At 36.0% G+C, this 111,527-nt stretch overlaps 2 protein-coding genes and 1 non-coding gene across 14 annotated transcripts; 2 read left to right on the top strand and 1 right to left on the bottom strand.

The window, feature by feature from the left end:
- Positions 1 to 26,125: 26,125 nt before the first annotated feature.
- Positions 26,126 to 108,721, bottom strand: N4BP2 (NEDD4 binding protein 2). 12 transcript variants are annotated; one of them, XM_047855313.1, is made up of 20 exons: positions 108,404 to 108,721; positions 100,118 to 100,214; positions 87,606 to 87,688; positions 85,555 to 85,897; positions 80,553 to 81,693; positions 79,850 to 79,974; positions 72,659 to 72,747; positions 67,533 to 67,609; positions 63,035 to 63,190; positions 59,072 to 61,461; positions 58,394 to 58,479; positions 57,833 to 57,878; positions 56,146 to 56,342; positions 53,260 to 53,378; positions 49,379 to 49,517; positions 43,732 to 43,920; positions 42,363 to 42,531; positions 34,647 to 34,770; positions 33,329 to 33,404; positions 26,126 to 26,401 (listed from the first exon to the last, which is right to left on the bottom strand). In XM_047855313.1, exons 4-19 carry the CDS (start codon positions 85,781 to 85,783, stop codon positions 33,359 to 33,361), a joined length of 5,322 nt encoding a protein of 1,773 aa, XP_047711269.1. In that variant the 5' UTR covers positions 85,784 to 85,897; positions 87,606 to 87,688; positions 100,118 to 100,214; positions 108,404 to 108,721; the 3' UTR covers positions 26,126 to 26,401; positions 33,329 to 33,358. The 12 variants fall into 12 exon arrangements, 11 of the variants coding, with proteins under 11 accessions (XP_047711269.1, XP_047711267.1, XP_047711265.1 ...); XM_047855311.1 differs by having other exon boundaries at positions 26,126 to 26,527; XM_047855309.1 differs by having other exon boundaries at positions 26,126 to 33,221.
- LOC125165029 (U6 spliceosomal RNA) lies at positions 51,480 to 51,586 on the top strand. The gene has a single exon (XR_007151936.1). It is a non-coding gene; the product is annotated as a U6 spliceosomal RNA (small nuclear RNA).
- Positions 107,522 to 108,872, top strand: LOC125164903 (translation initiation factor IF-2-like). The gene is made up of 2 exons (XM_047857620.1): positions 107,522 to 107,682; positions 107,999 to 108,872. The coding sequence occupies exons 1-2, from the start codon at positions 107,522 to 107,524 to the stop codon at positions 108,870 to 108,872; spliced, it is 1,035 nt and encodes a 344-aa protein (XP_047713576.1).
- The last annotated feature ends 2,655 nt before the right edge of the window (positions 108,873 to 111,527 follow it).

Raw genomic sequence — 111,527 nt, forward strand, 5'->3', positions numbered from 1 at the left:
TTTAGTTTTTTTAACGTTTATTTATTTTTGAGACAGAGAGAGACAGAGCATGAACGGGGGAGGGTCAGAGAGAGGGAGACACAGAATCTGAAGCAGGCTCCAGGCTCTGAGCCATCAGCCCAGAGCCCGTCGCGGGGCTTGAACTCACAGAGTGCGAAATCATGACCTGAGCTGAAGTGGGACGCTTAACTGACTGAGCCACCCGGGCGCCTCAACATGGTGGCTATTATTAGCCACTCTTGTTTTGGACTTTTGCCTTCTGGAATTTTTTCCTCCATCTCTCTCCCCTCTTTGAATAACAAGTGTTAATTTTCATAATTTGAGAAGCTTTGCCAGTGCCCAAATTCTGGTTGAATAAAGTCATACAAGCTTACACATCATGGATAGGATTCCAATATCATGTGTTTATTGTCTCAACAGTTTAAAAGGATCTAGAATTTTTTTAAAGTAATCTCTGCTCCCAACATGGGGCTCCCAAGATCGAGTCACATGCTCTACCAGCTGAGCCAATCAGGTGCCCCAAGGATGTAGAAATTTTAAAATCAAGTTGTTAATGGTACTTTATTTTTTATGTGTAATCAAAACAATCACAGAATCTTCAGACATGCCTTCTGAGGTCATCTGTTCATCCACTACACTGTTCACTCACCTAAGATAAGTGAAATTTTTCCTTTCTTGTCTCATTCAACAAATATTTATTGAACACTAGCTATAATATTCATTAAGCACTGTGCTAGGCCCTCAGAAGACAGCAGGGAACAATAACAACCACAAAGATAGCCTGGTCTCATGAGTTTGCATCTACTGGAGAGACATGCAATGAACATAATTTAGTAATATAGTATGTTACAGTGTGCTAATTACTAAGAAGAAAAAGCAGAAAAGAGGGATAGAAAGCTTGGGCAAGATGCATATTCAAATAGGAAGGTTAAGAAAGACCTCAGCCAGAAGAAGAGGGAGGTAAAGTCTGTTTTTTAAAACATCCAATAGTGATTTTAATGTTTAATGGTCCTTAACATCAGCATACATCCTCAGGTTTAATGAGACTTTGCCTTCTGCTCACCGTTGGAAGACTTGCTTCCTCATGTACCCACTTTGGCAAGGGGGATCTGACTGCCCAGCTCTGGGAGACAGCCCTCCCAGACTGGAAGGGGGGACTTGTGGGTACTCTCCTCTCAGCTCCAACCCTCCACTTTGCTTACTTCTCCTCCTTTCTGCCCTGAGTCTCTCCTCTGAATCCTTGTAAGTCATTTTGTGATGGACTGCTGACATCTAGAGAGAAATATGACCAAAGCCAAACACCTAGTAGAAAAATCCAAGGTGGTAGGAGCTTTTTAAGACAGTGTCACAAAGCTGCCTTGTCCTTCAGCTTGCTATTCTCTGCTCCCATGATCTTTTTAACCAACTCATAATAATAGTAATGATGGTCACACTGACCTACCATTTATTGAGCATTTAACATGTGTCAGTTAAGCACTTTATACAATTTTTTTTTTTTTTTACTTAATCATCCCAACAAGTATGAGGTAGGTACCATTGTTATCCCCATTTGCAGAGGAGGAAACCAAGGCACAGAAAGCTTAAGTATCTGGTTCAAGATTGCTCAGGCAATAAATGGCATGGCCTGATTCTATAAACCATTTTTGCAATGGTAGCCAGTTGAATTTTGCCAATATCTTTAGTACCCTTATCTACAGTATACAGCTATATCATTTAAATGTTGGTTATTAGGAAGGTCTCCCATTCCAGGTGGATATCCCAATCTCCCAGCCTATTTGCCTGAATTTCACATGGCTTACTGAAGAAGGCGGATTTTCTTTTTTTTTTTAATTTTTTTTTAATGTTTATTTATTTTTGACAGAGAGAGAGAGACAGAGCGTGAGCGGGGGAGGGGCAGAGAGACAGGGAGACACAGCATCCGAAGCAGGTTCCAGGCTCTGAGCCCGTCGCGGGGCTAGAACTTACAGACCACGAGATCATGACCTGAGCTGAAGTTGGACACAACCAACTGAGCCACCCAGGCGCCCCAAGAAGACTGATTTTCAAAAGTCATCATTATTCTCATCCCCCCCCCAAAAAATATCTGAAATATTTTCCTTCACCCTCTCCCTGTGCCTTGTGCTCTTAAAGAATGGTTGTTTCCTTTGTCTTTTTTTTTTTAAGATGCCTCTCATTTCCTCTTAGTGTATAGGCATGAATGCTAGACATAGTCATTTTTAGATGCTATTTTTATTAGCTATTACCACTATACAAGTAGGCCAGAGGAATTTCAGCCACTATTGAATAATGGTACTGACAATGTGAAGGACAAGTGTAAAAATGGCTCCATATGCACTACTGAATACAGTTCTGGAAGCTGTTAACAGATATATACTGATTTATAGAAGAGACACATTACTGTCTTCTGAAAATTACACAAAACTAGAATTGATAGGGCTTATCAGTTCATAATTTGATCAGGTGGCTTTCTTAAATGAATAAAATGCATCGTACAGGAACAAATAACAAACACAAGGAATTCAGGGCATGTTATGGGTTGAAAATAAAATGACCAGTGGTATTTTAATTACATAGAGCAGTTTAAAATTTTGTTTGCACAAATGCCCAGTTTGTGTGTAGATTTGGCTTTAGATGAATGTAATTTCATGTTTTCCGTTTTCCTTTTTGTTTTAAGATTCTACGCACACATTAGGGCGCGTAGGTGGTTCAGTCGGTGAGCCTCCAACTCTTGACTTTGGCTTGGGTCATGATCCCAAGACCATGGGATCAAGCCCCGCTTCCAGCTCCGCACTGAGCACGGAGTCTGCTTAGGATTCTCTCTCTCCCCCTCTCCCCTGCTTATGCTCTCTCTCTAAAATAAAAATTAAAAAAAAAATATTCCATTCACACATTAAAAATGGTTGAAAAAAATCAGCTGGGGACCTCCTTAACCTCACCAGAAAGTAGCATATTCCTTAAACTGGTGTTTATTTCAACAAGAAAATGTTACATTTGATCTGTTAGCAAATCTGGAATGATTTGGCCAGAGCCTTGGGAAGCCAGATTCAGACTAACATATTCCATCTTCCTTACCAATTAACTTCTTGTCTTAGAAATATCCACTGCTCAAATGATAAATGTTGAGTCAACTAAGCAAAATTGTGAATTCCATTCACTTTACTACTGATGCAACATTCATGGACAGAACAAGCTCGAAACATCTGTGTGAATGTTTGTACTTATTTATAAAGTGCAATTTGGTCCGTAGATTAAAAAAAAAAAAAAGAACATCATGTCATCCAGCTGAGACTTGACACCAGTTGGCCTTGCTTATCTGGAAAAATAGTTATGGGCACAACGAAAGAGACAGGTGTGGGCACTAGAAGCATCAAGTTTCTTCTGGGAGGGCCTGAGGTCATTTCTTTGCTACTAGCGGCTCCATCTGAAGAAGCAGGCCATTTCAGGTCACTGTAAATCAAAAAATATTTAATGATCCGGGAAAGTGTTCACAATATACTGTTAAGTGAAGAAAGTACAATACAAAACTTGAATTTGAATTCAACTATTATAGACGCACCTACCAGTGTTAATAGAGGTCACCTCCGGGTGACAGGACACAAGTGATTTTTACGTTTTCCTCTTTCCTTTTCTGTATATCCCAAATTTTCTATATTTATGAATAGTATTTATATAAACCAGATAGAAAACTACTGTTGTTGTTTTTATCTGCATTGAGCAAGTCTACCTAAGTTTTCTTCATAAAACGTTGTCACTGCTTCAGCTGCAATATGTTTTGCATAATAACCAGTGATTTTATAGCAGTTGATTCTCAGAGGACAATTACGGAACCACAGTTGAACCTTGCAAAGTCATCTTCCTCATCACTCTGACTCTATAGTCTTAGACGATTCCAACCAGATGCAAATTCCACTTCCTTGTAGTCTTCCAGAAACAAGGGATTCCAGAGGTTTTTGCATTTACGCTCTTAGATGTTCTGTCTTAAATTTCCTTTAAAATGGAAACCGTGGCTGGGAAAGATATCCTAAGCTATCAAGTAGCTTTATCTTCTCACGGGAAAGATAAAGGCATACTCAGAAATAAAAGAGCGAGGTTTCCGGGAAACTTATGCAGTGTCTGAGCTCAAAAAGAAAGAGGTAGTGGGAAATGCTTGATGCTTTATTAGAGGAAAACATGTTTGTGACAAGTGCAGTCAACGATTGCAAAAGTTGGTTTCAAGTTAAACCTGCTGCTTTCTTCCTATTATTAGTATTATTACCTAAATTATTATTGCTGTGCAGTGTTTTAATCATTTAGGAGAAAAGGGAGTAATTTTGTAAATTCTCCTTAATGAGCACTTTCTGTTTAAATGATACTGAAAATTACACATAAAATTTCAAGATTAATCATAAACACCTATTCTTTTTACTTTTTTAACCACAAAAACCTTTTAAAAAGCAAAATTTCTATTAAAACATTTTCATAGTAAAAATTTTGAGTTTTCATGTGTTTATCAAAAACAAAATGGTTTACACTAAAATGTTAACATAATTTCTTTCTTCTGGATGATTGGATTATAAAGGATTTTCTTTTCTCCTTTTATACTTTCCTGTCTACATATTTTTTTAATTTTATCATAGGAGTACTTATTGATTTTATTGTAAGAAGAATCAAATATTATTATAAAAGTAAAAAAATGGTTTTTATAATTTTGAGCAAACCTATCTCGATGGTATTTATTTTTTTCCCATGGTGTTTATTATTCAAAATATAAAATAAGATTGTTTTTGTTCTCTGTAATTCCTTTCTTTTAAATTAATCTTCTAAATATAAAATAATGAGGCTGTTTTTAATGCTTTGGAAGGAAAACATTAAGTTACAAACTTTTCTTTTAACTTTTAATTTTTTTTTTTTAATTTTTTTTTTCAACGTTTATTCATTTTTGGGACAGAGAGAGAGACAGAGCATGAACGGGGGAGGGGCAGAGAGAGAGGGAGACACAGAATCGGAAGCAGGCTCCAGGCTCTGAGCCATCAGCCCAGAGCCTGACGCGGGGCTCAAACTCACGGACCGCGAGATCGTGACCTGGCTGAAGTCGGACGCTTAACCGACTGCGCCACCCAGGCGCCCCTTAACTTTGAATTTTTATCTTTCAGATTAATTTACAATTTACAAAATACTTGTGTGTATATTATCATTTTTGATCCTCAAAAGATCACTGTAAAATAGCAGAAACCAGTATTATTAATAGTATTAATAATAATAGTATTATTATTATTCTCACAACCTCATTTTATATGTAACTGAAGCTCAGAAAGGTTAAGCAACTTACATAAAGCCACACAGCCAGTGAGTGAGAGAATTCTCTAGATCAATTAACTTCTACAACATTTTCCCCTTCAGCTAACAAATTACATTTCAAACTGATTCATTAACACAGTAAAAGGTATACACAGAAGAGAGACATGTAAAAAATCAAGAAAATCTGTTATTTTAAAAGGATCATAGATTTATTAATATAAAAAGATACAAAACTAAAGTATCTGTACAATTAAATCCTAATTTTATATGAAAAAATATATTCATGTCTAAAAGGATCGAAAATAATTACATCAAATAATAGTGATTGTCTCTGGTCAAATTGAAGATAATTTTTTCACTTATTTAATAATTCTTTCATTTTGGGTACTCTGCAAATTTTTAACAATCAGAGTTAATTCTATAATCAGAAAGATAAACATTACAAGCTGTTGTTAATAAAGTAATATAAACATACACTTTATTCTCATTAGTGATTGTCTAATGGAATTGGTTTCACTTCCATTTTTGCTTTGCAGCAAATTTTTTATTAAAAAGAAAAGGCAGATGTGGTTTCAATGTAAAAAAAAAAAGTGATGGGAAATCACAGCACTGTATTCTGAGGGCTTGGCTCTCTATTCTAACCCACTTAGCAATACAGGGCAAGTTTCAAGAATGTTACCTGAAAAACTATTTCTGTGGCTTTCCTTGTCTCCACTACAAGTCCCAGTGTTAACTGTTACTTGGATGCCTACCTGCCCAACAGCTATTTCCTCTTCCTTGCTAAAAGAACCTCTATTTGGGGATGGGCAAAGTGTCCCAAATCAAGGGATGAACCATGACGTCCAGTCAAAGACAGTGAAAGAAAATCTTTTAGTTCCTGGCTTCCCAGCTTCCCTTGCAGCTCTGGGTAGCCATGTGACCCAGTTCTACCCAATAAAATATTTGGGAAAGTCTTCTTGAGTGCTCCTGGGAAAGATGTTCCTTTCCAGTTAGATCATAGAGACGTGGTCAGAAAGCACATGCCTTCCTTTCATGTTTGGGTGTTGTCATAGGAGAATACTCTCTTCCGAGAGCTACAGCAGCCATCTTAGGACAAGTAGGAAAGCCAAGAAAACTACAGAGACACAGAACCAGAACATTATTGACCCACTCACCACCTCTTAACTTTTATTATGTGAGAAAATTATCTGCCTGCATTACTTGCAACTGAATGTCCTCTAATGATGTAGTAACACGTAACAAAAATTTGAAGTTGAAGCTATCAACATCTTACAAAATGTAAAATAAATTAGCAAATGCCCAGCCTAAATGGCCAACAGTGTAAAGTGTCATACAGAAATGGCTAGGTAGACACAATATTATATGTCAAATAGGTCTCAATAAAGCTGGAAAGTAAAAAGAAATGATTAGATTATTTTACTGGGATATTATACAGTTACTTTAAAATAATATTTAGGAAGACAGTGTGGCCACATGAGATTCTCATAGTCTAGGATTATGCGAAAAGAAAAGAAAAAAGAAAAACAACTTGGGATTATAAACGCACAATGATTACAACAACTTTTTCAAAGACTGTGAGGAAATAAACCCAAACCATTAACAGGAATTGTCTTGGGGAGATAGGATGCCAATAAATTTTTTTTTATCCATTCCTCTATTTTCTAAATATTGGACCTCATAAGTTACAATTTTTACATTAAAAATATTAAATAACTCATATAGGCATGCAATATAAATCCTTGGAAGAATTAATATCAAATATAAGAATATGCTTGGCTCCCTACTGCCAGACTCAAACTTCCCAGCTTGACTTTCAAAGCCCTTCCAAACATGGCTCCTGCTTACCCTGCTAGCCCTGTCCACCACCACATGTCCAGTTCCAGCCACACTGAACACTCTCGTGTGCCTCTGTGCATGTTCTTGCCTCAGCCTGAAAAGCCTTTCCTTGTGTACAGGATAAACATTGGTAGTTGTGCCAAGACTGCTGGTTATTCCCCCAAATCCCTTTCCTGAGTAATAGAAAATAATTTTCAACTGAACACACTGCAGTCCAGGATAAAGGCTATATGTCCCAGCCTTCCTTTCAACTGAATATAGTCCTATGGCTTTGTTCTGGCTACTGAGGTGTGGGCAGCCTTTAGGCAACCTCCAGGAATGTCCTTAGTAGGAAAAGGTACTCTCTTCTTCATTCTTTCCTTCTTAGATACTGAAGTTTGAACAGCCAACTTGGACCATGAGATGAAAGCCATGAGTTGAACTTGGAGGAACAAGATAGAAGGAAGCTGGGTCTCTGATGGTCAGTCACTGCCACACCAGCCGTGGGGCACCTACCTCTGGATCTCATCCGCATAAGAAGAGAGATGGACTCCTATCTTGCACACCCAGTATTGTTTTAGGGTTTTCTGTCCTACATAATTTAAAACTAATGCTAATTGACATATTAATTTATGAGATAAGCTACTGGCAAAAATGTTTTTAGAAGAGGGATGACAATAATATCACTGAATTGCTATCCAGAAGAAATGAGCAGAAAGTTGGGAGTTTGGGGCTGGCATGCAAAGGAAAACTGAAAGGTTGAAGAGAGAAGGTGCTAGCAATATGGTGAGAAGCCACGGCCACCAATGATTATTTGGGGAGGAGATGGGGGCTAAGATTTGACCAAACAAGTTTTAAGAATAAAGATAATTAATATTAAATATTAATTCACCTATTGTACTCTGCTGCAATGTAATTCCCTGATGTTACTAAATTCCCAGTAAAAATCTAATATACACAATAGCCTGGCATGAGCAGGTTTTTTAAAAAATCAAGGGGAAAGGGTCAAGGCAGAGTAAAAAAACAGCCTAAATGAAACTCCAAAAGGCTGTACATTCAGTGGAAGCTGAAAACAGAGCTTATAATAAGCAAAAGCTTCCTCAAATCCCCAGAAAAGTAGGCAGAAATGCTGTATTTCTCAATATGGAACAACTTTTAGAAGCAATATGGTACATATATTAGCATGTTTTATGTTATATATATATATATATATATATATATATATTGCATATCATTTTTCTTTATACCAGAAATAGAGTCATGCTAGACATATTGTTTTGCAACTTACTTGTGTTTTAACCAATCAATGTGTCTGGGACATCTTTACAAGTAAATTAACTTTGTCCTTTAAGAAACAGCATAGTATTCTATCATATGGAAGTACCATAATTATTTTAGTCCATATTGATGCAACTTCACTTTTTTGATATTGCAAATACCAATTTGGTACTGCAAAGTGGTATTTATACTTGTGTAAACCAATGTAACACCTGAATGCAATTGTGCATTAGCAATTAAATATTCCTGGAATGACAGGAAGAGAGACTTTGCAAAGTTTCAGAGTAGATATATTTTTTATTGTGGTAGCTCTTACCACATTGCATTCCAGAGAAGTCTCCAAGTGATGTATGAGTGCCTATTTGCCTGTACACACTAGGTGTTATAAGTCTTTTTCCTTTTTGCCAGCTGAAAAGTGCTATCATGTTATTTAGTGAGATTTAACATCTTTTCACATATTTACTGGTCATCTGTATTGTTTCCCTGAAATGCAGATTTATATCTTGTGCCTGTTTTTTCTATTAAATTATTTATTTATTTTTTTCATACTTATTTAGAAAAATGTTTATATGTTAAAGTTATCAATAACTGGTCTTATATATTTAACAAAAGTATCTCTTGGTCTGTCATTTGTCTTTTAATTTCATCTATGTTGTCTTTTGCCATGCACAAGATTTTAATTTTGGAAATTACTTAGATTTTGCCACTCCAAAGTGTAAACAATATTTTCCAAGCTGTCATTCTATCAAAATTATATGGCAATGATGTAATAATTTAGAGTACAATCTCTAGCACCAAACTGCCTGCATTTACATCTTAATTATGCTGTATAGCTTCGGGAAAGCTATTTAACTTCTACGTGCCTTGGTTTCCTCAAATATTAAATGGGGATAAGAATAATATCTATTCCCCAGAAGGCAGTTGGGAGGATTAAATGAGTTAGTACATACTAGGTGTTCAGAATACTCCTTGCAACACAGAAAGTTTCAATAACCATTAGCTACAGTTATTTTGCTGTGTCTTAATGACAGTAGGTTTCCAAAGTGTTTTAATATCTGAAATAGCCCACAAATAAACACTCAAGAAATGCATCCAATCCCAATAATGGCCTTAACCTTTCTGCCACCTGCCAGAAAAATGAAACTCAGCACCTGAAGACAGAAAACTGAAGGCTGCAAATAAGAAGGACAGGGTGCCACAGAGCAAATTAAATAGAAGTACCAGCTGCAAAACTCAACAAGCTATAAGGAAATGGGAGAACATAAGGTAGTAATTATGTTTCATCTGTGAGTCTTCCCCTGACAGGGCTCTCAAACAGCAGCTGCACAAACATGTCTCATCCTTTTCTGACACAAATGTGCCCTTCACATTCAAAGGAAACTCATTTCCTATACATTGAACCTACTATACATTCAGTAAGCCTCAGGGACTGCCTTGTGTTCAGACCTTTCAAAAGCTTTGTTTAGTCTTGGGCAACTTTATGTTGTTATTTAGAGAGCCTGATCATTGTCCTGTCAGCATTGTGGCTGGAAGACGAAGATTGTTCGTTGTTTTCACGACGATAAAGTGTGCCCACATTTTTTTAAGAATCACTGGAATCTCCAGAAAGGCACATGTTGCCCAAGTACCGCTAGTTATTATTATACTTCTTGAATCTCTTCCATATCTGTGAGTACCTTTTTTGTGCCTAAAGCTGAATGGTGTTTTCTTAATGAGTCTACAAGAGTCTTCTCCATGATATTTACATATAGCTGAAGGAACAGCTTTTGGTTTTACTGACCAACTCTTGTTATATTTGTATTTATTTCTGATTTTTGTCTCTTTCATTTGTAATGATACAGGCAACAGAAAGGTAAAGACTACTTTTGAATTTCAGTACTCATTTCTGAGCAAGCAATTCATCCCCCTGTTACTTTCTTTGATTTACTCTGTTGTTTGTTTTCTGGTTGCTCAAGTGAAATGCTCAGTCTTTTTCTTTTCAGTTGCTCTCATTTCGTAATAAAAGCACTTGGTGATAGCAATTTTATTTCAATTTCAAAGGACAGAGTGATCCAGGAGACATCTAGGCTACAAATGACTTATAAAAATAGAGTTGCTCTCTCAAAAAAGGCCTGTGTGCCACATGAGTGCCGAGAAAATGGTAGAACATTAGAACCGGGAACAGCCTCAACAAGAGCCTAAGTCCTAAGCCCTACAAACGGGGACTCTGATCACAGGCAATGAGATAATTTGTCTGATATTAAAAAGTCACATATCCTCACACTGACCTGTGCTCTTGTTGAGCAAGAAGTCTTAAAAAGCCAAGCCAAGTCACCTCTTTCCTTCCCTTCCTTCCCTCTGCATGATACCAGATCACCTTCTATCGCACGAAGAACCCAGTTGACTCTTTCATCATCAACCCACATTCAAAATACTGTGCAAATTCTGTTTTCAAAGTTGAGCTTCAGCCAGATACTGCCCCGGGCTTCTCTCTCCCCTCCAGATTAGAAACTGGAGGAAACTTGTGGAAGGCAGAAGAATAAAGTTGGCTGCTTTGTGAATTCTACATGCAAACACTGGGAGCTTAGATGATTAAAAGTTAACTCAGTGAAAAAAAGATATGTCACAATTATCTGGGCCTCTGTCATGGTTCTACCCTTCTCACATTTTCTCCCACTCGCCACAGAGTGACCTCATTGCCTTAATCCTGCAGATCTCCTCCTTCTCCTCCTCCTCCTTCTTCTTCTTCTTCTTCTTCATCTTCTTTTTTAATGTTTATTTATTTTTGAGAGGTGGAGGGGAGGCAGAGAGAGAGGGAGATACAGAATCTGAAGCAGGCTTCAGGCTCTGAGCTGTCAGCACTGAGCCTGATGCAGGGCTCTAACCCACAAATGGTGAGATCATGACCTGAGCTGAGGTCAAATGCTTAACCAACTGAGCCACTCAGTCACCCCAATCCTGCAGTTCTTAACCAAAGTTGGGGGAGACAGGGGTATGCCTGACAGAATCACCTCGGGAGTTATTTTGTTGAAATTATATACTCTGCTCCTTGAATCATAAACAAGGATCTAATCAAAGAAGAGGGGAGATAACAAAAGATGAAAAGGAATCTAGGAATCTAATTTGGAAATAATTAGAAATGAGGACAGATGTTCATCACAGTATCAGTGATGAAAACTGATCAACGTGAATATAAGACAACAGGAAAATAAATTACATTATAGTAATCCACATTATGGAGTATGTTTATAACTATTGCAACTAATATTTTCAATAACATGAGAAAAGACACATGGTTTAACTTTCATTGCAAAGTGCAGGATACAAAGATATATATAAAATATGATTCCAACTATTTATATGTTTAATGTATATATGTAGCAAAAAGTTTGGACAGGAAGACACCAAAATGCTAGGAGATTTTTGTTTTGAATGGGATTAATGGAGAATTTTAAAATTCTTTTCTCTTTATAAACATTTTTGTGTTTTCACTATTTTTCTCACAAACATTATTGCATTTATAATCAGAAACAAATCAAGAAAGGTTTATAGGTAAGAACTTCAAATATGTACCTTCTATATCTTATAATCAGTTCTGCAGAAAGAAAAGAAATAAGGAAGATGGGGAGGGGAGGAGAAAGTTCTAACTCAGAGAAAAGGAAGTATTGGTTTACCAGTACTGGTGATATTCAAAATATTTATTGAGAGTCTGGCCGAGGCTCCACGCAATGAGAACACAGGATGCCTGTAGCTAACTGATTCACTCACACCGTGTATTCTCACTGAACGTCAGCTTTTCAGGCTCACTTTACAAGGGAAGGTGTTAGGAATATCCTGACCACTACTCTGAGGATTTGAATCTGTGCATGGTCTCCTTGCACAGAACAGGTCTCCCTCCATCTGCCTCTGTCAAAACTCTGTTTAGGGGTTTCCTCTTTCCTGGCTGTCCCAGCGAAAATAAGCTTCCTCTGCTTCCTGGTAGCCTTTTCCCCCATATCTCTAATGTAGTACTCATCATAAATGCTGCCTCATACTATAGCAATCGTGTGTCCTATCGTCTTTCCTGCTATTCTGCAAGTCCTCGAGGGCAGGGGGTATATCCCCATAGTACCTAACATGGGAGAAGTCACAGCTGAGTCCTCATACAACTATATAAAAAGCAGGGCTCCTTGACATCATGGTGTACCTTCCAGAAAGTCCATGGGATTAAGGTAGCCAATTGCCTTTTGCAACTTTGGATGAAGGTTTGTTCACATCCAGGATCTGAGCAATTTACTGAGATGGAAACACAGACACGTTTCCTAAACCAGCCCCTCTGAGATGAAGGAAGTTGGCCTGACTGGAAGAGAAGCCTCTACTGATGGTGAAAGGAGAACTAGACATAGGTGGGGTCCCTCCTTTATTCTGTAGGGGGAGACTAGGGGAGCAAATCGGCAACATCAAGGAGGCGTCACCTGGACATACTCTGAGATACCTCTACAGGGAATACTGGGTGGTGCTTTTGAGAAATGACTAAAAAGTTCTCAGCTTTGGAACATCATAGATTTGATATAATCATTCACTCAGTCAACAAACATTAATACTACATGGTTAGACCTTGTGCTGGATATTGGGTGGTTATAATATATGATAATACATGCTGTTGGGAAGGGTACATAGCTGAGTGAACTGATTTATACCCACTGTATTGATTTACTAGGGCTGCTCTAACAAAGTACCACAGACTGGGTGGTTTAGAAAAAATATTTTTTAACATTCATTTATTTTGACAGAGAGAGAGAGAGAGAATGAGCGGGGTAGGGGCAGAGAGGGAGACACAGAATCCAAAGCAGGCTCCAGATTCTGAGCTGTCAGCACAGAGCCTGACGCGGGACTCGAACCCACGAACCGTGGGTTGGACACTTAGCCGACTGAGCCACCCAGGCGCCCCCAGACTGAGTGGTTTAAACAACAGAAATTTATTGTCTCCATTCTGGAGGCTAGAAGTCCTGAGATCAAAGAAGGTATCTAGGGTTGTTTCCTTCCGCAGGCTGTGAGAGAGGGATCTGTTCCAGGCCCCTCTCTTCTTAGCTTGTGGGTGGTATCTTCATCCTGAGTCTCTTCACATTGTCTTCCCTCTATGCACAGCTCTGTGTCCAAATTTCCCTTTTTGATAAAGACACCAGTGTATTAGGTTAGAATCCATTCCCTCTGTAAAGATGGTATCTCCAAGTAAGATCACATTCTGAGGTACTAGGAATTAGGTCTTAAACATATGAATTTTGAAAGGATACAGTTCAACCCATAATACCCACCCACATCTAACAGATAATCCAAAGCTAAACCTAAATGTCATCAGACAGCCTTGAACAGCTTCTCTGGCCATGTTGCATGAGGACTATCACTCAGCATCATCCCTGGGAGCAAAGGTATCAGAGACACCAATCACAGCAACAATAGGTAACGTACAAGATGGCACTCTCCTCCTTCCAAGGAGATTGGCAGCCTTCTCCTTGAGCTTGGCTCCTGTTTTCCTGTCTCGTTCCTGGCAGCAGGGTTAGTCCAACAACAAACAATATGATAGCATGTCCTGGCACTTCACTTTGGAGGGCTTTTGCCAAGGGCAAAAGACAGCCTGAGAAAAGGAGAAGCCCAGTCCTTTAAATACGCAACCCAGCAAGATAGGCTAAACATACCTAAATGCCTCTCTCAACCCCCCACATACCTGGTAAAATCATTAAGTTCGACACCACCAAATAAAATAACAATCTGCTTTTCTGAAATATTAAACCTGAATTCTCAAATACCAAAAAATATTTAAACCTCTCAACTGTAAACATGTGAAAAATATATTTTATATCACTTGTTCCCTAGTTTCAATCACTTTCCAATACACCAAAGAGGAACTAAAGTAGAAAAGACATCACTGAACAAAATGAGGATACTTTAAATCAGATGTACTGTCTTAAATGGCTCATGACACATTAACTCAATCACTTAAGTTAATGCATAACTTGGTATAGCTATTGAACAGGAAATTATCTCATTTGGTAGCACCTGGTCAAAAAGATACAGCTGAAAAAATATATATAGTCAACAATTTCCAGGAGCACCTGGATGGCTCAGTCAGGTAAGCATCCAACTTTGGCTCAGGTCATGATCTCGCGATTCGTGAGTTTGAGCCCCACATTGGGCTCTGTGCTGACAGCTCAGAGCCTGGAGCCTGCTTCTGATTCTGGGTCTCCCTCTCTCTCTGTCCCTCCCCCACTCACGCTCTGTCTGTCTCTCTCAAAAATAAACGTTTAAAAAAAAAATCTCCTATAGAGCACAAAAACAGATGAGGTCTGCTGAGCTCATGTTCGTATCCTTACTGGAAGTCCACCTGGTTCATTTTCTGTTTTATTTGTGATCTTTAAATATATTACCACAGTGAACACTTATGTTGGCGTGGTATGTGTGTAATGTGTGTATGTGTGTATGTGTGTAATGTGTGTATGTGTGTAATGTGTGTGTGTAATGTGTGTATGGCGTGGTATGTGTAAGTAGGCAAAAATAAATAAATAAGTTAATTAATTAATTAATAATTTAAGGTTATGATTGAGGGTGGATTAAAGACTCCAAGAAATCCAGTTATTAAAATTTGGTATGAAAAAGATACAGGAGTTCCCTTTAAACCTCAAGTGTATCTGGTTAGTATTCTGAATCTCCTCAGAAGTATGAACCAAATGAAAAATGCTTAAAGCATTAACTACCAGTGCGCTCTTGATAAGTTGTAAAGGATTCATGGGCTAATTTCTGACCTCTAGTGGTAAATAGGATTCTCAAATATATTATACTCCATCCTGAATTACTGCTACCATTATGGAGAGAATCCATCTATAAAGTATTAAAAGGAAGACAGTCACCCACAATTTCAGAGGGCAGTCATTAATTAATTAATGTATATATAACATTTATTATTTCATTAATTATATCTATTTAGTGTGTGTGTGTGTGTATACACATATATATACACTGAGTTTATTGTTTCTTTAACAACAGTACATCATGGAATGCTCTTGAAGTTAACTGGTATAGATCTGTGGCAAATTGTACTTTCCAAAAATAGCCACAACAATATACCCAGTCCCACATGCTGTTCCAGAACGTGGCCACTCTCCCACAAAAATGTGGAGTCAAAAAAATAAAAAATAAAATAAAATAAAATAAAATAAATAAAATAAAATAAAAATATGGAGTCTATTTCCCTCCTCTTGAATTTTGGTGAGCCTGTGACTATCTTGACAAATAGAATGTGGCAGAAGTGATGCTATCTGACTTCTAAGACTTGGTTATTAAAGATGATATAGCTTTAACCTATTTCTATCTCTTTCTTCTTCTCCTCCCTCTCTCCCTCTCCCTTCTTCTTCCCCTTTCTCTTTTCCTCCTCTTTCTTCTTGCTCACTCCTCCTCCTCTTCCTCCCTCCCTCTTTCAGCTACCATGTTATGAGGACGCCCATGTTACACTGGGAGCCCATGTTCTAGTAGACGGCTCTAGTTAAGGTCTCAGCCAACAAGCCAGACTGCCATACATGTAAGTGAATGAGCCTCCAGATAATTCCAGATCTCTTCCATGAAGCACACTTCTGCTTTCCACATGAGGCCTCAGACACCACGGAGATTGGACAAACCATCCCCATGGTTTCTCTCTACTCTACCTCATCCAAATCCCTGACCCACAGAATCCATGAGCATAATAAAATTCTTGTTTTACGTCAGTAAGTTTGGGGGAAACTTTGTTACAATAGATTACTGGAACAGAATTGACTTGTCCTTTCTAGTAGCTGTATAGTGTTTTACAGCATGGCTATAATGCTGCTTGTTTTATCATTTGCAAAGGTATTCACTTTGTTTCCAATTTTTCCTACTACAAGCATTACTACAATAACTATCCTTGAATATATATCTTGAGAATTGTAGAGTAGAATTGCCACATATTTTGATTTTTACTAGTTTTTTACCCTCTGGTTCATAAGGGGTTTATTTGGGGGGGGGGGGCTCTTGATTCATTTATTTTTGCTACTACTTTCTACATTTCATTAATATAAGACTTTGTTTTTTATTAATTTTCTCTTCTACTGTCTTTTATGGTTATTTTTCTAATTTATTAAGACGAACACGGGTTCTTATATTTTTCATCTTTGCTTACAGCTTTCATGGGTCTTGTATGTTTGGTTATGCTGGGTTTTCCTTTTTTTGCTTTAAAGAGCTTAAAATTTCAATTTTAGTTTCTAATTTGATCAAGAAATTATTTCAGAGGGTAGTTTTAAGTTTCAAATAATTGGTTAAATTATCTTTTAAAAATTTGTTTCTAATTTCATTAATTTTCTTCTAATTTCATCAGACAATGTCACCTGTAGAAGTCTCTACTTTAAAATTTTTAGTGTGTGTGTGTAAAAGTTTATGATTGGTTTTGTAAGAAGTCAATGGCCATTTGGAAATACATATTAATCGTTGTTTAAAGAATGTAAGATTCTCTACATATTTACTAAGTTACATGTGTTGATTATATGCCTTTGTATATTTCTTAATTTTTTGTCTACTAGATCTACTTCTGAAAACAGTATAGTACAAACCCACTCTAATTTAATTTTTATGAAATTATCTTTACATTACTAACATTTTGGTTTACATATATTTAGCAATTATGTTGTTTGATGCATATCTTCATATGTTATGTCCTTCATAGGAAATGTTCTTCCTGTTCATTAATAGTTCCACCCGTCTGGTGTTAATATTGCCTCTCCTAGTTTTATTTACTTGCATTTGTGTGGTATTCCTTTTCTAATTTCTATCTTTTAGAGCATTTCTTTATTATGTTAAGTGTTCCCTATGGACAACATATAGCTAGGTTTGCTTTTAATCTAATATGACAGTCTCTGTCTTTTGATACGAAAACTGAGCTCATTTGCATTTAATATAATCTCTGACATTCTTGATTTTATTCCTTCTCTCTTGTTTTTGCTTACTATTGAACTATAATAACTATACTATTGAACTATAAATTTCCCTATTGCCTTAGTTTATATTTACTAGTATGATCAAGTTATAATTCATTGGGGCACCTGGGTGCTTCAGTCAGTTAAGCATCCGACTTCATCTCAGGTCATGATCCCACGGTTCGTGGGATCTCACAGTCCGCGTCAGGCTCTGTGTTGACAGCTCAGAGCCTGGAGCCTGCTTCAGATTGTGTGTTTCCCTCTCCCTCTGCCTCTCCCCCATTTGCACTCTCTCTCTCTCTCTCTCAAAAATAAACAATAAAAAAATTTAAAAATTTTTAAAAAGCTATAATTTATTCTTTTTCCCCTTATTAATTTCAAAATGATATCATACTTTCCTATTCCATTAGTAGTTATCTTCCTTTTTATTCTCTGAAAAGATACAATTTCCCCATCATGTCAGTCTATCTCTGGATACCTTCCCTCCACTTTAGTAAGATAATACTTCTATAATGCTTTTGCTTTCCACTCTCCTTCTCCCAACCTTACCTTTTGGGTTTTGGTGAAAATTTTTACAACTTTTGCTTCCAGGCTTTTATTAGTGGAGTCCCATTTATCTTAAGAGTCTGTATTTAACACATATAATACATAGTCCCAGTCATTCCATTATTATCCATGTATATTGCAAGGCTCAGTGTTCACTCACCACTTTTTCCTCTCTACTTCACCTTCTCTTTCTTGGGATCTCTATTCTCATTAATTTGTTGTTTAGTTACAGCTCTTTTTTCACAGTTTCCTTGGATGGGGGTTGAGTGATATATTCTTGGAGTCATTACATTTCTGCGTTCCTTTCCCCTTGGCAGGTGAATGGTGCTAGGCTGGAAAGATACCTACCTCTTGGGTTACATTCCTTTTCTCTTAATAGGGATAGACATTATTCCACGGTCTGATGCTAGTCTGACTCTTTTCCCTTTGTAAATAATTTCTTCTTTCTGTCTAGAAACTTACAAGATTTTTCTCTTCAACTGTGGGAATCAGGAATTCTGTCAGAATATGTTTTAAGTGTGGGGCACCTGGGTGGCTCAGTGGGTTAAGCATCCGACTTCGGCTCAGGTCATGATCTCACTGTTTGTGTTGACAGCTCAAGCCTGGAGCCTGCTTTGGATTCTGGGTGTCCCTCTCCCTCTCTGCCCCTTGCCTGCTCATGCTCTCTTTAAAAATATTTTTTAAAAAATTAAAAAAAATTTTTTTTCAAAGAATATGTTTAAGTGTGTGCCCTTGGCACTTTCAATGGCAAAAACAAGTCTTCATTCGGCTCAGGAAAATTTGCATCTATTAAATTTTGTTTTTCCCTTGTCATTTACTCTGGAACTCCTATTAGATCTCTAGATTTGTCCTCTTTCTTCCAGCAGCTAAAGAAACCATTTAAGAATTTGAAAGGTATATTAATGCCTTTCCTAATAATACTGGATCATCATCGACATCGGCTAAACTATCTGATTATAACATCTGGTACTAGAATGCAACCTAAAGTGAAATATAATAATATGCATATCATTTGCACACTAGATAATCCACTCTATCAAGCTTGGCTTTTTGTACTGTATTTTAAAATGTGCATCTGTTAATTGATTATGCCTATTTTAAAAAATATTTTATGTCTATTTATTTTTGAGAGAGAGGGAGAAACAGAGCGTGAGCAGGGGAGGGGCAGAGAGAGAGGGAGACACAGAATCCGAAGCAGGCTCCAGGCTCTGAGCTGTCAGCACAGAGCCCGACACTGGGCTCGAACCCACGAACTGCAAGATCATGACCTGAGCCAAAGTCGGACGCTCAGCCGACTGAGCCACCCAGGCGCCCCTGAAAAATATTTAAAAAGCAATATATACACAGGTTTGTTTTTTTTTTTTAATCTGTTCAGGTAATGAAAGTAAAATCTCCCTCTCCTATCTCTGACTCCCCAGGCCCACCCCTAAGGTAACCTGCTCTTCACACTTTCTCACAAAACCTTTCAGAAATTCTTCATGTATAACAGGGACAAAAATTATTGCTGTGGAAGTATCCATAACTTCTTTCCATCCTCCTACCTACCAGAAAAAAATTTTTGACATTTGCATCCTGATGCCTTCCCACCTCCCATTGCCTCATTACACAGATGGGATAAATAGGATTGGGGGACTTATAAATGAAGAAGCAAAGAAGTTGGAGATTTACATCCAAAAAGCGCAGGCTTACTCACTACAGGGAGAAAAAAAAGAAAAAAGAAATGGAAAGAAAGGTAGAGAGGTGGTTGATGAGGCCTAGCACTGGCAAAGATGAGAGAGGATTTTGGTAAGAGGGGGAAACAGAGGCTTTGGGGTATCTATAGGATATGAGAGGGTGGGAGACAGAAAGACTGTGGAAATGCAGACTTAAAGAGATGTTTGTGAAAGTTATGTTTTATATAATTTATGTTGTATAAAATACAAGTGTTTCATAGAAGTTTTTTGAAGAATACAAATATTAAAATTACTTTCACTGTCTTATGAGCATGGTACCCTCTGAGGCTGTCATTTGAGGCCCAAAATCTATTCTGTTCATTTTATGTGTGGGTTTGCCTTCAAGTATGTGTGTGTGTGTGTGTGTGTGTGTGTGTGTGTGTGTGTGTGTTTAGAAAGAGATGTATAGTATATAGGTAGATGTATCTACATGTATCTTTAAAAAAAATTTTTTTACTGTTTTTTAAGTAAGCTCTACATCCAATGTGAGGCTTAAACTCAGGACCCTGAGATCAAGAGTCACATGCTCCACTGACTGAGCCAGCCAGGCACCACTATATATATCCTTTTTGAAAAACACAAAAATGTAAATACACTTTTGCACCTTACTTCTTTTCCCCTTAAATATATAGACTGATTTATTTATATCCTGCCTACTTCCTAAAAAGATGTGATTAGCTTACAATAAAAATTTTTAACATGACTCCAAGGACAAGAACCAAAAAGTAAAAAGGCCACAAGAGAAACTATATTCAGAAATTCTAGCTAATAGTTTCATTTCATGAATGTCAGAAAAAATTAATGTTACTTTAAAAATAGAAATCCTAAGTAGCCAGATTTTTGAAAGGAAGAAATTAATTTTACCTAAGAAAAGACTGAACAATGAAAAGAAACACTTAGCCCAGATCCTAAAAAGACAGTGAGAGCTTCCTACTACACAACCCCATCCATTTCAGAATCTTAGCAAAGAGATTCAGGCAAGGGCCATCAATTCTCAATTGTTTATACAAACAGAGATATACAAGCCAAGATCATCAAAAACAGTGGATAACTTTTAAAGTATATTTCATTGGTTTTTATATATCCAGATGGGTAAATGATCAGGAAAGAAGTGGCTTCAAAAAAAACAATGAAATCCTAATGCAAATTGTTTCAGAAAGACCTGGGAAAGTATTCATTTCCCATAATCCTCTCAGCTCCTCCTGATGACCCCATCCATCTCATCCCTCCAATATGTGCAAAACAGTAGATTAAAGCAAAATAATCCTTATAAATCTTTCCTCGAAGTGGAGCTGTGTTGAGTCAGATCCTATCAGTGTGAAGGATGGGGACCATGCAAATAAAGAAAACATGTTTTAATCCATCCATACTTTAGGCAGATGGCTTTCAATCTTCCCTTCCACTTCATTGCCTGTCACCTTCCTGTCCTAGTATGTACATAAAATAGATGATCCGGAAATTTGGTATCACTTCTGTGACCTTCTCCACTCTGATAATCATCATCTCCATGCTCAGCCACAAATCAAACTATGTTAGGAACAAATATCCACACCCTAATATCTTTTTTTTAAATTTTTAAAAATGTTTTATTTTTATTTTTGAGACAGGGAGAGACAGCATGAATGGGGGAGGGTCAGAGAGAGAGGGAGACACAGAATCTGAAACAGGCTCCAGGCTCTGAGCTGTCAGCACAGAGCCTGACGCGGGGCTCGAACTCACAGACCGTGAGATCATGACCTGAGCCAAAGTCGGCCGGTCAACCGACTGAGCCACCTAGGCGCCCCCACACCCTAATATCTTGAACTCTGGTATTCTTTCCCTTCCTGCAACCTCCTTCCACCTTCCCTCTCTCCAGCACTTTCTGAATCTTTTACCTCCATGATACCTTCACTATTCACCTCCATTTCCTCAATCTACCAGCCCCTCTAGATTCCACTTGACTCCTTACCCAGTCTGTACCTCCCAATCAATCATTTCAACTTTATACATACAGCACCCTAAATTCCTTCTCCTTTCCTTTCCACACTGACTCCCTGCCATACCTGTTTGACAATCCCTAACCTTGCATAACCCAACTGGTGTCTCTGTTTCTCCTCCCTTCTGAAAATTGTTGGAGAAAAATCACTTGATACAATAAATAAGTACCAGGTGTTTAGGATGTACAATTCTCGATCTAAAACCTGGCTCTGCTATTTATTAGCTGGGAAAGTTTGGGCAGGCAACATAATCTCTCTGAACTGTTTCCTTATCCATAGAAAGGGGTATATCCATTAGGACACTTGCAGCTGTAACAGAAAATCCAATTAAAAGTAGCTTACGGTCTCCTTTAATAAGATGGTTAAAAATCAGTTCCAGGGTTAATTCAGTGACTCAACGATATCATCAAGAACAAAGATTCTTTCCTCTTTCTGCTCCACTATCCTTAGCACATTGACTTGGGCCTTACATGTATTTCTTCATATTACAACATCAGTGACTGCAATTCCAGGCATCACATACAGACACCAAGTCTTGCTGAAGAAGAGTGCACTTCCTCCCATGTGCCTTGCTGTATTAGTGAAGAAAATCTTTCTAGAATCTTCCTAGAATTCTCCTTAGGTTCCTTTGTCTTGGTCATATATCCACCCTTTAGCCAATCATTGGCAAAGGGAAATGGGATTACCATGATTGCCTTTTTGACCAATCATAATTCACTTTCTGGGGCTAGAGAGGAGGCAAGCTTTCCTAAGCACATTGCCACTGGATAGCTAAACAAAAAAAAAGCATGATAATAAGAATATGTGTTGCATAGGCCAACAACCTCTGTCATTTGGGCAATAATACCTACTCCACAGGGTGGTTATAAAGATTATATTGGATACATTCACTAAGTACCTGGTGGTGCCTGGCACATGAGAGACATGATGATTTTTAAAGACATTCACAAATTCTTTAATATTCTTTCCCTCAAAAAGTAGAACTAATCCCCCTACCCTTGAATGTAGACTGCACTTAGCGACTGGGTTCTAACAAATAGAATTTGGCAAAAACAGTGGTGTGAGATTTCCAACACTAGGTCATAAAAGGTATTGCAGTTTGTTTTGCTCTCCTGCGTTGCCCACTCTGGAGAAAGCTGCCATGTTGTAAGGACACTCAAGCAGCCTATGGAGAAACCCACACAGGGAGAAACTGAAGATAACCAACAACCAGAACCAATTTACAAGCCATGTGAATGAGCCATCACCATGGAAGTGAGTTTCTCAGGCCCAGTCAAGCCTTCAACAGACAGATGCCCCGAGGCACATCTCGGCTGCAACCTCGTGAGAGACTTCAGCCCAGAATGACCCCAGCTAGGCCACTCCAAGAATCCTGGGAGACTGAGAATAATCATTTTTGTTGTTTTAAGCCACAAAATTTTGAAATGATTTTTTTACATATCAATAGGTGCTTAATACAGATTTTGGTACCAAAGAGGGGTTCTGCTATAACAAAAAGTTTTAATGCAAGAGTAGCTTTGTAACTTGGCAGTGGACAGAAGCTGGAAGAACTTTGAGGAGATAATTAGTGAAGGCTTAAAGGGCCTTGAAGAGACTGCCAGTGAGGGCAGTAAGGTTCATTAGTTTACTGTGACAGACCAGGTAAAATGTATCTTGGTTTTCTCCTTGATAAATTTTAAGTCTGACCATTGCCGAGAGCTAATAAGCATCATTAAATGCACAGGCTTTGGAGCCTGATTGCTTTGATTTGAATCCTGGTTCCATCATGTCATTTTATATATATATATATATATATATATATATATATATATATATATATATATAGTGCCTCAATGTCCCTTGATGGATTTTGATGAGGATCACCTAAGTTGCTGCATGTAAACTAAAAAATGTGCAGGTTTCTTTCTGTGTCCCTGGCAGAGTTGATTACAGTTGAGGACCTGCAAAACAGGGTTGGGATAGAAACCAAGGAACATTAGAGTAGCCAAAAAAGAATAAAATTTTTGTGATGGGTTATCCTGCCAGAGTAGCATTTCTTCTTTTTTTTTAATTTTATTTTTAACACTTATTTATTTTTGAGACAGAGAGAGACAGAGCATGAACAGGGGAGGGTCAGAGAAAGAGGGAGACACAGAATCTGAAACAGGCTCCAGGCTCTGAGCTGTCAGCACAGAGCCCGACGCGGGGCTTGAACCCACGGACCGCGAGATCATGACCTGAGCCGAAGCCGGACGCTCAACCTACTGAGCCACCCAGGCGCCCCCAGAGTAGCATTTCTTAAGGTGTGGCCCACCTGCATTAGAACCATTGGAGTATTTATTGAAAATATGGGGCCCTACCTTCTGAGATTGATTTAGTAAGTTTAAAGCAAGGCAGAAATCTGTATTTTCAATGAGCCCTTTGTGGATGATTCTTATGTACGCTAAAGTTTGAAAGCCATTACCCTGAGGAAAGGAAGTCCAAGTAAAAAGCATAAAGGTTCATCTCCTTGACCCTACTGTTTTATCTTAAAAATGAAGGCAAAATTTCCCATTCTTATCCACAATTTATCCATTTTGTTTTAATAATATACAAATAAGGTACATTAAATAATAATGTGCATAATTTGTCATTGAATACAATCAATGCTCCTGAAAATAGGCTATGTTTATCCTGAACCTGTGGTAACCCCTGGCATACACTTACCCCAGTTGACATACAAGGGTTTCGTGATAACTGTATCAACCCATTTTATTTCTAGTGCCTGATTTGACAAGTACCATCAGCGTTGTAAATATGGACGTTTGATAATTGATCCTCTGGCTCCAGTTTCTTCTAATGAGGCTTTTTGTGTTGTAGAGACTGGGAAGTCTAGAACTACATTTCCTAGACCCCTTTGGCAGGTAAAATCTGGATACAAAATAATTTGCAGCAATTAGATATACTGATGAAATGTGGGAGGCAGAAGTAAGAAGTAAGGCATCTATCCACTGCTACGTCTCATTCTGATAAAAAGTCAAGTTACGGTGAGGTCAGGGTTTTCAGCAAGTTTTCTGGTGTGTAGCCACCAGCTCTGAGTATGCTGAGAGTGGTGGTACTGGTGCCATGGTGGCCTTTCAATTACAGCAGACGTGGCAGGCAGTTAATTGCATAGTGTTCTGGAAGTCATTCCCTAAGCCAAGTCTAGAATTAATTTCTCTAGCTCTTCTACCAACTTTTTAAAAACTTTTTATTGGGGCACCTGGGTGGCTCAGTTGGTTAAGCGTCGAACTTTGGCTCAGGTCATGAACTCACAGTTCGTGAGTTCAAGCCCTGCATCAGGCTCTCCTGCTTCAGATCCTCTGTCCCCCTCTCTCTCTGCCCCTCCCCCACTCACAGACCCACACAGTCTCTCAAAAATAAACATTAAAAGATAACTAAAATAAATAAAATACTTTTTATTATTGAGTTTTGAATATATGTTAAAAGTAGAACCGCAGACTAATAAACTCCCAACTTCAACATTAACCAACTTAGGCCAATCTCCTAAGTACCTTCCACCCACTTCATCTTATTTTCAAGTAAGTCCTAGATATCATATCATTTTATGTATTTCAACATAAAAAATATAATCACTGAGATAATAGAAAACATATTGGTCTCTGCCCCCAGTTCCTGGCACAGAGCTCCTGAAACCCTTTTAATAATTTAAGTGATAAAAACACTAGGAGCATCTCTTGTTCTAATACTTGTCTCTGACTCCATTCCTGACATAGGGCTCCTAAAACCCCTATTTCTGAGTGATAAGAGCACTAGGAACATTTATTCTACTGAGGTGACTCTGGGGTAGGATCCTGGATGGGGGTCGGTCACCAGAAAGACCAAACCATGATCAGAAGTTTGGAATTTTCAGTCCCAGCCCTCATCCTTACAGACAGGAGAGGGGGTGGAAATGGGAGTTAATAACTGATCATGCTTACATGAGAAAGTCTCCACAAAATTCCAATATTGGAGAGCTTTCAGGTAGATGAATACATTCAAACAAGGAGGGTGATGCACCCCAACTCCATGGGGACAGAAGCTCCTACACTCAGGACCCTTCCAGAACTCGCCTTATGTATCTCTTCATCTGGCTGTTCATCTGTCTCCTTTATCATATCTTTTAATAAACTAGTAAACATAAGGAACTGTTACCCTGAATTCTGTAAGCCACTTTAGCAAATTTATAAAACTGTGAGGAGGTTATGGGGACCCAAGTCGGACAGAAGTTGGACAGAAGTTGAGGGTAACCTAGGGACCTACTACCTGTGACTAGCACCTGAAGTGGGGGAGACAGTCTTGTGGGACTGAACCCTTAATCTGTAGAATCTGATGTTATCTCTGGGTAGATAGTGTAAGAATTAATTGAACTGTAGACACCCAACTTGTGTCACAGAGAATTGCTTGGTATGGGGAAAAAACTCCAATGTTTGGTGACCAGAAAGGTGTTTTGTGTGAATTATGAAGAGACACGGAAAAGAAACACACAGGAGGAAGCATTGGGTTTTTCTCTATACAAGAGAGAAAAAGGTAGGAGGGGGAGAAACTGGGTTTTCCTAATATGACCACAATATCATCATCCAATAAATAAGTAAATAAATAAATCTTTTAATATAATTAAGTGTCCAGTGTTCACATTGCCGATCATCGTGTTACTGTCATAAAAAAAAACTTAGTTTTTGGCTGAACAAATAAAGTCCACAAATTGGTTGATATGCCTCTTCCGTCTTAATAGTATAGGTTCCCTTTCCATCTGTGTTTTTGTTTTCCTTGGCAATTTACTTGAAGAAACTGTGTTGTAAGAGCATCCCACAGTCTGTATTTGGTGGTTACATCCCATGGTGTTGGCATATTCCTCTGTTCTCTGTAATTCATATAAGTTGGTTGTTAGGTCTACAGGCTTGATCAGATGTAGGTTCAACTGGTTTTGATTCCACTGATTTTTGAGTACCCAATTCTATATACTAGATCCTTTTCTGGGATATAGAAGCTACCAAAAAAAAAACCCAAAGCATTATATTGTGCATTCAGGCAGATAGACAACTACAAGGCATACCTCATTTCATTGCATTTTGTTTTATTGCACTTCACAGATTGTATTTTTTACAAAATGAAGGTTTGTGCCAACTCTGCATCAGGCAAGTCTATTGGTGCCATTTTTCCAACAGCATTTGTTCATTTTGTATCTGTCGCATTTTGGCAATTCTTCTAATATTTCAAGTTTTTGCATTATTATTATTATTATTATTATTATTATTATATTTGTTATGGTGGTCTGTGATCAGTGATCTTTGATGTTACTATTGTAATTGTTTGGTTGGGGGGGGGCACAGACTGTGCTTGGTAAATGTTATATGTGTTCTGACTGTCCCCACTGGCTGCTCCCCTCTCTCTTTCCCTCTCCTTGGGCCTCTCTATTCTGAGACATAATAATATCAAAATTAGGCCAATTAATAACCCTACAATGGCCTCTAAGTGTTTAAGTGAAAGAAAGAGTCACATATGTCACCTTAAATCAAAAACTAAAAATGATTAGATTTAGTGAGGAAGACCTGTCAAAAGCCAAGAAAGGCCGAAAGCTAGACCTCTTGTGACAGCCACATTGTGAATGCACAGGAAAAGTTGTTGAAGGAAATTAAAAGTGCTACTTCAGTGAACATATGAATAAGATAGTGAAACAGCCTTATTGCTGACACAGAGAAAGTTTCAGTGGTCCAGATAGATCAAACCAACCACATAATTCCCTTAAGCCAAAGCCCAATCCAGAACAAGATCCCAAATCTCTTCACCACTGTTAAAGCTGAGAGAGGTGAGGAAGCTGCAGAATAAAAGTATGGAGGTGGCAGAGACTGGTTCGTGAGGTTTAGGGAAAGAAGCCACAACCGTAACATCAAAGTGCAAGGTGAAGCAGCATGGGCTGATGTTGGAGAAGTTGTAGCAAATTATCCAGAAGATCCAGTTGAGATCAATAACAAAGGTGGCTACACTAAACAGATTTTTGATATAGATGAAACAGCCTTCTAACTGCTAATGTAGCTGGTGTCTTTAAGAGGAGGCTCATTTACCATTCCAAAAACCCTAGAGCCCTTAACAATTATGCTAAATCTATTCTCCCTATGCTCTATACAAGGAACAAAGCCAGAATGACAGCACAGCTCTTATAACATGGTCTACTGACCTGCTCCGAAAATAAAAGATTCCTTTCAAAATATGACTACTCATCAACAATACCTTGCCACCCAAGAGTTCTGATGGAGATATACAAGATTATTGTTGTTTTCATGTCTGCTCACACAACATCCATTCTGCAACCCATGGATCAAGGAGTCATTTTGACTTTCAAGTCTTATTATTTAAAAAATGTATTTCATAAGGCTATAGCTGCCATAGATAGTAATTGCTCTGACGGATATGAAAGCCTTCTGGAAAGGAGTCACCATTCTCAATGCCATTAAGAACATTCCTGATTCATGAGCAGAGGTCAAAATATCAATGTTAACAGGAGTTGGGAGGTAATTCCAACCCTCACGGATGATGTGGAGGAACTCAAGACTTCAGTGGAAGAAGTAACCGCAGATATGGATGAAATACAAGAAAACTAGAATTAGAAGTGGAACCTGAAGATGTGACTGAATTGCTGCAATCTCACAAAACTTCCACAGATGAGAAATTGCTTCTTACAGACAAGCACAGAAAGTGGTTTCTTTAGATGGAAACTACTCCTGGTGAAGAAGCTGTGAAGACTGTTGAAATGACAACAAACGATTTACACTATCAAAAAAAAAAAAAAATTCATTGATAAAGCAGTGGCAGAGTTTGAGAGGATGGACTCCAATTCTGAAAAATCAGCTGTGGGTAAAATGCTATCCAACAGGATCACATGCTACAAAGAAATCATCACAAAATAAGAGTCAATCGATGTAGCAAACTTTGTTTTTGTCTCATTTTAAATTTTGCTACAACCACCCCAACCTTCAGCAACCACCACCTTGATCAGCCATGTTGGTTAGTGGTATCATTTGAATACTTAAGTTAAAATGCATACAACTGTGATTTCCTTTTTATTATTCCTAGCACAGAGTAATCATCAACAAAGATATGTTGACAGAATGCATCAAGAACTAATTTTCACATTATTTACATTCAGTGATGAAAAATGTGGCAGAAACTGCTATTAATTCCCCTAATATCCATGCTCTTTCCTCCAAGAGAATGTCCATGTTGTAGTTGAACATATAGTACACACTGAAATAAAGATAATTTTCCAGCATCTCTTGCAGCTAGATGTGACCACATGACTAAGTTCCAGCCAATAAGATATAAGTGGAAGTGTTGAATGGCAACTTCCAAATATCTATTATAAAAAAAAAAAAAATTGCTGGCACTTGCCCATTGCTCCTTTCTTCTTTGTCCTGCCTCCCAACAGAATGCAGGTTTGATTATTAGAGCTCTAGCTACCCACCCTGGTTTAGGAAATGAAGGCCACAGCTTGGGTATGATAAGGGTGGTAAGCTAAAAATTAAAGGATCCTAGATCTCCAAAAAATTCATGGAAATGAGCACACCCATCAGACCTTGAGTCTGTATTACATTAAGAGAGAAATAAACTTTTATTTTTGTCACTGGAAAACCCATGATACCAGCTTCCTTTAGATATAGGAGGAAGGCAGATTTGTAAGTGGCAGTTTTTCATAGACTTATACAGTAGAGCCACATATCTCTCTCTTACTTGGCGGTAATGGAATATTATTTTTAAGTAATAATTCTTACTTGTATGAAAAAAGTAGTTGTTCTATAGTAGGAGTTAGAGAACCTAGGTTGCAGTCTTACCTCTGCCACTAACTAGCAAATGAGTTGGCTTCTCTAAGCCTCTGTAAGACAACTATGTAGTAAGATTCTCTTGAGTCTTAAAATATAACATACATGGAAGTGCTTCATAGCATAAATAACTATGCACAGAGAGTTGATGAGAATTATAAGACACCTGTAGAGAGAAGCTCTGTCTCAGATTGTATCCCCAGTGACAAGTGCTTAACTAATATTTGTTAAATAAAAAATTTTAAGTCGATGCTAACTGAGTGAATTATTCTGCTGTGGGCTGAATAAAGTTCAAAGGTCTTTAATACTAATTAAAGTATTACTTGAGTTCTTTAGAGCCACTATTCTTAATTTTACCATCAAAAAGATAATTTACCTGGTTCAAAAGTGGACCCCTATTTGCTATAGCAAAGAATAAAAGCTGTGGTACAGAAATAAAAATTTTATGACCCTTTTCTTTCCCTTGAAATTACAAAGTTACACATAAAGATATATTTTAATATTTAAACCACTAACCCTACCACATCAAATGAAGGATTTCCTCACAGTGGACTGTGGCTAAAGTATTTTATTAAATTAAGTATGTAATCTGCAAATGGTTTCATAAGAAATTTTAAAAGCAAAGTTATAAAACATTTTCAATAAAAAAGTACAGAGTTAACAGCAAAATTACATTTTCTTTATAGTACAAATAAAAACATCTCATTTCTGATATACTGTCTGAAAATTTTATAATATATTCTCCAACTGATAGCTGCAATATTATATTTTAATGAGAAGTTTCATGGTTAAATCAATCATTTGTTAATAACAGGTTCACCATTTGGACCATAAAAATCAACTGCTCAACTTTAAGGAAAATAATAAAATTTGTCATTCTATAATGTTAAGTTATAAAAGGCTCTTCAGGATGTACATGTCTTCCAGCCTTGTTTCTCTACTAAATTCTATAAAGAGGCTTTAATAATACTGTAAACTTGAATTACATTTTAAAAATAAGCACCATTAACATACATTCTACATAAATTCACTTAACCTTTTAAATGACACTTCTTTTTGGCCACACAAACATTTAAATTTGTTTTCTTTACCATGTAAATAAAAATAAGCAATATTTAACCACTACACAGAAAATTATCAAACTTCACCTCATTGCACAATGGGAAAGCACTTAGGAAAGCACTTGGAAAAAACAGCACACATTATTTTTGTGTCTTTTTTATACATTTTGTCATTTTCTTAAATTGAGAGCAGTTAAAACATTGTCAGAGCAATTTCCTGAGTCTCAAAGTTTCCGATTTCCAGCTCAGAAATAACCAATCTCGCTATTACATATGTCCGCTTTCTAAGCACACAAAACACTTGAATTTAAAAAGAAAAAGACTGAAATAAGGACTGGAAACAACCCAACAGAATTATTTAACCTTTCTTCTCAAAATGTATTGAATAAACAAAACACTTTAAAGTATAAGTCAGAATTTCTACTACATAATATGCCGCATAAAGGCCATAGAATTGCAAATAGTATGGAAACACTAATAAATTGAAAAAAACCTCAACTTGAAAATAATATGAGTTATATGAACAGCCAATAAACCTAAGACAACATGCTTCCATAACTCATGTTGAAGTAAGGAAGTGGATGAATTGAAAATACTGTTGAAGAGTTTCCTAAGTCTAACCCCTCGTTCCCTGTAGTTTCCACATTAGTTCTCTTTTTTCTCCTGGTAGACACAGATGAGAGACTAGTGAAAAGACAGAACAGTTACTAAAACCTTCCAAACTACAGAAGTGTTGTACTTTTAAAATATTAATACATTTGCAAAGAGCCATTCTAATTAGACCTGTATTAGCACTAATATACCAATACCTGAAGATGTTGATAATCCACACACTCTTCCTTACTTTTGACACACAGGGCTTGGAAAAGAGCAAGAGAAAAATTTGATAATCCCCAAACTATGTTTACCTTTGGCATATAGGATTTAGAAATGGGCAAAACAAGAAAGGAGAAACTATAAAATTTTTCTTTCATAATTATGTGTTGTTTAAACTATGCTAGACAGTGAGGTGGGAGGCAGTTTAGGATTAAAACAACTTCATAAAAGCACATATGCTCAAAATTTGCCTATATACTTATGAATGATATGACGAAGAAAAAATACCTTAGATTTACCAAAATAAAGCCTAACATTAAGGTTGATACAGCAGAAAACATAGCTTCTTTCATTTGGTTTCTGCCCACAAAACACTTCATCCCTTGTTCTTTTTGACTGCTCCCACACTAATCATAATTACAATAATACTGAAATAAATCTAGCCGAAGTGCTCAAAAGTAATGCTTTTTTAAACTGGGTGAGGAAATATAAAATCATGGAAAATGAGTATGCAGCTGCACACCCTCAAGTAACCCCAGGTTTTAGTACTATTATTCACATTTCTTAAATCATATTAATTTATACATAAAAACATTTTACTTCATTAACAGTTGTAGTTTTATAGTAAGTTCTTGAAACGAATTGCTTTATTTTTAATGTATACAACTCCTCTAGACATTACAAAAAACATATGCTAAACTGGTGGCATTTTTTCTTTTTTAAACAAATTATTACAACCATGAGAAAACATTTCAATACCACTCACTAATCATTTCTAAATAATAAACATTTTATTTTCGTGGAAATAAATGTAATGATACAGGTCTTCTTTTAAAAGCATGCTTTCATGATATGCAAAAATGTGTTTTTGAGTTTTATTTTCATTAAAATGTCTGTTCTTTTGAGAAACCATTCTGTAGTTCAGGATTCTTTCAGTAATAGCTCAACCCTATAATTCCTGATCCAAATGATGTTTAAGCTTATCAAAATCCAACACAACTGTTTGTTAAATTACATATGTTGGAAATATTCTCCATATCCAAAGACAAATTTATTTAAGCCATTGTTTTATACTGAAAAACTACACTTTACCACATTAAACGTGTATAAATGAAATTTACATTTTATAGTTGACATACTAACAGGACTTTTTAGCTCACACAAAACAAAGTCAATGAAAGTTTCCTTTCAGAAAGTTGACTCTTTTTTAAAAAACAAAGGTAAAAAACTTTTAAATTGTAAGGATTCCTTTAAAGATTATATCAAAAATGTCTTCTACATTTAAGTTAATAGGCTCTTGACCCACTACTGTTTAGAAATTATATGACTCAAATATAAAATATAGCTCTTTAGTACTGTCTTAAATACCACTTACACAGACAGCTCTAGAAGCAGTTCTATTAAGACACTGATACTTGTAGATATCTAACCATTTCATCTTCTCTAAAAACTTTACTGCCTACAGAAGGTATAAAACTGCAATATAATCTCAGGCTCCAACTTTCCTCCTAGAAAATGCACACATACAGAACAAACGAACAAAAGGTAAGAGATCAAGATCATATACAAAACAGAAGAAAGTACAAACAGCATGTCTTTCTTCCTGCAGGATATGGCAAAATGAAATGATTTTTTGTATTTAGCTTTGATATCAAAAAGCATTCAAGTGCTTTTGTTACATTTCCTTTCTTTCATTACTACTACCACTACTTCTCCTTCTTTTAATACAAGCCTTTGATGGGCATGTACCAGGTCTCAAAGCACTTTAAATGCCTCTCAAAGATGCCTTTTGGATTTTACTAAATGTTAACAACAATTAACACAAAGGTAACATTTTCTCTCTGAAAAAGAATCAGAGCACTTCAAACTTTAAAACCACAGCTGATAATTTTCTTGGACACTTTATAATCAATAAAAATTCTCTTCAGTATTTTTAACAGACAACGTATTTGGCATTTGATTCCGTAAAAAATTAAACTTCTCTTGAATTCTGAAAAACATCATTATAATGTTTTTGTTATAATTGGACATTTCTAATAAAATACATGTGTACAGTAAAATTGACTAAATTACTGTAAATAAAACTAACCTACAAACCTTCACACTTCTAAGTCAAGGACGTTTATTTTACTTTAGCATGACTTTCAAGCACCCTGGTTTAATTTCAGAGAACCTATAGAAATGAGAAAACAGTTATTTTAGGTAAAAATTTCAAACTGGTTAAGGAATATATCATGTAATCAATTCCAAATATCTACGCTAAATGAAATAGTTACTATCAAAGTACTCTCCTTTATTATTAAGTCAGTATCCAGGAGTGATATCTATGCTTATGTACTTTTAATCCATTGTAAAAATAAACAATCCTAAAGCTAGAGGGATAACTCCTAACTTAGTAGTTATTTAAGATTTTTCAAAAATCTCAAGCCTGAACTCAACTTTCATGAAGAACAGCATGGTATGTGAAGGATAAGATGATGTCTGTGTTACATTATTTCTATGCATTAAGTCAGTACTAAAAAGAAATCTCTAACATAAGTCTGATTCATCAGGCCATGAAATGCTTCCAAGTCCCTCAGTGTGAAATTTAAAAAACACTAGTCTCTACAATAGATCATTAATCCCAACATGATAATGCTCCAGTCCAACTACTCCTTTTGTAACAGTAACTCTAAAACGTCGTCTGTTTTTGTGATCAGAATTAATGCTACTATTTTCTATAATGTAGCCAAACAACATTTTATTACATGGCATAAACAAAATATGCCACACTAACTAAAACTAGAACTAGGGGGAGGTAGGTACCTAATGGTATACATCCTCAGTGAATCTATCCATCAACAGATCTTTCTTCTTAGACTTCTCTTGTCATTTTCTGTTACTGAATAATAATCACTTAATAAAAAGTTCATTTCACGTTTGTCACAGCTAAGATTATTAATGGCATTTAATTTATGAAGATGTATAAATTCATACTGACTGGAGTATTTCTGCTAAAGTTTAAACAAATCCATTATAATCACATTTCAGCAGAAATTCCTTCCAAAATCCACAAATATGTATATCCTTTCAAATAAATAATTAGCAACCTTAGACGATGATACACATAATCTAATTATCTTGAATAATACATTATCAAAGAAACACAATCATATTACTTTCTGTTAGATTTTAAATCTATGAAACAGTTTTGTCAGATGATTACTTCAAAAACAAAATGTATTTTTCCTTCATTTCTGGTTTTCTGAATATCATTAAGACCAGCAGGAAAAGTTATAATTTAAGCATGAATTTGTGGCTAATATCAGATGTTTAAATTTAGTTAACTACTCTAATAACTCATTTGAGCATACTATTAGTGTTTATTATCTGTATATGGACATTGCCATTATCAATAACAGAAATCTCTACTCACCTGAAGCTATGGCTTGTGAGGTATTTAATGACGGCTGGTTTGATGCGAGCAACTCCTCCTTGGCTGTGGTTTCCTCTCCCCGTAATCACAGAGAGATAGGACTTACCACCATTCTGCTTAAATTCTGTTACAACAGGAATTGGACCAGTTAAAATTCATTTGTCTTACATTCTCAATAGAAAACAAGCTTTAACTACTCAAATACATATAAAATTACTTTCATGGGGATTTACAGATTTATAACTTCAAAAAGCACCAAAATTGATGTTTTTAAATGGATATTTCATCTACATTGTTTAAGTATGGAAGTCTCAAAGCAATTCAAGTGCCTAAACATAAGTGAAATTTCTTCTCCAGTGGGGAGGGAGATTTCTATGTGCTACCAGAATTTCTCTCTAAAATAATGATAATGACAATAGTAATATTAATGACATCTAACAATTATTACATAGTTGGAGTCAGGAATTGCTTTAAGCTACTTATATTTATTAACTAAGAATCTTCACAATGACCCTTTTAATTAAATACTCTGAAGCCAGCCAGCCAGCTTTGGTCTGATTAGGAGCTCTGCCACCAAATGACTGGGCAGTATGACAATGGACAAGTTACTTGCCTATCTGTGTCTGTTTCCTTATCAGTAAAATGGGATCTAAAGCAACTACTTTATAGGATATCACCCTTCAGGAATCGCTATTAGCAAATCCACTAATTACAGCATGGACTATCTTATTGTTAAAGATAGACAATTGTTAAGAAACTCTTCCAAAGGCACCTGCCTGGCTCAGTCGGAAGAGCATGCAACTCTCAATCTCAGGGTCATGAGTTTGAGCCCCACATTGGGTGTAGAGATTACTAAAAAATAAATAAATAAAACTTTAAAAAAAAAAAAAGAAGAAGAAGAAAAGAAGAAACTCTTCCAAAGAGATGATTTTTAAATATCAAATGAATCTAGGCCTCTTACAAGAATGTAGCTCTTGCTTTGGATATGATCTTGTGAAAATTAAGTACAGAAACCCTGAAAGTCAATAACTGCTGCAATAAAGTAACAAAAACTCTGTTAATAATAAGAGTTGATTTAATGAACTAAATATCTTCTTCCTTTGTGATAAATAGCACAAGTTTTGATCATTAGCATAAAATAGATACATATATATACAATATAAATATTCTATATTCTGCTCACTAAGTTGCCCTAAGACTCCAGCAGATCCACAAACAGTTTTTCAAGTCTCACATCTCCAAGGCAATATTTAGCCTGGAATTTTAAGAGGGTATGTTGCTTATATTTCTAATTCCTTCTTTGCTTAAGATCTCCATTTCTACACTAGTCCATTACCCATTATTTCAAGCAATATTTTGTTCAAAATTCAACTCTTCCTGGGTGCTGGCTACACAGGGTAGTCACTTTGTAAAAAAGTTTTTATGCTATATAATTATTACCTGTACATTGTTCTTTATAGATGTGACATTACAAAGTTTACTTAAAAGAAACCTTAGATATCTTAACTATCCATAAGTCACTCTCATCATTCCTTCACCGCTGCTCCCCTTATCAGGGCAGTCATGTATAACACCTCATTTTTATTTATGTATTTTTAATGTTTATTTATTTTGAGAGTAAGTGTGAGTGAGAGAGGGGCAGAGAGACAGGGAGAGAGAGAATCCCAAGCAGGCCCATACAGTCAACACAGAGCCAGATGCAGGGCTCACTCCCTTGAACCATGAGATCATTTACCTGAGCCAAAATCAAGAGTCAGACGCTCAACCAACTGAGCCACCCAAGCACCCCATAACACTTCATTTTTAAATTCTCTGCTCTGAAAATGTTCAACAGTTGAATCACATGCTTCAAATAAAGTAGGTGTTCAAAGGATGTTTGTTGCATGAATTCAGGTATATGTTTAGGTCCCCAAATTTCAGGCTATTCCTGTCACTTATCACCTTTAAAAAAAACTACTTAACTCATTTTTAAGCCTATCTCAAATTTCTTACCATTTCTACTGTAAATATTTCATTATATATTTCAAAAAGGACTCTTACAAAATAAAAAGAACCACGATACTACCATCACATCTTAAAAACAGTTCCTTAATATCATGTTTCTAAAAATGGCTGAAAGTCTCCCTCAAAAAAATGGTTTTACAGTGACTTACTTAAATCAGGGTTGAAACAAGACCACACATTGCATTTGGTTGATATATCTCTGAAGTAACTTTTAATCTAAATGTTCCCCCTCCCCCTGGGCTTTTCTCTACAACTGGTTGAAAAACTTGGATCATTTATCCTAGATTTTTACAGTCTAAATATTGTTGATTGTATCCCCATGGTGCCATTTAACCTGTTCCTCTGTTCCCTGTAAATCCCTATAAAGTAGTAAAAACATCATTGGTGGTAGTGATGTATATTCTAATCAGAAGGCACTTAAGGGTCAGATATCTTTTTTGTTGTTGTTCATCCCCAAGTTTGACAATCATCTTTTATAACTAAAAGCAGTGGAGGGCAGAATCACAGATTTTCCCCTGGATACATTTCTGTTCAACAATACTACCATCTAGTGGTGACTAACAGTACCTACAGACTACCACAGGTGTCAACATGCACAACAGTGGGCCTGGCTTCAGAAAGGATTTGTATATTGGGTCTGACCAAGCATCACCTTATACAAGTTATTTAGCTCTTTTTTTTCTTGTAATTTTTTTAATTGAGATATAATTCATAAAACATAAAATTCATGATTTTAAAATGTATAATTCAGTGGATTTTAGTATATCAAAACACTGTTCAACTATCAATACTAATTCCAGAACACTCCATTGTCTCAGAAAGAAATTCTGTACTTGTTAGCAGTTACTCCCCAGTCCCTACTTTCTAGCCACAGTAACCACTAATATACTTTGTCTCTATTGGTTTGTCTATTGTGAACATTTCATATAAATGGGAACCATATAATAAAGTGGCCCTTTTGTACCTGGCTTCTTTCACAAAGCATGTTTACAAGGTTCATCCATGTTGTAGCATGTATCACTACCTGACTCCTTTTTGTGGCTGAATAATATTCCATTGTATGGATATACCAAATTTTGTTTGTCCTTTCATCAGTTGATGGACATCTGGTTGTTTCCATTTTTCGGCTATTATGAACATTCATGTACAAGTCTGTGTGTGGATGAATTGTGTTTTCAATTTTCTTGTATACATAACTAGAACTGCTAGGTCATATGGTAACTCTGTGTTTAATCTTTTGAGGAATGCCAACCTTTTCCACTGTGGCTGTACCATTTAATACTCCCACTAGCAATATAAAGGGTTCCAATTCTCCACATCCTTACCAACACTTATTATTTTCCATTTTACTAAACTTTTCAAATTATTAATTTCCTCATATATGAAATGAAAGGAATGCTTACCCTTTATTCAATCATTTATTTAAAAGTTGCTGTTGGGTGTTGAATGAAAGGTTCTATAAACAATGATGATTCAATAATCATTGCTGACTCAATTCCTGGCCATAAAGACAGATTTTAATATTCAACTATGTAATAAGCTTTTTATAAATACTGTGATACACAGGAGTACTGCAAGAGGCTATTAGTGGGAAGCCTAGATGGCAAGAAATGACAGTGTAGATAAAACAGAAAGAGGAGCAAAACATAAGATGAGAATAGGGAGGCAGGCAAGGAACAGATTACATAGGGATTTAGGAGTTTATGCTAAATGAAACATGACAACCTATACTCTCTTATCACGGTGCTTATTATTATGTAACTATTTGCTCACTGTCATCTACCCTACTAGACACCAAACCCCATAAAAATAGGGACTGTGTATCTTTTTCACTGCTTTATTCTTGATGCCTAGAATATACAATAATCGAATTTTTATTGAGTAAATGATGTATTCACCCTCTATAGACAGAATATTCTCTTATAATACTTCTATGTAAGTTTTTCCCTCCAGACTAAATAATATATTTAAAATGCTCTTAAATTTTCTCTTTTCAAATCTTTATTATTGTTTTCTAGATTTTCTCAAAGATTTCCAAAATTCTATTTAAAAAACAACTAGAGGAGGAGAATTCTTTACTTTACCAAAGAATGTCTAATAGACATAGTACAAACACAAATTCTAAAACACCATTATCCAACCACCAATATAATAATTGATTCAGTCAAGCATCATCAATGGAGGCTAAAATTACTAGGTGAAATATTGCAAGAGAATAGTTATTCACATAGTTGCAAAGTATCAATTGCCAAAAAATTACTAGTTAATTATAAAGAAAGAAAAGATACATTTACATAGGGAAACCTAACAGAGTCCCACCTCAGCTAAGAAATCAAACTTAACATCATCAATAATGGGGCAATCTGACCATATTATGTCTCCTGATATGTTCACCAAGGATGACCTAACATCACCTATGCAGCATTTTTTACCAAAAAAAAAATCTTTAACTAAATCTAATCACGAGGAAACAATCAGAGAAATTAAAATTGTAGGTCAATCTACCAAAGGCTTGGAGTCTTCAAAAATGTCAATAACACAGAAGAAAAAAATAGGCTGAGGAACTATTTTTATATATATATATTAAGTAATCTCTACATCCAATGTGGGGCTCGAATTCACAACCCTGAGATCAAGGGTCACACTCTACAACTGAGCCAGCCAGGCATCCCGGAACTATTTCTACATTCTGAAGGCTACAGCCATGGGACTGTCAACTGGAGAATGTGATGTCTGACTGGATCCTGAGTTGAGAGGGAAAAAATGGCACAGCTAAACAAGACATTTCCATACACTGGAGAAGTGTGAATGTGGCCTGTATACCAGACAATATTATAACAATGTTAAATATCTTAAAAGTGACAATGGTACTGCAATTATGTAGAATGGATTTGTTTCTGAGAGATAAACATGCTGAGGTATATAGAGGTAAGGTACCACAATGTTTAACATTTTATTTCCAAATGGTTCAGCAAGGGGCTCCTGGGTGGCTCAGTTGGTTAAGCATCCGACTTCAGCTCAGGTCATGATCTCACAGTCCGTGAGTTCGAGCCCCGCGTCGGGCTCTGTGCTGACAGCTCAGAGCCTGGAGCCTGCTTCAGATTCTGTGTCTCCCTCTCTCTCTGTCCCTCCCCTGTTCATGCTCTGTCTCTCTCTGTCTCAAAAATAAATAAAAACATTAAAAAATTTTTTTTCAAATGGTTCAGCAAAAAGCAATTTTAAAGACATTAGGCAATATGGCCAAATGTTAACAACTGATCAATCTAGGTAAAAGATATATGAATTTTTATTATACAATTACTTCAACTCCTCTATGGGTTCTTAATTTTTCAGTATAAAAAGCCAGGAAAGAAGATAGCAGTGAGAGTACACATGTTGATATGTTGATATTGTGACATTATAACTACATGCCTGTGAGTAGAGAAATGGATACATTATGACATGACACTTGAATACTGTACAACAGTTACAAGAAAAAAAATCAGACCATCAACATAAGTGTATCTTGAAAACTGTACTGGGTGAAAACAAATGGCTTGGTTGAAAAGTATAGTGTGAAATCATGTACATTCATTTTTTTAAATGCACAAAAGAAATACTACAGACTGATTATTGATGAAAATACATATAGTAAAGTACTTATTTTTAAAAACTAGTTAGGAACCAACCTGAAAGATGTTGATTTCCACTAGAAAGAGAAGGAAGAAAGAGAAAACGATTGGGAAGAATAGGGGTGCCTGGCTGACTCAGTCGGTAGAGCATTCAACTCTTGATCTCAGGGTTGTGGGTCCAAACCCCACGTTGGGTATACAGATTACTTAAAAAAATAAAATCTTAAAAAAAAAGTCTGGGAAGAATACAAAGGGGAGAATAAAAATAAAATATGAAGTATATATGGTAAAATATCATCACTCAGATTTATGGGCACGCAAGTGTTTTATTACATTACTGCAAGTATTTCAACAGGGTGTTCATGGTAAACAGATCAGTTTTCAACCTCTGCATCAGTCATATTTAATCAAGTATTTAATTAATTATAAATAATACATGTTGAATTGATAAACCTATATAAAGTATAGTTTAAAGCCTTCATATATATATTAACCAGAATAATACAACTATTAATTAACAGGCAGGATTATGGAGCTACAGGGTCACAGCTGAAGCATGGGACTCCATGTCTCCACAATAAAAAGGTAAGTTGAGAATTCAAAACTACTCTAGTAGTGGTAAAGGAGATGACTTCTAGTATTAGAGCATGGGGGAACTAAAACAGACTGAACTTAGTTCTAAGTGCTACCATCTGATAATGAAAAAGAAACAAGATACGTTAATGTATATGAAGTACATGATACTGGATGGAAAAAGATCCTTATCCAAAGCCCTGGGAAGAGGTAGAATTTAGAGAAGAAGCAGGTAGTGTCCTTTCCATGACCTGCAAAGACATATACAAGCAGAAAGGGAGAGAGAGGGAGCACTTCCGTAATGCAAACACTCAGAAAGTCTGCCTTTTGTGATAATTCTGTAAAAATCTTCAGACCTTATTTATTTCTGCATTTTATTAAATATCTACTGAACAAGTTACATCTAATCTATAAGCTTTAATAGCTTTAATATTAGCTTTAATAAATGTCTACTGGGGCGCCTGGGTGGCGCAGTCGGTTAAGCGTCCGACTTCAGCCAGGTCACGAACTCGCGGTCCGTTAGTTCGAGCCCCGCGTCAGGCTCTGGGCTGATGGCTCAGAGCCTGGAGCCTGTTTCCGATTCTGTGTCTCCCTCTCTCTCTGCCCCTCCCCCGTTCATGCTCTGTCTCTCTCTGTCCCAAAAATAAATAAACGTTGAAAAAAAAAAATTTTTTAAAAAAAAAATAAATGTCTACTGAATCTATTAGCTTTAATAAATCTATTAGCTTTAATAAATGTCTACTGAATAAAGATGTATGATATTCCTGAAAAGTCTCATTTATAAGTCACAGAAGATTCCCAGATTATACCATGCTCTCCCTTTATTTTTTTTTCAAATTTTTATTTAAATTCTAGTTAGTAAACATATCGTGTAATATTGGTTTCAGGAGTAGAATTCAGTGATTCATCACTTACATATAACCCCCAGTGCTCATCACAAGTACCCTCCTTAATGCCCATCACCCATTTAGCCCATCCTCTGCCCACCTTCCCTCCATCAACCCTTGGTTTGTTCTCTACACCATGCCCTCTCTTTAATAAATACAACAAGAGAATACCAATATAACTAAAATAGGAAAATAAAGGGGCACCTGGGTGGCTCAGTCGGTTAAGCGTCCGACTTTGGCTCAGGTCATGATCTCACGGTCTGTGAGTTCGAGCCCCGTGTCGGGCTCTGTGCTGACCGCTCAGAGCCTGGAGCCTATTTCAAATTCTGTGTCTCCCTCTCTCTCTGACCCTCCCCCGTTCATGCTCTCTCTCTCTCTGTCTCAAAAATAAATAAACGTTAAAAAAAATTTTTTTTTTTTAAATAAATAAAATAGGAAAATATAAACAAAATGTTAATGACCAGGCTAATGAGGATTCTTTTCCAAGAACGTCCCTGTGAAGAATGAACCTAATACAAACATCTATAAATGTGACACAGATATCCTGAGCCTGAAAATTCAGATTCTCCTGAATTGGTAAATTTACCAATATAAGCAAAAACATATTTTCTACTGATAATTTGTCATTACCACAGTCCTACCTTCAGTTTTCTGCTGTAAAACTGTCATCAAATGTTCTATAGCTTCATCCACATGCAGCCCGTGGAGGTCTAAAACGTTCTGTGGCAGCAAGGAGGCATTGACTTTCTCAAAGATCTCCACGGCAGCAAGGTGATTGGCTTCTTTCATCTTCTGCTCATGGAGACTACCCTTTAATTATAAAAAGATCACCAGTAAACACTTTTGATATTTGCTACTTAGAAGGCAATGAGGAAACAAAAATTGTCCCAAATAAAATGTAGAACAAAAAAGGGAACAGCAAATCTAAAATTTTAAATAATGCAATGGGCTAATATGCAAGAATGCACCACAGTTTAGGTGAATTTCAGTGAATTAATAACATATTTCTTACAATATTAAATCATCATTTCTAACATATTTCCTGATCCAAAAATCATAGATGAGGAAAACTTAAATAAACCCTTCTCAAGAAGGAATCCATTAGTTTATCCTTTGATAATCCTGGCCTCATCCCTTTCAACACCCTGTGGTTACCCCCAAAGCCATCTCTCAAGGTTTGTTATTGGGACTCATGAGGTTATACCAGTTTGATGTCTTTCTTTACACAATCACAAAAAGTAAGCCATATGGAACCACAAAGCTAAAAAGGAAATCAGACAGGTTTCTTGTAATACCATGTCCAATAAGCCTGAGTCGAAATTTTACTTCCCTGAAAGATATTAATGTAACTTTCTTTTTCAGACCATAAAAGTGATACATTACTGGGATGCCTGGATGGCTCAGTTGGTTAAGTGTCCAACTTCAGCTCAGGTCATGAGCTCATGGTCCGCGGGTTCAAGCCCCGCATCAGGCTCTGTGCTGACAGGTCAGAGCCTGGAGCCTGCTTCAGATTCTGTGTCTCCCTCTCTCTGTCCCTCCCCTGCTCGCTTTCTCTCTCTGTCTCTCAAAAATAAATAAAAATTAAAAAAAAAATTTTTTTAAGTGATAACATTACTAAAAATTCAAACATGATAGAAAGCACAAGGTCTCTGTAATTCCACCCTGAGGTGGTCAATATTAACATTCTGCTGTCTTTCCTTCAGAAAACCTGTATCTGTTTAGAAGTAGTACTGAATGACAGAATTTAACCTAAAAGAAAATATGGACGGTCAGAATAAAAAGTAATTCATGTAAGTCACAAATGCAAAAGGAACCACAGAAATTGAGCATTTCAAAGGAGACATAATTCTCAGAACCATACATTTCTTATATATCAGGATACCTTATGTCACCTATATAATCTACATTCCCCAGAATAACTTGATCTAGTCACAATACGAGTATCACCTGCTTTAAGATTATTCAGACATCGTAAGGAACAAAGAAACAGTAATCAGTTTTCCTTTTTACCTGCTGGGCATAAAACGTGGCAACGTGTTTTTTCCCCATCCGGTAAGCTTCTTTTGCTTTGCTGTAGCATTCCATTCTCTTCTGTTGATGAAGGAAAGCCTCTGCCCTGTAGTCATTATACTCTGGATACTCAAAATCCTGGAAAGATGGTTCACTTGGTATATCTTCAGTCTCTTTTGATTTCTTGGCCTGTAAGATGTTACACAATGAGTAAAATACAAAGAAAGTAGAAAAATACAGGCTTTACGTTCAGAAAATGTATGTGAAAATTGGGCTCTACTATTTTTTTTTAAGATTTTAATTTTAAGTAATCTCTATACCCAAAGTGGGGCTCTAACCCACAACTCTGAGATCAAGAGTTGCATGCTCTACTAACTGAGCCAGCCAGGGGCCCCTCTATCATTTTTTGTTTCTTCTCAGAAAACAGACTCTCCCCAGAGTCTACCTAGTAAGTCATGCATTTCGTGGCTATCATTTTTTCATGCTATAGGGCACCTCTCCTTTAACCACTCTTATCTTAGAAGATGTTGAAAAGTTCTCTAAAATTATCAGAATATAATTAGGTCACAAAATCAAGCCAAAAGAGAAAACAAACACTATTCAAAGAATAACACTCATTTATCAAATGCAAAATTTACCAAATTCTAGTTTGTAAACCCATTCAAAAAGTCTAATCACTGAAGGTAGTAATGGCATATTTCAATTTATGTGTTTTAAAAAACAATCAATAAAATAACTAAATAGTATTCTTTTTAAAACAGAAGGGCATATAGAGTGACCATAGCTAACAGTAAAAATTATAAGTAGGTTTATGGGGCAGGTCACTACCAACTAGCCACTATGGTAGTGTTGACTTCTGAGCCTTTTGTAAAATCATCTATCAAGTAACTGTCATCCAAAATACACCCTTAAATTATACAAGCAAAAGTAACTCTAAAACACAAAGTACTGAAAATAATTATGCCTCAAATACTCCCCACCAAATAGAAAAATTGCATGTTTCTGAAGATGTGTCTAAAATATCAAAAGTCAGTGTTTAAAAAACAGCAAAATATAGTGACTTCTATGTCCAGTTTGGTTTTTCATTTATCACATACTTTAAAGTGCTATTTGCAGACAACTGCTCGCAAACAGGGACAACTGCTCGCAAACCCTAACCCTTAGTGTGTCACTGGGGGGCAGGAGTGGGGATTAAATATTATAGTTTAAATGGATTTTTTTTAAAAGCTTAAAAGAATTCCAAGTATCAGGTGCCATACGAAGTAATTTAATGAACATTTTATATAAACTCAATCCCAAAATCCCCCCCAAAAATATAATCTTCAATATCTTAAACAAATCATGCTTTTCTGATATAACTGAAAGTAAATTAAATGGTATACGTTAAATTTCTAAAAACTGAAAATTGTCATTAAATTAGAAATATTATCAAAGATTATAATTATAAGGTACTCTACAATCTTTAAGAAAATGCCACTTTAATTTTTTAAGGTAATAGCATTTAATATATATTAAATATTACATTTAAATTATATGTATATATTATATAATACACATATTACCAATTGACCATTTTTTCAAATTTCCTGCCTGTGAGTAGAGTCAGAAGTCACAAAAGGTTGGGGGGGGGGGGGGGGAACTGGTCTAAAATATAGTAATTGACTGTATATTCTTTTTATTCATTACACTTTGCTTATTTAGCCCCTAGAATTCTAGAGGTTTAAAACAAGTTAAAGAATAAAGATATCATCATCCTCCAACTCATTACCGAAGTCAAAAATCTGTAAATACACAGTTGATTTACTTTTACAACAAATACCCAACTTATTTTATGAAAGAACACAAGGCTCTCTCTCACATCAGAATATTCATAGGACCCACACACATCCTTTTGTCACTCTTGTCCGTACTTAATCACAAGCTTGTTTCATATTAATGTTTAAATATTCCATGAGTAGATGGCTTGAATCTCTGGTAAAAATCAAACATTTTAAAGGAGGGGTTAATAAAAATGCTTTCCATGACTTTTGAAAAGCCACAGTGCTTACAGTATGAACATAAATGTTTCATAGCATTAGAGTCTCTGTTGGTGTTCATACTAAAAAATGCAAATCACATTTGGTTCTCTGGGAAGAGACCCTTTCTTATTCTTTTAAAAAGAAAAAAAAACAGTATATAAGAGAGATACTTTCTCAAATAGCTACCCTTTTTCAAAATAAAACTATGATTTTTTTATATCCACTTCATACTGATATGGTTTATTATAACCTCATTAACAAGGGCCAAGTGAAATATATGCTTCCTAAGAATTCACCTCATTAGTGCCACTTATGTACTATAATACCAAAACCATCTCCCATGGTTAACAAACTTATAAATTTTATTAAAGGGTAAAAGGAAAAATAGTAGTATTAATAAAACACAGTTTTAAATGTTAGTTCCTTGAAAATAGATAAGCCAAAATATTACTGATACCAGGATACTCCCCTTTAGTATCTGTGGTCCCTTCGGGTCCTAGGATATCAAAGACAGAGTATTCTGCTCACAAATGTTAAAATATTTTTATCAGCATTATGATACCTGCCTATATTTTGTGAAAAAAAGCTAAGAATAATCCTCAGAATAACTTAAAGTCTACCTTTTGGCCAATGTCTACATAACTCACAAAATCTACTTTTCTTATTTGAACATCTGCCATTTTGAGCAGGCACAACTTCTTCTCATCACCTCCTCTATCACCATAATGACCCAAAGTCCCTTGCTCTATTATCAGGAGAAAGAAGAAATAATCTTCATTCCCACTTGGCCTTGACAGTCTCATCATCAACTTGTATCCTCTCTGCATCTTATGAAATATGATACCTATCTACCCATGATGAACACAGGCATATTTAGCACTAACAGATCACATGAATACAAAAATTAACTGAATCCTATATATCAATAAAGTGATGGTGATATATTGAACACAAGTTATCCCTGGTGGTCTTAATTAATAAGAATAACAGATGATAAAAAAAAAAGCCTGAAGCTAACACAAAATTTATATACAAAATCAATTATATTTCTATGCACTTATAATGTTCAATCCAAAAATAAAATTAAGAAAACAACTTAATTTATAACTGCATCAAAAAGAATAAAGTAACTTAGAAATAAATTTAACAAAACACATGCAAAATTTACACTCAAAACTACAATACAATGTTGAAGAAATTAAGACCTAAGTAAATTGAAAGATACTCCATGTTCATGGACTGAACCCAATATTGTTAAGCTGGCAATACACCTCAAGTTAATCTACAGACTCAATACATTTCACATAAAAATTCCAGCTGGCTCAGTTGGAAGAGCATGCTCTTGATAAGAGGGTCATAAATTCAAGCCCCATATTGGGTGTAGAGATTACTAAAAATAAATAAATAAATAAACTAAAAAAAAACAAAAACAAAAAAACAAAAGAAAACAAAACCCTCTTTGCAGAAAATGGCAAGTTGAGAACTACAAAGGGACCAGAAGAGGCAAAACAATCTTGAGAAAAGAACACAGTTGGAAACTCACATTTCCCTATTTAAATCTTAACTACTAACCTACAGTAATCAAGGCAGTGTGAAACTGGTATGATGACAGACATACAGATCAATGGAACAGAAATAACAGTCTAGCAATAAACTTATAGTCAATTCATTTTCAACTAGGGTGCTAAGAAAATTAAATGGGGCAAGAACAATCTTTGCTACAAGCGGTGCTGTGACAACTGGATATCTGCATGCAAAAGAATGAAATTGGATACCTATCTACATATACCATATACAAAATTAACTCAGGGGAGCCTGGGTGGTTAAGTATTCGACTTCGGCTCAGGTCATGATCTCACAGTTCGTGAGTTCAAGCTCCACATCAGGCTCTGTGCTGACAGCTCAGAGCTTGGAGCCTGCTTCAGAATGTGTGTGTGTGTGTGTGTGTGTGTGTGTGTGTGTGTGTGTGTGTCTCTCTCTCTCTCTGCCCCTCCCCCGCTCACGCTCAGTCTCTCTCTCTTTCTCTCCCTCCCTCCCCTCTCAAAAATAAACATTAAAAGAAATTTTTTTAAAGAATTAACTCAAAATGGATCAAAGATCTAAACATGACAAGCACTAAAACTATAAAACTATATTTTAGAAGAAAATATAAAAACAAACAACAAAAAAATTACTATATAACATGAAAAACAAAAACACTTCACGACCTTGGATTAGGCAATGGTTTCTTAAATATGACACCAAAAGTACAAGCAACAAAAGAAAAAAAGATAAACTGCACATCATCAAAATTAAAACTCTTGTGCTCCAAATAAAAGACACCATCAAGAGCAAAAAGACAACCCTCAACATGGGAGAAATTTTACAAATCATATGTCTGGTAAGGGACTCGTATCTAGACTATATAAAGAACTCATACAACTCAAAAATAAAAAAACTTTTTTTAATGGGCAAGGAATATAAATAGACATTTCTTCAAAGAAGATATACAAATGTCCAATAAGCACATGAAAAAGTGTTCAACATCACTAGTCTTCCCTGAAGACTAGTGCAGATCAAAATGACAAGGAGATTCTTTATTAACCATTTCTTTTATTTCCTGTTTTCTGATGCTTTGACATCCAGGGCCTTGCTAACCCCTAGAGAGGCAGTACCCCGAACCCTGGGGTTAGCCAATTCTGAGAGATAGCAAACAACTCATCTGCTAGCATACCTTACATATGTAAACCCACCAACCTAGAGTTCATACCCTCAACTACTTCCTTTATGGGGTTCTCAACCTCAGGGTCACCATCCACATTGTCTAATCACCCATGCCAGATACCAGAACACCAGGGACAGTTCCTACTCCCCAGAGCCCGCTGAAACTGTTCAAACTAGCCAATCTTAAACCTGTTTACCCTGCCTCACCTATTCCTCCCCACAGAAACCACAAAAAAGGCTCTTGCCCACATTTCCACTCTGCTCCCTGTCTCCTGACTGACCCTGGTTCTTCTCCAGGTGGCCCTGGATGGCAGGCCATGCCTCCTGTTTCTAGAGATCTGTGAGTATAATAAATTTCTTCCTTCATAACATTTCCATGTCTAGGTATCTTACCATATCTGATTAAAACAAATCCCATGTACCCTTAGGACAACTTCACAGCCACTAAGATGGCTATAATCAAAAAGACAGATATTAACAAGTGTCAGAGATGATGTGGGTAAATTGTAACCCTCATACATTGCTGGCGGGAACATAAAATGGTAGAGCCACTTTGGATAAAAATTTGGCAGATTCTCAAATAGTTAAAATTTTCTGCCTAGATATTTAACATATTTACATCCTAAAACCCACCATAGCACCACCCCATTGTTATTCAATTAAGCCCCATATGCTACTGTGTAGAGTCTATACAGAAAGTTATAGAAATTCAAGTGCTTACCATACACAATGACATTGAATAAAAAAATCATAATCGGCTACAAATTCATTATTTTGAACAGATATCCCACCTAAATGAAATATGCTACTGGTGGTTAAATTTCCAATCTAGTTAAAATGTGAGAAATAATCATTAAATTACATCAACAAACCAATTACATTTTCATATGAAATTATTTACTTTATAATAAAAAATAAGTAACTACCTTTTTCTCCTTAGACTTCTGTGTAGCATGAGAAGTGACATTCTCATTTTGATGAACAAACTCTTGCGCTACAACTGTTTTCACAGGGTCTCCTTCAAGAACGCAGTTTAGAAACTGGACTGTGTGTTCTAATGAATAGCTGTAGAGAGTTATAAATATGATGTCAATAAAAAAAAAGTTATATGAAAACATTAACATAAGCAACACTTCAAACATTTTAAAATATGAAAAATTGGCTCATTTCTAAGTTTTAAACACTAACTTTATGTATCTCAAAGACTCAAGAGTGATAAGAAGGAAACAATAAGCCCCCCAAAACTAATTTCTTAAATTAATACCAAAAGGTAACATATTGATAATTAATTCACTGTCTGATCTTTTATTACAGATTGATTATCCACAACAAATCTTACTTTCATTTTATCACCTATACTTCTTAGGTCTCTTGCTGGATTCACACATGGTTTCAGTTTCCTTCAAACATCAGACAAAAGATCTTTAAACTGACATTTTTATTGTGTCAAATTTTACTTTTTACTTAAACCGTAAGGTTCTAGTCAGAGAAACTCTAAGCAGGGACACAGAAAGGAAAAAGTAAAACACTATCCTACCTCTCACCCCTAATTATTCATGCATATTTTCACAGTGATTCTATATTGCAGGCAGTATCAAATTCTACAAATTGACAAAGACTTGAAACACTCATGTTCCAATATCTAAAGAAACTCATTTCAAAGCAAATTATAAATGATTTTATACTGCTCATTATTTCAGGCTATATGCCTCTGATCTCTTCCAATGACCAGGTAATTAAGGGCTGACAAGAAAGGAATATTTGTGAAATATGATAGTTCCCCTAAGTAGTGTGACATTTTGTTCTTCTTCAATTTAATGAAGACAACCTTTGATGGAGAACCATTTTGAACTACCAATTCCACTTTAGCCCTGATCTTGCTGCCTCAGATATGCTCAACAAAACAAACAGAGGTTCCTAGGGGTAGAAGCTACCAGCAACTATCCACATCCTAAATAGCCCTTAAAATTACGGGCTTGCTTACTCAGGGGGCTGGAAGGCAGTATCTTCCATTAGTGATGCTAGAGGAATATGGTCCTGGAACATTGTACTGTAGGCATATTCTCAGTAACTGAACCCACTTACCCTTCTTACCAGGATGATGGTGAAGCTACTACTAACTGAAAAAACTATACAGCTGCTGGAAAACAAATGGAGGCAACTGACCATCTACCCTGATGGGCCGGACTAACCCATCACTCTGGGCATCCCCAGGAAGGACTCACTCCGTCCCCCTTACCTTGTCTGGGGACCCACAACTCGGTTTTTTACAACTGGCCTTCTTGCCCCAGGTCCCTATAAAGGAGAGTTGCCATATACCAGTGCCACTCCCCTAATCCCCATGCCCACCCCCCACCCCACCCCCTGGGGAGATTTTAACACATAACTCTAAGAAAACAGCAAGTTAGGTAGCAAAAACAAATAGGGAAATTGTGGATTGGAATAATAACATTAAAAACTTGATTTAAGTGACATGCTTAGAACTCTACATACTCAGCAGAGAATATTCTTTTTCAAAAGCACTTTCATGTAATAGTTATAAAAACTGATCATGTATTAAACCACAAAGAAAATCTTAAATTTCAAAAAGAACTCTTCCAGGCCACATTCTTGTACCTCAATAAAACAAAACAAAATAAGCAATAACCCTCACCTCACTCACCACCAAAGCCATTAAACCATTTAGAAAATTAAAAAGCCTTGGGTAAATGAGAAAATCAATCTGAATTAGAGATTATTTTAAAAATAATAAAAATGAAAATACTACATATCAAAATCAAAGTATTACATATATATAAAAACATGATAGAAAGAAAAAATTAATGCCCGTAAGTGTATTTGTTATTAAAGACTGAAAGGAAACAAACTAGCCAAAAAGTTGAAAATACATCAACAAATTTTAAGAGAAAGGAATTATCAAAAATAGAAAGGAAATGCCAAAAATTAAAAACAAAAATAAATGATTACAAATATAAAATAGACTTTGATCAATAAAAGAAGAGCTTGTTCTTTAAAAGGATCAATCTGGTGCTCGCTCCAGCAGCACACATACTAACATTGGAAAGATACAGAGAAGATTTGCATGTCGCCTGCACAAGGGTAACATGCAAATTCGTAAAAGGGCCAATCTGATAAAGAGCAAAAACAGAACACAGAAAAATAAAAACATTAGGAAAAGAAAAAGGAATACAATCAAATACACAACAGTGTTTTTAATTATCAAATAATATTACATATAACTTAACAACAGTAAGATTGAAAACGAAGGTAAAACTGATTTTCTAACAAACTACCAGAACAGACTCATGAAAAAAGCAATCTGAATAAAGCAATAACCTTAAGATAGTGAAAGATGCTGAAGACCTTCTCTCTAAAAAGGTACAACTCCAGAACCTTCAAAGTACTAATTTACTTAAACTTTCTAGAGCATACAGAAAAACAGCAGTCTTTCCAGGTTACTTTATTAAGTCTAATACTAAATAAAACTCTGAAACCAAAAATATGCCAAAGAGAACACAAGAACAGAAAATCACAGACCAATCTCATTTAATTGCTGGTGCAAAAATCCTGCAATCAATTCTTAAACTGCATTTAAAGAAAAAAAATCAAAAATAAAAATCTGAAGGTAAAATAGGTTTTATTCTAGAAATCTATTGTGATTGAAATACACTAATAAACTAAAGAAAAATCCATATTAGATTCTCAGTTATAAAAAGGCATCTATTCAAAACATCTCTTGCCAAAATACAAATTTAAGAAATATATTAAGATTGAAATATATATTATTCAAACCAGAAGTATTCCTAACATGCCAAACATCAAACATTGTGTGTAACACTACGATAATTAAAACAATATGGTGGAAACCCAGGACCAAACGAAGAGCTCAACAGAACTGAAAAATCTTTAAAGGAAAATGTATATTTTGGAATTTAGCAAATAATAGTGGTTGTATTTTGTATCAGTGGGTGAAGATAATCTATTCATCCAGTTGCTTATTTGGAAAAACAATTAAGTTAAATCTCTACCTCATACCATACACAAAATTTAGAGGATTTTGAAAACTTAAAACTCCTGGATAAATGGGAAATACTAGATTATTTAAAACTTTTTAACTATTAAAAACACTGAAGAAAATATTTTTATAATATTGGGGAAGGACAGACTTCCTAAAATGACATTAAACTCGGAAACAATAAAGGAAATGATTTTCTGATAAAACATATGAATTAAAACATGTATACGCCCAAAGTGACTATATGCCAGGTTAAAAGGTAAGTATCAGAGTAAAATAATAATTATAATCTATAGAAACAAAGATAACTACATATAACATATAAAATGAGCTCTCACAAATGAAGAAATACAAAGAACCAAATGGAAAACAGGCAAAGGTAAGCAATAAATAGAAAAATAAATTAATTGAAAAGGTTCAACCTTCCTAGTAATCCACAAAATTAAAATTTAAACAACAATGAAATATTTTACCCATCACGATCCCAAAACTTTTAGAGATTATTAACATCCAGGGTGGATTACACTATCAGTACATATAACACAGAAAGCCTTTATCCAAAAAAAAAAAAAAAAAAAAATTGGCTTACACATACAAAGCACACACACATTAGTATATATATGAGAAAAAAACTGAGGCCTATAAACCAGTTTCCAAAACCTGCTCACTTTCTGCATTATGTACATTGCATTTAATTGTTTATAATATACTGATTACTTGTTATCAGAAAAATTAAAATAATACACTTTCAATGACATCACAATAGAAATTATAGATAATCCTATCACTCACTTGTGGTCCTTGAAAATGTCCACCAGAAAATTTTGGTTAATAGCTGGAAATATCTTAAAAAGCTGCTTCTCCTTTAGTTTAGTGGCACAATCTTTTTCAAACATAAGTGCCTCCCTTTTCTAAAACAAACAAAAAAGACAAAAATCATCCTTCAGATGGAATTTATAACACTAATCATGCTGATCCAAAAGCATGGTTATTTTGTTGCAAAAAGATTAATCATTTAAAAGCAATCACAGACTTTCTTCACTGATTAAAGACTGAAATTAGTAATATAAGTATTCTTGCACTATTTATTTATATCCCATTTTTTGCAAAATATTTGAAGCTGTTCTTTGATATACACACACAATCACACAAGTACATATATGTGTGCAAGTGTATATAAATATACACATACTCTCACATATACATACCCAGCATATTCAGACATATTATATAAAACAGATGAAGATATATGTACACATATGTAAACAGGATATAAATAAATGAAGAAGTCAGAGAGTAAAGTAAGAATATAGGATAAAGCTAGCAAATAAAATTAGTATATAAATGCATGCCATAAAATCCTGTACAATTGCTAAAGATGGGCCACAAATTCAGTTCTGAGCTTCTTAGTGGCCAAAGCAAAGGGGGAAACAAAGATTCTCAGTGTCCATAAAATAAAAACAAACCAGTTGCTCAGGAGAAGTACAGCTTTTTCTGGTACTGAGACCTGAGAGAAATTTCTCCCATGGGTCCTCATAAAAGGGACACTGTGTGATGCTGTGAACAACGTCCTCAAAAACATATTCTCCTCAATGGGCAGAAACTACAATGTACAAATAAGTTGCAAATTCAGGTTGACAGAAAATCTTAAAATTCACAATTTTAAAAATTTTCACAAACATATTTACTCCAAAATAACTGTATGAGACCTGTCACTAATTCTTGTTTTCTCACAAGTTACAATTGGATCCATTTAAATTGCCAAACTAAAGAACTTTCTTAAAAATGTGCTTTTTAAATTCTAACCTAGGAATGTGGTAAACATTCTTAAAGTGATTTCTAACTCTGAGACAATTTGTTGACGTTGTGATGTAGGTACAGAATATTTTTGTTTGCTAGCAAGATGCTAATATCTGAAAAATAACTTCCTATAAAATTTCAAAGGTGACTCTGAAAATATAAAAATTGCAATCATCTAGGACAACCTTAACATATTTAGGTCATTTATAATACCAAACAACAAAAGAGGATTCACAACAGGTGACAATCTGACCAGTAAAAGGGACTGGTAAAGCTGAACACATCACACATCACAAGAGTAATGGAAACAAGCCACCTCAAGAATGAATTAAAAATATTTCATGTTTTATTTAAGATACACATTATAATCTGAATTTACTAAAAAATTCAGTGATCAGATTTACTAGCACCCTACCAGGTCACAGAGTTTCTAAACTACAAATTCTAAGGTCTCATCAATGAACTGAAAACTCATGACCTTATTCTACTCATATATTATGCCTAATGTTTATTTTATATTCTTTGCTTAAAAAAATACAAAGTGTATTTCTGCTTTGGAGATGAAGAGTGAAAATAAAGCATTAAGTAAGAAATTCTCTTACTGAGGCTCTACCTAAGGAGAAGTATCCTTGGGACCAAGTAAGTTCAGCTTCTATTTACCCAACCCATAGAAAGATAAGCAAAATTCACTGATAGAAAAAAGAAAAATGCATTAAGTTGGGAAGTGAAGGTACTCATTTGTTCACTATTACACTGAGAAATTAATTAAAAGACAGATTAGAACCATAGTTTCAGCATTAAAAATGGAGTTTCAGGTAAAGGTGTCACACCATTTGGGCATAAGTTATGAGATTTCCTTATTTTTAAGAAAATACATTTCTCCAATTTATTACATATATAAATGAAGAGGATATTTGAAAGAACACTACATTATAAGACGTTACCAAAGAGACTGCTCCTTGGACTATGTAAACATGCAACAATGGTAACATATTCCCAATTTAATTCACAAAATAACTGGGAAAAATAAATACGAAGGTAGAAGAATCCCATCATTCTTCCTATGCCCCAATTCTATGTATTTCAGCCAAATATAAAGGTGCTCCTTTTGAAGAGTCAAATGAGTAAGAAAGTAAGTAAAATGTTTTAGATACATCTAAGAATTATTTCTTTTCTTTGAGAACTGGACTAAATAACCTCTAAGTTCTTCTCCTTTTTGATTTTGAAATTTTCTAATACTAATTTTCAGAATTCCAAAAAAGGCTGAGAAGAAATGCAAAAGAAACCAAATTCACTTATGGCCTCATAAAATCTGATATGCTGAATAAGGAACAAAAATAAAACTCAAAATAAAGTTTCTGTTTGAACTTGTTTGACTGAAAGTTACAAAAAGAAGAGTATTCAATTTCTTAATTCAAATTCATAAGTTTCTAAAATAATTCTCTAAAAAATTTTGTTTTGAAGTTGGGATAGTTCTTTAATAGCAAGACAAACATTTCTTTTTACTGATTTATGAATAAAATTATCTTTAAATGAAAGATTTCTTTCATGTTTTTCTAAAATTAAAGAATTATAGAAGTAAATACTAAAAGCCAAAAAAATGCAGCTTAATCACCTGCAAAATTAAATCTAAAATAACAGTTTCGTACAGACAGGCTCTTTTATTTTTTTATAGAATATCAACTAATCTCCCAGAGGCAAAAACCTCCAGCTTCAAACTTCAAAACAATTTTCAATTTTAACATTAACTTCAATCAGGTTAAATACAGATTCCAGACTAGAAAATTCAGAATTAAATGAAAATCACAAAGTAAACATACAATCAACCTAGAGTCAGAGACAAAGGCTTAATGGTTAAGGCTTAATACTAACTCATACCAAATCATGTTTTTCCTGTAAGGCAATTTCTTCTGACATTATTTCTCTGAGTGACACTTTTTTAGTTTGAGTGTTCCAATGATCCAATAAGGGTAGCATTTCAGGTGCTGCTAAAGTCTTCAGTAATTTTTTGCCTGTTCTCTGAGATGACTTTTGTTCAGGATTATCAAGACCAATACTCCCAACCAGGGAAGGATCTACAAAAGCAGTATAAATAGTGTCAGACCCTCACCAATAAATATACAAATTAAGCATTACTCATTCTGTTACAACTACCTCAGAAAGACCAAAGAAACATGATTTTTTATTTCTAGCTTCTATAACATAACTCTGAGGTTTCAAAATAGATAGTCACATAATTGCAAACGAGACGTATGTATAAATGTTTCAAATGAGCAAGGATGTGGGTATCATTGTAAATCAACTCAATACTTTCTACTTTTTCTAATATTTATTTTGAGAGAGAGAGAGTGAGAGAGAGAGAGAGCGCGCGCACGCAAGAGCGAGTGTGTGCAGGCTGGAGGAGAGGGGCAGAGAGAGAGGAGAAAGAATCCCAAGCAGGCTCCGTGCTGTCAGCGTGGAGCCCAACAAAGGGCTCAATCCCAAGAATTGGGAGATCATGATCTGAGCTGAAATCAAGATCAAACCAACTGAGCTACCCAAGTGCCCCCCCAACTCCTTTTTTTTTTTTTTTTATCACATCAACACAGAAAAAATGACACACACATACATTGGTAAACAAAGGGAGTTGTAGCCCGGTGGTAGTGACCAGCTAGAGTAGCTCTGGTCAGCTCTGCTCAGCCACTCCAAGGACTGAAAGGACCAATATTCTGGCAAACCTGCAACCCACTAGAGGCACACAACAAATAAATACTGAACAAATGATATATTCAACACAAGGAAGAAACTGAACATTCTAAGAAGTTCACAATAACAAGATTTAATGTATAATATTTCAGCATCTCTAAGGGTAGCAGCATATTTTATACATTCCTTTGCTTTCCCAGAGAATAAAGAAACAGCAAATACTGCCATCCACATAAACTCTGATACCCTTCCAGTACCTCTAGCTCTCAAATAGCTTTAGCTCTTGAAGCTACAACTAAAGCACACCCAAAGAATCTTCAACCTGGAGTCCTAGTGTGAGGCGTATAAAAGAGGCGTCTGAAGGAAACATGCACAAAAGGAGGCCCATTAACAGGTCCGCCACCCTGCACTCATCACTGACAACACTACCTAAATAGTTGTCTGGAATCAAATATTGTCAATTTGGCAGATGTTACAAAAGCAGGCTGACTTTTGTGCTCTAATAATATTAACATCAGTAAAAATTTTGAATAACCAAGTAACAACTGAATGATGCTCTCAATCAAACACATGAACATGTTAGTGCTCTCGAACCAGAACAAAATCTTAAACAGGCAATACCCTGACTATACGTATTAGAGGACACCACAGGTGGTCCACTGCACTCAAGAAAGTTAATTACGGGTGCTTTTTAGTTCTTCTAGCTTTATTTTATTTCAATATTAAATGTTAAATATTTTGAAAGAACTTTAATTTCAAATCCAAATTCTTGGGTAACACATTTTGTGGCAGTATATTTAATAATGCATTAAAATTCGTACACATACACCAAGTTTCAACATCATGACAAGAACATTAGAAGTAAAAATATGTGCTTTACCTCGCGTAAACTTGCCAGAGGATACTTCTTCTTGTCTTTGTCGCTCCTAAACACAAATGCAGGACAGGGGATTGGCAAAGGAGGGTGCATTATAAAATAAGATTATATTATTTTTCTCTAGAAATCACTTCTCCTTGTAAAACTATCAACTGTCCTTGCCAAATCTAAGTAAAACAATAAAACTAGATAAGATTATGAAGTAGGACTATATTAATATATTTTTGCCACTTACAGAGCTTAGACTGGTTTTGTTTTGTTTTTTTTAGCAGTTTTTGAAATTTAATCAATCAGTGCTACAAGTCTTTAGAGTAAAAACTATTTATGATTTTTTCTCTTAAAAAAAGTCAACAATCATATTGAGCTCCATCATTAGTTATATAATTTGGCCCAACTGGAAATAATCAAAAATACTAGAAAGAGGAAAAATATCAGTAACCTATTTACTGATAAAAATTCATTCTCTCTCAAAGTCAAAATTCAATAGAAATCTTTCATACAATAGATTCTATTAAGAGCAAAGTGAACACAAAAGGAGCTCTTTATAAAAAGAAGCCTACCAACCATTACAGATTCTTTCCATTTCTCATGAATCACTTTAGCCAGATTCAGATCTATATGAACCACACAATCCTCAACTGTTAGAGACCCTTGTGAGGAGGGAAAAAAGAAAAGAAAATATAATCATTACTCATTATACATTTTGAGAAAACATACTCAACCACCTTATGCATCATAAAACTAATTCATATTACTACTAACCTATATTTCTAGTTCTAAAGCTCCTAGAATAATTTTTTTATGTGCTATGTCACTGTTTTCACAGTGGTGGGTGCAATTATACAATGCTTCATATATTTAAGTTATTCCTGTCCATCAGTTTACCTGAATATATTTAAGATATTCATTTCCATTAGTCAAGACTTTTCAAGAAGTGTGTTCTAAGAAATTAGTCTTGCCTTAAGTATATCTGGAGTAGCACCACAGATTCAAAAAGGTTCAACTCTGCAAATAAGTATGAGGTAAATACCCAGAAAACTTTCAACATATGCAGGGATGGACACAAACTCCATATAAATACTATTTCTTTAAATTACATTTTTTTGAAATACTCTATAAACAAATGTGTCAAAAATAAGGTATATTTCAGTTAACATAGAACATAATTTCAAAATGGAGATAGAACCCTGAATCTGTTTCTATTCACACAAAGATACATATTTAGGTAATCTTTTTCTTTACCTGAATCAATACCAACAGGGCCAAATAATTCATTGAGCTGAAAAGCCAGCTCAGGAGGTAATGCCAATTCCAAACAGTCTATGGTCAGAGATTTGGCCATCATTGGCATGGGATTCAACATCTCAGTTTTATCTTCTTCACTAACTCCAGCTGACAAAGTACTCTCAGCCATTAGAATTTTTTCCATTTCCTGTTCATCTTCATTCATAAATTCTTCAGTGTTTGGAAATTTCACATAAGTCTTAGGAAGATTTTCATTTTTCTTTATTTCAAAAGAGTCAGTAAAATCAACTTCTTCATTTAACTCCAGATTTGAAGTGCTCGATACAGAGTTTAAAACATCAGACAAATTCAAAGAAGAATGTATACTGTCTCCAATCTCTGTGACTTCTAGGTTCTTCTCCATGTCCCTCACATCGTTAGCAGTAGCAGCTTTTATAGTCCCTGGAAAAGGCTGCTTAATGTTATATAAACCTGGAAGTTCTGCCTGACTACCAGGAAGTACTTCATTAGTATTCTTTAGATCTGTAGTGGCATTAGGAAATAAATCTGTTATGAATCCTGGTTTTTCAGTAGTGATAGCTCTTATTTCTGCCTGCTCTGAGTGTCCCTTTTCTGAATCACAGGTAGACTGCACATTAGTGTTACTGACAACAGTGCCATGGTCAAATTCTGGCACAGAAGAAATAGAATCCTCCAAGGTTCCTCTTTGGCTAATAATTTCCTTCAAATTTAATCCCAGAGAAAACGGCCCAATTTGTGCTTCATCGTATGATTTTTGGATATTCTCAAATTCAGTATCCTCACATAATTTAGTTTCAGAGTCCAACAAAAGGCTTGTAGCCCAAATAATATCTTTGTTACACCTCTCATATAAGTCTTTTAGGGCTTCTAATGAAAAGGACCCAAAGAGTTTACAAAGAATGTTAAGATTTTCAGATTCATCAGCACTGGTGAGCTCACTTTCTTCAACATATGTGCTTTTATCATACATTACCCTATACGGAATTGTTTCTTGAATGTCTAATTTTGTGCTAATATTGAAAGCTTTTGGTTTAAATCCATCTAATCGTCCGGTTAATACTCTCACAGAATCTGAAACACTAATTTTATTCTTTTCTATTTTCCATAAGAGAGCAAAATCCTGTGGTTCAGTCTGGGTACACATGCCTTCTTCTATTCCAGGGACTTTCTTAAGTTTTCCGTCTGGAAATTCTGCTAAAGTTTGTGGTCCTACTACTCCAGGAATAGTTGGCCCACTATTGGTAAAAGTAAGAGACAATGTGTTTTGTCTATGAATCTTTTTACTTGGACAAGTTTTATTCTCACAGGCCATTTCACTGGATAGCGATTCAGAACTTCCTAGAGTAGAACTGGAACTACCCAGTGTTTTTAGTTCTTCAGGGCTTGTGCCCCAACAGGCCTCATGTGCTGTGTAGAAGGCTATTTCATTCAAACTGTCATTAGTTCCAAATTCTAGGTTGGGTTCCTTTAAGCTGTCTTTTGGCATTCTTGATCTGTGCTCTCTCTGAGCTAAAGAATCAGATGAAGGCCAGTCACCCACAATGCTGAATGATTGTTTTTCAGTATTTTTATACAGATCAAACTGAGAGTGACTGAAAGATTCTGAAGCATCATCATACTGTGATTTCTTGTCCTCCTCTGTACTTTCATGTGGAGATTCTGGCTGCTGGATGTGATCAATATTCACAGATAGACTATTATCTAATACTTTGCGTGTCTGAGGGCGATTATACTTTTTGTCACTTTGTACAGATGAAGTTTTTTCAGTTTTTCGGTTCCTTTTTGTCCTCTGACCAATAGTCTTATCAACTGGCCAATCACCAACAAAATTTGATAGCTCATGTCTTGGGAACTTTTCCAAAGTTGATTTGCTTTTTGGTTTTCCAAAGGCTTTTTTCTTTACCATGGCTCTTTCTTCCAATATTTCACCAGGTGAAGATTTTTCATTTTGAAATGGTATAGTATTTGAAAGATCATAGTCTTGATTATTTTCACCATAGCAAATACTTGGTGACACTCTCTCTACAAAACTATCAGCATCAGTTTTACTATATTCTTTTTCAGAAGCCATTTCTACTTGCTCTTCTTTCTCACTTTTTTCTGTTGCTTGTCCTTTGCTTTCAGAATCAGAAAAATACATGTCTGAAACTTCCTGAATGAAAGCACTCTGAATGTTAGGATTCATACCACTTATTTCTCTTCTTCCTTTGTTTAAATCTGCATTAGACAGATATGTAACATTCTCAGGTAATATAGTTTCTTTGGTCCCTTCAAGTTTCTTCACTTCAGTTAACTCTAGATGCTTCAAAGATGAGGATAAAACATTTTCTTCTTTTTCAGAGGTAATATCTTCATTGTCTCTTGGGCTGTAAGATTTTTTTTACAGTATTATAAGGAAGTCTCTTAATGTTGCTATTAACATTATGATTTAAATTAAAAAAGCATTTCACTGAAAGACAAGACACTTAACATTTCTTCTAAAACTTCTATAAATAAACTACATTAATTAAAATTATAAAAGCTAATCGTGATCTTTTCCTAGTACATTATGAACACATCCTTTCATTGTAACCCTAACACCTAACACAATGCTTGGCATATAGGAAGCACTCAAACTTTTTTCGAATAAAAAACATGAGATTTTCAGTTAAGGTGTTCATATGCATTAAATATTAAAGGTTCTAAATTTGTTCCCAGAAGAGGACACCTGGCTTCTCTCAGAACCATTTAAGCTTAATATGTGTGAAACTAGGTCTGCCTCTATTAACATCTGTCATTTGCTACAGAGGAAAATACTTAAGCTTCATTTACAAAGTCACGAAGAGTCAACATGATTTGCACAACTAAGAGAAATGAGAGAAAGGGAGGAGAGCTGTCATTTGAAATGTCACCTGTTAAATTTTTAAAACCATCCTCAATGTTAATTTCAGACTCAACAGCACTTTTGCCTAATCATTACACTTTCAACTTCAATACTTTTTCCTTAGTCAATTTATCAACTCATCTTCCTTTCTCTCTTTATTCCAGGAGCTCTCAAAGTCCCACCTCTCTCATGAAGCTTCCTAACTGAAATAACATCTAACACTGAGTTTTCTACATGCCAGATGCTATTCTAAGTCCCTTTTAAGTATTAATTCATAATCCTTATGAAATTCTTATGAACAAAGTGTTATGATTGCCATTTTAGAAATGAAGAGCTGAAGTATAGAGAGATTCTATAATTTGTCAAAGATTACAAAGCCTTGGAATTTGAAGCCAGGAAACAGCTCAGGAGCCATGCTCTAAACCACTTTGCAACACTGCTCCTCAATAAAAGAGCATTTATGAATTTTCTCTTCCCATCTCCTTTTTTAATAGAGATTCACCAGCCCTTATCATCAAAAAGTATGGGCGATTTAGACTTCTATCTATATTTAAGGTTATTCTTTAACTCACCTACTTATTCAATTGTTTATATGTCCTAAATGTTTAACAGAATCAGTACCATGCTGGATTGCAAACTTTCAAAAGGCTATGACTTGTATTACTTATTCAAAGCATTTCATTAATGATCAATTTTTATAATACTAACTTGAAAGAGTATTTTCACTAATACCTAAAGAAACACAAAATAATGACAGGCGATAACCAGTAAATATTGGAATAGTGGGAAGTTACACAAAGAAAGCAGGAGTATTCACAGTATAAACATGGACCCACAAAACCCTGAGGACCCACAAACCCTGGGACCCACAAAATCCCATGTCATTGCTTACATAAATTTACTTCTCTTGCTAACCATATATATCTTGTTTCAGGTAAGACAATGATCTAAACTCAACAAATAACAAACATCTATTTTTATTTTTAAAGTTATTTGGCAGTGATTTCACAAGCTACAAAATTATTTTTTAAATTATATTTCAAATTGAATTTTTGTACACAGGGACTTTAACCTACCTAGTACTTCTGTCCTCACAAGAATATGCACACAACTCAATACGTTCAATTTTCTCTGGAACTGAAGAACTCATGATTATTGGCACTGAAACAAAACGCTGATAGTGTTCCAACATTCTTGTTATTTTTTCTTTGCTTACCCCATGAATATTACGCCTAAAAATTCCAGGGCAGAAAAGGGTAGAAGAAATATTGGTAATTAAAGTTAAAAAAAAATGGAACACATAACACCAAGAAAAACAATGATATATTTTTCTTTTTTTTTAACGTATACAAAATAATGCTCTATTTCTAATATGTAAAAATATCTAAGCTGGTTTGTCATGACACAATATATACAGACTCTAATTTTCATCTTATTCAAGATGTCTTAAATAACCATTTTTTGAATCATTCCATATAATCTTTTCCAAACATCTTTTATCAACTTGGAAAAAAACAACAGATCCTAATAACTTTAAAAGAAGCTATTCTCAAGCTCTGCAAAAAAAACTTCATAAGAGTATGACCATTACTTCAAGACTTTAATTATTAACTAGTAAGTAAAAAAAATTCTACTAGTCTTCCACTTAGGCCACTATGGCAGACTAGATGTCCAAAGGGCCCTCCTGTTACAATAAAACTGAATCCCAAGTCAATTTAACCAAATGTGTATTTGAATACATTTTAAGTTCAAGCAAAGAAAAAAAATTCCTTGTATCTGAAGTCTCTGGATATCCAAATATGAAATTTGTTGTATTTGTGCTTTCACTCATGGTAGCTTATTTCTTTATTTTTATGAACTCATATTCCGTTGAACCTAATACTAAAGGATCCTTAGGCCTTAAACTGGGGTTGCTTTCCTTCATACAACGTCTGGATTTGCATCTGCCAGGAGGCCAGATGGTATGCTTTAGTCTCTCAAGGATCTTAATCTTCATGAAAACATCTCAGTTGCAACACTCCTATCTTGGGTTGGATCCAAGGCTCAGTGTCTGGATCCCAGGGCTAAAATTAGTATTTGCCATGCTGGCAAATCTGGCTTTCATATTTACCTACCTCAATCTTGTCTGGTTTCAGATCACAGAGAAGCAGAGATAGAAAATATGAAAGAGAGTTAAGAGACACAGACATAGAGGACAGAACAAAAAGGCAGTATACATCTAATCCAAGTCCCAGAAAGAGAGTACATGGGACAGAAGCAATTTAAAGAAAAATGGCTGAGAATTTTCCAGAACTGATCAAAGACACAAATCCCCTGATCTCTGAAGCCCAACAAATCCCAAACAAGATAAATAAGGAATCCACTAGAAACACGGTGCTGAAGCTGTCATTCACCAAAGGTAAAGAGATGATGTTGAAAGTAACCAGAAATTAAAGAAAGAAAGAAAGAAAGAAAAAAAAAAACCTAGTTACTGACAAAGAAACCAAGTATTAGAATCACAGCTGACTTAACAGTAATGGAAGGCAAAAGAGAATTAAACGTTATCTTCAATAACAGAAACTGTCAATCTAGAATCTATACACCCAGTGAAAGTATCTTACAAGAATGAAGGCAATAAAAGAATTTTCAGATTAAAAAAAAAAAAAAATGAGTTTGACATGAAACAGAACTATACTGTAAAGAAATTCCTAAAAGATGAATGTCAGACAGAAGGAAATTCCCAGGTGAAAGATCTATGATGCAAGAAAAATTAAGGACAAAGCAATAACCGTATGAGTGAAAACACACATTGTCTGTACACTGTACAATCATAGCACGTAAGTTGGAAGGCAGGTAAGTATCAGAGTTAAAATGTTTGAAAATATTTTTATTTTTGAGAAGGCTAAGAAAATGGTTTAACCTTAAATTTAAAGTTTGCATGATAAAAGTTTTAATGTAACCATTAAAAGGATAAAAATAGTGTATATAATTTCCAAATTAATAGAGAAAGAAAAAATAAGAAATTTGCATTCAGTGAAAAAAAAATCCAAAATAAGGCATAATAGGAGGGAAAGAAGTCAAATATATAATTTTCTGCGATAGGAGAAAAACAATCACAGGAAAGGTGAGATAAAGAGAAAGTGCAGAGTGAGACAGTAAGAAGCAAGACCAATTATATGAATAACCAAAATAACTATAAAAGAACTAAGGTTAGCAACAAAAAGCCAAAGATGGACAGAGGTTTTCTGAAAACCTAATCATACTAGTTATAAGAGATATGCCTAAATGTAAAGACACTGAAAAGTTCAAAAGTAAAAGTATGGAAAAAGAAATAACACTCAAATCCTAAAAGGAAGCTGGTGAAGTTCTATTAATATTAGACAAATTAGACTTTATAACTAAAATTAACATTAAGGATAAAAGAAAATCACTTGACAAGGAAAAATGGTTCAATTAGACAGATATAAAAATTTTAAGCTTCTAAGCACTTTAAAAAATATCCTCAGAATAAAGTGAAAATAGGCAGAATTATATAAGAAGAAATGAACATACTCAACATAACAGAGAGAGTTCAGCACACTCTCTCATGCAGATTTCCTCATTCCTCCCTTAAACATTAATCCATCAAGCAAATTTTTTTAAAAAGATGTGAGCAACAGAAATAGGCATGATTTAATAATATATTAACATACTATAATATACTATATATAACAAAGCATATATTTTTATCAAGCAAACAGGAAACATTTATAAAACACTGACAATATACTAGGTCACAAAATGTATCTTTTATACTATCAGAGAATTAGTAATCACACAAATCGTACAATCTTACCTACTACAGTTAAACTGAAAATGAATTTTTTTAAAAACATGAATTTAAAAATAACCTTTTCAGAAACTTTAAAACATAGTTCTAAATAACCCAAGGGTTAAAAAGTAAAATTAATCAAAATGCAAATAAGGGAGTAAATGATAAAAAGAAAGTATTCTATATTAAAATTCTAGGAGCATTAAACATAGTACCTAGGGAAATTCATAGCATCAAATGCTCATATAAAATAACCTAAACTTTCAAATGAAATCTTATAAAAATAACAGAATAAACAAAATAGATTTTTTTAAAAAGCAAACGAAGTAGAATAAAAGAGAAGCAGAAGTGAATTGAACATAAAACAAACTTATAATAGAAAGATTAAGCAAGCAAAGTGATGTTTATTTGAAAAGGCTAATAAAAAATCTGATCTCTGGTGAGAATAATCAAGAAAAAAAGAAGACACACATAAATACATTCAGATTAAAAAGAGGAACGTAAGTATGGATGCAGCAATGTAAAGGTAAGAGAATACTGTAATTATTTTAATAAAGTCTAAATAAATTTGAAAACTTTGGTGTAATGACAAATTCTGACTGAACCTTCTTACAAAGAAATCACCAGATCCAGACAGTTTCATAAGTAAATTCTATCAAACTTTCAAACTCACATAAACTCAGAAAAGAGAAACAGAAGAAACACCTTCTAATTAATTTTATCAACCCAAAACCATGATATCAAAACCAGGCAAAGAAAGGGCAAGGAAGAAAAAATTACTGGTCACTCATTTATACAGATGCAAAAATCCTTAACAAAATATTAGAAAACCAAATCTAGTAATGTATCAAAAGCATATAAAAAGGAATGGAAATACTGATACATGTTACAATAGGGATAAAACCTTGGAACATTATGCTAAGTGAAAGATGTCAGACACAAAAGGCCACATATTGTATGATTCCATTTATGGGCAATGTCCAGAACAGGCAAATCCACAGAGACAGAAAAGCAAATTAACATTTGCCAAAGGAAAGGGAGAATTGGGAGTGACTAATAGCAGGTACAGGGTTTCTTTGTGAGGTGATGGAAATGTTCACTAATCAGAGAGTGGTGATGGTTGCACAACATTATGAATACAGTAAAATTAGGTTACCCTTTAGTTAGCATTAAAATTAGTTAAAATTACCAAGAAGAAAATACCCTGACCAAACTCCAGTTATGCCTATCTCTAAGGGAATACAGAGCACAAAGCAAAACACATGATGTGTCCATGTCGTAGGGTAACATTTTTATTCAAGTCAAATAATCACATAAAAAAGCATAAGTTTTGGGAGATGGGCAAGGAGAGGGGAGCGTAGTGCAATACTTGGATAGTTGGACATCTGCTACCTTTTCCACCTATACCTCCTTCACTTCCTTTCAGTATTCTAAGTCACCAGGCAGCTACAATGATTTACTCCTCCCATAGCACAAGGTTCAGGTACGCCAATCCCCAGGGTCTATTCTAATTTCAAATATTGACATTATATTATTAATAAGCAATAAAGTACTGACTATATAAGACAATTGTAATTCTTCTGTTAATTAACTCAGTATTAGGAATAAGATACAAACTCTTCAAAAACTGAGAAAGAAAGTCTATAGGAAATACAAAATTTGTTACAAAAGCTGCAATCCAATCTATTTTGTTTCATCGATTATTTATAGAGAGAAAAAATCTAGATGGACTTTCTATCACTGCCATAAAATTAAAAACGTGTTAGATGGTCTCTACATTTTACCTTGCAAGTTCCTTTGGTTTGAACTTCCACCATGTGTCCGGTTCCCGGAAAAGAACTTTATATTTATGTTTTTGAGACTATGTACAAAAAAGACAAATGTATTTAAAAATAATTACTTCCATGAAATTAAAGGAATTGTTTCCAAATTCATAGCATGTTAACTGAAAGAACCTAAAGATTATCTAATTGTGATGGGTTTGTTAAATCGGCAAAATGCACAATCTCATTGATCCAGCAATTAACTTCCAGAAATTTATGCTACTAATAAATTATTATATGACTGCAAATACACACACACACACACACACACACACACCCCTAAGATATCCAGTTCATTATTATTTGTAATAGCAAAAGGAGACAACACAGTGACTATTAATATCCAACTGGCTAAATAAATGAAGGTACAACCATACAATGAAAATACATACAGAAATTTTGAAAGTTCTATATGTGTTAAAAAGAAAAGGCCCCAATATAAACTGTTAAGAAAGATACATAATTTTCACTTGGGTAAAAAAGAATTAAGCACACATTTTTATACAATATAGAAAACTTCTGGAAAGATTCTAAAAAATACTATTAAAAGCATCTACCTCAAAGGAGTAGGACTTTTTGGCCCTCTTTTCTATAATTTGAATATTTATCATACATGCATTACTTTTATAATTTTGAAGCTATTTCAAATAATAGCTCATTCAGTTTTTCAAAACTCTAATAGGACCATTATCTAAAAGCTATGCCCTACACTTCTGCATAGATCCAATCTCCTCTCTCCACCTCAAGAATAACCAAGTTCAGCAATTCTCCCCTCTGAGTTATCATCAATTTTTCCCTCCATCTTGAATCAATCTTATCACATTCAATTATTTCTGCCATCTTACTCTTAATCCCCTTTCCTCTGCCAGCTCCCCATTTTCCTGCTTCCCTTTGCAGGAAAATGCCTTCAAAAGAATTACTACACTCTATCTCCAATTCCTCTCATCACTTCTCTTAAACCCACTCCAATTGGCTACTCCACTGAAACTGCCCATCAAGACCACAAATTACCTCCACATTGAAAAATGCTACAGTTAATTCTCAGTCCTCTCCTACTTGACTCTCAGCAGCATTTATCACAGCTCACCACTTCTTTCTCCCGACACTTTGTTCCTGCATACTTGCTTTTCCTCCAGCTCCACTAAAATGTGTCCTCAGTCTTTTTTGCTAGTCCTTCTTTTCCACCCACAACTCTTCCCACAGTGGAATGCTTAGTCCTTGACTTAGTCCTTGGTCCTCTATTCTTAATCTATACTCACTTCTTTAGTAATATCATCCCATTCCTTGGCTTTGAATATCACCCATATGTTAATGACTCTAATACCTATTTTTAGCTCAGAATTCACTCCTGACCTCTGGACTCGTAGATCCAACTACCTATTCACCAAACTTAACATATTCAAACCTAAACTTTTGAAATCCATTACTCCAAAACTATTCTATCTAAATCCTTCGCCATCATTCTCAGCTCATGGCAACCTCCAACTACACAGGCCAAAAACCAACCCTAATGTCACACTGAACTCCTCTCTTTCACATCCATATCAATCCAACAAGAAATTCAGTTGGTTTTACTTTCAAAAATATATCCAAAATCTAATCATTACTCATCATCACTTTCACTGCCACCATGTTGGTCTAAGCTATATGATCTCTTACATTAATTACAACTACAGCCCTCTAACTAGTCTCTCTGCTTCCATGCTTGCCACTCCAGCCCCAACCCCAAGTCTATTCTCAGCACTGGGCTACAGCAATCCTGTTAACTGTCATGGATCACGTCACTACTCTGCTTAAAACCTGGTTATGGACTGAATGTTTGTGTCCCTTCAAACCTCACTCACCCCATGTGACTCTATTTGGAGATAGGGCCTTTATGGAAGTAATCAAGATTAAATGAGGATATCAGGGTAAGGCTCTGATCTGATAGGATTAGTATGCATACAAGAATATACACCAAAGAACTCACTATATACAATAAGAGAACATGCAAGAAGGCAGCCATGTGCAAGCCCAGAAAACAACTCTCACCCAGAGAACTATGCCATATCTTGATCTGGGATTTCTAGCCTCCAGAACTGTGAAAAAAAACAAACAAACTACTTTTGTTGTTTCAGACACCCAATTGTGGTATCTTACTATGACAGCCTGAGCAGATTAATACATCTTCCATGTCACTCACGGTAAAATCTAAAATTCTTACAGTGATCTATGAGCCCTTATATAATCTGCCCTACCATCTCCACAACCACCATTACATCTCTGACCTCATCTCCCACTACTGATCCCCTCCCCCTCAGTTTTATGACAAGATGCCAAAAGTACTCACTGCTATTTTCTGCCATTCTGACAGAAAAGTCCCAAAATCAACCAAGACACCACAGTAGGAAGTGACATAATACCCTGTAATGACTCTATTCACTTCTATCTCCTCACCTCAATACCAAATTTCATACACTTTATTCAGGGCCTGGCAACGTCTCTAATGACCTAAAGGAGTGTCATACAGCTCTCAGGATCAAATTAATTTTAAATGCATACACAGAGAGAGAAAAAAAGAGACTGAATTTAAAGACTTCTCCAATTCCCATATCAATAGGTAAATCTTAATAATGTTACATTAATTGGGATGATTCTGATTTACCTTAAGCTATATGATAACTCACAAGGGAAACTACATATGTATATGTATATACATATATACACATAACTACATATATACGTGTATATATACGTTATATATATATATTTAACCACACATATGTACATATAACCACATATATATATATATACACACACATATATACATAGAACAAAGTAATCAGTTTTGCCAGATGCCACTAAGCATACCTGACTGCTCGCTACTTACTCAACTCACTACTTAACTACTTTTGTAAATGACAGTCAAGATAGTATTAGACTGTTATCTCCAATCTACTCCACTCCCCCACAGCTCTCATTATCTTGTTACCAAAAGAAGCAAAAAGGGATCCTCCTTCTCTACAGTAATTCCTATAACTACTTCTTTTTGAAGAAAAAATGAATTTGGCATTCTATGATAAGCAGCAGTCATTTATACTTTTTAAATTTTTTTTTAATGTTTATTTGTTTTTGAGAGAGAGAAAGAATGCAAGCAGGGGAACGGCAGAGAGAGAAGGAGACACAGAATCCAAAGCAGGCTCCAAGCTCTGAGCTGTCAGCACAGAGCCTGACTCAGGGCTCAAACTGACAAACTGCAAGATCATGACCTGAGCAGAAGTTGGAAGTTAAACCAACTGAGCTACCCCAGCGCCCCTTGTCATTCATACTTCTAAGTAGAATTGGGAATAGCCAAGGAATCAATAATGGAAAAATAGCTTTATAATTTCAATTATTATATAAGAAAAAAGAGAAAGAAAAATATTATGGAAGTCTGAAGGCTAAATGAAAACCAGTAACTCAGTAATGCAGGGCCTTCTTTATTTTCTACATAGGAAAATGAAGTGTTAAAGAACTTTCTAAGATGATAGCAGGAAGCTAAGGAAAACATACAGAGAAGTAAGGGTAAGGGGGAAAGCATTTCCCATGATAAATACGTTAGACTAGAAATTAGGAATTCCTGAGGCCAGAAAGCAAACTGAATTTCAACTTCCAATGGACTAAAATTGAGTCTTTGTTCCCTCTACTGCCCATGCACAGAAGCAAAATCTCATTTGCTCTCAAATGACATTAATTTTCTTCAGAAAATGAAGAGTCACACCTTCAAAATAGTACAAGTGCACTAAACACAGCAAAGGAGGCAGAGGCTGGACGTGCTGAGAACACAAAAGAAGCAGCACAACATTCATTAACTGAAGAAACATAAAGTGAGCTTTAAAGTGCCAGACGTGCTAATATTGAGGGAGTAAAATAAAGAATACCCCATAATCACAAAAGCTTCATTCATTCATCATTTTAAGCCAACAAATACATATTTACTATATGCCAAACCCAGTGCTATATCCTAGAGAGTCAACGATGAATAAAACAGACCTATCTGCAAGAATATATAGATGGCTTAGAGCCAAATTCGGCCCATTAGCCAGTATTTGTACAGCCTAGGAGCTAAGGATAGTTTTGTTTTGTTTTTTTTACATTTATTTATTTTTGAGAGACAGAGTGTGAGCTGGGGAGGGGCAGAGAGAGAGAGGGAGACACAGAATCAGAAGCAGGCTCCAGGTTCCAAGCTGTCAGCACAGAGCCCGACGCGGGGCTCAAACCCATGAACTGTGAGATCATGACTGAGCAGAAGTCGGATGCTTAACCGACTGAGCCACCCAGGTGCCCCAATTTTTATATCTTTAAAGGATCATTTGAAAAGAAAAGAAAAAACAAAAAAGAATATATGACAGAGACTGAATGTGGCTCACAAAACCTGAAATATTTACCATCTGGCGCTTCATAGAAAAAAGTTAGCCAACCCAATGACCTACTGATAAAAGCAGTGTGCTTAAGGCTATCACAAAAGTAAGCCAGGATGCCAGGAAAGAAAGAGTACTCTATTCAGCTTTTTAGTAAGTTAATGAATGCTAACTTCCTGAAAAAGGTGACATCAAAGCTTGGAAAAAAAAAAAAATATGGCAAATTTGGAGAACTGAAAATAGTTGAATTTATAAAATTCTGAATTTATCTGAAGAGCAAACTTTCAAAAGAAATTTAAGGACTAACAAAGGACCACCAACTTTGATTCTGCCAAGAATAGCAATAAGGAAAAAAGATTTTGTGTGTATACACACGTGCACACGCACACACACACACACACACCTAAATTATAATTATGCATATGCACACAAACATAAAATTATAATTTAATACCACTACCTTTTCATAAAAGACATCAAAAACAAAAACTATCTCAGAGTTTAAAAACTGAATCTCAGAATTTGAAAACTGAATAAATTCAGTTTTACGCAAAAATGATTCCTATTTTTCTCATTTTGCTTAAGTACACAGAAAGCTCAGTTATAGACAGTCCAAGGGCTGTTTGCTTGAGATTCACTTGTGTAATTAACATCCCCCAATAATTTCAAACTTACTACTACTGACTTATGATAATTTATGATACAAACCAAAGAAACATATGGCTTCATTTCCCATGCCTGTAGGTTTGTATTGTCTATTATTATAGGAGACACCTTCTTCTCAAATGCTTCTTTTGCTGAAAAACACAAACAGAAAATGAAAAATCACTTTTTATAACAGTATTAAGTATGCTCTTGAAATTCTGAAATCTGACCTTGTTTTCATAATTTGAAAATCATGGATATGTGCTAATTTTACTCACAACTCAACTTCTAAATATCACTTTTGAGTACATAAAAATTAAAGTACAGATAAGTGTTGGATAATAAACAATAAATACTAAAGTTATAATCAGAATATTTTTTTAAAAAACTGATCTAAGTTTTATGTGTATTACATGTATAAACAGCATATATGGGGAAAAAGCTATCCTTAATATCATCCTAAAAGCAACATTGTATCTTGGATAAGATTCTAGAAGGGATAAGAACTTTAGTAGAAAAACTAATATCAAAACAAAGCCTAGAGTTTAGTTAACGATAATGTACCACTGTTGGGGCACCTGGGTGGCTCAGTTGGGTAAACAACGGACTCTTGATATCAGCTCAGGTTGATCTCAAGGTTTATGAGATCGAGCCCCATGTCAGGCTCTGCACTGCACTGATAGTGCAGAGCCTGCTTGGCATTCTCTCTCTCCCTCTCTCTCTGTCCCTCCCCTGCTTGTGTGCTTTCTCTCTCTCTCAAAATAAATACATAAACATTTAAAAATAATAACAATAATAACAATAATAATGTACCATTGTTAATCTCTTAGTCTTGACAAAGGTATCATGGTTATATAAAATGTTAACAGAAGAGGGAAATGGGGGAGGAGTATACAGAAACTCTATACTGCCTTTGCAACCTTTCCATAAATCAAAAATTATTCCAAACATGAGTTTTAAAACAAACAAGCATAATACATACACAAAAAAACACACACAAAGATGTAATGATTTGAAATAAAGAAAACATTATTAAACACTGTATAAGAGATTTTCTTATAAAACTACCTTTTTCCCCCAGGAATTAGACCTATTCAGGAAATTAATGATGAAGCACAATAAGTACGCCTTACAAGGAAATTAGCTGAAAGTTTTTTTTTTTTTTAATGTTTATTTATTTTTGAGAGAGAGCGTGCACACGTGCGTGCGTGCGAGCATGAGCAGGGGAGGGGCAGTGAGAAAGGGAGACACAGAATCTGAAGCAGGCTCCAGGTCCGGAGGGCTTGTCAGCGCACAGCCCAATACAGGCTGAATGCAGGGTTCAAACTCAAAAACCAGGAGAGCATGACCTGAGCTGAAGTCAGAAGCTTAACTGACTGAACCACCCAGGTGCCCCTATTTGGAAGTTTTAAGTTTCATGTACTCTCTTACAACTCAGTAATAAAAAGGCAAATAATCCAATTTAAAAATAACAAAAGACTAAGGAGCTAGAAAAAGAAGACAAACAAAACCTAAACCCAGCAAAAGGAAAGAAATAATAAAGATTAGAACAGAAATAAATGATATAGAAACTAAAAAGACAATGGAAGAAATCAATGAAACCAGAAGCTGATTCTTAGAAAAGATCAACAGAACTGACAAACCTCTAGCCAGACTTATTAAAAAGAGAGGACCCAAATAAACAAAATCACTAATGAAAGAGGAGATAAAACAACCAACACCACAGAAATACAAATAATGGTAACAGAATATTATGAGAACCTATATGCCAACAAACTGCACAACTTAGAGAAAATGAATAAATTCCTAGAAACGTATAACTACCAAAACTAAAGCAGGAAGAAATAGAAATTTTGAACACACCAACTACCACCAATGAAATTGAATCACTAATCAAAAAAACTCCCAAAAAACAAAAGTCCAGGACCAGATGGCTTCACAAGCAAATTCTACCAAACGTTTAAAGAAGAGTTAATACCTATTCTTCTCAAACTATTCCCAAAAAATAGCTGAAGGAAAACTTCCAAATTCATTCTATGAGGCCAGCATTACCCTGATACAAAACAAGATAAACAGCACAAAAAGACAGAGAGAGACAGAGAGAGAACACTACAGGCCATGAATATAAACGTAAAAATATAGATGTAAGAATCCTCAACAAAATATTAGCAAGCCAAATCCAACAATACATTTAAAAAATCATGCACCACGATCAAACAGAATCTATTCCTGGGTTGCCAGGGTGGTTCAATATTTGCAAAACAATCATGACATATCACATCAATAAGAGAAAGGATAAAAATCATAGGATCATTTCAACAGATGCAGAAAAAGCATTTGACAAAGTATGACATCCATTCCTGATAAAAATTCTCTACAAAGTAGGTCTAGAGGGAACACACCTCATCATAATAAAGGCCATATTTGAAAAACCCACAGCCAATATCATACTCAATGCTAAAAAATTGAGAGCTTTTGCCCTAAGATCAGTAACAAGACAAGGAGGTCAACTCTCATGACTTTTATTCAACATAGTGCTGGAAGTCCTAGACACAGTAATTAGTCAACATAAAGAAATAAAAGGCATCCACATTGATAAGGAAGAAGTAAAACTCTCACTATCTGCAGATGACATGAGATACTATATGTAGAAAATCCTGAAGACTTCACCAAAAAACTACTAGAACTGATCAATTAATTCAGTAAAATTGTAGGAAACAAAATCAGTGTACAGAAAGCGGATGCATTCCTACACACTGATAATGAAGCAGCAGAAAGTGAAATTAAGAAAACAGTCCTATTTACAATTGCACCAAAAACAATAAAATATCTAGGAATAAACTTAACCAAAGAGTTGTGAAAGACCTGTACTTTGAAAACTATAAAACTGATGAAAGAATTGAAGACAACACAAACAAATGGGAAGATATTCTATGCTTGTGGGTTGGAAGGAAAACATTGTTAAAATGTCCATACTACCCAAAGCAATCTACACATTTAATGCAATCCCTACCAAAATACTAACAGTATTTTTCACAGAACTAGAACAAAAAAGAAAAAAAAATACTAAAATTTGTATGGAACCACAAAAGACCTCGAACAGCCAAAGCAATCCTGAAAAATAAAACCGGAGGTATCACAATTCTAGATTTTAAGTTCTTTTACAAAGCAGTAGTAATTAAAATCACATGGTTCTAGCATAAAAAGAAACACATAGATCAAATGAACAGAATAGAAAACCCAGAAATAAACCTATAATTATATGGTCAATTAATATTCAACAAAGGAGGATGAATATGTCATGGGAAAAAAACAGTCTCTTCAACAAATGGTGTTGGAAAAACTGGACAGCTTCATGCAAAAGAATGAAACTGGGCCACTTTCTTTCACCATCCCCAAAAACAAACTCAAAATGGATTAAAGACCTAATTGTGAGACCTGAAACCATAAAAATCCTGAAGCAGAACATAGGCAATAATTTCTCTTTCATCCACTATAGCAACATTTTTCTAGTTATGTCTCCTGAAGCAAAATAAAAGAAAAAATAAACTACTGGGATTGCATCAAAATAAAAGGTGTCTGAACAGCAAAGGAAACAATCAACAAAACTAAAAGGCAACCTATTGAATGGGAAAAGATATTTGCAAATGATTTATCTGATAAAGGGCTAGTATCCAAAATATATAAAGAATTTATACAATTCAACACCCAAAACACAAATAATACAATTAAAAAATGGGCAGGAGATATGAATAGACATTTCTCCAAAGAAGACACACAGATGGGCAATGGACACATGAAATGATGTTCAACATCACTCATCATCAGGGAAATGCAAATCAAAACTACAATGAGGTATCACCTCACACCTGTCAGAATGACTAAAATCAAAAACACAAGAAACAACAAGTGTTGGCAAGGATGTGGAGAAAAAGGAACCCTCCTGCGTGGTTGGTGGGAATGCAAACTAGTACAGCCACTATGGAAAACAGTATGGAGGTTACTCAAAAAAACTAAAAACATAACTACCTTACAATCCGGTAATCACACTACTTACCCAAAAAATACAAAAACATTAATTCAAAGGGATACATGCACTCCTATGTTTACTGCAGCATTATTTATGATAGCCAAACTATGGAATATGGAAGCAGCCCAAGGGTCCATTGATAGATGAATGGATAAAGGTGACACACATACACATACACATACATACATACACACACACACACACACGCACGCACACACATATGAAAAATGTTATATATTATATATACATATATCATATACACACACACATAGCAGAATATTATTCAGCCATAAAAAATAATGAAATCTTGCCATTTTGCAACAACATGGATAGAGCTAGGGAGTAAAATGCTAAGTGAAATAATTCAGAGAAAGATAAACACCATGTGATCTCACTTATATATGGAATTTATAAAACAAAACAAACAAGGGAAAAAAATAAAAGGGAGAGAGATAAACCAAGGAACAGACTCCTCACTATACAGAAAAAAGTTACCAGAGGGGAGGTGGGTGGGAAGATGGGTGAAATAGATGATGGGGATTAAAGAGTACACTTATGATGAAAAAAATAATTTTTTTTAATTTTTTTAATGTTTATTTATTTTTGAGAGAGACAGAGTGCAAGTTGGGGAGGGGCAGAGAGAGACACACACAGAATCAGAAGCAGGCTCCAGGCTCTGAACTGTCAGCACAGAGCCCGACAGGGGACTTGAACTCCTAAACCACAAGATCATGACCTGAGCCCAAGTCAGACACTTAACCGACTGAGCCACCCAGGTGCCCCAATAAGAAAATAATTTTTTAAAAAAGAACACAAGATACTTAGGAAAAAAAGCATTTTTTTCAAGGAAAATTTTTCCCATTTAATTTTTAAGGGAAAAATTGTACCTGAATATAATTAATGTATTGAAAATCTTTTAATTACACCTTCAGGGGGAAAAAAAATTAAACAGACAACTTTCCAAAGAAGATAAACTAAAGCGCAAAAGGACACACCGAAGAATGCTCAACAGCCTCAACCACCAGGAAAATGCAATCAAAACCACAATGAGCTGGGGCGCCTGGGTGGCTCAGTCGGTTGGGAGTCCGACTTTGGCTCAGGTCATGATCTCGCAGTCCGTGAGTTCGAGCCCTGCGTCGGGCTCTGTGCTGACAACTCAGATTCTGGAGCCTGTTTCAGATTCTGCGTCTCCCTCTCTCTGACCCTCCCCCATTCATGCTCTGTCTCTCTCTGTCTCAAAAATAAATAAATGTAAAAAAAATAAAAAATAAATAAAAAACCACAATGAGCTACCACTTCACATCCACCAGGATAGTTATAATCAAAAAGACAGACAATAACAACTATTGGTGCCACTATGGAGAAGTTGGGACCCTCATAAACCCCTAGCAGGATTGTAAAATGGTGCAGTTGCCTTGGAAAACCAGTTGGCAATTCCTAAATAGGTTAGACATAGACATACATGTTCATAGCAATATTATGCATAATAGGCAAAAGTGGAAACAATTCAAATGTTCACCAACTGATGAATGAATAAATAAAATGTGACATATCAGTAAACTGGAGTATTATTCAGCCATATAAAGGAATGAATTACTGACACATGCTACAACATGAACCTTGAAAATGTTATGCTAAGTGAAAAGAAGGCTTTCTTTCACAAAAGACCACATATTATAGGATTCTGTTTATTTATTTATTAGAATTTGATATCTTTAATCTCTTATTTTTTTGTATTTTTTTAATATAATTTATTGTCAAATTGGCTTATATGATTCCATTAAATGAAATGCCCAGAATAGGCAAACCTAGAGACAGAAAGTAAATTAGTGGTTGCCTAGGGCTGGGAGAGATTGGGGAGAAATGAGGAGTGACTATTAATGGGTGTAGGATATTTTGGGGGTGATAAAAATGTTCTAAAAGTGTAGTGATGGTTGTAGAACTCTGAATATGCTTAAAACCATGTGATTACTATCCCAATAAAGCTATTTAACATAGAGTTCTGCCTACTGAGGCTCGGTGGGTCAGTCAGTGAAGCGTCCGACTTCAACTCAGATCATGATCTCGCAGTTCATGACTTCTGTGCTGACAGCTCAGAGCTGGGAGACTGCTTCAGATTCTGTGTCTCCCTCTCTCTGCCCCTTGCCTGCTCTCTCTCTCAAAAGTAAATAAACATTAAGAAAATTTTTTAATAAATAAGAGAGTTCTGCCTATTAATTTAATATTATTATTGCTAGGACTATTACAGTAGTAAGGGCATGTTCAACTGCTGCTCAGCCCTTCTTTCTCATTTAACCTTAACAACAATCATGAAGGTTAAGTATTATTAAGCCCTTTTACAGCTGAAGACAATAGGCCTTGGAGAGTGTAGATAACCTGTAAAACATCACATAGCTAGCAACTGCCATATCCAAGACTAGTCACCACATCATATTGTTTTCTTTATTTTTTGTTGTGTTAGTATTTTCACATTCCTGAGTTCTCACTTTAATATTCAGTTCATGAAAAAAACACAGAAAAATTTAATGTCTTCAGATGGCAAATTCAAGAATCACTTATACAGTGCACTTATCATAAAGGTGAAAATATTGTCGATGTGTATTACAAATTCTTCATATGAAATTCAAACTGTTCATAACATAAAATATAACATTTCATGATAAAACTGTCTCCAGTGAACAGACAGTTGCACTAATAAAAATAGTAAGGTTTTATCTCTGACCTCTCTACAAATTCAGTTTGAGGAGAGCCACTTTTACTCTCACACTGCCTCCCTTAACAAGTGAATCAATCTAGGAAAAAGTAGCAGTTAACAACACCAATCCCATTTCAGGAAACAGGAACCAGAGCATAGGAGATAACTGGAACCATCTTGAGCTCTTCTGAGACCCATATAGAAAATCTGGTACACTTGTGACAAGATTCCCATTCATTAAATAAAACTTAAACATGTCATGCAACGTTCTAAGCATTTTACAAAAATTAACTCCTTTAATCCTCATAACAACTCTGTGAGATACAATGACCTCCTTCACTTCTTACTATGTAACATAACAATTATTATAATTTTACATATTATATATAGTTGAATAATTCACTTTATTTTTTAAGTTTAATTAAAAACTTTAAAGGGAATCATAACTTCCTAAAAATTATATATCTGTCAAAATACAAATACTTTATATTGCTCTTAATATTACCCAGAATCTAATGTCTATTCTTACCACGATTCTGGTTCCATTCATGTGCTTCTCCTAAGTACTTTACATCAAACTGGTACTGTCCATTTATGTAAAAATAATCATCAGTACTAAGAATGATTCCACTAGGATTATCCTCTTGCAAAGTCCTGTGAATGATAAATGGAATTGTTTTCATTAATTTTTCTTCTAAATTCTCTCTCCTAGTTTTCACAAGGTCATAATCCAAATAAAGAACTCAAGTATGGTTATTTAAAAGTGAGAATATAATAATATTCAAACAAATCACATTGGAAATGCTCTAAGCAGAAGATTGACTCCCAAGAAAACTGACCTAAAACAAACCTATTTTGTTCCTTGAATTCAAAACCAATTATGGCTTTTTAACTCTATAATCAAAGTTGAACTTATTTTTCTCCTACTCAAATTAGTTCTCTTCCACATAAAGCTATTTCTACTGATTTCAAAAGCTCACAATCTTGAAATCATCTTTAAATTTTTCTTCTATTCTGTCTCCCAAAATGACATGCTAAGATAAAATAAAAAACTCCTGGAGAAAAGAGTGCTGCTATCAGCCACAAAGTAAGAAAAAATTAGTGAAAAGATTTCAGTGGTTACTAAACATATCTATTAAGCAAAAGCATTTCACATATTCATATTCTCTATCTGTTATAAATGCTCAGGTTCATGCATCATATTTTTTTAAAAACTCAATTAAACCTCATACCTTGCCAAAAAAGATTTTCCTGATCCTGGAAGCCCTCTGAGAAGAACAAGAACTAGTCCAACATAAGATGATGTCTTCTTTCTTACAACCTGAGAAACTGGGGTTTCTTGTACTTGATAAGCACTTGCTCCCTCTTTATTTCTCCATACCTTTGTCGGGGAAGTGTGAGAAATAACCGGAGGGGGAAAAGAGTAGTTGACAGGTCTCCAGTGTGTAGCGGTGGTTACGACAGGAGCTACAAAGCCATGATTTCCTTGAAAGAGGTCAAAAGCAGGAATCATTGGATTCCACATTGGTGGAGGTGGAGGAGGAGGCAGCAGTAGAGGGAGAGGGGTAAGTACTGGGCAGTAATTCACATCTTTCCCCTTTGACGGCAGTTCAGTATGTTTGTGCAGTTTGAAATTGAACTCTTCAGAAGGTACGAACATATCAGGGACAGAAGCAGATTTCTGATCCCCACCTGTACCTAGTAAATCAAGCCCCAGATTTTGCACAGTAAGGCTTAAAGCCTGAGGTTCACTGTCATCCAAATCTACAGGGGCTTGAGAGAACGGAGTCTCAACATACTCAGTTTCTAAAAGCTCTTTAGGTCTTTGACCACGATTGCTACCACCCACCATACTGTCACTTGCTACATTTAAAGAACCACTGAGAAGAGAATCTTCCAATGCCAATGTGTCATCCTTTATACAACTTTTGGACTCATCTGAAACAGAATGTGAAGTTACGGTGTTTGAACTTAATGCAGAGGCAGAATTCTCTACATTTTCACCGTTCAAATCCACATTTTCTGTAGAAAGAATGGGAGTCATGCTACTTGCATCTGAATTTACAAATGCACTCGGGTCACTAAAACTGTTAACACTTTGCAAAGGCAAAAATGAGTATACTTGGTCATCAGAAGAGTTCAATTTCTCAAAAGCATTCTGTATTAAGGAATCCAAGTCTTCGGTTAGCTGCATGTCCAAAAATGAATCCATTTTTGAATCTTCACTCTCTTCTTCAGGAGGATACTTTTCCATTATTTCACGTCCCACAGCACTTACTTGGCTCTCAGAAGCAATGAAGCTTTTTGAAGATGATTCTTCTACCTTGGCATCAGAGGCAGATAATTCTAATAGACAATCCATTGCATTTTCAACTGTACAACAAGGACAACAATATAAATGTGTATTGAAAATAGTAAAATACAATTTGATTAAAATCCATGTAAAATTATACTTTTTGCACTGAATGGAATATAGAAATTTATAAATATTCAAGTAATTTTTTTATTTAATATTTTACTAGTATACCAGTCTGTATTAGTGAAAGGTTTGAATGATGGAGTCATACAATGTTGTTACTTTCAGACAAGCTGTAATAAACGAGGCTAATAAATTACCATCAAGTAGAAGGTCTCTGATAAATGTGAATTAACAAAATATTTATAAATTGTATCTAAAGATATCTATAATCATATACATTACAGTTATTTATAAAGACCCTAAAACCAGTTAATTTATTCAATACTGAGCAACTGCATGTCCTTTTAAGTACAAAGTATTTTCAGTACTCTCCTGTAAATCTGATTTGTTTATATGGTTAATGCTATAAATTTCACGTAATACAAAAAATAAGTATCAGCATATACTATATATCAGATATACATTGTACAAAGATAAATAAGACATAGTTTTTACTACACTTAAGAGATTTTTGCAATCTAATGGAGGCAATTAAAGATAATCAAATTAGACAATAATATTATTATATAGATTAAATAAGGCACATTTTTAGTAATACACAAATGCCATAACAGCCTTATAAGAGCGTAAGGAAAGATTTCACGTAAGGTAATATGTGAACTGGGACTTGAAGATTAAAAAGAAACTTGTCAGACACAGGAAGGGAAGGCAAAGCTGGTCTTGAAAACACAAAGTATGTTTAAGGTATTAAGAGAAGTTAGTTGGAGTATGGGTACACAGTACTATGGTGGATAAAAGGAGACAAAACTGGAAAAGATCAAGTGAAATTGGGAAGAGTCTTGTATGTCAAGGTAAGAAATATCAATTTTATTTTCTAAAGAAACTATCTGTCACCACATTTGAACTAGGAGCTTTACATATATCACCGATACGAACCCTCAAATAATACTATGAGGGTTAGTATATCTAGCAAATAGATGAAGAAAATAAAGTTCAAAAAGTATATTAACTTGGCCCAAATCACACAGATACTAAGTGACAGAGCCAGGCCTGGTATGTCTGACTCCAATGCTGAGCTCTTTCCCTTATAACACAAATACAGAGCCATTAGAATTGTTAAGCATTTGAAATTTGTGGAGTTTTGCTTATTTTTGTGCTTTGTCTTAAGGAAATATGAAAATGAAGCACAGCACAGTAGGTAACAGCTCTGGTCTGGAGTCAGAAAACCAACATTTAAATTCCTACTTGTTGGCTATGACCCTCGAACAAGTTACTTAACTTGCGTAAGCCTTGATTTTCTCATTTGCAATATGGGGATAATAAAAGTACCTACCTCATAGGGTTGTTGTGAGGATTAAATGAGATAATCCGTGAAAAAGTGCTGTGCATAAGGACTGGCACCTAGTAAGCACCCAATTAATGTTCCCTTAAGAAGAAAAACAAAGAGGGATTGGAGGGGCAAGCCCGGCAGAGAGACCAGTTAGGAGATTATAGCAATAGTACAAAGGTTAGAAGCCCTAAACATGAAGAAAAAAAAAAAAAAAAAGAAAAGGAAAAGGAAAAAAAAAGAAAAAGAAAGCAAACACAAAAGGTATTTCTATGAAGAAAATGTACATGATAGAAAAACCACAAGATCAACCCAAAAAATTAATGTGTATATAATAAAAACACCGTATTATGTAAAAGTAAGTAAAAGATCAGGATATTTATATCACGCATGAGATACACAGGGTGCTGGAAAAATTAAAACAATGGTATAAAATAATAAAATAATAAAAACACATAAAAATTCACACAAGAATATAATAATTAATAAGCCATATGCAAAAATGTTCAATAATCCTGTTTATTTAAAGAAAAAACAAATTAAGACAAAGCAAAATTTTATTCCTATTAAAATCATGAAGTCATACTACACAGTGCTGAAACAGCTGTGGTGAAACCACGGTACTTATACAGTCCTGGAGGGATGGCAACTGGGCACACCTCTTGTAGGCAAATTCAGCAGCACGTTTCCAAGGGCTGAAAACTGTTCTTACCTTGTGACATGAGGAAATAAAACGTTGGGACTAAGAAAAAAAGCCAAAAGAAGGGAAAGGAGATTTGTACCAAGATGTCCTGTGCTGTATTAATTATTCATGAAAAACTTAGTTACAATTAAATAAACTAGAGCACAACATTTCAGTGGAATATTTGAAGCTATTAAAAATAAGTATAAAGATCATAGCAACACTGAAAAAATGCTTGTTACGCTTAAAAAGCAAAATACACAATTTCATCAATGTTATCATTTCAAAATGCTCAAAATATCAGTTTTTATGAACAAGATGTAGAGAAGATCCTTGAAAAGAGAAACATTTTATGTTAGGATGTAAGGGCAATATATTTTTCTTGTAATTCCTCATTGCTTATGTTAGTGTATGTGAAACAAATAAATTTTAAACACATCAACATTAAGAAATAAATGTTGAAGTCACACATAAAACTCTATACACTGTCATTTCTGAGCATTGTGCAGACTGCTGAAAACTGTTTTTCTGCATACATAACAGAATACTTAAGCTCACATCACAGACTGCATAAAGAATAAAAGTGAAGTTTATCATGCATTACCAAAACTTCCCCAATCCAGAATAATTTTATCTTATATTAATCATAGCTAATAGCAATACTGAGCATCAACATTTGAAGTACTAAAGTATTAAAGCAATATTTAATTTACTCAGTCAACTTTGATAGTTTCCTGTCTGTCAACATACTTCTAAACAATTTATTACAAGTTATTAATAATATTATACTGAAGACTTGACCAAACAAACAAACAAACCTCGGTTCTCACCGGAAGTCCTATGAGGTACATACTTTTATTTTTCTCATTAACAAATAAGAAAACAGAGCCAGAGAGGTAGTGGCAGAGCTGGAAACCTAACCCAGATTTCCTGATTCCAAAGCCAATATTGTGAAGTACTACTCTATTAGCATCAACTCTTAATAAGCTCTCATTCCCACAATTACAATCCTTTCCCTCAGAACACCTGGATGGCTCAGTTGGTTGTGTCTGACTCTTGATTTCAGCTCAGGTCATGATCCCAGGGTTGTGGGATCGAGCCCTACATCGGGCTCCCCTGCTTAAGATTCTCTCTCTCTTTCTCTCCCTCCCTCTCCCCCTCATCTCCTCCCTCCTCTCCCTAAAAAAATAAAAATATCTTTTCACTCAATAAATATTTACTGAGGTCCTAATATGAGTCATTAGCTATTTTAGGGGCTGGGGATACAGCAATAAAAATATTTTATGAGATCTGTCTTTATGGAGCTTACATCCTAAGACAGTGGTTTTCAGCTGGGGATGATTCTGCTCCCCAAGGGAAATATGACAATAGGTGGAGCCATTTTTAATTTGTCAAAAGGGCTGCTGAAGGTTGCTACTGGCATCTACAAAATACAGGCCAGGGATACTGCTAAACATCCTACTATGCACAGGAAAGCCACTCACAACAAAGAATTATCCAGTCCAAAATGTTGGTAGTTCCAACCTGTTCTAGAGGGAAGATAAAAAGAAATAAAACATAGAATATGGTATCTATACATACATCTTATATGTAGAACTATACATATCTTTAAAGCAGAAAAAACTATGCTTTCTTCTTCCTCATATCCTTCACAATACCAAACTTAATAACTTGCCCATAGCAGATGCTCAATAAATTAACCAAAGAGAAAGAAGGCAATCATTTTTCTATATTACTGCTGGTCATGGCATAGTACATGAAGTCTTCTTACATGATGCAAAGGATTCAAACTAAACTTTTTCTCACCTTTGAAATCACATTCAGAAAGCATCAAATACACTACATCGGGATCCAGATCAGAAAACATCTCTGAGATACTGGTGAAGAGTTCTTCCTGATCAACTTTTGTCTCACACATGGAAGGAAGAGTAGTGGTTGGCTCCTCATGACTAGCAACACTGGATACAACAACTTCCTTAGAGCTTGCGGTCTTCCGAAAAGGATTTCCCCCAAGATTTTTCCTTCTCCTTGGCATTCTGACTTCCAAAACTAAAATGTTTCCCTTTTCTTATTTAAGATGTTTGATATTTAAGTCATACCTCAAAGAAAACACGGTTAAATATCTTGCACAATCCAGCAGTAATAGGACCTAAAATAGAAAGTAAGTAAAGACACTCAGACTATATAGTTATATTTCCATTTCTAAAATTGGAATGGTATCTTTATTTGACTCTAAGAAAGTACCATCAACTCTGGCAGCAAAGCCAAAAAGCAGTCAAACAACTTTTCTCTCCAAAATATTCAAGTTTTGCCAGGATTGAACATGTTAAAAATTTAAGATATTAACAAATATAATGTATCTTCACAACAGCAAGTATACTGTTTTAATTAGCATTTCATTTCAAAAAACAAAAAACAATATTCATAATGACAATGTCTACTGAACATCTACATTTGGATGTCTAATAGGCATCATCAACTTAACATGTCCAAAACTGAGCTCCTGATCACCTACTTCACACCTGCTCTTCTCAGTCTTTCCCATCTTAATTAATGCAACTCTATCCTTCCAATTGCTTGGGTCAAAAATCTTGTATTCCTAACTCTTCTCATCCCACATCCAAACTGTAAGCCAATTTTGTCAATACTACCCTCAAAATGCATCAAGAATATGACCTTTCCTCACTATCTCACTACTACCACAGCCTGTTGCCTAGATTACTTACAAAAGTCTCCAAACCAATCTCCTTGCTTCCATCCTTGCCCCTTCACAGTCTATTTATATTTAGCACAGCAATCAGAGTGACTCAGTTAAACCAGAAGTCAGATCATACATCTCTTCTGCTTAACTATTTACTGGCTTCCCATCTCATTCAGGGTAAAAGCCAGAACTCTTAAAATAGCCTATAACCCAGACACTGGTTACTTCAGTGCTGTCATCCCTAGACCTTGCTCAGTGCCACTCCAGCCACACTTCACCTCCTTGTTCTTTAACCACACCAGCCATGCTCTTCCCGGGAACCTTTAGATTTGGTTCCCTCTACCTAAACTACTACTCTCTCAAGTATCTATCACATTTATTTCCTCACCACCTTCCTATCATTACTCAAATGTTACCTACTCAGGAAGTCAGTCCCAACAACACTTATCCTTTCCTAACTTGAATTTCCTCATAAGACTTAATCATCTTCTAACACAGTACATATTTCATTTCGGGTTTTTTTGTTTTCTTTTTTTATATTTACTACCCATACTTAAGTAAAGTGTAAGCTCCACAAGGGCAGGGACTCATTGATCTGAAGAACCCCAGACAGTCTACTTGCTCTCTTCACCTGGATGTATCTAATAACCATTTCAAATTTAACATATGCAAAACTAAATGATATTTTCCCCCAAATCTGCTCTAACCATTTGGTCTAGCTACTTTCATCATTTACTCGTATTCTGGTGTCCTAAATGTTCTTTCTGCTTCCAACTCGTGTCTCCTACAGTCTATTTTCAACACACCAGCCAGAATGATGTTCATACAGCAACATAAAACATACATACATACATACATACAAACAACACATAACAAGTCAGAATCAGGGCCTGCTCTAAATCTTCAAGTGGTTCACCATGCCACTCAGTAAAACCTAAGTTCTTACAGTGGCTCACCTCCCTGCTGGCCTTTGATATATTCTTCCCCAAAATATTTGCATTGGTAATCTCACTCCTCCAAACCTTTATTCAAGTGTCAGTTAATGATTTCTTCTTTGATTACCCAATTTAAAATCATCTCCCCCAATCCCTCTGCCCCAATCAATCTCCCTTCCCTGACTTCCCATTGCCCATAATACCCATACTATAAAATTTACCTTTTAATTAAACTTATTGTGTCATAGTTCTCTCCATCTTCCAGAACGGCACTGTCAATATGGCAGCCACCAGCCACATGTGCCTATTTAAATTTAAATTAATTAAAATTAAATAAAATTACACCTTTATATATTAATAGCACATAAAGTAGAATTCAGAGAGGGAAAAAATTACCAGGGACAGAGAAGGGCCTTATATAATCATAAAGGATCAGACCACCAAGGCAACCCTAAATGTATATGCACCAAACAACAGAGTCACTAAATAAGTGAAACAGAAACTGACAATTGAAATGAGACATGGACAAATCCACAATTACAGAAACTTCAAAAGCCCTCTCTCAACAATTGGTAGAATAACTAGACAGAAGATCATCTAGGATAGAGAACACCAAGGATACAGAACACAATTAACACTATCAATTAAGGATAATCAACATTTATAGAACACTCCATCCAACAGCAGAATACATTATTTTCAAATGCCCACTGAATATGTACCAAGATAGATCATAGCCTAGATTTTAAAACAAACCCCAACAAATTTAAGAGAATTGAAATCACACAACGGAATCAAGCTAGAAATCAATTAACAGAAAGATAACCAATACATCTCCAAACACTTGGAACCTAAGCAATATACTAAATAATCCATGGGCCACAGAGAAAGTCTCAAGAAAACTTTTTAAATACACTGAAATGAATGAAAATGAAAATATACCATATCAAAATTTGTAGGACACAGCTAAAGCAGCAATGATGGACATTTATAGCAAATTTACAACCAAATGCATACAACATTACAAAAGAGGAAAAGTCTCAAATCGATCAATAACCTAAGCCCCCATCACAAATACCTAGAAAAAGAGCAAAACAAACCCAAACCCAAACCCAGCAGAAGGAAAGGAATAATAAAAATAAGAGCAAAAATTAATGAAACTGAAAACAGAAAAGCAAAAGAGAAAAATAAGTGAAACAAACTGATAGTTTTTTTTAATTTATTTACTTATTTTAAGAGTGCACACACACACACACACACACACACACACACACACACTCACACGGGGGGAGGGGCAGAGAGAGAGAGAGAAAGAGGAAGAGAGAGAGAGAGAGAGAATCTTAAGCCGGTTCTGCACTGTCAGCGCAGAACCTGAAATGGGGGCTCAAACTCAAAAACCATGAGATCATGACCTGAGTCAAAACCAAGAATCAGACATTTAACAACTGAGCCACCCAGGTACCCCACAAATTGATAGTTCTTTAAAAAGATCTTTAAAAAATGATAAATCTCTAGCATGAGCAACAAAGAAGAAAAGAGAGAAGACACAAATTACCAATGTCAGGAATGTAAAAAGGGTATCACTACAGAACCCTGTATGTTGAAAGCTTTATATAAAACACTGATGAAAGAAATCAAAGATCTAAATAAATGGAAAGACATAGCATGTTCATGGACTAGAAGACTGAACATAGTAAAGATGTCAATTCTCCCCAAATTGAGACAGAATTCCTACCAAAACCCCAGCAAGATTTTTTGTGGATAAGGACAAGATTATTCTACAATTAAATGGGAAAGACAAAGGAACTAGAATAGCTAAAACAATTCTGAAAGAGAAGAATCAATCAACTGAACTTCAAGATTTGTTTTATCACTACACTAATCAAGCCTGTATGGTATCAGTGGAGGGACGGACAGACATGTAGATATGAAAACAGAATATAGAGCTGGAAACAGAAGAGAGAACCCAGAAATACACCAACATAAATATGCCCAACTAACTTTTGACGAAAGTACAAATGACAATTTAATGGAGAAAAGACAGTCTGTTCCAACAAATGAAACTGCAGCCAGTGGACATCCACAGATTAAAAAAAATAAACTTTGACCTAAGTCTCATACTTCACAGAAAAATTAACTCAAAATGGATCAAGAACTGAAATCCATAAAACTATAAACATTTTAGGAAAAAAAACAAAACAAAACAAAACAAAACAAAACAAAACAGGAGAAAATCTCCATGACCTAGAGCTAAACAGAAACACCAAAAGCATGACCCATAGGAAAAACTGGTAAACTGTACTTCATCAAAATTAAAAAGTTTTGCTCCATGAAAGACCGTGTTAAGAAGATGAAAAGACAAGCTACAGATTGGAGAAAATATTTGCATACCATGTAACCAACAAAAGATTAACATCTGAAATATATAAAGAACTTATCAAACTCCACAGTAAAAAACAATTCAACTAGAAAATGGGCAAAAAGCGTAACACCAAAAGGAGGTACAAATGGCAAATAGGCACATAAAAGATGTTCAACACCTTGAGGCATTAGGTAAATACAAATTAAAACTACATACAATGAGATATTACTTACACATCTATCAAACTGGCTAACATAAAAACTAATGACAACACCACATGCTGGCAAGGATACAGAGAAACTGGATGGCCCATACGCTCTGATGGGAATGTAAAATAGTACAGCCAAAGTGGAAAATGGTTTGGTAGTTTCTTTAAAAACTAAACACGTGGGGGGCGCCTGGGTGGCTCGGTTGGTTGAGCGTCTGACTTCGGCTCAGGTCATGATCTCGCGGTCCGTGAGTTCAAGCCCCACGTCGGGCTCTGTGCTGACAGCTTAGAGCCTGGAGCCTGCTTCTGATTCTGTGTCTCCCTCTCTGTGACCCTTCCCCATTCATGCTCTGTCTCTCTCTGTCTCAAAAATAAACATTAAAAAAAAAAAAATTTTTAAAAAACTAAACATGTGGGGCACCTGGGTGGCTCAGTTAGTCATGCCACCAACTCTTGATTTCGGTTTAGGTCATGATCTCTCAGTTTGTGAGATGGAGCCCCATGTTGGGCTCCGCACTGACAGCACGGAGCCTGCTTGGGATTCTCTCTCTCCTCCTCCCTGTTCTTCCCCTGCTTGTGCATGTATGTGTGCACAACACCATACAACAATTCAGCAATTGCATTCCTGGGCATTTATCTAAGAGAAATGAAAAATTATGTTCACCCAAAATCCTGTACACAATGTTTATAGCAGCTCTATTCATTAAACCAAAAACTAGAAAACAATTCAGATGTCCTTCATCTGAAGGTACTTCCATTCCATGAAATACTAGTCAGCAATAAAAAGGAACATACTAATGATATACAAAACAACCTAGATGAAATTCCAGACAGTTGTGCTGAGTGGAAAAAAGCCAATCCCCAAAGGCTATATATTGAATAATCTCATTAATGTAACATTTTTGAAATGACAAAATTACAGAAATAGATTAATGATTGCCAAAGGTTAAGGAAGGGATGGGAGGAAGGGGCAAGTGGGTGTGGCTATAAATGGGTAAATTGAGAGATTCTTATAGTGATGGAAATATTCTGTACTAATGACAATATCCCGGTTGTGATACCATAGTAAAGTTGTGCAAAGATGTTTCATTGGGGGTAAAAGCACAGGAGACTTCTCTATATTATCTATTAGAACTTCATGTGAATCTACAATCTCAAAATAAAAAGTTTAATTTTGAAAAAAATGTTAAATTAAAAATTAATTTCCTCATACGAGTCACATTTCAAATGTCCAATTACTACATGTGGTTAATGACTATCATACTGGACAGCAGAAATAGTAAACTTTCCTATCAGTGTAGAAAGTTCTATTGGACAACACTGTTCAGGAATATAAGTTTCATGGAGCAAGTGAATATCCCATCTTAGGAAGATAAGAAACTTTATAAGCAAAAAAGTACAAAGAGGAAGTCTTAAAAGAAAAAAGTACTAACACATCTAGCCACATTAAATGTAAAATACCTATGTATCAAAAACAAAATTAAGGAAAAACATGTATAACATACAGCAATGGTTTCCCATTTCTCTTCTTCCATTCTTTCATAAACAGGGTTTTGCCGCCACCATTTCTACAACTACACTAAAATTGCTCTTATCAACCAACAATGCACAAGGGTTCCTTTTTCTCCACATCCTCGCCAACACTTGTTTCTTCTTGCATTTTTAATTTTAGCCATTCTAACAGGTGTAACATGATATCTTGGGGCCCCTCGGTGGCTCAGTCAGTTAAGCATCCAACTTCGGCTCAGGTCATGATCTCATTGTTCGTGAGTTCAAGCCCCGCATCAGGCTTTCTGCTGTCAGCCAGAGCCTGCTTCCAATCCTGTCTCCCTCTCTGTCACTCTCCCACTCCCATGTGTACTTTCTCTCTCAAAAATAAACATGTTAAGAAAAAAACATGTGGTATCTCATTATTGTTTTAATTTGCATTTCCCCAATGATTAGTGATGTTGAGCATCTTTTCATTTGTCTGTTGCCCATCTGTATGTCTTCTTTAGAAAAATGTCTATTCAGGTCCTCTGCCCATTTTTTTTTCAAATGTTTATTTTTTTTTTTTTAATTTTTTTTTTCAACGTTTTTATTTATTTTTGGGACAGAGAGAGACAGAGCATGAACGGGGAAGGGGCAGAGAGAGAGGGAGACACAGAACCAGAAACAGGCTCCAGGCTGTGAGCCATCAGCCCAGAGCCTGATGCGGGGCTCGAACTCACGGACCGCGAGATCGTGACCTGGCTGAAGTCAGACGCTTAACCGACTGCGCCACCCAGGTGCCCCTCAAATGTTTATTTTTGAGAGAAAGAAAGAGACAGAGCACGAGCAGGGAAGGGACAGAGAGAGGGAAACAGAATCCAAAACAGGCTCCAGGCTTTGAGCTTTCAGCACAAAGCCTGACGCAGGGCTTAAACCCACACAACATGAAATCATGACCTGAGCCGAAGTCAACCGCTTAACTGACTGAGCCACCCAGGCAGCCCTCTGCCCATATTTAATCAGATTATTTGGGGTTTTTGGTATTGAGCTGTATGGAAGGTCCTCAAAAAATTAAAGATATAATTTCCATATGATCCAGTAATTCCACTATTGGGTACTATCCCAAAGAAAATGAGAATACTAATTCAAAAAGATTAGCATTATTTTCAACAGCCAAGATATGGAAGCAACTCAAGTGTCCACTGACAGATGATTAGATAAAGAGGATGTGGTATGTGTACATACACATACACAGTGGAATATTATTCAGCCATAAAAATGAATGAAATTTTGCTACTTGCAACAACATGGATGAGCCCAGAAGGTATAATGCTAAGTAAAACAAGCCAATCAGAGAAAGACAAATATCATATTATTTCACACATATGTGTGAAATGGTTAAGCCTCTGATTCTTGGTTACAGCTCAGGTCATTATCTCAACAGTTTCTCCAGTTCGATCCCCATGCTGGGCTCTGCACTGGCAGCATGGAGCCTGCTCAGGATTCTCTCTCTCTGTCTCTGCCCCTCCCCTACTCGTGCTGTCTCTTTCTCAAGTAAATAAATAAACTTTAAAAAAAAATTAAGGGGCGCCTGGGTGGCTCAGTCGGTTGGGCGGCCGACTTCGGCTCAGGTCATGATCTCGCGGTCCGTGAGTTCGAGCCCCGCGTCGGGCTCTGTGCTGACAGCTCAGAGCCTGGAGCCTGTTTCGGATTCTGTGTCTCCCTCTCTCTGACCCTCCCCCATTCATGCTCTGTCTCTCTCTGTCTCAAAAATAAATAAACGTTAAAAAAAAAAAATTTTTTTTTTAATTAAAATTAAAAAAAGAAAATAAAAATTAAAGCTAATGGTCTAGACCTATCAGCAGCATTTACAGAGCTGATATATCCCTCCTCCACAGAACACGCTAAGGACATTATCTTCTTTTAAGAACAGGGCCACTATTAGAATTTTCCCACCACTCAACTTGGAAAAAATGAAGTGTTCCAGGACTTACCCCTAGGTTCTCTTCTTTTCTCTTCTTTTCCCTGAATTACCTACTTCTTTGGTGACCTCACCTAGTCTCACCTAGTCTCATGGCTTGGATCTTCCACTGCAGACCTGTCCTAACTACAATCTTCTCAATCTCAGCCAATGGCAATTTCCAGTTGCTGAGGCCAAAAAACTCATTTTTGCCTCCTCTTTCCTTCATACTTCATGTGATCACTCAGCAAATCTTGCCAGTTCTAAATTCAAAATGTATTCATGTCATATGACAACTCTTTGTTTAACATTTGAGTAACTGTAAGACTATTATCCAAAGTGACTGCACCATTTTCAATTTCCACCAGCAATGTATAAGGTCCCCATTTCTCTATCTTCATCAATACCTATTATTCTCCATCTTTCTGATTATGGCCATCCTAACAGTATCTCATTATAGTTTTGACTGCATTTCCCTAATGACTAATGTTGTTGACCATCATTAGGTGTGGTTTTTTGTCACTTAAACTTTTGGTGTCCTAAGAAACCACTGCTAAAGCCAAGGTCACAAAGATTTATGCCAATGTTTTCCTCAAAAAGATTTACAGTTTTAGCTTTTACATTTAGGTCTTTAATCCATTTTGATTTAATTGTTGTATATGGTATGAGACAGGGGTCCAAGTTAATTCTCTTCCATGTAGATATCCAATTGTCCCAGTACCATTTGTTGAAAAAGACTGTTCTTTCTAGGGTGCCTGGGTGGCTCAGTCGGTTAAGTATCCAACTTCAGTTCAGGTTTGTGAGTCCAAGCCCCGCATCAGGCTCTGAGCTGCCAGCTCAGAGCCTGGAGCCTACTTCAGATTCTGTGTCTTCCTCTCTCCCTCTGCCCCTCCCCTGTTTATCCTCTATCTCTCTCTCTCTCTCAAAAATAAATAAACATTAAAGAAAAAAAAATTTTAATTAAAAAAAAAAGACTATTCTTTCTCCACTGAATGGTCTTGGCACCCTTGTCAAAAATCAATTGGCTATAAGTGTAAGGGTTTATTGCTGGACTCTCAATTCTATTTCACTGATCGTTATGTCTACTCTTATGCCAGTATCATATCATGTTGATTTGTAGTAAGTTTTAATATCAGGAAAAGTAAGTCTCCAAATTTTGCTCTTCTTTTCCAAGACTTTTGACTATTCTGGGCCCCTTGCCTTTCCATGTGAAATTCAGAATTAGTTTATCGATTTCTGCAAAGAAACCAGATGGTATATGGACAGGGACTATGTTGAATCAGTAGATCCTAAGTCAAAGGTTTACTTTAAAACCTCCAAAATCTCTGCATTTCATATGGAGTAAAAGCTGAAGTTCTTAAAATAGTTTCTTTAAGATACTAAACAGTCTGGTTCCCTAATAACTCTTTCCAATCATTTCTTGCTACTCTCCCTCTTGCTCTGTCTTAAATTCACCCAGTATTCTCCTGCTTCACTGCCCTTATACTTAAATTGTAGCCTGAAATGCACTTTCCCTAGATATCTGACTCATTTCTTTAAAAAAATTTTTTTGTTAACGTTTATTTATTTTTGAGACAGAGAGAAACAGAGTTTGAGCAGGGAAGGGGCAGAGAGAGAGATGAAGACACAGAATCCAAAGTAGGTCCAGGCCCTGAGCTGTCAGCACAAAGCCCGACGCAGGGCTAGAACCCACGTATAGAGAGATCATGACCTGAGCCGAAGTCGGCAGCTCAACTGACTGAGCCACCCAGGCACCCCTCCTGACTCATTTCTTACAAGACTTTACTTAAGGCACTTTTGCAGTGACCTAACCACCCTACATAAAACTGTGCACACACACATTCTCTCCATCTCCCTTTCATTATCACTCTATAATTTGGATGTTCATTTTGTTTAACGTCTGTATACCCTAACGCTAGAAAGTGAACTCTTTGAAGGCAAATGTTTTTGCCAATTCGGTTTATTTTTGCATTGCTATCACTAAACTAAGTAAGTACCCAAACTACATATCAATACCAAAACAATGTCTAGCACATAGTAAGCACTCAATAAACTTCTGCTAGATAAGTGAAGGATTAAGGTAAGGAAAAAGAAACAAGAAGAACAGGAAAGCAATAAGTACAAGATTCTAAAAAGAAATAGTAATACAATACTCAATAAAATTTATAAGTTTAACTGCACTGAGGCACCTGGGTGGTTCAGTCAGTTAAGCGTCTGACTCTTGATCTCAGCTCAGGTTTTGATCTGAGGGTCATGAGTTCAAGCCCTACATTGGGCTGAGCGTGAAGCCTACTTAAACAACAACAAAAAAAAAGTTTAACCCTATTAATAAAATGGAATTAAAAGAGAATATTATTGGGGCACCTGGTAGTTCAGTCGGTTAAGCGTCCAACTTCAGCTTAAGTCATGATCTCATGGTTTGCGGGTTCGAGTCCCACATCAGGTTCTGCGCAGACAGTTCAGAGCCTGGAGCCTGCTTCAGATTCTATGCCTCCCTCTCTCTCTCTGCCCCTCCCCCACTCACACTCATGCTCTCTCTCTCAAAAATAAATTAATGTTAAAAAAAGAGAGCATTATTATGTTGCCTAATAGATAAAAAATATTTTTAAAATAATAATAGCCATTGTTAGCAAAGTTATAGTGAAATAGGAATTTTCATATATTGTGATAAGAATAAACTAGTATAACCTTTCTAGAAAGAAAACTGGCACTATGTAACAAGAAATCTTAAATTACAGCTGATCCCAACAACGTTGGGAGTGGTTAGGAGTGCCGACCACCCACACAGTCAAAAATCCCCACATAGCTTTTGACTTAACTACTAATAGCCTACTGTTGACTGGAAGCCTTACTGAGAACATATAGTCAATTAACACAAATTTTGTATTATATACTGTTTTGTTACAATAAAGTAAGCTATAGAAAAGAAAATGTTATTAAGAAAAATATAAAGAGGAGAAAATACATTTACAGAACAGTAAAAAATCTGCACATGAATGGATCCAGGCAGTTTAAACCTGTGATGTTCAAGGGTCAACTGTATTTATATTCTTTGATATAGTAATTCCACTTTTAGGAATTCATCATTAAAAAAATCAGATTTACAGAGATATTTATATAGAAATGTTCAAAATACAGTAATTTTTTACAAAGAAAAACTAAAAAACAACTAAATAATGAGAAAAGAAAGATAAAATAATTTCTGGTAATAGTAAGTATAATTTATTAAATACTTAACACATGCCAGCTAGAATGTTAAATCATGAATTTACTTAACTCTTAAACTAGTAAGTATTAGTATGCCTATTTTGCAAATAAGAAAACTAAGGACTAGAAAAGTATCAAGCACAATATCCCTTTAGATTCCTAAAATGGAATCTATACAGTCATTAAAAACTATATTTTGGATAATATTTCATTGAGAGTTTTTTTTTTTTTTTAACTTTTATTCATTTCTGAGAGACAGAGACAGAGCGCAAGCAGGGGTGGGGCAAAGAGAGAGGGAGACACAGAATCCGAAGCAGGCTCCAGGCTCTGAGCTGTCAGCACAGAGCCTGACACAGGGCTGGAACCCAGGAACCATGAGATCATGACCTGAGCCAAAGTCCGACGCTTAACCCACTGAGCCACTCAGGCACCCGAGGGTTTTTTTAAGACAATGTTAGAAAAAAGAAGGCAAGACACAAAACTTAATATAATTTAATGGGACTAGATCAGACTGTAATATTAGACTAGAAATCTCTGGATAATTTGAGATTACAAGTAATTTTATTTTTAACATGTTACTCTTTTTACATACTACATTTGCATTTTCCAAATGATCTGTAATATATACATATTTTAACAATCAGGGAAAAAACAACAATTACTATTAGCAAAGCTAAATCTTAGACTTCCCTCTATACTTGTTCCTCTACCTATTAAACCATGTATCCCTTCCACCTCTTTTTTCATTGTGTCTACTTATATGGAAAAAGATCTAAACATGTAGGCAGTTTAAGCGTCTAACATTTAATAAAGTGAAGAACATCGTATACATAAAAACATACACTACCACCCAAATACTAGTTTTACTTTATATATCCATATTATTTCAATCCCATTTATTCACTTGAGTAATGTTCAACATTTTTATCAACTGATCTTATGCATCTTCCTTTTTCCATAAAGAGAGACTTATTAATAAACTAGTTTAAACAAGGTTATGTAGCTTCTTCACATACATACCTGACCTAAACAGAGAGTGTATTCTAAAAGGATATGCTATATAAGAATGGGTAACATTTGATATACAATGGAGAAATGGCTCAAATGAAGAACATAAAAACAAATAATATAATAAGCCATACAGAGAAAGACAGATACCATATGGTTTCACTCTTATGTGGATCCTGAGAAACTTAACAGAAACCCATGGGGGAGGGGAAGGAAAAAAAAAAAAAAGAGGTTAGAGTGGGAGAGAGCCAAAGCATAAGAGACTGTTAAAAACTGAGAACAAACTGAGGGTTGATGATGGATACTGAGGAGGGCACCTGTTGGGATGAGCACTGGGTGTTGTATGGAAACCAATTTGACAATAAATTTCATATATTAAAAATATAAAATAAAATAAAATAAAATAAAATAAAATAAAATAAAATAAAATAAAATAAAACAAAACAAATAATATAAATTTTTGTTAACAATGAGACCATGAATATATAGATTTCATATACACATTTTCCAAGCTCTTCTCCCTCTATTATTTAATTTTAACCTGATAGAGAATCTAACCAACCAATACATACTTGCTCACTGATTATCATCAAAAATATTCCAGCATGGTAAGCAGAAGTCTTATCAACTCGAGTTTGTTGTTTGTTTGTTTTTTTAACAGATAAGGATGTATATGTTCTTTTAAACATTAAAAAAAAAAAATTCTAGGTTAACATTTAGAGTGAACATGAACTTTAACAATGGTATGGCAACAGTCAGTACTGTCATTAAAGTGAATATACCAGTAAATACCACTTCAAAAAAAACCCCCTTCCTATTGAGAACTACACCATCAACACAATACTGACACTAAAAAAACTCCCATGTCATTTTATAAATAAATAATAAATTTATATAAGGACAACTAATTTTAGACAATTTACCTTTACAGAAAAATAAACAGAAAAAAGTAAGTTTCTATGACAATCAAGAAATATATTCTATTTAATATGCAATATCATCTACAAAGAACAGGCCTAAGAAAACTGATACTAAGAATCAAATGTATTAATAACACCTTAGCTCCTTAAAACCATCAAAAAAGGAAGAAAAAACAAAAGCATCTCTCTAGGGGTGCCTGGGTGGCTCAGTAGGTTAAGCGTCCTTGGTTCGGGCTCAGGTCATGATCTCAGGGTTCATGAGTTCAGTTTGGGAGTTGGAGCCCCATGTTGAACTCTGCACTATCGGAGCAGAGCCTGCTTGGGATTCTTTCTCTCCCTCTCTCTCTGTCCCTCCCCTGCTTGCATGCACTCACACGCGCACCTCTCTCTGTATATTTCAAAATAAATAAATAAAATTTTTAAAAAATGGTAATGTTTAAAAAAAAAGCATCTCTCTATAAGGAATATATATGGCAGTCATAGGACTCAAAGCATCTCTCTATAAGGAATATATATGGCAGCATAGCAAAAAAGATCAAGAAACATCTCTCTCAGGGTGCCTGGGTGGCTCAGGGATCTGCTTAAGATTCTCTCTCTCCCTCTGCCCCTTCTTCCCACCCACCCCCCTCACTCATGCTCTTGCTTTCTCTAAAATGAGGGAAAATAAAGAAACATCTCTCTCATAAACAAATGCTACCAAAACCAATCAATCCATCTTAACTGGAGATTAAGTTTCCTACAAAATGATTTTAAGTGTGCTACTGCGACAAGGGTAAGATAAGTACTAATCTCATCAAAGTACCAAAGAGTGTGTCACTGAAAAAGACAGCATTTACAGAAAACGTAACTAGTAATCTTAAAATGTATCTATCTATGCCCTAAGAACTATTGTACTTGATCACTGAAGACATTCTAAATATCAATGGATAAGAGTATGGCTAAATAAATTATGATAAAAATCACCTTTTAGAATACTAGGCAATTGTTATAAAATTTACGGTAGAACGAAGAAACCATATGTGTGCAGAAACCAGAAAGATCTCTTAGACATATTCTTAAAGAAAAAAGCCAGTTGCTGAACAATATACACTTTTAGCTAAAGAATCCAGGAAGGTGTGTTTCTATAGACTTCTTCAATACTTTCTATAATCCTTCATTACATACTGCCAGTCCTAGTCTTGCTTGGTTATTTTAGAGTCTCACACTGTTGGTTTTACCAACATATTTTCATCTGTATGTGTTTATTTTCCCATTAGCCATGTTCCTTGATTACACAGATTATGATATATACTTCAATCTGGCAGTTAGCCATAGTCCCATATAGAAAATGGGTGCACAGATAATATACGCAGATGGCTAACAATATATGAAATATGAAGAAGCAGTTTAGAAGCAGAGAAATGAAAACACACATTAAAGGGGAAAACCAGGACTACAATACAGTTGTTTTATGCAACCACAAACTCTTCGAGAAATTCTAGTAACAAGATTTGTAACTACATTTTCCTTCTGAGAGATTTTTTTTTAATCACGCAAATAAAAAGGCTTGAGAACCTATGTGTAAAATATTCACACTCTATGACTTTGGTTATACTTACCATCTGCCTGGCTTTGATGCTACCAACATGCTTTTTAAGGCCACAGTTGATATCTGCAAACTCTGCAGCTCTTCCTGTTACCTAACATGTCTTCTTACTATAAATAAAAAAATAGTAAGTTACATATTTTACATATATAATAAAGACAAATTTATATCAAACTACAGTCCTAAATGATATCAAAGTTCAAAACATATATAATATTTATAATACAAATATATGAGATTCCACACAGAAAGCCATAAAAGTAAAAAAAAAAAAAAAAAAAAAAAAAGAAGGAAGAAAAAGAAAAAAGACCAAACTCATTTGCCACCACTGGAGGTAACTACTACACTTGGAAATGGTTATATTAAAGGAACAAACTAAGCATTTATTTTTCAAAAAGAACATTTTTTTCAAGGTAACAAATAGCCCTAACTGATAAGGGAAAAGTCTTCATAGAAGAGGACAATGCAACAGCAATGTACAAGGAACAATATAATTTTAATATTTATAATGAATAACTGAACAGGAATCAATAATCATCAATGAAGGCTAAAATCATTAGGTGAAAGGTTGATAGTGATTTACCTGGTGTCAAAGTAGCAGGTACAGATGATTTACTAGATGCAAAAAAGAAAAGATAACTTTACAATAAAATGATCTGGTTGTCACCACCTTAGCCTGGTGATCAAACACAGAATCAAAATGATGGGACAACTAAATGTTATGTGCCTCTTAATATGAAACAATAGGAGTACAAAGCATTACTAAATATTCTTCCAAAAATCTTTAACCTGAATCTGAAACACGTTTAGATTTAACACCCAGTTTATACAAAATACAGGGTATAAAGAGGTTATACTACACCATGAGTAAATAAATGATCAGCAATACAAAAAAACATAGACATTCTCAACAGACCTACCAAGTCTGTATCACGGGGTAAGAGAGGGAGGGTGGTGTAGACAGGTAAGAAAGGCAGTGCTACAATAAAAAAGACTCAAAGAGATAACTAAATGCAATGGGTAGCTCTTAATGTGTATTTGGTATTAAGAAAAAAAAACAAAAAATGTTTGAGGAACTGAAGAAATATATGGTATGAGTATGTTAGGGAATTATTGTTATCTTGCTAGAAATAATGGTTTTATAGTTATAGTGGAGAATATCCTTTTTCTGGAAGATATATGCTAAAGATAATGTCTTCTCATAATTTAAAAGAGCAAATTACAAGCTAAATCCTTAAATGAAATTTAGGAAAGTCCAAAATATACACATATATAACATAAATGTATAATACTCAAAAAATATTATTATATCTGTTTATCTATCCATATGTACTCTGCGAAGAAAAATCCAATCATGCTATAAGGAAAGGAAGAAAATGAAAGAAGAAATTCTAATGGATAAAACTTAAGAAAAGGAGGGGCTCCTGGCTGGCTCAGTCAGTGGATGATGACTCTTGATCTCAGGGTCATCAATTCAAGCCCCGTATTGAGAGTGGAGCCTACTCTAACAAAAAATAATCATCATCAGAATATATATAAAATATGTATATGTATACACACACACATATATATATACACACATACATACATATACAGTAAAACCTTGGGTTGCAAGTAACTTGCTCTGCAAGTGTTCTGCAAGATGAGCAAACACTTCTAACAAATTTTAACTTGATAAACGAGTGATGTCTTGCAATACGATGTCTTGCAGTGCAAGTAACACATGATGCTGATGGTTACTCTTCTCTCTCTTCTTCTCTCTCTTTCTCTCTCTCTCTCTGCAGGATTGTGGGCGATCCTGAGCTCAGATGCTTGGTCTCAGGCCATGGTGTTTGGCAGAAATCAATGATTTTTCAGAACATTGCAAGGCGCCCACAATAGGCACTAGTGTATCTTTTGTCATTTCAAAGCACCTATGGACAGTCCTTTGCTTTTCCATGCTGAGAGTAAGCTTAGAAATGCTTTGCTTCATTCTAGGTCAGGGTACCTGCAGATACAGACCCTTTTCTCTGCTGCCTTATTGCCAGTTATATTAAATACAATATATGACAAGAGTTTATTAATACTGTAGTCAACAATTCTGTGAGCATATACAATGGCCCCCATGCAGAAAAAGGTTGAAAAGAAAGGCAGTAAGAAAGAGATGATTATGGTGGAAGCTAAGAAGGAAATCATCAAGAAGAACGAACAAGGTGTCCAAGCAGCCAAAACGGCAAGATTTGTAAGAAGTCTGCATCAGCATCTCATCTATAGAAGAGAAAAAGATGAAATCTCACTTCAAATGAGATTAGGGAGATGAGTAAACGTGAGAAATGGTACAAAATTTCGTAGGAAAGCACCATCAGGAAAGGATGTAGAAGTGCAAGCAACGAATGTGTTTAATGACAATGCAATGTCACATTTCCACAAAATCCTCAAAAGGAGGCAAAAACCAAGTGTCACTGGATAGGTTCCTTGTTAAAGTTGCACAAAAAGAGAAAGATTCCAATGGGCCAATAGATTGCAGTGATTCCATTAGTGATAGTGAAAGTCGTCCTACACAATAACCTTCCTCACTCTTGTCTCCCTCATACCAGCCACAAAGATTTTTAAAGGTAAATGCTTTTACCTTAGGTTGTTTCTTTTTCTTTATATATTTTCTTTATTATTTTGTACTATGTTACAGTATTGTAATCATCTTTATATGAACATTTTGGGATTGTGGAATGAATTATCTGACTTCTCATTATTTCTTATGGGGAAATCCACTTTGATATACAAGTGCTTTGGATTACAAGCATGTTTCTGGAACGAATTATGCTCATGAACCAAAGTTTTACTGTATATATGTATTTTTTTCAGTGAAGAAAAGGACTCCGAATAGCCAAACAACCTTGAGAAATTAAAACAAATCTGGAGGCTTCACACTTCCTGATTTCAAAACATATTAACAAAGCTACAGTAATCAAAACAGTATGGTACCAGCATAAAAAGACCTAAGAACAGGGGCACCTGGGTGGCTCAGTAGGTTGAGCATCGGACTTCAGCTCAAGTCATGATCTCATGGCTTGTGGGTTCGAGCCCTGTGTCGGGCTCTGTGCTGACAGCTCAGAGCCTGGAGCCTGTTTCAGATTCTGTGTGTCCCTCTACTGCTCGCACTCTCTCTCTCTCTCTCTCAACATAAATAAATATTTTTAAAAAAGAGAGAGAGAGAGAAACCTAAGAACAGTTGCAACAGAATATAGAGCCCAGAAATAAATCCTCACATATATGGTCAAGTTATCTTTGACAAGGATGCCAAGGCTACACAATGGAGAGGGGATAGTCTTTTCAACAAATGGTACTTGGAAAACTGGATATCCACAAGCAAAAGAATGAACTTGGACTCTTACCTGACACCATATACAAAAATTAATTCAAAAGGAGTTGAAGACCTAAACATGAAACCATAAAACTCTTAGGAAAAAACACAGGAGAAAACTTCATGACCTTAGACTGGCAATGACTTCTTGGATATGGCACCAAAAGCACAGGAGACAAAAGCAAAAATACACAAATGGGACTACATCAAACTTAAAAACTTCTGCACAGCAAAGGAAACAATCCACAGAATGAAAAGGCAAATCTACAAAACAGGAGAAAGTATTTGCAAACCATGTATTTGATAAGGTATTAATATCCAAAATGTACAAGTAATTCCTGCAAGTCAATAACAAACAAAAAAAAAATCTCAAATTTTAAAATGGGGAAAGGACTTGAATAGATATTTCTCCACTGATGACTGATATACAAATGGCCTACAAGCATATGTGAAGATGTTCAACATCACTAATCATCAAGGAAATGTTAATCAAAACCATGAGATATCACCTCACACCTGACACGATGACCACCATTAAAAAAAAGGTGGGGTGGGGGGGAAGGGGAGACAAGATAGGCTTTCCAAAACAAGATTAAAGTTTTTAATAGTGATAAAAAGATTTAATAGTAATTCCTGAAACAATTAAGGTGGTATCACCTTAGAATTACAAATTTATGCTTAGAATTTATCCTAAATTCTGATTACAAAGTTAATTTTAGAAATATTAGATGGGCACCTGGCTGGCTCAGTCAGATCTCTCACTCTTCATCTCGAGATCATGATTTTGAGCCCCACATTGGGCACAGAGATTATTTAATAAAATAAACTTAAAAAAATAAATATTAGAAAAAACTGATTATCACATCCGTAGAACAATGAAATTTCTTAATTTGGAAATATGAAGCAATGACAAAGGAAAAGAACAACGGATTCATGGCGGAACATTTTAAACCTCAGACAATTAAAAGTAACCAAAAACAGCAAGAAAAAGATTTTTAAGAAAAAACACTATAAAGAAGATGTGGTATGTATATACAATGGAGTATTACTCAGCAATCAAAAAGAATGAAATCTTGCCATTTGTAACTGCGTGGATGGAACTAGAGGGTATTATGCTAAGCAAAATTAGTCAGTTGGAGAAAGACAAATATCATATGACTTCACTCATATGAGACCTTTAAGAGACAGAACAGATGAACATAAGGGAAGGGAAGCAAAAATAATATAAAAACAGGGAGGGGGACAAAACAGAAGAGACTCATAAATATGGACAGAAAACAGAGGGTTACTGGAAGGATTGTGGGAGGGGGGATGAGCTAAATGGGTAAGGGGCATTAAGGAATCTACTGAAATCATTGTTGCACTATATGCTAATTTGGATGTAAATTAAAAAAAAGAAAAAAAACACTAAAAACCATATATTTGGACCATTCTCAAAATTTTAAGAGAAATAGACCTATTAGGTAATCAAAGGACATGAACAATCCATGTTTAGAAAAAGTGTCCATCATCAGTCTAATGAGGTTTAGTGAAACTGGTACACCCAGAACCAGGGCTCAGCCAAGTGCAACATATGGGTTCTTCCAGCCAGTAATTCCACTGATGGTCATAAAAACCTAGCTGGCCTAGCCACTTTCTTCCCCCACGGGAATTAATGAAATGTTAGTGGTGTTTTGTTTTTTTAATTCTTGAAATTATGTGAATTCGGATAGCACAAATTCATTAACCTGAATCCAGATGTACTAATGAAATAATTTCTGGAGGACAAGGCTTAGATCTTCCAACAGCCTGCCCAATCTAGACATATTTTAAAACTATAGTACAGTGGGTAGGAGGGTAGTTAAAACCAAAATTCAGAGTAATGTTATCATCTGTCTATATTTTAAAAGCAAAGTGAACTACTCACTATAATGTAAAGGGAAAAATGTTTATGTGACAAACCAATATATCTTATTTCAACAATTTTAAGACATATTTTTTACATTTCTGCGTAAGGATACATCCTAAAATCAATGATACATCACTGCTACCTGGAGCTGTTTTTTGTTTTAATTTCATAGAGGTACATAAAACATCCCATCTTATAACTGATGGGATGAATGGTAGATATTTGGAAATGTCATGGTCTACTTGATATCAAAGGTTTTGTTTCAGAGGGCCACAAAAAGAATATGTTAAGAGTAAAGTTTCAGGTCACAAAGATTCAGGTTTGCCTGAATCCTGGCTCTACCAAATACCAATTGGGTAATGTTGGACAACATTCTTCACATTTCTCATGTTTTCTGTTTACTCGTTTGTGAAACAGTATGAATAACAGTGCAAATCTCATACAACTGTGAGAATTAAACATAGTAGCATAGTAAAGTGCTTAAAACAGTGCCGGGGATATACATATACTCTTAGATATGTGGTAGCCATTTTTATTACTATGAGGATGATGGCGATGAGGCTGATAATGACTTTCGGCTAATTCAATGGTAGGCATGGTAAATATTTTTTTAAATGCTCACTCTCTTAGGGCACCTGGGTGGCTCAGTCAGTTGAGCGTCCGACTGCAGCTCAGGTCATGATCTCATGGTTTGGTTCATGAGTTCGACCCCCGAGTCGGTCTCTGTGCTGGCAGCTCAGAGCCTGGAGCCTGTTTCGGATTCTATGTCTCCCTCTCTGTCTCTGCCCCTTCCCCACTCGTGCTCTGTCTCTCAAAAATAAACAAACATTAAAATGTTTAATCTCTTCTTTAATTCTTAATAAAACTGCTTCTAAAGGCATTTAATAGAGATCTGTTAAGATTCAATATTTGGCCTGCCTTATTCTTCACAAGACTTACACCATGAGTCTGCATATAAAAAGCTGAAGGGAAGGAAGGCAAAGATGACAGCCGTTTTCTAAAATTCACATTGACTAATACATGGTTACTGCTTTGCATATTAAAAGACATGCAAAACCATGGATAATCATGAAGACAGAAAAGGAGATTTTTTTTTATCAGTAATTATTTTTTTTCAATATATGAAATTTATTGTCAAATTGGTTTCCATACAACACCCAGTGCTCATCCCAAAAGGTGCCCTCCTCAATACCCATCACCCACCCTCCTCTCCCTCCCACCCCCCATCAACCCTGTTTGTTCTCAGTTTTTAAGAGTCTCTTATGGAAAAGGAGATTTTAAAAGAAGGAAAATCCTCAGATACTGTTAAAAAAATATGCACCTACGCTGATATTTATTTACTCTCTACTGTGTACACGATACTATGCCTCCTTCAATAAAGAAAAAAATACTCTTGTAAAACTTAAGCGTACTTTTTGTATGCAGACCAATACGTGGTCCTCTTTACTCTTCCCTTCAGAGTTGTTAAAGTCAACAGGTACACAAACTGACATTCCTCAGTACTGTATGCTGGGTTTCTGCACTGGGATTTTGAACTGGGTTTTTTTTTTTTTTTAATTGTTCATTAGTCTTTTTCATGAACTAAACTGTAGCCTCCTTGTACAAAAGCAGCCATTTCTTTCCTATTCTTCCCACCATTTCCAGCACCGCAGCCCCCCCCATCCAGGCACAGTCGCTTAAATTAATAAAGGCTCTATGTAGCGTAGGAACTAAAAAATTGTTGATTTAATTTCTGACCTTTAAAAATGAGCAATGTTAGAAAACTGAACCACGCGATTATCAAAACACAAAACGCATGACGTTTACATTTCTTAAAGCGTGCAAGGGTTCTTTCATTGAAAACTGAATGATGGTTAAAACAAGTTACAAAACAGCTGGGTGTTTGAGAGAAAAACCATAGAAATAATAAAAACGGAACAAAAGACTGATATTAGAATGAAAAGACATTTTTTTTAAAGTGAGAAAAAAGAGGCGGCTGCAAATCAGTCATTGTTTTCGGTGAGAGACCAGGTTGATCTCCAGGATTGTCTTCCCTGCGCTCAACCAATCCCCACCTTTTCTGAGTTAACCAGTCTCCAGGCAAGCAGCGCTTCTTGATTGGCTTAAAGATATCGAGTAGAAAAACCAGCCAATCCTGCCTTCAAGTCGGAACTGTGCTATGGAGACATTACAACCACTGCTTGGCGAGAATGTGTACAAACCTGTCCCTGCCACAAATATCAGATCCTAGTTCTAAAGACTGTTGCCGAAAGGAAGATTCTTTAAAGCCAACACCAAGCGTGATCTGGCATCTGGCATCTACACTTTATTACTCTAGCTCTCGGGGACGGGGGAGCCGGGAGGAAGGGGGGTAAGGACTGTTTTAACCAAAAGAGCCTACGGTATAAACTGTCCCGGTCAGATGACTCCCTTTATCAAAGACAGATTTCCAAATGGGTATCTCGGGGAGGGTCCGGTTGACAGCAGGGTCCCAGTGAGGATCAAAGTTGCGGTGGGGGAGGGGGGTGCGGACGAGGGTCAAAGGGGCACAAATACCAGGGACTGGGGATGTCTCTGCACAGTATCCAAAATCGGAACGCGTGGAGCGAGAGGCTGTCTTTGGATATGAAGAAGTGAGTAAATAAACGGCTTTGCTAAGACTACGTGCTCCAGAGGGTGGCCCAAAGTTCCAAGAACGCTCCGCCTGGGAAACGCCGAAGGCGCTCGAAGGGGCAAGAGGTCAAGTCCCGGCGGGAACCGACGAAGCCTGGGGGGTCGAGAGGGGTGTGTCTGGGGCCTGGAGGCCCGCCCGAGAGTGAGAGGCCGAGGAAGGGGCCGCGGCCCCCGCCTTCGCCCGGCCTCGGGCGGCGTGCCAGGGCCCGCCTCTCGCCGACGCCTCACTTCCCCTCCGTCCAGGCGGCCAGGCCCGCGGGCCGGGCTGGAAGTGGCCCGCGCTGGCCCACCACGTCCGGGGATTTAGGTTTCGGTGGCAACGCCGCCCGCCGCTGCCTCAGGCCCTCCGCTTCGGCTCGGGGTCCCAGGGTCCCTTCCCTCCCGGACTCGCCACCCCGCCTACCACCCGCCGCCTTTACCTGCTCCGGGAGCGGGTGGAGGGCGTCGAGGCCGGGGCCGCGTCGTCGAGTGCGCGACGCGGCGCCGCGGGTCCGCAGCCCTTTCCCGCCGCCGCCACTGCGCTCTCCGGCGCGGCGCAGGGCTGGCGAGCAGCGGCGACCGCGGGGGGGGGGGGGGGGGGGGGGAGACGCGCCGCAAGCGCCGGGCGGGGAGACACTGCCGCTCTCTGTCCGGCCGGGGAAGAGCAGCCTCGCAGCAGCCAGCCGCGAGAGGGCGGGTGGGTGGCCGAATGGGGAGGAGGGGTCTCGGGGAGTAGGGAATGGCTGCCACGTCGCTCAGGTGGCTCGCCGCCCTCCGCCTCCCCCACCCTCTCCAGCTCCCCGGCGCGACCTCTGGTTCGTCCCCGAGCTCCGCCATGGCGCGTCGGCCCGCCCCGCGGGGCCGGCTCCGGGGACCCGGCCCGCGGGCGCTCCCGCCTCTCACTCCTAGAGAGTGAGTCCCGGCCTGGCCGGTTCTGCCGCATCGGACCCGTCTCTCCACCGCCATCCCCACTACCAAAAAGCTCGCCCGAAATCCTGTTTCCCCCCCCCTTCCCTGGTCGTAGTGGTCACATGGAGGAGCAAGCCCTTTTCAGTGTGGCGGGTTTTCGGGGAAGGCGGGAGCTGTTTTGAGCCCGTGAACGTATCAATAAGGGGCCCCTTTGCCGAAGTAAAAGGGCGCGGTAAACCACAGCTGTTTCTCGCCCTCTTCACTCTCCCAACCTAAAAGGCAAAACAGAAACACAAGGTCGTACTCGCTGGTCGAGGCGGGGGAGGAAACGAGAGCCGGGGCGGGCCAGTCAAGGCGCGGGTCCCAGCGGCAAGTTGGGAGGGACCGCGCGGCGAGCCAGACCGCCTCGGCGTTCCCTAACCGGGCTGTTGACTCGGGGCGTGTAGGGCGATGGGCGCGTGAACGCCACCCATGCGCGCGCGGCGCTGCCCGCGAAGGTTTTAGGGCCCACCGGCCCCCTCGCAGCCGGGAGACAAAGAGGTCGACGGCGGCCTCCGCCCGGACGGAGACTGCCGGCCCGCAACCTGCTCTGCCCGACGTCTGTCTGAACGCGCTGGCGGAAGCACCAAAACGTGGGCTTGTTTGCGATGCCGAACTGCAGGCCCTGACCTTTGCCCTCCAGTTAGAGCTTCAGTTTTCAGGTGCCGAGAAAAAGCAAGAGGCTTTCTTTCCTTTTTCGATCACTGCTCTTCTCCTACGCCTGCTCCATTTTCCCCCGTAAACTCTGCTTTCTTTGGTTTGTTTCTTCTGTGTTCTGACGTGTAATGTTCAATGTTTTAAGGTACACGATTTTTTTTACCTTTGCTTTGTGGTGGTTTTGCTTATCCAGGTGTTTTCCCTCTGTTCGACTCCCTTTGCAGTTACTTTTTATTCCACCTTCATTATTTTTCCTAGGGAAACAAAATAGCCTCGTGACAAAGTATTCCTTTGCATCGAAGAGACTGTCAATGTTGTAGTAATTGCTTTAAACTGAGTGGAAATTTGGGAACAGTTCAAGTGGATTTTTATCTTCATCTGAGTCTAAATACTCACACTCAATGGGAACATTCTAATGGGTTTTTTTTAGACTCAAATATTTGAGCAGAGACCTCGGATGGTAAATTTTCTAATGAAGCCAACTACAAACAAAAATACAAAGGAAAAAAAGGGATTTTTCCTTTTGTGTTTTTTTGTATTAGAGATCCTTGAGTCCCAGTGTTAAGAAAATTACAACAAAAATCTTTATTAATGCTTTTATTAAATTTCAAAACAGCCAACATTTTAATCAAGTACATAGAATCTCAAGCTATAAACAGCTGTTGCTGAGAACCTAACATTAACTCTGCCTCTGAACAGCCATTAAAAAAGACTAATAACAGTGATATATGCCACTTTAGAAATGAAAGAGCCCTAGTAATTATCAACTTCAAACAAATCTAGCAAATTAATATCAATTTTGTTCGTATGATACATGTTCACCACGATAATAAAAGCAGACATTTAAATTTTTCATTTTCCTTTGAACATTGTTAAAGATTCATCACATCTTGTCTGAACAATTAGGAAGTGTTCTTAACATTGGAAAATATTTTTCAAGCCAAGACATCGGCCAGCCTGAATTTTTTAGAAACAAATGCTTACTACTCCAGTAAAAGGAAAGCGTTGATATTACAAAGTTCTGAAAATCAGACTCAAAGAATAAAACAATCTTTGCTCAACACTCACAAAGCCAGCCTTCCTTTGTGAATAGTTATAAAATTTGTCTCCTTCCTTATTGGTTTAAATTCTAAACCAATAGGAAAAGAACACATCTTTCAAAGGATGAGACATCGGCATTGGATAAAACTTTGGATAAATAGATTGTTTATCATGCTCATTCTCATTCAAGATCATATACCTTTCAATTTCAAAGAAGAAATTTAAGAATCTTTGAATAAGTATCTTGATATACCTTAAATACCAAAGCGCTACTCCTGATCACATTCTGCTGTCTGTAATCTTCCAATTGGTACATTAAAATTAATTATGTTAAAATATTTAATTCTCTGAAATGTCAGATGAACCTGAAGAATGATAAAATGCCTACAACCTAACACTTTAAATAAGATGAACCCTGTTGTTTCTTCATATGAAAGACTGGCCTTTAAGGAAATGATAAAGTTTCTGTTTTAGAAAGTGTCTTAAATTTTTATACATAGAATGACCAATGCATCATAAATAAATCTTTTATATTTGCCTAAAGCCATGTTTGGCCTGCTTAATGGCTAAATTCTAAGCCTGCTTGTTTGTTTATATTTATGTTTAGAACGTAAGTATGATTTCTTCCCAATCAAAAATAATCTCTGCCTTCACATTCCTATACTTTGATTTTGACTCAGAGCATTCCACTTAATTATAATTACTTACATATTTATAATTTCCCATAGTAGTTCATCAGTTCCTTGAAGATAAGTTCCATAACCCATTCAATCTTTTATTCCTCACTGCCAAATGCAGAGCCTTGTACAAAATAAATACTCTATGGATATTTGCTGAGTGAAAGAATGAGTGAGCATTACTTTGTAACACAGCATATGGCAAATCAAAGAAAATCTGTCTCGGGATTTTTTCTTCCTC

This window comes from Prionailurus viverrinus, chromosome B1 (genome assembly GCF_022837055.1).
Source record: "Prionailurus viverrinus isolate Anna chromosome B1, UM_Priviv_1.0, whole genome shotgun sequence".
Taxonomy (NCBI): Eukaryota; Metazoa; Chordata; class Mammalia; order Carnivora; family Felidae; genus Prionailurus; species Prionailurus viverrinus.

Coding starts and splice junctions, on each gene's coding strand:
- N4BP2 (XM_047855313.1), bottom strand. CDS start 85,783: ATGCCAAGGAGAAGGAAAAATCTTGGGGGAAATCCTTTTCGGAAGACC. Junction 56,343..57,832: donor CTCTGGCAAGTTTACGCGAG/GTAAAGCACATA, acceptor CTGCTTTTGTAG/ATCCTTCCCTGGTTGGGAGT. Junction 49,518..53,259: donor GACATTTTCAAGGACCACAA/GTGAGTGATAGG, acceptor AACTCTCTACAG/CTATTCATTAGAACACACAG.
- LOC125164903 (XM_047857620.1), top strand. CDS start 107,522: ATGTGTACAAACCTGTCCCTGCCACAAATATCAGATCCTAGTTCTAAA. Junction 107,683..107,998: donor GGGAGCCGGGAGGAAGGGGG/GTAAGGACTGTT, acceptor GGTGGCCCAAAG/TTCCAAGAACGCTCCGCCTG.